We start from the raw sequence: 137,326 nt of genomic DNA, 5'->3' as shown, positions 1-137,326 counted from the left end.
ATAGGGGTGCATATATTGTTTCCTATTACATTTTTCTTTGCTCTGGATAAATACACAGAAGCAGAATTGCTGAATCATATAGCGCAAAGATGGGAAAGAATCTGCCTGCAATGTAGGAGGCCTGAGTTTGACCCCTGGGTTGGGAAGATCCCCTGGAGAAGGGACTAAATACCCACTCCAGTATTTTTGTCTGGAAAATTCCATGGACAGAGGAGCCTGGCAGGTCCATGGGGTCGCAAAGAGTCAGACACGACTGAGCGACTAACACTTTCACTTTTCACGGTAGTCCTAGTCTTAATCTTTTGAGGAATCTGCCTTCTGTTTTCCCTAGTGGCTGCCCCAACTTACATTCCTGCCAATAGTGTGCAAGGATTCCTTTTCATCCACATCATCACCATTGATTTTTCATTATATGTAAATATATGTATATATTTAATATATGTATGTGCATGCGTGCATGCTAAGTCGTTTCAGTTGTGTCCAGCTCTGTGACCCTATGGACCATAGCCTGCCAGGCTCTTCTGTCCATGGGATTATCCAGGCAAGGATACTGGAGTGGGTTGCCATGCAGTCCTCTGGGGGGATCTTCCCGACTCAGGGATGGAAACTGCGTTGGCAAGCAGGTTCTTTACCACTAGCGCCACCTGGAAAGCCCTTAATATACGTATGCCTGTATATAAAGTGAGCAAATTGCCTAGATTTTAAATGAAGACAGGATCAACCCTGTTCTTGTACAACCCAGCCTCACTTGACACCCTGATCCTGCCCCTGGTCCCAATAAAACATTATTTACAAAAACAAATGTTTGACCTGAGCTGTAGTTTGCCCGTGAGATTATTTTTTGAACTATTACATTATAACACTATGCCTTTTTAAACACACTATGCATTTTTGATTACTAACTTTTGATGCACTCCTAAATTAGACACCCCCTTAAATTTTTGTGCTTCGCTTGCCTCACCTAGTCTAGCTGAGGTTCAGAGTATGTGCTCAGCTCCAAGGGGCCCTCCCACCACCCAGCCAAAGGCACCTGAGTGGGTGCAGGCAGGAATGTGCCATGTCTGATTGGGGCCAAGGCCAAAGCGATTCCGGGAAACGACGGCCAGATCATAGGCAGCACCCGAGAGGACGAGCTTTTTCTTCAGGCGCAGAGTCCTCTTGGCCTTGGTCTTACATGGGCAGGACAGCATGTGCAGGTGGACGTGGTAGGTCGCCTCCACGCCAGAGTCGGGCCCAAGGCAGCCTTCCGGAAGCTCCAGCTGGGGCAGCTGTGAGTGTGAGAGATGGTTTTTTGGGGACCTGCCCATGCTCTTTGTCCCCATGTCCCCAGGAATCAGCCCGTGAGCACAGACTCATCCACAGGCCCACATGATGACTTGAGCAAAAATTTACAAACTAGTAAACCTCAGGGCTGGCAACACTGTTGGGAAACTGACACATTCACTGATCATTGGTTTTGGGGGAAGAATAATTTGGAAAAAGCCACTGAAAGCCAGGGGGGAAAAAAGTTTCCATCTTTGAACCCAGTTACCTCAAGTCTGGAAATTTTTTCTAAGAAAAAGAATTCAAATTATAGGAAACCTAGGAAGAGAAGGAGCTTCCCTATAACTTTACTGTGACAGGTCACTGGGGATCTGGCTGAATCAATTATGGTGAAATCGGGGGTTGGAACCTATGTTTTTGTCCCTGACTCAGGCAGGAAACTTTTCCTCTGTGCCTTAGTTTCCTTCTCTGTAAAATAGGTACATTTGACTATACTTAATGAGTTCTTTGGGGGCCTTCGAAGAGATTATCTCCCATCCAGACCAACACAGCCAAGTACTTCCTGGCCTCCCAGCGTCCACCCGAGCCCCCCACAATTTATTCTCCTGATGGCCACCAGAGGGAGCCTGTGAACACCTGAGTCCAGCCATATTCCTCCGCTCACACACCTCCCGCGGCTCCCCGTTACCTTCAGATTTCAACCTACAGTCTTTACGGCCTCAATCACCTTCACAGTTCATCTCCCTGAGTTTTACACACTTCCACTGTAGCCTCTTGTTTCCTTCTCTCTCTCCCCAGGCTAACCCACAGCCCAGTGACAACCCTGTTACCTGCTCACTCAAGGTCACCTGCCTCCTCCCATCTGGGCGAAGACGCTCTACTGAGAAGTTCATCGCAGCCTGGGGAGGGGTTTCTGCAATGAGACAGCAAGACGGTGACACTGGGGGTGGTTCCCTCGCTGACAACCTCCCGCAGACCCTGGATGGAGACATGGGACCTTTTCCCTCCCTCCCATGAAACACAGGATTCCGTGGGTTACATAGTTTTCAGAATCTGCAAACACGGAGATCCACTTCATGAGGGTGGATATACTTGATGCAATTGGCTAAAAATAGTTCAAACGGTCAATTTGATATAATGTCCTTTTTTTTAATACTATAGATTTTTTTTTTTTAATCTGGAAGCAGCTACTGGAGTTGTTTCCCAGCAGATACACTCTTGCGCGGGCAAGAGGAAGCTCCAGTTCAAAGGGTGGGGGCCAAATATTGACAGTTACCCCATCTCCCCCTTCCACCCCCCACCTTGGGCTACATCTCCCCTCTGGAACTGCCCAGGCTCCAGCGCCCTGTGTTTGAGAAAATCCATCTTCACAACACAGCCACTTGCACCCATCAACTCCTTGTTCAGCTTTCAGAGGACAAAACCCACCAAACTAATTGGAAGGAGAGAAGGATCGAGAAATGTCTTCTTTTTAGATTGTGGGTTGGCTGCATTCTACAAAGTGGAACTCGCTCACTGCCCTGTCACCTGGCACCAGTTTCCCCTAATTTCTCCCGCCACCTTATTTCTTTTTTTTTTTTTTTAATGTAATCCCGTGGACTTCAGCCCGCCAGACTCCTCTGTCCATGGATTTTTCCAGGCAAGAATACTGGAGTGGGTTGCCATTTCCTTCTTCACCGCCACCTTATTTCTAACACCCATCACCTTATTTCTAATCCCACTACCATCTTTTGGATGCCTGTCTCCCTTCCTGGGGCCCAGGGTTTTCTCACCAGGGGGGATGCACACAGGGCTGCTCCAACTGCTCCAGGGACCTCCGGGGACCCCTGGTCCCATACGCCGCCGCAGCTGGAATTCCTGGGCCATGTCCATCTCCAAGGGGCAGAGGCATGACTCTGAGGAGAAGCAGAACAAACTTCAGGCCAAGGGGCTGTCCCACAGCTAGGAGTACCCGGAGCTTGGGATGGTCACTTAGCCATGATGTACATATTAAGCGCCAACTGTATGTGCACTTATTGAGCATCAACTGTGTCCATGCAATTATTGAGAATTAACTGCGTGCCAGACCCTGGGGACAAGGACAGTCAGAATAGGCCAGGTCCTGTGTTCTGGGGCCTCAAGGGTCACCCACTTCCTACACTGTCTGGGGTTCAAGTCTTAGCAATATCATTCCTTGGGATGTGACCTTGGCCAATGGCTTCTCAAGCCCAAGCCTGTGTTTCCTCCCCTGTGAAATGGGAATCACCCAATATTGAACTACAAAGAGGCACACACAAGTCTGCAAAGAATTCAGCACTGGGCCTAAGACACAGTCGGGGCTTCTCCAGTGGCTCTGCAGTAAAGAATCTGCCTACAATGCAGGAATTGCAGGAGACGCACGCAGTTTTGATCCCTGCATTGGGAAGATCCCATGGAGGAGGGCTTGGCAGTCCACCCAGTGTTCTTGCCTGGAGAATCCCATGGACAGAGGAGCCTGGTGGGCTACAGTCCATAGGGTCGCAGAGTCAGACACAACTGAAGTGACTTAGCACAGCACACAGTGGGTGCCTAATTAATGCTAACTTGCTGCTGCTGTCATTGTTCATTATTATTCTCACCAAAGCCAGCATCATCCTGACGTCCACAGTCACCCTAAAATGAGATCATATTTATACATGATTTTACATTTGGTGTTGAAAATATTAGTTAACTCTTTTGAAATCTTCAACAATTATTTTGCTAAATGCCACGTAGAACCCTGGATTGAATCTGGGAACAGCAAGAGGACATCCTCAGAAAAGCAAATGAAGGACTTCCACGGTGATCCAGTGCTTAGGAACCCGCCTTCTAACTCAGGGGATGCAGGTTCAATCCCTGGTTTGTGTGAGCATGGGCAGTCATAATCAGATCTTCAAATCAGAGACAGACCCCGAAGGCTAAATATGGGGCAAGAGTGGAGGCCAGGTGGAAGGAGTGATAGATGCAGAGACTGCAAAGCTGACGGGGGAAATGTGAAGGTGCCCTGTGCCCTGTGCAAACTGCTGATCTCGGAATAAACTCACCAGCTTCCACGGGCTGCCAGGTGCTCGGTGCCGGAACTGCACCTCGGCACCGTCCTGGCGGGCTGGGGTCTCCCACTCCATAAGCAGCTTCCCTGCTGACTTGGACACCTTGATGTTTCCTGGGGGAGGGTCGTATTTAACTGGAAGCAGAGGTGGGGGGTGGGGAAAGGAAGCAGGGGCATGTGTGAGTTGTTGGTCCTGAAAATCCCAGAAAACCTGCACATGATCCTCCTGGTCCAGAGAAGCCCCCAAGGCCCACCCTAGCAAGTTCCATCTACGCCGGGATTGCATGAGTCAAAGAGTCAAGATTTATACACAGGATCCTGTTAGTAAAAATATCTTTAAAATATTAATACTCATTGCTGGCAAAGCTATGGTGAGACATACTTCTGTAAATTGCTGATGAGAGGGTAATTAACTGGTTCTATGTTTCTGGAGGACTATTGGGGAACTCATGCTAACTTTTAGAATTCATTTCAGGGAGTGAAATGAGCCTGACTTAAGGAGAGACATCTGTCACCCTTCCTGTCTTTTGGTCATATGGTGTTTGATTCTACCGGAGGGCCTTGGCACTTGCTGCCTGGACCACACTTCTCTATGTTTATTCCTGCTGGACCTTTTTCATCCTTCAAAGGCTCAGCTTGAGCCAAGGGCCTTCCTGATCTGCCAGCAGTATCTCATCCTGCGTAATGGTCATGACTTGTTCATCACCCTACTTGAATCTGGGCTCCATGAAGCAGGGATAGGGCTGGGATTAGGGTGAGGAGAGTGAGGCAGGGTTGTACAAATACAGGGTCAGATCCTCTTTTTATTTAAATTCTTGATATTTTGTTCATCATGGCTTTTTTTTTTTTTTTGCATCAATATTGATTTTTTTAAACATTGCATCATGATACTGTTTATCTTGACTACTGAGGTTTTTGCCACCGCCCCCCCCTTAAATTTTGTGGCCAAGGAGGGTGCCTCATTCACCCCTTCCTCGTCCCAGCCCTGGGCTCTGACCTCCTTTGGCCTTGTCTGTGTCCTTTATGAGTGAGCAAGGCACACAGTGGCAGCTCAATACATCTAAACCAAGGATGTGTTGTTGATTAACAAAAACAGATTTTAAAGACCCAGCAGGATCTTGGGAGCATTACAGTATCAAGGAGAAACCAGAAGCTACCTAAATGTCCAGCGGTAGGGGATCAGTCAGGGGGCCATGAAGACTCTTCCAAGTCACAGGGCAGTGTTGGATGGGAAAACAGCTGGCACCGTCCAACCCCTTGCCTGGGGCCCAGAATCCCCCCCAGGTCTTGGCCTGGGCACCAGAAGCTTCTCTGGGTGAGGAGAGTGTAGTGGTGAGGAGAACAGGGTGCTGACCTGATCTGTAGAGGTTCAGGGTAATGTTGGGGGACTTCTCTGTCCGGTTGGCAGCCCGGGATTCCACCCAGAGGGTGACATTGTGGAGCACGGATATGCCATCCTGGTCGGAGAACTGCAGCGTGGTGGCCGAGCCTGTGGCAAAGTAGCAACAGCGGCCTGACTTGAGGCTGCGGGAAGGAAGGCATGGTGCTGAGTCAGCGGCCGCAGTGGATGCCGTACATCACACCCCATTGTCCTTTCCTGCCCCTTTCAGCCCTCCTCCCCAGCCTGCGGGCTTCTCGGGGATCAGCCTGGGACTAAGGGTTTTGGAGGACCCCAGAATCTCCTAACAAGGCCTGTCACGAAGGAAGGAAGAAATGAATGGGTGGATGAGTGAATAGTAGTATGAATAAGTGAGAGGGCGAGGATGAAGGACAGAGGGGTCCTAACTGCCGCCCAAACTGGGTACCCACCCGTGCTGAGTGCCCACAACAGGGAGCCCCAGCCGAGGCCCAGGAAGGGGCACAGACCCTGCGAGCAGAGGCGGGGATCACGCAGCAGAGGGTAGCATCCTCACCAGCATCTGAGGAAGTGACTGACTCCAGCTGCAGGGCCCTCGTACTCCCAGGAACATTCATAACCAGCGCTGCTGAATACCCTGTAGCAGCTCAGGTCCCGGGGGCCTGAAGCTGAGCCTGGAGGTTTGAGAACAGGCTACAGTGTCAGGGAGGGGGTGTCCCCACACTGACACAACTCAGCGAGGCATCTTTGTGACGCTTATGTAACCCAGCCTGACCTCAGCTTAAACGCGCTGTGGCTTCCAGCGCCTTCCACTGCCCTTCCCACCTGTCTCCTGCCATCTCCCCTGCACTTCCTGCTCCAGCCACTTCAGCCTCCTCCCTGGTGTGCAAACATATCAGACTCACTCCTACCTCGGGGCCTTTGCAAGCGCTGTGCCCTCTGCCTGAAACGCTCTTGCCCCTGATCGTCACATTCCAATTTCTCCTTCAGAGTCACCGCCTCAAACACTAGGTTATTTGAAGCGGCCCCTTCTCTCTCCACCTCCCGTTCTGCTCTGTTTATTTCATAGCACATCATTATACACAGGATATGCATTAGTGTGACCGTTGTCCACCGCGGCACTAGGCTGGGACCCCAGGAGGACAGCGGGGTTCGCAGCCGACTCCCTCACATCCAGGACCGTGTCTGCACATAGTAACTGTTCAGTAAATATCTCTTGAACAAAAGAACAGACGAAATGTCTGCCCAGGGGCAGATTAGTTAATTTGTTATAAGCATCAGCGTTCCAGCAATGCTTGCTTCAGGGGAGGCAAAATGTGTAACAGCTGCGTGACCCCACATGCTGACCAGTCAGGACAGACACATACAGTCCTGTGACTCTGTTAAGGAGCAAAGCTTACAGAGGTGGATGGCTGCACTGAGTTTGATGAGGACAGGCTGTCAGGATGTCAGGTCAGGGCTCCCAAGGCCCCAGTCTTTGGCTGAGCAGGAAGGAGTTAAGGGAGGGGCTGCTAGGGATGGCTCAGTCAGAATCCAGCACCAGCCTTCCCTCCCACGATGGGGAACTGCCCAGACCTGAGTCTGCATCTGGGTATGGTGGGTTCTGAAAACAGCATCCGATGGTACTGCAGGCTTCAGCTGCAAAGGCAATGAAGAGATAATGACAGTCTCAGCATTTCACTGCAGAGGGAGAGGCGCTCACCCAGGGATCATTCACACACCTGTCTGCTTTCCCATCTATGCACCCCCCATCCATCCATACACCTTTCTATCCATCCATCCATCCTCCCATCCACTTAGTTATCTATCCAGCCATCTATCTGTCTTTCCATTTACCCGCACATCCATTCACCCATCCATCCATCCACTCATCTATCCATTTACTCATCCATCCACTCATCTGCCCATCCAGTCATCCATCCCTTCACCCATCTGCTTCCCAGACTGCTCCTCTAAAGCAACTCAGGGTCCTCTGCCCCCTCCCTTTTGCTGGTCTCTAGGCCTGCCTGACCTCCAAAAGTCCCGAAACCTTGCTGATCTCCAGTTTACAGAGAGGGAAACTGAGGCACAAGAAACTTATCCAACTTTAAGTTTATGCAACAGCAGAGTTGGGATGACAGTCCAAACTTGGCTCTTAGAAAGGGCTGAGTCCTTTCCCATTGGATTCCACAAGATGGAGAGAGAGTATGTATGTTACACACACTAGATACATATCTATTATACACGTACTTGCTCTTTATCCCTTCCTTAGCTACGCCTCACTAAACTCTGGGAAGTGGGAAAGATTCAGAGATTTAGCCCACTCCACCCTGGTGGCTCAGCTGGTAAAGAATCTGCCTGCAATTCAGGAGACCCTGGTTCGATTTCTGGATCAGGAAGATACCCTGGAGGAGGGCACGGCAACCCCCTCCAATATTCTTGCCTAGAGAATCCCCAGCGGCAGAAGAGCCTGGTGGGCCACAGTCCCTGGGGTCACAAAGGGTTGGACACAACGGAGTGACTAAGCGCAAAGTACAGAAGACAAAATCAAGACCGGGGAGGAAATGCCCAAGTCTGACATCAGAAGCCATAATCACTGACGTCCCATTTGACAGAGGGGAAGACCGAGGCAGACATAGGACCAACCCTGGACCCCAGTCCACAGTTCCCCACATACACACAGCCCCACCACCCCCAGTCAGAAGAGGTGGATTGTCAGGGTAGGGACTCACCGCCCTGTCTGTGGAGCAAGAAGAGAAGGAGGGCAGCCAGCCTGAGCACCCACTGCCCCATCCGGTCCTGGAAGACCTCAGCAGTCGCAGAGGAACTTCTGTGCTGCCGGTGCGGCCCCAGCCACCAGGTCCTTCCTCACCTAGGAGCACGCTGAAGCTAACAAAGAAAGACTAAGGAGATTAAAAGAAAAAAAAGGTTATGAGACCTGGCCCCTCCCAGGGCAAGTCAAAGTGAAAGAGAAACCCAGGAAGTCAGCTTGGGGGTGGTGGCCTCATCTAGGCCACAAACCCCCCTGAGCCCTAGACCCTGAGCTAGACCCCCTGAGGGTCTGGGGTCTTCTCTGCTGGCTCCAGGTGAGAGCCCCGTGGGTGGCCTGGGGCTCTGTGTACTTGGCTAGGTCTCCAGCCCTCTCTTGCAGAAGGCAATGGCGCCCCACGCCAGTGATCTTGCCTGGAGAATCCCAGGGATGGGGGACCCTGGTGGGCTGCCGTCTCTGGGGTCGCACAGAGTCGGACACGACTGAAGCGACTTGGCAGCAGCAGTCAGCCCTCTCTGGCCCACTTCTGAGATCCAGGAGCTAAATGAGAGGCCAGGGGCCTTTGGACATCCGAGTTCACTCTCCTGACAAATTGTTATGAAGTGCTTTCTGTAGGCTGGACACCCCCAAAGGGTCCACCTCATCGCTTCCCAAACTCAAACCTCAGGGCACCCTGAGTCCCGTGTCCGAAGAATTTCCTTTAGATTCAACTTAGTCTGTTCTCTGTGTCTGTCTCTCGGCCAGAGATGGGGAGGTTGGGGACGGGGGTGAGGGGGGATGGAGTTGTCTCAGTTTCTGATCTTCTCTCTCCACTGTCAACAAAGGTCCAAAATGTCCACGGAAAAGAGCAGATCCATGCTACAAAAAGTGGATAGCACCCCCAAAGCAACATCCTGAATGGAAAAAGTCAGACCCAGCAGCCCACACGTTGTACAATTCTGTGTATATAAAACGTCCAGAACAGGTAAATACACAGAGACAGAAGGTAGAATAGTTATTGCCAGGGGCTGGGGGAGGGGATGAGGAGTGGCTGTCCATGGGGATGGGGTTGCCTTCGGGGATGCTGGAAATGTTTTGGAACTAAATAGAGGTGATCATTGTACAATACAGTGAATATTCTAAGTGCCACTGAATTGTATATATTAACACAGTTCATTATATATTGTGTGATTTTCACCTAAAAAAAAAGCTGTTCTCAGAACCCAGGTGGACAAAAAACAGGATAAGGGTCTCTCCTGGGGAAAAGCACCTGGGGAAACTGAGGCCTGGAGTGGGTGGGAGGAAGCACTTTTTCTGAGAGCAGTTCCGAAAGGCAGCTGGGCCGGCCAGGGTCAGGCGCCCAGCAGGCCATGAAGTCAGAGCCACTGGAACAAAGAGGCAGTGTTCCAGGCCTGGCACAGTGGGGACGGGGACCCTGTGATCCTACACAGAACAGCCTTCACTGGCAGCAGGGCCCAGGCCAGGCCACGGGCAGAGCAGCTCTGAGGTCTGGGGAGGGGCGGAGACAGAGAGAGAAATGAGAGACACAAAGAAAGAGAAATGTAAAGATGGAAGAGACCATTGGAGATGGGGTAAATCAATGGGCCCCCTCTCATTGATCCTGAGACTCTTACCCCAGGTGCACCATTTCACAGATGGAAAAACTGAGTCTAGAGACACTCAGCCTACTCAGGGCCCTGGCTAGAGGTAAAGACATAGATGCAAACCCTGAGGCAGAGCCCCCTACACAGTGGGGCTGAGCTTCCTTAAGCAAGGCTCATGCCCTAGGGCTACCTCCTAGCCCCAAGAAAGTCAGGCCTCCCAAGCTTCAGCTTCCTCATCTGCAAATGGGCTAGAGTGAGGATAAACGGGGCTTCCCCCGGGGCTCAGCGGTAAAAAATCCACCTGCAATACAGGAGACACAAGAGATGCGGGTTCCTTCCCTGGGTCAGGAAGATGCCCTGGAAAAGGAAGTATATTCTTGCTTGGAAAATCCCACGGACAAAGGACCTTGATGGGCTGCAGTCACAAGAGTCAGACAGGACTGTGTGACTGAGCCCAAGGATAAACAAGGGTTGTTGCCCACCAGACAGCCAGTACGATTTGTCATTCTTCGGGGGCTCTCAGTGACCTCTGCTCTTATCACACCTCTTTCCCATCCCCCCAAAGTTAGAGCAGCCACTGAAAAAACATCAAGTGGGTGAAGCAGAGCTGGACACAGATGCTCCCAGCTCCTTGGGGGTTAGGGCTGGCTGCAGGGAGGCGTAGAGGTTGGGGGACTCTGAGCGGGACCAGAGAAGGCTGCCCAGAGAAGGGAAGTCTTAAACTGGCTTTGCAAGAGTTAAAGGGCATTCCCAACAGAGGTCAAAGGAGAGGCAAAAGTCTGGGGGACATGCTTTGGGGAACACCAAGATGAACTGGCAGGTCTGGGACTCCATGTGAGAGATGAAGATGGTAGAGTGGACCATAGCCTTGACTGCTGGGCTGAAGGGCTGGACTTTTCCCCAAGGAACTATGGCAGCAGTATGAGCAGGATTCCAGCCATGTGTGAGGTGTCATTTCTACCCTTATTGAGGTCACAGCTGGAGGCTCACCCTGAGGTACACCGCAGCCCACCTTCCCCGTGTCAAATCTTTGTACACCCACCTCTCTTGGCCTGCCTGCCACCTACTTCAGGAAGCCCTCCCGGCTGCCCCAGAAGCAAAACTGAGATAGGTCCCCAGGGCCGTCCCACTTTCAGATGCCCCACAAACTGAGGAGGGGCAGGAAGGACAGGGTCATAGGCCCCCCGCCCCCCGCCCAGGAAATGGTAACAGAGGAACCACAGAACTTCCCCACCCCCTCAGCTTCCGTCTTCTGTGGAGAGGGTGGGTAGTGACCTTTAGCCTGAGAAGAGCTGAGCTTCCCTCCCTGCGGTCAAGAGATCTGATGCCCTTGAGGGGTATCTGAGGAGGATCTTGAGGGATGAGTAGGAGTTGGCAAGGAAATGATCCATTAGCTCATTTAACAAACACATTTATTAATAAGAACATTTTTTCACCAATAAGAGCATTTTTCATTCACTCAGCCAGGACTTTCTGATGCCTCCAGAGGATCATTTGAAGATGTTTTAAAGGATACAAAGTGGTGACCATTTTGTAAGGTATAGAATATTGAACTAATATATATTATACTATATATATATGTTATATACTGATACAATACTGTAGGTCAACACTTATTCAATTTTTAAAAAACATTTGTTTAATTTATCTGGCTGTCCGGGGTCTTAGTGGGCTTCTCCCTGGCAGACTACAGTCTATGGTGTCACAAAGAGCTATTTAGCAGACACAGGTGGCACTAGTGGTGAAGAACCTGCCTGCCAATGCAGGAGACCCAAGGGATGCGGGTTTCATCCCTGGGTCGGGAAGATCCCCTGGGGGAGGAAATGGCAACCCACTCCAGGATTCTTGCCTGGAGAATCCCATGGACAGGAGCCTGGCGGGCTGCAGTCCCTGGGGTTGCAGAGTCAGACACGACTGAGTGGCTAAGCGCAGCACGTGGTCGGTCTTAGCAGTGGCATGTGTGTGCGTGCTATGTCACGTCAGTCGTGTCTGGCTCTTTATGACTCTATGGACTGTAGACCACCAGGCTCCTCTGTCCATGGGATTCTCCAGGCAAGAACCCTGGAGTGGGTCGCCATTTCCTCCTCCAGGGAATCTGCCCAGCCCAGGGACGGAACCCGAATCCCTTGAGTCTCCTGCATTGGCAGGCAGGTTCTTCACCACTAGTGCCACCTGGCGAAGTGGCGGCATGTGGGGTCTTTTCTCAGTTGTAGCATGTGAACTCTAAGCTGCACGTGAGATCTAGCTCCCTGACCAAGGATCAAATCTGGCCGCCCTGCACTGGGAGCATAGAGTCTTAGCCTGGAACCACCAGGGAAGTCCCTTATTCAATTAAAAAAATACATACAAACATACAAAGTGTGTGTGTTGGTTGCTCAGTCATGTCTGACTCTTTGCGACCCCATGGGCTGTAGACCCCAGGCTCCTCTGTCCATGGGATTCTCCAGGCAAGAATACTGGAGTGGGTAGCCATTCCCTTCTCCAGGGGATCTTCCTGACCCAGGGATCAAATCTGGGTCTCCTGCATTGCAGGCAGATTCTTCACCTTCTGAACCACCAGGGATGCCCATTTACATACATATTATTCACTCCCTGATGTCCCTCATGGAGACATTTGAGGAGGGTTTTGATGAATGTGTATAAGATTGCAAGAAAAAAAAAATGTCCACTCAATAAATGATCTCTGATGTTTCTCAAAAAGAATTTGAAGTGGATTTTGAAGAATAGGTGTTCACTGTGGAAAAATTGCATTCAGTCAGTTCATCAGTCTGTCAGTCAACAAATGCTCCCTGTTGCCCATTGAAGTGGTCTTTGGGGAAGGAGTTTTGTGAAGGACTTCTTCAGAGGGATCAAGGACATTAAGACCTCTCTGGTGGCCTCCCCTCTACTAGCTCCTCATCTGTCCACCCAACAACCTCTGGTACGTGAAAGTAACAGGTAGGAAAGCCAGAGGTCCCCAAGTGGCAGGAGGAAATAAACTGCAAGTGGCAGACATTTTTTTCCTTCTCTACACAAAATTAAAAGACACTTCTTTTAATTATGTATTGATAACACCTGGTTCTGCCTTGACCTAACCAAAGCGTTTTTCTTACAGAGATGTTTTTCTTAAGCTATGTTAATGAAACTATGTATTTGTTTTGGAATCTGCCTTTCTTTATCCGCCTAAGACTAGCTCTTTTAACTCTTCTCAAATCTTGGGCTGATAATGGCTCAACAAGCCAGTATTCCTGTCAATTGTTTTATGGCGGGGGCGGGGTGGGGGGGGGGATGACATGTCTCCTGCCATCCTATCTTGAAAATGCATATTGTGGGAGGGGTCCTGGTGAAACTCCCTCAGCCTTGAGGTGCCTCTCTTATCTGATCAATACTTTTCTATCAGACATAAAACACCTTGCTAAAAGCTATCAAGGGCACACTCTTTCTGTCCACTTCTGATGTCTATGTCAGAAGTTTTCCCTATCTCCATTATACTTTAATAAAATTTGGTTACACAAAAAGCTTCAAGTAGTCAAGCCTCATCTCTGACCCCGGATGGAAATCCTCTCCTCCGGAGGTCACGAAACCTGGTGTAACACACAGCTCGAAGCAACCTTTCATACACGGAACCTCTCCTCCTCCGGATTCCGGCCAAATCCCAGGGAAGATACTGATTGGCTGAGTTTGAGTCATATCTCCATCTTGAACCAATCACAGTGGCAGGATGCAAGATTCTAGGTCATATGTCCACCCCAGCCTGGACTACAGTAGAACTTTTAGGCAGAACTAGCCAGAGAGAGAAAGTTGACTATTTTAGAGCATGAGTTTATGATTACCTGGGTGTATGCAAGCTGCAACTGAAGCCCATTTAGTGTAGGGTTGTCAGATAAAATACGTGACCCCCAGTTAAACTAGAACCTTAGATAAATGAAAGTAAGAAGTGAAAGTCACGTCCAACTCTTTGGGACCCCATGGACTATACAGTCCATGGAATTCTCTAAGCCAGAATACTGGAGTGGGTAGCCTTTCTCTTCTCTAGGGTATCTTCCCAACCCAGGGATGGAACCCAGGTCTCCCACATTGCAGGTGGATTCTTTACCAGCTGAGCCACAAGGGAAGCCCAAGCATACTAGAGTGGGTGACCTGTCACTTCTCCAGCAGATCTTCCTGACCCAGGAATCAAACTGGGGTCTCCCACATTGCAGGCAGACTCTTTATCAACTGAGTTATCAGGGAATCGGATAATTAATAGAGAGATTTTTGCATACTTACATCCCAATTATTGTGGAGAGTTGTTTATCTGAATAAATATTTTTTTTAAATTTTTTTATTTTTCAGTGGGTTTTGTCATACATTGATATGAATGTTTACCTGAATAAATATTTATTGCTTATATGAAATGAAATGTAATCAGGTGTCTGTTTGAGTTTGGTAGAACTGCCATAACAAAGTATCACAGTCTGAGTGATTTCAACAACAGAAATTTTCTTCCTTACAGTTCTAGAGGCTAGAAGTCTAAGATCAGGTGTTTGATTTCTTCCAGGGTCTCTTTCCATATCTTGAAAATGGCATCTTTTCCTCCTGTCTTCACACTGTCTTCCCTCATACATTTGTATACTAATCTCTTCTGTCTGAGCCCCCAGGGAAGCCCCTAACCTCCTCTTCTTATAAAAATATCAGCCATATTGGATTAGGATCCACCCATACGACCTCATTTTACTTTAATTACTTCTTCAAAGGCCTTGATTCCAAATACATTCAGAGGTACTGGGGGATGAGGATTTCAACTTACGAATTTGGGGAGAACACAAATCAACCCCTAACAGTGACTGCTTCGGAAAACAGTTTGGTAGTTTTTTTAAATATTTAAAAGCAGGGTTACCAAGCATGCATGCTGAGTCCCTTTAGTTGTTCCTGACTCTTTGCGACTCTATGGACCGTAGCCCACCAGGCTCCTCTGTCCATAGGATTCTCCAGGCAAGAATACTGGAGTGGATTGCCATGCCCTCCTCCAGGGGATCTTCCTGACCTGGGGATCAAATCTGCATCTCTTATATCTCCTGCATTGGCAGGCAGGTTCTTTATCACTAGCACCACCTTGGAAGCACAAGTGACTATAGGACCCAGGAATTCCACTTCTAGGTATATACCCAAGAGAACTGAAAGCATATCCATGTCCACACAAAAACTTGTAACACAGGTAATACATGAATGTTCACAGTAGCACTCTTCACAAGAAGCAAAAAGTAGAATAACTCAAATATCCATTAATGGATAAATGAATAAACAAAGCACTATCCATGCAATGGAATATTATTCATCCCTAAAAAGGAAAGAAGTGGCATTTGCTGCAATGTGAATGAATCTTGACAACAACGTGCTGAGTGAAAGAAGTCAGACATAAGAGACAACACATTGTATGACTCTATTTAGGTGAAATGTCCGGAAAGGCAAATTCACAGAGAAAGAAAACTGATTGGTGTTTACCAGGGGCTGAGGGGAGGGAGAGTGGGAGGTGACAGTTCACTAGTATAGGGGTTCTTTTGGGGTTGATGAAAGTGTTGTGGAGTTAGATAGTGGTGCTGATTGCACAACTCTGTGAATATGTCTAAAAACCACAGAATTGTACACTTTAAAAAGATAAATTTTAGGGTAGGTAAATTACATGCCAATTTCAACACATGTATGAGAAAAACAAATTTTGTCTTGGAGTCCTGTATTTTTTTTCTTTAACAGGCTTCCCCGGTGGCTCAGTGGTAAAGAATCCACCTGGCAATGCAGGAGACTTGGGTTTGATCCCTGGGTCAAGAAGATCCGCTGGAGAAGGAAACGGGAACCCACTCCAGTGTTCTGGTCCGGGAAATTCCATGGACAGAGGAGCCTGGCGGACTATAGTCCATAGGGTTGCAAATTGTCGGACACAACTTAGCTACTAAACAACAACGTATATTTTTATGTGCTCAGTCTGGCTACCATAACTTGGTGGGATCTTACAGTACCTCACAGGCGATTAGCCAGGTCGCCTCCAACCTGAGAATGTACCGTCATGTCAGGCAGAACATTAAGGTAAAAGAAGTTACCTGCAGCTGCAGAGACAGTGGGAGTTCCAGGGAAAGAGAGAATGTAGATGCCACCTTGGGACTTTAGGCTTTTTCCAGCCTCCCTTTCCCTTCTGCAAAGTCAGGTTGAGCAGTTACCATCACATACCTATGAGGGGAGGTCCTCATGAAGCATTTAGCTGGGTGTTCAGTTGACACTCAGCAAAGGCAGTCATCATCAAAAAAGGAACTGATAACTACAGTGGCTGCTTATTCTTCTAAATAAAGTTTTATTGGGACAAGGGCCAGAATTGGAGTGAGGCAAGCAGTCAGGGTCATGGAAGAGCAGAGTCTGATCCTGTATTTAAAATATTGATGTCTAGTTCATCATGCATTTTTGCATTAGCTTTGATTCTTTACACTATTGTTTTTAAAATGTTGTGTATCTTAAGGATTTTCTTGTGTGTGTGAGCCCTTTTTAAATTTTGCAAAGCGGTGAATACCGCACCCGCCTCACCCTTGTGTGCCCCAGGCACATGGATCCTGAGCCTCAGTTTCCTCATTTGCAAAATGGGGATAATTCTCTCTTCTAGGAAGATGTGTTGAAAGGTGTTTACTTCTAGGCTCTAGGGGCGGGGCGGGGCCTGGAAGGGCGGGGCAGGCTCTCACGAAAGGGGCGGGCTTTTCATAACCGGCTCCTCGAGAGGGGCGGGGTCAGGCCTCGTCAGCTGACCTGTTTGGCCAATGGCGCGGGGTGGCGGGGCCTGGCTGGCCAAGGCGGGGCCGGGCGCCGGCCGGCAGTGCGGACTAGCCCGCGATGGACGAGCCGAGCCTCCTGCGGCGCCGTGGGCTCCAGGTGAGGCCCCGTGAGAGCGGGCAGAGGTCGCTGATGGAGTGAACCTGCCTGGGTGCGGGATCGGGGCTTGGACGGACCGGGGGGAAGCCGAGGCAGAGGGAGGGGCGCGCTCCGGGGGCTCCCGCTTCTGCACTCACATCTCCAAGTGCTTTTCGCTAGGTGAGAGGAGGGTATGCCCATTTGCCATATGGAGAAACTGAGGCTCCTTGGGGGAAAGGCGCTGAGGGTTTCGCCTTCTCCACCAGGAGCTCTAATAATACGAGCAACGACAGCCTTTGAGCGCTCATCTATGTTCATGTCGTTGGTGGTGTTAATCCTTTTACTAGTGATGTGTTGTATTGATCTTTTTACTAGGGATGGAGTAATATTAATTAATGGTATTAATTAATGTGTATTAATACGTGCTTCGTGCCTTCGCAGCGCCATCGCACCCCTGTCTCAGCTCACCCATAAGGCAAGATGGGGAGGCTGGGACTGTCAGGCAGCCCTTTCATCAGACAAGGAAACTGAGGCTCCAGTCTAAGAAAGTCACAATCCCGAGGTCGCCCAGCGGCATGTAATTTGCCCACCCTTAATCAGGTCTCTGGTGCACCAGCCACTGCCAGCTGGCTGTGTGGCCTGGGGAGTGGGGGCAGGGGCGGTGGGAGGCACTCTTGGCGTTTCTGGACTTCAGTTTTCCCATTCACTATAAGGGCCCTCCTCTTCTGACCCCTGGGTTCGGATTTGTGCTGATGAGGCAGCGCCACGAGGAGATAAGAAAAAAGGTATCATAGCTAGCAGAGGATGACCTCGGACGGCAACTCCTTTGATCTGTCTGGACCTCAGTGTACCCCGTCTGTTCAATGGGAATTTAGACAATCTAGCCCTTTCCCTCGAGCTTAGACCACACATGTAGAAGCCAAGTGGGGAAACTGGGATTCATCATTTACCCAACAAACCTTTATTGAGTGCCTCCTGTAGTCTTCTGGTTCCAAGAGGCAGTGGTGGTGGTGAGGGGTGTTCACCCCTGGAACTGCCCTCCTGGATCTCCCAGCTTGTAGGGGGAGATGAATACCTGAGCAGCAGGGATCCCGCCGAGGGGTCAGGTGCCATGGGGCACCCTCAGGCACCCCTGGAGAAGGTACCTGAACTGATGGTTGCCAGTGGCTTTGGGACAGAGAAGGCAGCCCCTGGTGGCAGGGCAGGGGGTTGGTGTTTGGGGAATGAATGAGGCTGAGAGAAGCCAGGAAGGACAGGGGTGGGGAAATGGGCACTGAAGCCGAGGAGAATGGGGAAAGGCAGGCCTTGAACCTGGCTGCCAGACCGTGAACTTGTCTGAAGGTGAAGGGGGTGCGGTCACCTGGATTTGGGTTGGGGATCAGGGAGGGTGTGGGTTGAGCTGCAAGGCAGAGATCCTGATGGCATGGGGAAGGAGGGGCAGAGAAGGGCAGGGGTCATTGCTGAGGCAAGAGCGGGGTGGGGTGGGGGGCCTGAGCATAGACAAAGGGGTGCAGCTGGACTAGTGAGCAGCACTGGGGAACCAGGCCCCTCCCGGAGCCCCAGATAGATTTCAGCCCCGCCCGCAGCCTCCTAAAATAGAGTAACTGCCTTCGGGTAGGCGAATGGGGGTGCAACTGACGTCAGAAAGAGGGGGCCTGTTCCATGGGGAGGAGGTACCCATTCTCTGAGGATGAATCCCACGTTACAAATGGGGAAACTAAGGCTCACAGAATCATAGGCTCTGTCCAGGTGTCCCAGTGGGTAACAGAGTCAGGATCTGAACCCACACAGACCTGGCTGGCCATCCAGACCAACCCCACATTGGCAGGACTCCATCCAAGGAGGTGGAGGGACGAGTAGGGATTGCCCAGATGAGTGAGGGCAACCTGAGTGGAGGGAACAGCATGTGGAAATGCTCAGAGGTGTGCAGACATGTGTGTTTATGGGGCAGCCAGAGGCCGTTTCTTAGCACTGAACCTGGGCGTGTGAGATGGACTCATCTACTTCCAGGGCTTCTGGCGCTGATGTTGAAGAGGTTAGACTTTCTCCCCAGGGTGATTAGGAGCTGGGGAAGGTGCTGGAGCAGGGCAGGTCATGTCAGATCTGAGAGCTTTGAAGGATTCCTCTGGAGCAGGTGGGGGTCTAAAAAAGAGCTAGAAACAAGGAAAGCATCTACAGTAAAGGACAAAGTAGGAGATATAATGAAAATATTTAAAAAAAAATAACAATAGAAGTGTAAATAACTGCTCACATTATGGGGCACCTACAAATGCTAAATGCTAAGAAGGCAATGGCACCCCACTCCAGTACTCTTTCCTGGCAAATCCCATGGATGGAGGAGCCTGGTAGGCTGCAGTCCATGGGGTCGCTAAGAGTCGGACACGACTGAGCGACTTCACTCTCACTTTGCACTTTCATGCATTGGAGAGGGAAATGGCAAGCCACTCCAGTGTTCTTGCCTGGAGAATCCCAGGGACGTCAGAGCCTGGTGTGTGTTGCACAGGGTCGGACATGACTGAAGCGACTTAGCAGCAGCAGCAGCAAGCATGCATTTAAGTCTCCAACAGCCCAGGGGATTATTAGCTTTATTTATCAGAGGGGGAAACTGAGGCTCAGAGAGGGAAAGTAATAGCCAGAAAGCCAGAACTGAAATTCTAACTGGTCTGGCACATGAGAGTGCAAAGATGTTGAGGGCTTTGATTTGGGGCATCAGTCACACACTCCTTTAACTGGAGCCCTGAGCGCCTTGCGCCGCCCTCCCCCCCCCCCCTCCTGCAATCAGGGGGCAGCCTGCTGATCAGAGTCAATCATTTATCCTAAGGCTAATCTTTGCCACAGGTCAAAGAGTCAATTCATAAAAGTCTGGAAAAGTCAAGAGCTGATTGGCCAGTCCACACAATACACAGAGGTGTCCTGGCTAATCTGACTGTGGCAATGCAGGGTATGCTGTTGGCTGAGTGGTTTTGTTGTTGTTTAGTTGATAAGTGTGTCCAGCTCTTTGCAAGTCCATAGACTGTAGCCCAACAGCCTCCTCTGTCCGTGAGATTTCCCAGACAAGAATACTGGAGTGGGTTGCTCTTTCCTTCTTCAGGGGATCTTCCCCACCCAGGGATCAAGCCTTTGTCTCCTGCATTGGTGGGCAGATTCTTCACCGCTAAGTCAGCAGGGAAGCCTGACTGAATACTAGGAGGTCATAAATAGGACCTGGGCTTGGCGCGCGGGCCACCAGTTTGCCTTGGCTGTGGTAAAGGGAAGAGGAGACTGGCCCTTTCTGGTTTGGGTTAAGCTCAGCCTTCTGTGTAGCGATTGTCGGCACCAGTTAACATAAGCTGTTATTACTAGGATTACTACCACTATTATTCTATCATTATTTTCATTTCCCATTTGGCCCTTTGCTTCACAAATGACAGAATTTTATAACACCAGATCCCCAAGCAGAGCATGCGGGGATAGAGAAATTGGCCAGTCTGTGTCTGGACTTTGTCTCTGCTGCTGCTGGGGAAGCTCCCTGGAAGGACCATCTGGCATTCTCATGGCCCAGTTCCAACTATTCTCCTCCTCCAGGAAGTCCTCTGGCTGATGCCATGTGGTCCCTACTGATCTCTCTCTCTCTCTCTACTCCAGCTGCTGTCTTCCCATGGGACTTGGTGCCCACTGGGCTGAGTCCCACCTCCACCCTACTGTTTCCCACCAGCCTGCTGGTCCAACTTGAAGACCCCTCCAGGCAGTCTTTTGGCTCCCCACTCCTTCCAGCCCCTTCTCTTCCTCTGGGTCCTTGCTAGTGCCTCCAGTGTGGGGGTGTCCATGTCTTCCCCTGTCTCCTTCAGACTGGGGATTCCTCCAGGTGGAGCTGAGACTTCTGGTGAAGAGGCAGCATCACCCAGCCCAGAACAGGATACCATAAATATTATCTTTAAAGGGCGGTTCCAGGGGGTTGGACCCCCCCCCCACCTCCACCCCCTTTCTAGGCAAGAACCACTCCCTGAGGAACAGCTGGCAAAGAGGAGGCTGAAGGCAGAAGCAGATGGTGCAGGGAGCAGAGGGTCCGGGGGTGGTTCCGGGAGAGTTCCATGTGGGCCCAGCATTCCACTGAGCCTTTGCAGGGGGCTACTGACCTTCCCTCATCTCTCTTTGCCACTTTACATCTTTTTGTATTTTGGAAGTAAATTAAAATTTGTGGATTAATTGTGAGTTATCAACCTCACAAAATAATTGTCTTGGCTTCCTTTTATCAAAGCCTCCCCCAGCATCAGGCCCTGAGCCTGCTGCTTGACTCCTTCAGGGCCCCATGTAACTGGACCATTTCCAAACAAGGAAACTGAGGCTCAGAGGGATGAAGTTGTTTGGTGGCGATCATACAGTCCAGATTGGGGAGCCAGACTGGGAACCAAGGACTGTCAGGATTTTAGAAGGAAATGGCTGGGATGGGGTGTGTGTGTGTGTGTGTGTGTGTGTGTGTACCCGTGTGGGCACAGCAAAAATCCCTGAGCTCAGATCCCAGCTCCTCTCTGTTTTGTGGGTTAGTAGGGGAAGGAGGAAGCTGGCATAAGAACTCATAACTGGAGGGGGCCAGCGGAGCCCCTAATGGTGGTGGGTCTGGGGCCGGCTGCCCTGCATTCAAGCAAACAAGGAGACCTCAGGTTGGCAGGTGAGCCTCCTCCCATCTTGAAGGGCTCTGACTTGATTTTCTGAGCTCACAGTAGTTGGGGTCCAGCCTCGGGGCTTCGCCCCACCCCCACAGATCCATCTCTTCCTCTGCCTGGAGACCCTGGCGATCCCTCCCAGCCCTGTCATCTCCGCGCCCAGCAGCTTCCGGCCCCCTCCAATTGGCTGCGGGGGCTGATGACGTCATTGTTGCCATGACGAACGCCCAACTCTAGATGTGGGCAGCCCTGAACCCACCAAGATAAAAATAGTTGTGCATCCTCGACGCTACCGCCCCAGCGTGTGTGTTTGTGTGTGGTGTCCAGAGACCTGGATTCCCGACCCTACCTCAGTCAAGAAATGTGGGCAGCTGCTGCCCTCCGCGCCTCAGTTACCCTGCCTGTGAAAAGGCCGCTGCTCCTGGTGCGTAGTAGCGACTTGGTGAATGTGAGTAAATTTTAGCTAGTATTGCGATAGTCTGCGACGGCCCTTGCTAAGTTCAAAAATAACACAACAATAACACGCGACGGTAATAATTTCTGATCCCCAGACCTCGCTTTACGTCATCTCCACATTACACATGGGGAAACCAAAGCCCAGGGGGTACCAACCACTTGGCTCAGGGGCCCACGGACAGCAAAGAAGAGGGAACAGATCTGGACCCAGGTCTGAGTGTCCTCGGATTCTAGCTCGTGCTACACAGCCTTTTGAGAAAAAGTCCTCTTGGGCAAACCACGTTTGAGGGTAGACTCTGGGATCACAGTGGACCCCAAGCATAGGGATTTCTTGTATACGGTAAGGACACCCAGGATTGGTGCAGATCAGCTTGCTGAGTCATGCACCTTCAGTAGGGTTTGTGCCCCCAGCCCCCATTGATGACCAGGACCCAAACCTGCCTGGATTTTGCAGAGGGTAAGCAGAAATGGCTTTCAGATCTGAGAGGGCACAGGGTAAGGATGATGCAGGAATCTCCCTTTCTTCAATTGTTTTCATTTGCTAAGTTGTGTCTGACTCTTTGCAACCCCGTGGGCTGCAGCACACCAGGCTTCCCTGTCCTTTGCTATCCCCTGGAGTTTGCTTAAATTTATGTCCATTGAGACAGTGATGCTATCTAATCATCTCATCATCCTCTGCCACTCTCTTCTCCTCTTGCCCTCAGTCTTTCCCAGCATCATGGTCTTTTCCAGTGAGTCAGCTCTTCGCATCAGGTGGCCAGAGTATTGGAGCTTCAGCTTCCTCATCAGTCCTACCAATGAATATTCACAGGTTGATTTCCTTTAGGACTGACTGATTTGATCTCCTTAAAGTCCAAGAGACTCTCAAGAGTCTTTTCCAGCACAACTTGAAAGCATCAGTTCTTCGGCTCTCAGTCTGCTTTCCTCAATAGAATATTAGTATTAATATTTAGCCACTACTGATATAGTTCTTGGTAAAATCAACTAATTTATTTTAAATAATGAAGTTATTTTTAATGTAAGGAGTCTGAGAGGGCTTCCTGGAGGAAAGGGTGTTTGAACTGAGACCTGAGGGATGAACTTCAATTAACTAGCACCAGAAGGGAGGGAAAGTGGTCCTAACAGAGGATACAGCTGGTGCAAAGGCCCTGAGGCAGGGCTGAGTTCAGTGTATGGGGTGAGCAGAAAAGAGGCATTGGTTGGAACAGGGTGAACAAGGGGCCAGCTGGGTGAGTGGAAGGCTAGGGAAGTGAGGGGTTTGTCTCCCTAGGAATGACTCCTGTTTTCTTTTCAGAAGGAGCTGAGCCTACCACGCCGGGGACGTGGGTGAGTTCACCTGGGGCCAGTTGGCTGGGTGGAGCCCTATGGTCCTGGGCACAGATATTTCAGCGGCAGCATCTGAATTGTGAATTTAGTTAATAATTACTACAAAGCTCTCACCTTGATCCTGCCCTGCCCCCTTTCCCCCCTGGTTTTTGCAAAGTACTTCACAGGCACCTCACCACAGGCTGGGAGGTGAGGTGCAAATCATGTCAGTTTGCAAACAGGAACCTGAAGTGCATAAGTGTTGCATCACTGGCTCAAAAGCACCCAACTTGAAAGGGTGGTATCCGGGGTCCAGACTATAGAATTCCAATCTGGTGTCCTGGAATTGCCTCCCATGACAAAGCTCACTGTATTTCAGGGAACATCAGTGGAAAATCATACAATTTGGGGTCACATTAATGTTCCTGGTGGCTGGCATTGTGAGATCCCTCAAACTCCAAGAAGATTTGTTAAGTGCCTTCACTGGTTTGTTGATGTTTAGTCGCCAAGTCATGTTCCACTCTCTGTGACCACCTGGACAGTAGCCCACTAGGCTCCTCTGTCCATAGGGTTTCTCAGACAAGAATACTGGAGCGGGTGGCCATGCCCTTCTCCAGGGGATCTTCCTGACCCAGGGACTGAATCTGCATCTCTTGGGTCTCTTGCATTGGCAGGCAGATTCTTTATCACTGGGCCACCTGGGGAGCCCCCAGGTTTACACAGGTTTATGGGGGCTTCTCTGGTAGCTCAGTTGGTAAAGAATTCGCATGCAATGCAGGAGACTGCCTGCAATAGAGGAGACACAGGATTGATCCCTGGGTCAGGAAGATCCCCTGGAGAAGGGAATGGCTACCCACTCCATTATTCTTGCCTGGGAAATCCCATGGTCAGAGAGCCTGGTGGGCTACAGTCCATGGGGTCACAAAGAGTTGGACACAAGTGAAGCCGCTTAGGACACTTAGCAGCACCAGGGGGAAAAGCAAAGCCCAGGAAGGGGAGGCGTTTGCCTTGAGCTGGTGGTCTGGGGAAGTGTGATGGCAAACACTCCCTCTTCGGAGGCTTGGAAGCTGTGTTTGCCAGAGCTGAGGGTGGGAATTCCCTTGCGCCTCGGTGAAATCGGTCCCTCAGCAAACTTCTTTTGAGTATCTACTGTGTACTAGGTTCTGTTCCAGGCAAAGGAGACAGGGTGAGAAGTCAATGCTGAACCCTGTCATGCAGCTTGCACTCTCTTGGGCAAAATGAAGTGATGTTCTATAGCGTGTGTGTGTATGTGTGTGTGTGTGTGTGTATGTGTGTGTGTGCGCGCGCGCGCTTAGTCATGTCTGATTCTTTGTGACCCCGTGGACTATAGCCTCCCAGCTTCCTCTGTCCATGGGATTTTTCAGGCAAGAATACTGGAGCGTGTTTCCATTTCCTCCTCCAGGGGATCTTCCTGACCCAGCGATTGAACCCCTTGTCTCTTGGTCTCTTGCATTGGCAGGCAGATACTTTACCACTGTGCCAACTGGGAAGGGATGTTACACAGGGGAGAGATCAGAGGCACACAGGAGGGGGCTGGAGGGTGGCTTTAGAGGAAGTGACATTTGAGACTAGACCTGGAAGAGAAAAGGGTAGGGGGAAGAGCATTCCAGGTAGAGAGAACTGCCTGGTCGGAGGTCCTGAGAAACAGCATGGAGATAGGAGTGGAGAGAGGAAAAGGGGTAGATCCTGGGGGCTGGATGTGAGTTTGAAGTCTGGTGGTGGGGCTGGTGTCAGAGTGGCCTCCAAGTCCAGACCCTCTCTGGTTGGACGGAGGGCAGTGCAGCGGGTGGGGAGGGACCTGCGGGCCCCGGTAGGGGCGGGGCTTGGACGCCGCCGGGAAGGCCGGCACTGTCCCCAGCCTTTGCCCAGGCTGGGGGCAGGGTGGTGGGCGGTGAATCAGTCCAAACTGCAGAGGGCAAAGTCCGGGACCTCGGCGCAGGACCAGGACAAACGCTCCCTGAAGGTTGTCTACTCGTAGCCACCTGCGGTGTGCCTGACTCGTTCTAACCAGGATTTCTAGCGGGCTGCGACCGGACACAGACAACCCCAGACTTTCGGGAGTCTGGGCTGGGCAGGAGGGAGGGTGGGGCTCGGAGCGCCGGGGGCCCACTTGTATTAGGGAGGCTGGTGGGGCTGAATTCGGATATGAATGAGGGCGATGACGGTCCTGGCAGAGGGAACCCAGGGAAGCAAAGGCCCGGAGGCGTGGTCGGGGCCTCCGGTGTGCCGGGAGATGCTGACACCGGCTGCGGGTGGCTAGGGACGTGGGGCTGAGCCCCCGCGCCGGTGGCCAGTGGGGGGATAGGGGCGAGACACGCTCAATCCCGGGTGGAGAGACATCCCCCGCCCCGCCCACACCTCCCCCCCCCCCCCCCAGCCCTCCTACCCCCGAGCGCAGGGCTGGGCGAGCGCCGGGTCTCAGCCGGGAAGGGGTGGAGCCAGTTGATGGAGCAATGAACCCGCTTGAGAAGGCAGTGACCGCCCTTCCTTTACGATGTGCAGCTCAGTGACTCGAAGCCCGGCACCCTCGCCAGCCCTTCCTGGGAGAAGGTGGCACCGGTGCCTCCTGCCTCCGGCAATCCGATCTTTCCTGCCAGGCTGGGCCTGCGCGTAGGTGCAGGGCTCGGAGCCCCGCCCCTGGGCGGAGAGAGCCCGCCCTCCCCGCCCCCCGCAGCCCAGCCCCCACTCCGCGTCCGCCTCGCCTGCTAGGCGTGCTGTCTTGGCGTCCTGTCTGTCCGTCCGATTGCGACACGATCAGGGCGGCCACGAAGGGGGCATCAGTACTCGGTCGCGGTCGCCTAGACGCGGCCTCGGCATGAAGTCCCGCAGGGACAAGCTGCACATCCCGGCGTTGACCCTCGAGTGAGTGCTTGACCCTGGAAGGGGACAGGGAGGGGAAGAGGGGCAGGCTGACAATCATCCTTCCTCCGCGTCTCTGTTCAAGTCGCCCCGAATCGCACCACCGCCTCCGGGGAGCCCTCCCGGGTCATCGGTCTGGCCCCGCCCTCGTGGCCTACGGTAGACCCGGTACCCCCAGCCTCAGGTCCCTTCTCCCTAAGGGAACCACACCCTGGTCCCGTCTCCAGCCACAGCAGGGGCCGTTACCAGGTTCACCGTCCCCGGCCTCTTTCTTTGCAGTCTGTCTCCAAGCAGCCAGAGCCCGTCCTTGCTGAGTCCCAGCAGCCCCTGCAGCCCCTGCAGCCCCTCGCTGGGCCTGCACCCCTGGAGGTAAGTGACAGCGCCCGCGGGCGGGGCGCAGACATTGCTCTGGCACCCCAGAGACTTGGAGGCCGCCCAGATCCAGCTCCCTCCCCCAAGGTACTGTGGGCTGGTGACATGGACTCTCTGGGCCTCAGTTTACCCCTCCATAAAATGACACTGTGAGCCACACTAGGACCATGATGGGAAAATTCCATATTCAGTCAGAGCCAGCAGGTCCCCCTTCTGGCAGATGGCCAGGGCGAGGCCAGAACTTGAGCTGTTGCCCAAGGACTTCCTCAGGACAGGTGCTGGGTTCCCAGCCTATTCAGGGCCTTGATGAATTGGCCTGGCCTCCTGGGCTGTGACCCAGCAGAAGCTGGCCTGAAAACTCCTCCCTCTGAATGGACACACACACTCACTCACTCACTCACTCACCCACCCCTAAGACTGAGAGTCCGCCTCTGGAGCCCTGGCACTGAACGTAACCAGGCAGAGTGGCATAGGGAGAAAAGAACCGGCTTGACTGAGCACCGGCTCCCCAACAAACGCCTGCTTTCCCTCCACAACCTCGGGAGAGAAGCGCCCTTTCTGATCCAGAGGAGACTGAGGTTCAGAGAGCAGACATCAGTTCTCCTGGTTCATTATGTCCAGGGGCTAAATGTCAGGATCAGCTTTGCCATCAGAGTCTGTTAAGACTCTGAACTCCCCTCTGTAACTGGAGAAGTGGGTATCTCAGGGTCTTGCCCCTGTACAGGAAAGAACATCAAGGTTACAGTGGGCTCCTCGCACGGCTTGGGCAAAATTTAGGGAGGTGACAGAGGTACAGGTCAGTGATGTCTAGAATTTGATGGCCTATCAACCATTTACACCTTAGTAGGAATGAGCTGCTCGGACTCTTTCCCTGGGCCTTCAATGGAGAGAAGAGAGAACACTTTGGAGCCCACACAAGGTGGTGGGCAACAGGCAGACACCTTCATTAAGTAGGCATCGACTGTGTGCCAGGTGCTAAGGGCATAGCTGTGAACAAGAGGAGCACAGTTTCTTCCTCATGGGACTCTCAGGCACTTCTCAGGCAGTAGGCAATGAACAAGGGGGTGGGCAAACAAGACACATTCAGAGGGAGACCTCTTAATGTGGTCTTTGAACCAAGGCCTGAGCAGGGCTGGGGGAAGGAAGGCACCAAACAGAGAGAACTGCACATGCAGAGGTCCTGAGGCAGTACCAAGATTTTTTATTTTATTATTTATTTATTTATGGCCACGCTCCCCGCACTATGTGGGATCTTAGTTCCCCAACCAGGGATCTAACCCACACTCCCTGCAGTAGAAGCACATAGTCTTAACAACTGGACCACTAGGGAAGTCTCAGGACCAAGATTTTTATAGCCGCTGTGGCCACCTTGGGGGAAGAAACGTTGGCTGGGGGACAGGAGATAGGAATGGAGGTGACGTAGGCAAGGAAGTGGCTAGGGCAACATCCAGGTAGGAGACGGTGTGGTCTGGACCATGCTGGGGTGCCTCAATGGAAGGCATAGATGGTGTCGCCCCCTGTTTAGCAGAGGAGGAGATTACAGCTTAGGACCTCTGAGTGTGTTGTGCAGGGGCACCTTGGGAGAGAGTATCAGGCCAGATCTGACTCTTGAGTCTTTGGCCTCAACCCCAGCTGAGGACCGGATGAGGGGAGGGACCTGTTGAAAGCAGATAAGCCAGTTTTACCAGGAGGAGACGGAGGCAGAGAGTTTGGGGCCCAAGCTGAATCCGCTGGTCCCCTTTCTCGCCACCAGGGGGCAGCAGAGCCACATTGCCTTGGGCCAGGCAAAGAACTGGGTCCCGGTCTCCTCTGCTCTGAGCACTTTAGGAATAAGCCCACACTTGTCCCCTCAGCCTCCAAAGCCCTATGGGTCCAGCCCACAGTGTGCCAGTAACTGTGTAAATAGGAAGGTGTTAGGTGGACACAGTGATGCACCCCTCCACCCCCGCCCATCCCTCTCTCTCCGGAGCTCACCTCATGTGGCTTCTTGAACTGTCAGAGTATACGCTGGTCCAGCCTCAGGGCCTTTGCATTTGCTGCCCGCCCCCCCCTCCCCCACCCCAGAGCTCCATTTTCTCTATTTACTCCTTTATTCATCTCAGATAGGAAGTCTTTCCTGACCAACCCTCCCCGTCCCTGCCCCACCATAAGGTCCCGAAGCCCCACTTACATTCATGTTGTGCATCCTGATCCCACCGTGTCATGCGATGTGGTGGGCCTTAGTTACAACAATCAGGCTCCTGGTTGATGCAAATCGTTCATTGCAGTGCACAGGTTTCTCTCTAGCTGTGGCACTTGGGCTCAGGATGTGAGCTCAGTAGTTGGGGCGGGGTCAGTTGCCCCGCAACATGTGGGATCCCAGTTCCCCAACCAGGGATCGAAGCCGTGTCCCCTACATTAGATGGCAGATTCTCAACCATTGGACCACCAGGCAAGTCCCTCTGCGTTTTCTTGTGTGATTATTGAGTTGTTTTTTTTCACCCAAAGGTTTGGGAGCCCCTTGAGGGCCTGACTTCATCTGTCCTGGTCATCCTATAGCCTCAGGCACAGCCTGGTAGACAGCAGGTGCTCAGTTAATGCTTGGGGCACAAATAGGAAGCGGCTGGGAGGGCCCCACCTGTTTTGGGGTGCAGGGAACAGATCGAAGGGAAGGTCTTGAGTTGGGTCCTTATGGCCAAGGGGACAACAAAAAGGCTGTTGCAAGCAGGAACTGCATTGTCAGAGGAGGGTTCCCTCTGGCCTTGGATACTAAGGACAGGAAGATTTTGGATTTTCTATTGAGGGTACTAGGAACCCCGCAAGGTACGGGGCTTGGAGGGGTATGGACAGCTCATGGGCAGGTGGAAGGGGCTGCGATGGTCTGACCAATGTGGGGTCAGGAATGGGGGTCTGTATGTCCACCGAGGGCTTTCCTGTTTACACAGTTACTGGCACAGGCAGAGAGAGGCAAAGCCCTAGGCACAAAGTTAGGATCCGAGCTCTAGGAAAGGGATTAACCCGGGAGTGCGGATTTGCTGTAAAATGAGGAGGGTGTGTGAGCAGGGGAGGACCTTGCGCCGGTGGGCAGTGGGCTGGTGCTGGAGATTGCTGGCTCAGCTAGCCTTTCACGGGAGATCTTTGCCATGGCCATGGGTCCCCATGGGCTACAGACCAGCTGTAGCCTGGTCTGCAGAGGAGGAAACTGAGGCCAGATGGGCGTGGGAGAAGCAGCTGCTGGGGATGCCAGCATCGTGGGTGTAATGGGAGGCAGACAGGCGGTGCAGGCTGGGAATGATGGGTAGCTCCTTTCCTAACTGTGTGCAGAAGTGTCCCTGGCACATGTGGTGGGGGGAGGGGGAGGAGCTTGTGGATACAGCATGCTAGTGTATGGTGCATGAGACCATGACTTCATCCCCACTTGAGTTCCTAGACCTATGGGACCCGAATTCTTCCCAGGCAGGAGGCTCTGTTCCCTGTACGTGGCTCTGGCTAAATACCTGAGGATCCTGGGTGACCTCTCTTATCCTCATCTCTTCATCTGACCCCTTAACAGCACCTCTTCTTCAGCCTCAGAATACATCCAGAATTTACCCACTTCACTCTATGGCCCCACCCTGGTCCAACCCTCAGTATCCCCCTCCCAGGCCCTGTTACAGCTCCTCACTAGCCTGCTGCCACTTTCCACTCCTGCCCCAACAGCTCCTGTTCCCCATGGCAGACATGAGGGAGGATGTTTTACATCACACCCTTCCTCTGCTCACACATCCTCCATGGCTCCCTATTGCCCTGCAGTAAAACTGCCATCCTCCCTGCAGTCCATAAGGCCTGTATGGAGAGTCTTGCTGGTATCTTCCTCTCAGCCCTGCCCCAGGGCCTTTGCATGAGCTGTGCTATCTGCCTGAGATGCTTTTTCTCCATGACTGGCCCCACTGCCTTCTCTGTGTGTGACTGGCTGCAGTATCACCTCAGAGAGGCTAAAGTTGTCCTTTACCAGAGCTACCCCTGTTTTTCGCCTTTCTTGACTTCAGAAATTAACTTTTCATGTAATTGTTTCCTGTATACTCTTTCTGCCTCCCCTACCAGACTGGGGACCCTGGCTGCAGGGATTATTTGTGTCCTGCATCCCCAGTGTTCAGTACAAAGGGTAGGTGCTCATTGTTTCTTTGAGTGAACGAGTGGCTAGGTATGGGTTGTTTGAGCCTCAGTCTAGAGGGCCTGGGGAGACACTCAGCAATATCTGGGTCACCTGAAGGTGACCCTGGGCTTGGAGGGAGCATGGTGGGGAGTCTGAGAGAGACTTGAGAAGCAAAATCAGTGGCATGGTGGATGCGCAGGGTTAGGGCTAGGTACCAGGCAGCAATGCCCTCTGTATGCCTCGGTTTTCTCAGATGTGGAGTCAGGCTCCAGGTCAGTCCTGCCTGGGCTAGTTCCCAAAGTGTTGTATGGCCTGTGGAGGGTTCACCTTCAGGGTGACACTGTCCCTGATTTCCTTGGGGGGGAGCTGTCATGAAAGAAGGAAGCATTAACTCACAGTCTACTGTGTGACACATTACATAATGAAGATGATCTGTACCCCAGCTCTGTACCAGGCACTTTCTTTGCCTCTGATTTCATTGTTATTCAGTCGCTAAGTCCTGTCCGACTCTTTGGGACCTCATGGACTGTAGTCCACCAGGCTCCTCTGTCCTCCACTGTCTCCCAGAGTTTGCTCAAATTCATGTCCAATTGAGTTGGTGATGGTATCTAACCATCTCATACTCTGCCGGCCCCTTCTCCTTTGGCCTTCAGTCTTTCCCAGCATCAGGGTCTTTTCCAGTGAGTCAGCTCTTTTATTGCATTTTCACAAACGGACATGTGTAGATGGGGAAACAGAGGCCTGGAAGTTTACCTAATGCTAACATTTATCAAATGTTTACCAAGCACTCTTGGAGACACAGAGTAATCTTCGTGTCAGCCCCACATTCCTCCCATTTTACAGTTGAGAACACTGAGGCTTGAGAAGTTAAATCAGGTGTCTGATTCCCGATAGTAGCCAGACTGATGGCCTTTCCTGTCATACAGACAGGAAGAGTATGTCAGGGGCGCTGACTCAGTTTGCTAAACACGCCCACTACTGGAAGATGCTGGGACAACGAAGCCCCAGCCAGGGGAAGACAGAGCCGGACAGACACAAGAGAAGTCTTCCTGGAGGAGGGGGACCCTGGATTTTGCCAGACAGGAAAGGCATTCCAGAGGAAAGCCAGCGTGGGCGCAGTAGCATGAGCTGAACCAGGCCACTGGATGGGTCTGAGTGCCACACTCTCAAAGGGCTTAACGCCTAAAGAGTGGGTAGAGGGAGAAGCGGTCGTATTTACATTTTAATGGAAGAGAGCCAAGTTCCAAATCCTTGCATCCAGGTACCGCCAACGCCCCGCCCCCGCCGCCTGCAACCTTGGCAACGACCCGCCCCTCCGCCCGCGGCCCTGGCAACGTCCCGCCCCTCCGCCCGCGGCCATGGCAACACCGCGCCCACTCGCCAGCACGCGAGTCCGCCGGCCTTGCTTCCGCGTCGCTCACCCCTCCCAGCCAGGCCAGGCCCCGCCCCCGCGCGGTCCTGGGCGGGGTTCCCGGCCTCGCTCCCCGGCGCGCGCTTCCTCCTCTCCCCATACCCCCAGCCCCGCGGCGTGCCCCCCGCCCCTCACAGTGGGGCTCCGGGAGCAGTTTCCACGGTGAAGGTTCGCGCCCCGCCGCCGCTGGTTGCGCTCCCGGGCCTCTCGGGCCTCTAGCGGCGGCGGCGGCACAAAGGGAAGAAGCATGTCCGACCCCAGCTACTGGACGGCGGTGGCGGCGCCCGGCCACCGGAGCCGCCTGGCCAAGGGCGCATTGCTGCAGCGCTCCAAGAGGTAGGGGCTTCGCGCGGACTTACCGAGTGGCGCGGCGGCCGACCGAGCAGACACGAGTTGCCGAAAGTGCGTCTCGGCAGCGTGGCGAAGGCCCCAGTGTGCGGCGGTAGGGGGAAGTGGGAGGATGCTTTGGGATCTAGGTATCCCCTGGGGTCCCAGGTACCCTCCTCTCACCGCTCCTTACCCAGACTGGAGTGTCTGTCCGCCAGGATCAGCTCAGGTGGCGACAGAGGCTTTAGGGATTTGGTACTTAATCAGGATTCGAACCTGGGTCAGTCCTCTGGCCAGACCTGGGGAGGACCTTCTTGGAAAAACTGAGGCTCTTTGGTCCTTGGGGCCCAGTCAGCGGAAACGTTGGTTCAGAAGTAAATATTTGCTGCAAGAGGCTGGTGTGCATGTCGGTTATCAGGGAGGAAAAAATCACTCTGTTCTATACAAAGCAAAGTGGAGTCTCCGTTTCTCCTGAGAAGCAGAGAAGCTAAGTGAGGGCTGTGAGCCCTGCTGGACCTGCGTGGAAATTCCAGCTCAGCCAATGTCAGGGTATGTGGCCTCAGGCAGTTCCTTAACCTCTCTGCTTAAGTGTCTCACCAGTGCTTGGTCTAGGCATTCCCAGGGGGAACACAGGCAAAGGCTGAGTAATGGGACCAGCTGCTGAAGGATCTTGAATGCCCAGTTCAGGGTTCAGGCTCTTCTTCCAGAACCTGGGGATGCAGAAGGCTCATGGGCATCTCAGGGACCAGGTGCCAGAAACTGACCTCAGGCGCCTCTTTTCTGATCTACTTCTCACTCTGCTGAACCACAAGGGTGATTATTGGAAAACTAGGCAGCTTCTTGGGGTCCTGCGCCTTCTCCAGGAAGGACTGAGCAAACAGTTGGTGTTCAACAGATGCTCAGGAATTGAACAGAGGATGCCCAGTTCCCTTTTGAGAGCTCAGATGTAGCTGTTTTTGAAAAGGCCCTGCCTGAGAGCAAGAGGGAGGAGGCCAAGTATTTTTCCCAAATGCTGTTGGAAGTGAAAAATGATGCGTCGGGATGAAGAGTCCGGTGAGGCGTTGGAAGAGGATGTGGGCTGTGGAGTGTGTGTGTGTGTTGGGGTGGGGGGTTGACAGGAAGTTTTGCAGGAACCTGTGGGTTTCACTTTTGCTTCTGCACCTCAGACTAGAGGACAATCTCTGTGGCTGGTGACATCCGTGGCCTCAATTTTCCAGGCTGGGAAATGGGTGTAGCTGGTCTCTCCTTCCTCTGGGCTTATTGGTATTGGTGAATGTTGGTGATTTCTCTGGCGAGTCATTGCCTTCTCTCCCACTATGCACCAAGCCCTGTGAGCAATGTCGGGAGAAAGATGACAGTGTACGTACCCGCCACAGTTTACCCTGTGCCCCGCCCAGAGCTGAGTACTGTGTATGCACCTTGCAAGGTATACAGACGGGGACGCTGAGGCTCCGAGGGGCAGTGGCGTGTACAGCAGTGGGTATGCTGAACCCCTCCTGCCTGTGCATTCAGTCTCCTGAGTGGGTTGTTGACCTCCCCTTCCGTGGCCTGTGTTGTGCCTTCTGCCTGGGACACCGTTCCTGGCCCTGTGAGGCCCCAGCGTTTCATCTCTCCCTCTCTACGCAGTTCCGCGAGGCCGGGCTGCGTTGGCAGCTCTGGCTGCGTGGGCTGATGCACTTGTCGGCGAGCAGAGCCGTTGCCAGGCGACTGCCAGGGTTGTGGGGGGGAACCATGTTGCTCCCAACTTCCCTTTGCCAGGGCGGAGGCTGGGGCCAGGGCCCAGGTGGGAGAAACTGGGCAAGGGCAGGAGGGAGGGGCCTGAGCCAGGGATCTGGTGGCCAGGAAGGAGCTGGGATGAAGGGAGGAAAACATGTGAGCCAAAGCTTGGCAGAACCAGATGCAACTGTGCATGATGCCAGCTTTAGGGTTTCCAAGGGTCAAATTGGCATTTTAGGGGGACCTCGGGGGAGGGGATTGGCCAGGAGATTGAAGCAGTGGTCCTGGGAAGAGATGCTGAATGTGGAGTAGGGGGTCTGCCTCCACCCTCTGTGGGTTCCAGGATCCTGTCCACCCTCTGTCTTGTTTGCCAGTGTTCCTGGCAAAGCGCTGGGAGTGGGATTGTGAACACAGAAGCTGGAGAAGCAGGGCCAGGGGCTCCCAGGCTGAACTCAGGGCCATGGGGGAGTCCACCTGGGGAGCAGAGAGGGCATAGTCATGCCCCCGAAGCTGCCGCCCAGGGGCTCCTGGTTGGGCATGTGGTTCTCTGAGCCAGGAGGCCCGGGTCTGACCTTATCCCCACCTCCCCCAATAGCTGCCGCAGCGGGAACCGCAAGAGCCTGGTGGTAGGAACACCCTCACCCACTCTTTCCCGGCCCCTGTCGCCACTGTCCATCCCAACAGGTGTGTGCGGGGGGCAAGCGGGGTGGGGTTGGAGGTGTCCTGTCTCCACTCCCACTGACTCAGTTTCCCCACCTCCTCCTCAGCAGGCAGCAGCCCCTTAGATAGTCCTCGGAATTTCTCAGCTGCCTCTGCCATCAACTTCCCTTTCGCGCGGAGGTGAGTGGTTGCCTCTCTTAGGGGATGGTGGCTGATACCATGGGCAAGGGGCCGGGCAGGGGCCTGCACTTGGTGGCTGGACCTGCCTCCTCATCAGCCTTTTCCCCCTCCCCTGGCCTCTGCCCTGCGGTGGTCCCCCCTCTGGCTCCCGCCCCTGGCAAACTCATGCATGCATGACCTCCTACAGCCACATCGCACGCACAGACAGGTAATTTCTAGGAGCCCTTGGGGTGGGGGCGGGGGTGGCATGGCCCGGTCCAGGAATCTCTCACTCACTGAAAGTTACTAATTCACCTAACAAGAGCTGGCGGAGGAGCTGTTGTGTGCCAGGCATTTAAATGTCACTTATTCATTCAACAACGTTTATTGCATTCCTGCTGGGTGCCATGCCCTCCGCTGGGGGACTGAGGAATGGGAGGCTGGACTTTGGCCCTCAGGGCATCCTCAGGCTGGTGGGAGTGACCAGCATGTACCCTACCCGCTGCAACTCCGAGAGCAGCTTTGATGGCAGCTGGCATCAGGGAGGACTTCCTGGAGGAGGTGTCTGGAGAACAAGGAGAAAAGCACAGTGGACTTGCTCACCCTGTATTCCTGTTCTTGGCCTTTGCAGAAGGTTCTTGCCCCGGCGGGGCCTGGGCCTGCCAGCCATAGTGCCTACCCTTGGTCCCCACAAACCGCAGGGGCCATGCCTCCCTTCCAACGTCTCATTCTCCTCCCCAGGGCCGACGGCAGAAGATGGTCCCTCGCGTCGCTCCCATCTTCTGGCTATGGAACCAACACGCCCAGCTCAACTCTCTCGGTACCCAAAGTCCTACCTTGGCAGGCAGACCAGGGAGTGCCAGGTTGGGGGTGGGGGAGACGCATCTTTGTTTTGTTTTGGTTATTTTAAGGTGTTGAATAGTTGTCTAGTCAGCAAAACATCCTGGCTGCCCCCCTCTGTGCTCCATTTTGAGCAATGTGGGGGTCCCTGAAAGGACCCAGCCTTGGCCCAAAGGGCTGCTGGTCGGGTATACACAGATATCTGTATCCTTGTGTGGTCAGGGAAGGTCTGGTCAGGGGGGTCTTGGAGTTGCAAGGGAGCAGCGAGGGCTTCCTGGAGGAAGGGACATCAAAGCTGGAGTTTTGAAGGTTGCACAGGAGAGAGGCAGGAAAGTTACCATGATGACCAATAGACTGGGCCTTGAGAGTTAGGATAATGCTGGGGTCCTGGCTGTGGTGCTGACCGTGAACCCATGGCCCTGATACCCCCTCCTGCCAGTCGAGCTCATCCTCTCGGGAGCGCCTCCACCAGCTTCCTTTCCAGCCGACACCGGACGAACTCTGCTTCCTGTCCAAGCATTTCCGCAGCTCAGACAGTGTGGCTGATGAGGAGGGCGGCCACCGCTCACCTCGCCTCCGCCCCCGCTCCCGCAGCCTCAGGTGGGCCTCCACCTCTAACCCCAACCCCAGCCCTTCCCCGGGCTGGCCCCTCCTCCACCTCTGGTCCTGACCCCGTCTGAGCCTGGCCTCTGCCCCTGGGCCCTCAGTCCTGGCTCAGCCACCCTTCCTTGGGCTGTTTTGGGTCCCATGTCTTAAGCCAGTTGTCACCTCCTTCAGCCCTGGACGCACCACAGGGACCTTCGACAATGAGATCGTAATGATGAATCATGTGTACCGGGAGAGATTCCCCAAGGTGGGCAGCACCTGGTGGCCGGACCAGCCCCAGCTCCGCTCTTTGTTGCTGTCCCTCCATGGCACGCGCTGTCTTCGTGGTTGTGTCCTGCCCCCATCTGTGCGTTTCTGTTTCTCCCTGCACCCCCCCACCCCCTCTCGCATCTGTACACATCGCTTCTTCCCCTCCAATCCTTGGACCCCATCGTCACATCTTCTCTCTCGCCCACCCCCATCTGCACACGTTGCTCCCAGGCCCCGTCCAATGACCAAGTCACCCCGTCTCCCCCCCCGTCCCCCACTTCTGCCCAGGCCACAGCACAGATGGAGGGCCGTCTGCAGGAGTTCCTGGCCGCCTTCTCGCCCGGCGCCCGGCTGGCACTGGCTGATGGCGTCCTGGGTTTCATCCACCACCAAATCATCGAGCTGGCCCGCGACTGCCTGGCCAAGTCTGGAGAGGCGCTTGTCACCTCCCGCTACTTCCTGGAGATGCAGGAGAAGCTGGAGCGGCTACTGCAGGATGTGCGTGGTGAGGGGGTGGGAGTGGGCATGGGGTGTCGGGGTCCCCAGGCAGGACAGGGCGGGACCAGGGGCTGGTGTGTGATGCTACCACCCATCTGCTCCCAGGCCCACGAGCGCTCAGACAGTGAGGAAGTTGGCTTCATTGTCCAGCTCGTCCGGAAGCTGCTGATCATCATTTCGCGGCCAGCAAGGCTTCTCGAGTGCCTGGTGAGTGTCTTGGCACATGGCCGGGTGCAAGGCTCAGACCAGGCCCTCAGCAGTGCTGCTGAGATGAAAAAGAGATAGTCCCCATCATGTAGGGCTTTGAGAGGAACACTGGGGGCTGCCAGACTCGGGGGGGCTTCCCAGAAGAGGGACCAGGAGCTAGGATCCCGGGGGTGAGTTGGAGCCACTGGTGAGAAGGCTTCAGACAGAGGGAGGGGGTTGTGCAAAGGCCTGAAGGTGAGACCAGGCTTGACTGACCAATCCCCCTGCATCCCCAGGAGTTTGACCCCGAGGAGTTTTACCACCTGCTGGAGGCTGCCGAGGGCCAGGCCCGAGAGGGCCAGGGCATCAAGACTGACCTGCCACAATACATCATTGGGCAGCTGGGCCTGGCTAAGGATCCGCTCCAGGGTGAGCTGGAGTGGGGGTGGGGCCGAAAGAGGAAACTGGGGTGACAATGGGGAGGAGCCAGGGTTCCAGCCTATGTCCATGTGACTCCAGAGTGCCACACTGTCCTTCCCCTCTGTTTTGCCCTGTCCTCAGCCCCTGCAGGGCACATTTTGGGTAAAGTGCTCAGGATTCCAGGGTAAGGTGGCCTCAAGTTGGACCCCCTGACCTGCCAGCTGCCTTGAAGCCTTAGCGTCCTCAAATGCTAAATCGAGTTGGGCCAGGGAGCCAGGGAACCACCCTGAGCAGTGGCATTCTCTTGTCATGTGAATTCCAAAGCACTTTCCCAGTTTCTTCTGACTGTGGCCTGGGAAGTGGGACACAGAGTCAGACAAGGCAATCCATGGGCACAGCTGAAATGGTCAGGAACCTCCCCCAAACAGTCAGGACAGGGGAAAAGACATGGTGCTGGGGGAAGCATTGAACTTGAACCTGGCCTGGTCTCGGGGTGATCAGGGGAGCTCTGGGAAAAGGTTATATTCACACTGGGGCCTGGAGGATGAAGTGACCAGATGCAGATTTGGGGTAGAGAGGAAGTGCACCAGGCAGTGGGAATGGTGCAGGCAAAGGTCGTGAGATGGGTGTGTGTCCGGCCTTTTGGAAGAGCCGCGAGGAAGGGGTGTGGCTGAGGAAGGAGGGGTGACAGGGTCAGCAGGACCCGGCCACAGTGGCCGGCATCCACAGGGACCAGGCTGCCATTGTCCCATTTAAAGTTCGAGAGACTGAGGCTCTATGCCGTTGAGCTAGATTCAGGTCCAGGTGTGCCCAAGACCAAATCATGCTCAGACTAGCCGTCTGGCTAGTCTCCTGCTCCGCAGGCGGTGCTGTGGCGGGGGCAGGGCCTCCGGTGTCAGAGGAAACGGGAAGTGGCCAGGCAGGCAGGTGGCAGCTGAGGCTGAGTGCAGATCACCTGCCCAGCGCTGCAGGGGGCCCTCTGAGAGCGGGAGGGGCTGCATCCAAACCCGGGCCTTGCTCACCCGAGGCTGTGCTGCCCTGTCTCAGCCTTGCTCTGTGACCACAAGACACTGTCTTCATGGTCACCGTCACCACTGATGTTCACCAGCCGCTCACTCTCACTCAAGACTGCCCCTGCTAAACCCCAGCTGAGGCTGGAAACTAAGGGGGCTCCCCCGGGCCCTGCCCTGAGCTGAGGAGCGTGTCAGCCGCCACCTAGAGGGCCTGTGTCACAGCGGGTGTTCATGGCCCCGAGACTTGGAGCCAGGATTCAAGATAGCTGGAGCAATCAGAGCCTGGGCTTCCCACTAGCCCTTCTAGAAGGTTCCTCAGTCATTGCTCAGTCCAGCCTCCTGGATTTGACCAAAACCTGGACGCAGTAGGGACTCAACAACAGGGTCATGGGAGCTGGTCAGGGGAGGCACTCTCTCCCCAGCCCAAGATGAGCCCTGGAGACTCAGAAAGTCTCTGACTGGTGAAGGGGCCGGGCTCAGAAACCCCGTCTGAGGCTCCTCCCACATTTTACAGAGATGGTGCCTCTGAGTCACCTTGATGACAGTGGAGGACAGCCACCAGCGCCCGAGGACGCCCCCGAGGTAGGACAGCATGGAGCCTGGCGCCCCCACCTGTCTTGTTCTTTTGATGGTAGACCCGGTGGCCCTGAGAGGGGCTAGGTTTGCCATTTGCCGAGGTTTTGTATATAGTAGGTGCTTAATGAATGCCTGTGACTTTGGGGGAAGGTGGGGGCAGGTGAGATAGCCCTGCTGGGGAGGTTGGGCAGGGCAGGGTTGGAGGGGGCCCTGGAAAGTGGGGTTTTGCAGGCTGTGTAGGAGTTTTCTGGTAGGAGGGCATGCATGGCTTCAGCTAAAATCTCAAACTTGGAGGGTGAGTTTGAGAAGTATGTACAGGAAAAGTAGCATTAGGTGCCAGTTAGGACTTGGGGGCAGGAAGAACACAGCCTGCTCTGAGCTGGGGCAGGACCCTGACCCCTGTTGCCCTCCCCCCACCCCAGAGTCGTGCCCTGGTTGGCCCTTCACGGAGGAAGCCATGTGAGAGCGACTTCGAGACTATCAAACTCATTAGCAATGGGGCCTATGGGTGAGTCCTCGGGCCCCCCGTAGACCCATTTCTCAGATGCCCTTGGGGATGACTGAAGCCCACACAGCCCTGAGTATGTAGACAGAGAAATAGCCAGAGGGAAGTAAAGGCACAGCCCAGCAGGGACATGGCTTGGCAGGGTTCATCCACGATCTTGGTCCTTACTCGCCCCAGAGTAGGGTTCGGGAACTTGGGGGCTGAGCAAGTGATGGCAGTCGTGTGCAGTGAGCATTATTTAAATGCTACTTTGAAAGATTTGCTTTGGTGGAGGTGGTAGGGAGGAATCCCTCATAGCATAAGACTGTCATGTGGGGGAGGGCGGAGGGGGGAATTACAGAGGGGGCTTATGTGTCCATGCTTAAGTGTCAGTACCGCAGTGGGGAGTCTCTGAGTCAGAGAGCTCCATCAGGTGGAAACAGCTTGGGGTTTTCATAGCCCCAGCGTTTACCTTATCTGAGGGTATGCAAAACCGACAGACTCTAAATGGCTAAAAATCTGCTTATTTGAGTTATAATGAACACAATTTGAGTTTGTGCCAGCGAGGCTTCTGAGCTAACGGGTCTCAGTTAGCTGTGAAGAAATAAACAACCTAGGAGCCATCTTTGACTCTTGATATGACACCAGGGAGTGTGGCTTAAACCCTCGGAGTGGCTGCCTGGGGGGAGCGCGCAGGCCGAGGCATGGCATGTGGGGTTCTGGACGCAGGTCATGTCCCGGTGCCTGCCGGAGCTCCGGCAACCCCCACCCCCGCTCCAACCCCACCCCAGGGCCGTCTACCTGGTGCGGCACCGGGAAACAAGGCAGCGTTTTGCCATCAAGAAGATCAACAAGCAGAACCTGATGCTGCGCAACCAGATCCAGCAGGTCTTCGTGGAGCGCGACATCCTCACCTTTGCCGAGAACCCGTTTGTGGTCAGCATGTTCTGCTCGTTCGAGACCCGGCGCCACCTGTGCATGGTCATGGAGTATGTGGAAGGTGTGGTCACGAGGGCTTGCATGCCTCCAGCAATGGGGAGCTCACCCCTTATCCAGGAGACAGTCTAGAGTCTGCTCTGCCCTCCATGGGGTCCCAGTCTGCCTTGGTGAGAGGAAGGGCTCAGTCTGCAGTAGGGGACCCAGCAGTGGGGTTGGAGATGGGGAAGCCCAAAGACGAGTGTGAAGGCAGAACCCTAGGGTATAGGGTAGGGGTAGGATGGACAGCCTAGGCAGAGGGGACTGGTGGGCGGAAGCTTGGAGGCTAGAATAAAAGCAAGCGAGGGCAGGAGGCGTGGGTTGGAAGGACTAGGATGGTTGGAGGCCAGGCTGAGGAGCTGTAGGATCAGGAAAGAATAGTGTCTTCAGGTAATGGCAGGAACAAGCATTTACCAAGGTAGGTGCCAGGCAAGGAGAAGGAGCGTGCATTTAGGCGGCACCAGCTCTGTCCGAGGGAAGGGACCGTGCACTTGGCAAAGCTGCTGCCCTGCCCAGGGCAGATCAGAAAGTCGGTTCTGCACACCCGCCCGCCCCACCAGCTCCCCACCCCAACTCAGGACCGACTAGGGACACTGCAGGAGGTGGGGAGGGCAGGGAGGCACAAGTCTAGGCACAGCTGCAGAGCCAGGCATCTCTGCGAGCATGTCCGCGCTTCTGCAGGTGGTGACTGCGCCACGCTCCTGAAGAACATGGGCCCGCTGCCTGTGGACATGGCCCGCATGTACTTCGCCGAGACGGTGCTGGCCCTGGAATACCTGCACAACTATGGCATCGTCCACCGTGACCTCAAGCCTGACAAGTGAGTGACGGGGCCTCTGGGGGCGGGGCCTCAGAGTGGGTCTGGGGCTGCTCTGAAGCACCTTTATCTGGATCCCGCTGGCATCATGGGGCCCCAGCGGCGAGCAGATAATTAATAGACGCCTGCTGTGTGCACTTATGGAGGTGCTCTGGCAAAGAGGGTGCCCAGACCAGACAGAGGAAAAGACCATGTGCTCAGGGCACTGCTACAATGTAACGGAAGTGAACTTGATTGTCTGAGGCACCAGCTGTTTAGAAAGAGCAGGGCCATGCACTTTGTAAAACCTCATGTGTGAAGAAAGGGACTGTGCACGTCTTGAACATCTGCAGTGTGTTAGTGTAGGGAAGAGACTCTCAGGCTGTTTATTTTATTCTAGCACCTAGTAAGCATCTGTTGAGTGCCAGGTCCTCTGTGAGTGACTAGAAAACAGGAGTGTGAGTGTGAATAACCCCTCAGGCTTTGTAACCCCTCAATAATTTTCAAAGCACTCGCTTCCTGCTTTAATTGAGCACCTTATGTGTGCAGAGGAGAGGGCTGCTCTTATATCAAGTAGCCTCTGGACATCAGGCAGGACATGTGAGCGCTCAGGTACTTGTGTGTGGAGACGTGAACATAAGCATCAAGAGTCTGCATGTTTCAGGACTTACTTTCCTGGTGGCCCAGTGGTGAAGACACGGCACTTCCAGTGCAGGTTACACAGGTTCAGTCGCTGGGTGGGGAGCTAAGATCCCACGTGGCGTGCTGCACAGTGTGGCCCATAATTAATGAATTAAGAGAGTCTGCATGTTTTCAGGCCATCTTTCATTTTGCGAGTGGCCTAGAAAACAAAGCACGTGTTTGGCACTTGCTGTCTACCTTGGGCCTGAGCTGTGACTTTAAGGAGCCCAGATGCCAGTGTAACTGGCTCCTCACACACTGATGACTTTTGAGTTTATAAAGCACATTTTTTGCTGGTGTATATTCACTGGGCACCAGCTGTGTAGAGGTGATCAGAGCACCTCTGCTTAATGACTGTGTTATGAAGCAAGGACTGTGTGTCAGGCCCTGAACACTGCAACTGTCCTTTTATATGAAGTTTTTCTGTTGAGGTCGGCATGGAGTGAACACCTGCTGTATACCAGGACAGGGGTCCTTTTCTCCAACGAAGGTACTTGCCGCGTGGAGTTGTGAACTGGAGCCTCAAGAGCCCTGCATGCTTTCAGGGCATCTTGTAGTTTGCCAGAGGCTTAGAACAGCGGTCCCCAGCATTTTTGGCACCAGGGAACCGTTTCATGGAAAATAATTTTCCCACGGACCAGGGTGGCACAGAATGGTTCTGGGATGATTGCAGTGCGTTACATGTATTATACACTTTATTTCTATTACTATATCAGTTCCACCTCAGGTCATCAGGCATTAGATCCCGGAGGTTGGGGACCCCTGACTTAGGAAACAAGCAGACGTGTAGTTGGCACCTGTTGTATGCCTGGGCCTCCGTGCTGCATGTGCTATCACTGCTTGCTGTGCACCCGTCAGGCCTCTTTGCGCTCATCCTGGACTGGGCTCTTCCAAGCGTTCCCGAGGCAGAATCGGCCCCTCCCGTGCTCACTACCCTTATCTGCAAAACGGGATGGGAAGGGGTCCAGCCCCAGAGGGTTCAGGGAGGGATAGGCCCCCACAATTGGTGCCGGAGAAAAATAATTTTTTCTTTGCAGTCCAGAAAATTTCAAGTACACCCCAAGTTAAGAGAAGGTGCACTCATTTGCTAAGGCTGCCCTAACTAAGGGGTTAAACAACAAGAAATTTATTCTCGGGACTTGCCTGGCTGTCCACTGGTTAAGACTGCGCTTCCACTACAGTGGGCGTGGGTTCAATCCCTTATTAGTGAACTAAGGTCCCACATGCTGCACAGCGTGGCCAAAAATAAATTAATTATTTTAAATTAAAAAAAAAAAATAAATTTATTCTCTCAGTTCTGGAGGCTAGAAGTTCAAGATCAAAGGGTCAGCTCCCTTCGAAGGTACCAGGGAAGGATGTATTCCAGGGGTCTCTCCTGGCTTCTGGTAGTGCCTAGGCTGTGGCGGCATAATTCTAACCTTCGCATGGTGTCCCCCACTGTGTGCAAGTCGGCGTCCAAATCCCCGCTTTTTATAAGGACTCCAGTTCTGTTGGATTAGTGGCCACCTGGTGGCTCCGCAGGTAAAGAGTCTGCCTGCAGTGCAACAGCTGTGGGAGACGCAGGTTCAATCCCTGGGTGAGGAAGATCCCCTGGAGGAGGGCATGGCAACCCACTCCAGTCTTCTTGCCTGGAGGATCCCCTTGGACAGAGGAGCCTGGCGGGCTACAGCCCCTGGGGTCGCAAAGAGCTGGGCACAACTGAGCGACTAAGCGTAGCACCCACAGCGTGCTCCAGAGTGACCTCATCTTAACCAGTGACGCTCGCAGTGACCCCATCCCCAGACAAGGTCACACCACAGTTCCTGGGGGCTAGGAGCTCCGTGTGTGAAGGTGGGGGATACACAGTTCCGTCCATCACGGAAGGAGATGCAGCGCCCCTCCCCCACAGCTCCCACCGGTCATCCAGTCCCACTTCCTCCCAGGCCCCTCGGTCCTCCCCACTCCCTCGGTCCTCCCGGCTGGGCGAGTTGGAGCAAACTCCAGGCATTGTCTCATTTTCTCTGTGACGAGGAAACAGATTCTTAAATACACATGCAGTCAACATTCAAGAAATGAACTTTTTAAAAAAGATTTATTTGTTTATTATTTATTTATTTGGCTGCACTGGTCTTAGTTGCAGTTTGTGGGATCTAGTTCCTTTAGCAGGAATTGAACCTGGGCACCTTGCATTGGGAGCGTGGAGTCTCACCCATCAGACCACCAGGGAAGTCCCGGGAAATGAACGTTTTTGAGGCAGGGACATGCCCATAGGAGCTCAGGAAACATCGCCCCTTAGCAGAGGGCGACCAAAGGTCTGCTACGAGGCCTTGGTTTTTGGAGGGAGTTGGCTTAGCTGGTAGTTACACCAAAGTGTTTCTTCCACAGCTGGTATACACAGTAGTTGCTTAAGAAGCATCATTTAAAAAACCAAAAACCGGCAGAGGCACGGAATGGGCACACAGAATTGTTTCTTTCTAGAGTTGAGGTACCCAACTTTCTCCTGAGACAACTTGGATACAGACAGTGAATTCTCCAGAAATTTATTTATTTATTTTAAAATATTTTTTAAAATAATTTTATTTATTTATTTATTTTGGCTGTGCTGGATCTTGGTTGCTGCGTGGGCTTTGCTCCAGTTGTGGCAAGCGGAGGCTGCTCTCTAGCTGCGGTGCTCAAGCTTGTCCTTGTGGTGGCTCCCTGTTGCGGAGCACAGATTCTAGGGCTCACGGCCTGCAGCAGCTGCGGCTCCTGGGCTTAGCTGCTCCACGTCATGTGAGATCTTCCTGGACCAGGGATCAAACCTGTGTCTCCTGCACTGGCAGGCAGATTCTTTACCACTGAGCCACCAGGGAAGCCCCTGTTTATTTATTTGTCATTTTATTTATTTATTTTTGGCTGTACCATGTGGTATGCGCAATCTCAGCGCCCAGGCCAGGGATTGAACCCATGCCCTTTGCCCTGTGAGCACAGAGTTTTAACCACTGGGCCACTGGGGAAGTCCTGCAGATATTTATTTTTAAATGTGCAGGTGTACCCAGGAGGTGCATGAAAACATGACTTTATAAAGCTGATGCGTGTGATTTTTATCCCTTAAAATATTTATGTATTTAAACTTGCAAGAGAATGTGAACAGCAGCGTACATGATAGGTATGTGATTTTTAAACAACTGGTGCACCCATGAGGGGCTCAAATATTTCTGTATATAGGAGCTGCTAAAGACATGTTCACTTCACAGTAAGTGTTTCCACAATATCTAGTTTGTTAAAAATAATGGCTGTAGGTACAAAAATATGCTGTAGCTCTCCTGCTAGGAGGTATTCAGGAGACATTTCATTGCCCAGTGGGGAAATGCCATGATTCTTAGGAACTTAATTTTTGCACAGCAAAGTATACAGTAGGTGCTCAACAGTAATACCCGATGCACCCGGAAGGCGCACAGAAATGTTTGCCAAATTCGTAATGTTCCCCAAGAACCTCTTGTTTCTTTCTGTAATGTAATCAGGCATAGGACGTGCGTTCTGATCCATGGTGGGGTTGGGCCACCTTGGATGGGATGAAGTTCGTGATGGGGGGGTGGCAGGAGCAGCCAAGTACCCCCCAGCCCTGAGCCCCCACCCACCTGCCCACAGCCTGCTCATCACCTCGCTTGGCCACATCAAGCTCACTGACTTCGGCCTGTCTAAGATTGGGCTCATGAGTATGGCCACCAACCTCTACGAAGGCCACATCGAGAAAGACACCCGGGAGTTCGTGGACAAGCAGGTGGGCAGCGCTGCCTTCCCCTGCCCAAAGCCCAACCGCGGGCCGTGGGGAGACTCTGCAGCATGAGGGAGCATATCAACCATGCCCGTAATTCTGCCCACCCCTCCTTCCCCGGCTGGGAGCCATCCTCCGTTTCCCTGTCCCACCCGGCCCAGGTTTGCGGAACGCCTGAGTACATCGCCCCCGAGGTGATCTTCCGCCAGGGCTACGGGAAGCCAGTGGACTGGTGGGCCATGGGCGTCGTCCTCTATGAATTCCTGGTGGGCTGCGTGCCCTTCTTCGGCGATACCCCCGAGGAACTCTTTGGCCAGGTGGTCAGTGGTGCGTTCCCCACCCCGTAGCCCAGGTTTAATCCCCACTCTGGCTCTGCCTGTGTCGGGGAGGGGAGCAGCCCCATGTGTGGATGGATTGGGCACCTTTGGCATGCCAGGCCCTGGCTGAGCATTGGAGATACAGCCAAGGGCAAGATGGACAGTAAGGGAGATAAATAAGCCAACTAAGGAGGGACTCGCCTTGTGGTCCAGTGGTTAAGACTCCACCTTCCTGTGCGGGGGTGGGGGGGAGGGTTCGATGCCTCTCGGGGAACCAAGATCCTGAATGCCCCCTGGTGTGGCCCCCCCAAAAAAACTGTAGAACAATCAGAGGCAAAAATGCAGAGGAGGAAAAGAAGCAGGAAGGGAGGGCGCGGGGTGGCAGGTGTGGGAGGTTAGTCACTCAGTCATGTCTGACTCTTTTGCGACCCTATGGATTGAAGGGCTCCTCTGTCCATGGGATTTTCCCAGGCAAGAATACTGGAGTAGGTTGCCGTTTCCTCCTCCAGGGCTCTTCCCAAGCCAGGGATTGAACCTCGGTCTCCTGGGTCTCCTGCATTGCAGTTGGGGGAAGCCCCAGGTGTGGGGTAGAGGAGCTGTATTAAAAGAGTCACAGAGAACATTGGGGTGACACGTGAGCAAAGTTTTAAAGGAACAAGAGGGAGCCACAGAGATGGAGGAAAGGAAGGTGCTCAAGGCAGAGAGCATGGCCAGAGCAAAGGCTGTGAGGGACCAAAGCTGGAATGCTGAAGGAGGAGAGCAGGCTGACGGCTTGGAGCGCAGAAAGCAGAAGTGCTAGTAGATGCTAGGAAGCACTAGCCCCGCTTCCTCACTCCCTCCTCTCACTTCAGACGAGATCATGTGGCCAGAGGGAGAGGAGGCCCTCCCAGCCGATGCCCAGGACCTTATCACCAGGCTGCTCCGACAGAGCCCACTCGACCGCCTGGGCACTGGTATGTCGGTGTGGGTGGGCTGGAGGCTGGAGTAAGCACGAGCTCTATTTGAGAGGCTGCATAGAGGAGGGGGACTTGAAGCTGGGGTTTTGAAGGATGCGTATAAGCTCAATAGGAACTTGCATAAGACTTTGAAAGCAGCTGGGTCGAGTGCAGACCGGGGCACTGAGGCTGTGTGTGGGAGCCCACCAGGTCACCATGGGCTGTGTCCTAAGTTCCCCAAGGACCAGCGCAGTGGATCCCACTCTCCAGGTTTCCCCAGCCACCAAAATGGGGATAAAAGGATTATTTAATACTGATGCAGCCACCCAGTATGTGGCCACTACGGATCACTTTCGGGATGAAACTTGGCCACTGGAGAGGACCACGAGGGCTGAGTTCGGGGAACAGGATACATTTGTGCAGTCAGCTCTGCTCCTTGGGGTAGAAACATGTGGAAAGGGGCCCCAGAAGGAATCTCTCCTGAGGTGCTGGTGTTTCTCTGGGTGTCAGGACCTCAGGATCCAGCTGAGGGAAGATCAGGGCCTAGGTTCTAGCCTTAGCTTGATTCCCCTCCGGGCTCTTAAATGATGGCTATTTTCCCCTCCCATCTTTGTGGCTCTGCCCTGGCCAAGTTTGGGTTCATAACCGTCCCGGGGGGCCGTGGGGGTTGCGGACCAGCAGGGCTCAGCCGGCCGTGTCTGCAGGAGGCACCCATGAGGTCAAGCAACACCCGTTCTTCTGGACGCTGGACTGGGCCGGGCTTCTGCGTCACAAGGCCGAGTTCGTGCCGCAGCTTGAAGCAGAGGACGACACCAGCTACTTCGACAGTAAGCGGGGACCCAGGAGACAGGCTCTGCTGTCCCACCCTCTCCGAGGGCGGTAAGGGGTCTCTGCCGGGGTCCCCATCCCAGCTCAATGCCTCGCCCTGGGCCTGGAGCTGCTGACTTCCTGAGCTTTCCAGTACTCTGCGCATGTGTGTGAGAATGCCCCCCCCCCCCCCAGACACCCCTGCTAGGGTTTCCTTTGCACCTGAGCTCAGGTACTGCAGCACCCCCTCGGGTTGCGGGAGGGAACACCAAACTACTTAGGGTGGCAGACCGTTTCCTGGGATCCCCCAGCCGGTTTGGCCTCCTGAGTCTCAGCTGTGACCAGGCATGGAACCTTGCCTGTCACACAGGAGGGTGGGCTGCCTTGCTCAGCTTGGGTGGAGGGGGTCCCCTCAAGCACTTCAGATGGGCTCAGACAAATCTCCCTCTCCCTACATGGGGCTCTGGCCAATCCGAGTAAATGCCCTTGGCTTCCAGCGCCTCCTCCAGAACTGGATGTGTGACCTGGAGCATGTCAGAGGTCCTCTCTGAACATCTGTTTCCTTTTCTGTAAAATGAGGAACATCTTTTATGTTTGAGCTGCGCAGCATTACCCAGCTCTAGGGGACCCATCTCAAGAGTGAGGAAACTGAGACAGGAATTCCCATCCACGGCCCCACAACTTTTAGGGACACACCTGGGATTTATTCCCAGACACTAAATCTGCCAGGGCTTCCCTGATGGCTCACAGGTAGAAAATCCGCCTGCCAATTCAGGAGGTGTCGGTTTGATCCCTGGGTGGGGAAGATCCCCTGGAGGAGGGCACAACAACCCACTCCTGTACTCTTGCCTGGGAAATCCCATGGACAGAGGAGCCTGGCAGGCTACAGTCCATGGGGTCGTAAAGAGTCGGACACGAATGAGCAACTAAATCTGCCGCCCAAGCCTCCTCTGTCTTTAAACGTACCGGGCAGCGTCCCATCTTGGTGCCTGTGCCCTGACAGTGTCTGCCCGCCCGGGAGCCCCCCCACATCACCCCCACAGCCCTGCGTCCACGCCAGGCCTCAGGTGGGCGATGCCTTTCCCCGCTGCAGCCCGCTCGGAACGGTACCGCCACCTGGGCTCTGAAGATGACGAGACTAATGATGAGGAGTCATCTGCAGAGATCCCCCAGTTCTCGTCCTGTTCCCACCGCTTCAGCAAGGTGAGCCTGGGATCCTGGGTGTAGCTGGCACTCAGGAAACAGGGCAAGATGTTTGTTTGGAGTTGTTTTGATTCTTTTGGCTGCGTCAGGTCTGAGTTGCGGCATGTGGAATATTCATTGCAACCTGTGGGCTTTATCTCTAGTTGAGGCGCACAGGCTCAGCAGCTCCAGGGCTTTGCTGCCCTGAGGCATATGGAGGCTTAGTTCCCCGACTTGGGAATCAAATCTATGCCCCCTGCATTGCAAGTCAGATTCTTAACCACTGGACCATCAGGGAAGTCCCTGCTTGGGCTTTTTTTTTTTTAATTTTTGTTTTCATTGCAGTGAAATACATATAACATAAACTATTTTAACTGTTTTAAACTGTACAATCCGGTGACATTTAGTACATTCGCAGTGTTGTGCAACCATCACAACATTTATCTGGTTCCAGAACATTTCCATCATGCCCAAAGGGCAACGTTGTACCTGTCTGCAGTCACTCCTTATTTCCCCCTCCCTCACCCCCACAACCAGTACTCTGCTTTCTGTTTCTGCAGGTAACATTTGCATTTGTAACATCTGCATTTACCTGCTCTGCACATATCACATACATGATATGTGCATGTGACACACATCACGTGTCGCCCAGTCCAGCGTCCAGAAGAACGGGTGCTACTTGACTTAATGGGTGCCTCCTGCAGACGCTGGCTGAGCCCTGCTGGTCCCCACCTGCCACGACTCCGTGGGCCAGTTATGAACCCAAACTTGGCCAGCGCAGAACCACAAAATGGGAGGAGAAAACCAGCCATTGTTTAAGAGCCCCGAGGGGAACCAAGCTAGGGCTAGAACCTAGGCCCTGATCTTCCCTCAGCTGGATCCTAAGATCCCGACACCCGGAGAAACCCCGGCACCTCAGGAGGGATTCCTTCCGGGGCCCATTTCCACATGTTTCTACTCCATACATTCTGTGGGCTTTTGTGTCTGGCTGCTGCTTTTATTTTTAATATTTATTTATTTGGCTATGTGGGCTCTTAGTTGCAATGTGTGGGATCTAGTTCCCTGACCAGGGACCAAATCTGCGCCCCCTGCATTAGGAGCTCAGAGTCTTAGCCACTGGACCTCCAGCCAAGTCCCTGGCTTTTTTTGTTTTGTTTTTTTTTGTGCTTCCCTGCATGGCTGGTAGGATCTTAGATCTCCGACCAGGGATTGAACCCAGCAGCAATGAGAACTCGGAGCCCTAACCACTGAATCACTAGGGAATTGCCTGTTTCTGGCTTCTTAAGACTGATCTACGCGATAGCATGTCAGTACTTCACTCCTTGTTATGGCTGAGTAATATTCCACTTTGTGACTGGACCACAGTTTTGTTTATCCACTCATCAGTTGACGAACCATCTTGTTTTTTTCCACTTTGAGGCAATTGTGAATAGACCTGCCATGCTGGGTGTTATTTTATAGCATCATCAGTTTCACTTAAGTTCCTTCCTTTGTTTATAATTGGATCAAAAAACCTCCACAGTGACTTCCCTGGCAGTGCAGTGGTTAAGACTCCAAGCTTCCACTGCAGGGGGCATGGGTTCAGTCCCTGGTGGGGGAACTAAGAGCCTGCATGCCATGCATCATGACCAAAAAAACCCCCCAAAACCTGCACTGCTTATGGGCCTGGGCCCCACGGGCGGGAAACTTCAGCTGTGGCCCGTTGGTAACCAGGCCTGTCAAGCCTCAGTCTCTCCATCTGTACAGTAGGCTAAAGACACTGTTTCTTTAAAGAAGTGGTGAGAAAGGATTTGAGGAAATGACTCAGAAGCATCGGGCATGTAGGAAGCACTCAACCAAGCCATCCCCCAGGGATGCGGTTGTTGTGACTGTTATTTTTAATTGCTTCCCAGGTCTATAGCAGCTCTGAGTTCCTGGCCGCCCAGCCCACCCCAACCTTTGCTGAACGGAGCTTCAGCGAGGACCGGGAGGAAGGGTGGGAACGCAGCAACGAGGGGGACTACGGGCGGCGGCTGAGCACCACCGAGGTCCGGTAGGTGGGCTGGGGAGTGGAGCCACCAAGCCTAACATTGGAAAGAGCTGCCCAGTGGCCCAGCAGCAAAGGGTCAAGCACATTGGCCAGCCTGTCAGACCCCTGCCAGCCTGGCCTCTATCATCACTCCCTGTGGATTTGCGTTCCTAACCACACTGAAGGTCAAGGCAGCCACGCACCGTCACGCTGGTCGGCTTTTGCTTGCTTCCTCTGCCCAGAATGCCCTTTGCTCCTGCTCACGAAGCCTCGTTCATCTGTCAGGGTCCAGACTCAACACGAATGATCAATGTCTGCTTGAGGAGGGGCATTGGAAGCTGGGTTTTAAAAGATGAATAGGAGTTTTCTGTGCAGTCACAGAGGATGGAGCACTCACTTTGTCTTTACAGATTACCTCTGACTCTAGGCTGAGGGTTAAGATGCAGCCACTAGGGGAGACTGGGTGCTCTGGGGTGAGGGCATCTGGCAAGTGTGACGCAGGCTATTCCCCACTACAGGCTGAAATCCTGCACATCTTCTGGTTCATCTTGCCACTCATCCTCCTCCCAGCCTGAGCGGGGCCCTAGCCCATCTCTCCTGAACACCATCAGCCTGGACACGATGCCCAAGTTTGCCTTCTCATCAGAGGATGAGGGAGCTGGCCCCGGTCCTGTGGGCCCCAAAAGGCCCGTCTTCATTCTGGGGGAGCCCGATGCTCCCCCAGAAGCCACCCCAGTGATACCCAAGCCCTCCAGCCTTTCTGGTAAGTAGAATCCAGGATGGGAGGGATAGTCTTATGGCAAATTTCCCACAGGAGGGACTATTTAAGATGGGTTTTGAAGGATGAGTAGGAGTTCTCCAGAGAGAACAGTCATTGGCTAACAAAGGCCTCAGCCTAGGGATGATACCCTCAGCTTCAGTGGATCATGAGAGAGGAATTGAACTGGGGGGCTCTGAGAGTGGGAGTAGGGATCTAACTGGAGTGAGGGGAAGGCTTTGTGAAGGAGGGGACCTGAAGAATGGAGCTTCCCAGGGAGAGCAGTGCAGGAAGGGTGTGCAAGAAAAGGGAACGGCCTGTGTAACAGCCAGGAGACTGGATTGTGTGCACGACGACCAGGAAGGAAGGGGCTTTGCCTTCTGAGGGCAGAAGGGCCACATGGTAAGCTGGAGGGTGGGGCAGACTAACCCCCGACCCTGTTGTCCCTCGCAGCTGACACTGCCGCCCTCAGCCATGCGCGCCTGCGAAGCAACAGCACCGGTGCACGACACTCCACGCCACGGGCCCTGGATGCTGGCCGGGGCCGCCGCCTTGGGAGCCCGAGGGACTCTGCCCCAGAGAAATCCAGGACCTCCCCCAGCGGAGGCCGCGTGCCCAAGTCAGCCTCAGTGTCCGCCCTGTCACTCATCATCACAGCAGGTAACACCCATGGCCCAGCCTTGTCTTGGCGTGCCTGCCTACGTCCATTTTTAACCACAGGGTGGAGGTAGTTTTGGCCAGAGGTGGCTGGCAGGGGTCCTTCCAGGTGACGTGGGGGCTGCGGTTGAGGGCTGAACCCAGGAGAGGGGAAGCAGCAGGGGAGGGGACTGGCATTCTTGGCAGTGGGCACTGCATGTGCCAAGACTCGAAGGTGTCTGGGGGCATTGCAGCAGCAGCAAAGCTGCCAGAGTGATCAGGGTGGGAATTTCCCTGATGGTCCAGTGATTAAGACTCTGTGCTCCCACTAGAGGGGGCATGGTTCCATCCTTGGTCAGGTCAGGGAACTAAGATCCTATAGGCTGCGTGGTGTGATCAAAAACCAAAAACATTAAACAGCGATCAATGTGGAGGGGGAGGGGAAGGTGGCTTGTGAGAGGCCCCCCAAGGCAGTGACCCCTTCCCTGAACCTTGTCCCTGCAGATGATGGCAGCGGTGGCCCCCTCATGAGCCCCCTGTCCCCACGCTCACTGTCCTCTAACCCATCGTCCCGCGACTCCTCTCCAAGCCGAGACCCTTCCCCTGTGTGTGGCAGCCTGCGGCCCCCCATCGTCATCCACAGCTCAGGCAAGAAGTACGGCTTCAACCTGCGGGCGATCCGCGTCTACATGGGCGACAGTGACGTCTACACTGTGCACCACGTGGTGTGGGTGAGTTGGCCTTGGGATGGGCAGGAACGACCGGACCTGGTTGGAGTCCGGCGCTGCCCTGGTGCGGGGGCTTCCCTTGCGGAGCTGTGTTTGTTAGTCTGGGAAAGCGGAGAAACCAGGCAGTGTGGAAGCATCAGCTTGCTGGGGGCCCAAGGCTGACTCAGCTGGGCTGGGGTCTCTGTCTGTGGGGCCCGGACTACTGACCCCCCCGCTACCCCCACCCCAGAGTGTGGAGGAAGGAAGCCCCGCCCAGGAGGCGGGCCTGCGAGCTGGGGACCTGATCACCCACATCAACGGGGAGTCCGTCCTGGGATTGGTGCACATGGATGTCGTGGAGCTGTTGCTGAAGGTGCAGCCCTTTTCCCCCCACCACTCCCACCCCCCGCCCCCCGCCCCGGCCTCCCCATGGGGCTCCGAGCCCCTACCCCTGGTCCATCCTCAGAGCACCCTGATCTCCGCACCCTGCTCCTATAACCCCCATCCCCTCCTTTGTCTCAGCTGCAGATTCTGTGTGGTTCTCCCCCTCCAACCACAGCATTCCACTTGGGCCCTGCATTCCTCCTCCCCTCTGCTTCCTTCTTCTCTTTTTCTTTCTTCTTTTTTTTTTTTTTTTGACCAAGTGGCATGCGGGATCTTAGTTCCCTGAACAAGGATCACACCCGCACCCCCTGCAGTGGAATTGCAAGTCCTAATCACTGGACAGCCAGGAGAGTCCCGGCTTCCTTCTTTAGCCCCCTTATATCACCCCTCATAGCCACTCTTCCAGGAAGCCCCCTGGGGGCCCCACTCCTGACCCTCCCTCTGGCCCACTTGACCCTGGAAGGTGGTATCTGTGCCATATTTGCCTCTGGTCTCCTCGAGGGCTGAGGCCCAGAGTGAGGCACAAGTGAGGAGGCAGGCCGCTGGTTGGATAGCTCCTGGGACCAGTGGGTGAGTCGGTGGCTCATTGGATGGATGGACAGATGGCACACATCCATCTTTGGCCCAGTGAGTGGGGAGGCCATTAGTTGAAAAATGGGTGGTTAGGATCCAGGGCTTTTGATGGACGAGTAGGTGGGTGGAGGGCTCACTGGCTAGGAAGCACACTGGCGACCCTTCACCATCCTTCCTGCAGAGCGGCAACAAGATCGCCCTTCGGACCACAGCGCTGGAGAACACGTCCATCAAGGTGGGCCCCGCCCGGAAGAACGTGACCAAGGGCCGCATGGCGCGCAGGAGCAAGCGGAGCCGCCGGCGGGAGACGCAGGACCGGTGAGCGGTGGGGGGCTAATGCGGGACGCAGGACCGGTGAGCAGGGGGCCGGCTCCCACGGGGGCTGATGCAGGAAGCAGGACCGGTGAACCCGGTGAGTGGTGGGCCGGCCCCCGTGGGGGCTGATGCTGGACGCAGGACCGGTGAGCAGGGGGCCGGCCCCCGCTGGGGCTGACATGGGATGCACTGCATGCTTGGGCAGTCCTGGCCACAGGGGTGGGACTTGTGAAGAATCTGGGTTTCTAACCCCTAGGCGGAAATCGCTCTTCAAGAAGATCTCAAAACAGTCGTCCGTGCTGCACACCAGCCGCAGCTTCTCCTCCGGCCTCCACCAGTCCCTGTCGTCCAGCGAAAGCCTCCCAGGCTCCCCCACACACAGCCTGTCCCCCAGCCCCACCACACCCTGCCGCAGCCCGGCTCCCGATGCCCCAGCAGGTGGGTGCACCCCCCAGGACCACCCTGGGAAGAAGGGCCACACAGGGCTGCAGTGGTTGGCCCAGGGAGGGGAGCGAACAGAGTTGGAAGGATGGAGTGACATGATGAATGACAGCCTCAAAGGCAGCCTGGGGTGGGCAGGGCAGGTGTAAGGGCAGGGAAGGGTGTGTCCAGCAGAAGGGAACATCATAAGCAAAGGATATCTAGACAAGAGGGATGTGAAAGCTAGAGGAGGCTAGGGAGAGGGGATTGGGGGATGGATCAAGCCAAAGAGCTGAACTTAAATTGGGGGGGAGGGGAGAATAGGGAGCCACAGAGAGTGAGCGAGAGAGGATATGGAAGGATAGTTCTAGAGCAGGAAAGGATGGTGACTTCATCCAACCCTGAGGTTCCCCAGTCTGTGAGAGACAGCCGGAGATGGACACCCCTATTTCCACTGGGTTAACATCAGTCTGGAGGGAGAGAGAGACAGGCTGGGGCAATCCCCAGAGAAGGAAGGTATCCTAGAGGAGAGCCACAGAGCTGCTCTCCCAGGAAGCCCGCCCTGCCTTCTGAGGAACCCACTGCTACCTCTTCCTCTAGCCTACCCTGACCTCAAGGGGCTGGGGGTATCTGGGCCATCTTTGCCCTCCTTAGACTGGACATCCTCTGAGGCTGAGGCCTAGGGGTGGAGAGTGGGTACAGGCAGAGGCAGGGCCCTATTGGATAACTTCTGAACCAGTGGGTAGATGGCTCATGGGATGGACGGATGGACAATGGACAGGTACCTTTAGCCAAGTGATTTGGTGGAACATTTAGATAAGAAGTGGGTGAAAAGGTGCTAGGGCTTTGATGAATGAATAGGAGTTTACCAGATCTAAGCCAAAGGCAGAACCTGTGCAAACAAAGGGAAGACCAGGCCTGATAGGTGACCACATGCCTGGAAGTGATATGGGCTTTGCAGTCAGTCCCAGGGCCCCACCTCAAGGCTGGGACATTGAGACTGGTGGCCTGACCCTCCCCTGTCACCCACAGACACAGCGTCTCCACCCAGCATATCCCCAAGCTCCAGCAGCCCTGCATCTCCAGCTGCCGCTGGCCACACCCGCCCCAGCTCCCTGCACGGCCTGGCCGCCAAGCTCGGGCCACCTCGCCCCAAAGCCGGCCGCCGCAAGTCCACCAGCAGCATCCCGCCCTCCCCACTGGCCTGCCCACCTGTGTCCGCACCCCCACCCCGCTCACCCTCACCCCTGCCAGGGCACCCACCCGTGCCTGCCCGATCCCCAAGGCTGCGCCGAGGCCAGTCAGCTGACAAGCTGGGTACAGGTGAGCGACTGGACGGGGATCTGGGGCGCCGCAGCCGCGGGCCGGACTCTGAGCTGGTGATCATGCGACGGCTGCATCTGTCTGAGCGCCGAGACTCCTTCAAGAAGCAGGAGGCCGTGCAGGAGGTGAGCTTTGATGAGCCACTGGAAGAAGCCACTGGGCCACCCACCTTGGTGCCGCAAATTGCCGTGGAGGGCGCTGAGGCTGTGTCAGGAGCCCTTGGACCCTCTGGGAAAGACTAATCTACCTGGCTTCCCCCTGGCCTGGCAGTCAGTGCATTTTCCGTGGAATGTGTTTTCCATAAACTGACACCCGGATGGAGAGTGAGCCACCAACCTTTGACACCTGAAAGAAGAGAAGCCATCGCGGTTCTTGCCAGAAGGCGTAGACAGTGCCTCCTTCGTGTTTTGGAGCTGGTCAATCAGGGCCCCTAGGGGGAGGAATGGGAGACTAGGGTGGCATTGTAAATAGCGGCAAATCCCTGCAACTAATTTATTACTTTTTATAAGCGATAGTCAGACTGAGTCGCCACCCTTAAGGCGGCTGCCCGGGTCTTGCCCCAGGCACCTGGGACCCATTTGTAAACCCTGCCCACATGGGCTGAGAAGGAAGCACTTTGGACAAGTCAACACGTGTTCGTGTTTTATGGTTTTTCTGTTCTTTTAAAGTTTTTTGTGTGTGTGTTACTCGATCCCATCCCTGACTCAAGACCCATGCATTTGAAGGGATGCAGCCTAGTTTATCAGTCCAGGCCCAGTTTGGATGACTTGGAGAGTCTGTAAACAATTCCCCTCCACCACAAAACAAAGTAGTTCTGATGATGGACTGGATTCTGCAGGCTCCTTCCCACCATCATGGCCTCCATCTCTCGGCCAGCCTTGCTAGAGTCTGCCTCCAGTCCTATAGGCTTAGGGGTTGTGGGAACTGGGGCTTTGATGTATGAGTAGAAGTTCACCAAATATAGACAGAGGAGTCATCCACCTCACAGGCAGACACTGTGCCCCAGGAGGCAGAGGCCTCAAAGGGCACTGCCAGTAGGGGAAGAATGTCCACCCTGGACACAAGGTTTTTTGGTATTTGATGCCTGCCAGGGTGAGAACTTGACCATGATGTGTCTGAAACACCCCTGGGAAGTGCCCTCAGTATGTCAGAGCCTTGCTGGGATGAAATCTGAATAAGAAAATCCAACTGGGGGGCAGTGAGGCCCCAGTTGAAATCTTGGCTTCACTGGCTCCGGGAAAATGGCTTCCCCACTCTGTGCCTCAGTTTCCTTGTGTTTACAAAACTAATACTATATTTATTAAGCACCTACTGTATGCCAAGCGCTTTTACTTGTGGCTTCTCCCTCAGTCAGCCTTGAGAAGGCTGGAGGTAGTGTTGTCCTCCCCATAACTAAGGCCTGGCAAGGGGTGGAGACATGCCCCACGCTTTCCTGGTAAGAGTCATGCAGCCAGCCCCTGTCCTGGGCATTGTCAAGGGAGCTGTGGAGAATCTGTTGTCAGATATAGCAGACTCCAACTCCAACCCTCTCCCCTGAAATGCTGTGTGGCCCACCGGGCATCTCAGAGCCTCCATTTTCATTGGGAAATGGCTGACATGATGGCTGTGTCCCACATGATGAGGGCACTTTGCAGGCTCTGTAGCCCACTCTGCGTTCCTTCCGGAGACACCCACACAGCACTGCCTGGTGTTGGAGCTAGATCAAGGCTGTGCATGACTTTTGCTCCCGCCTTCCATCCTGGAGCTGACAGTGAATAAAAGCTCACATTTACAAAGAGGAGGTCCGATGTCTGGATTTCTGAGGGGCTGAGAAAAGGGTAAGGGAAGAGTGGGGTGGGGGTGGGATGAAAATAGACCCTTGGCTCAAAGTCGCCTGAAGTGGGTTTTGAAGGCTGCTGGGAGTTCACCATTGAGATCCTTCTTGATGCCTTCTCTGATCCAGAGCTCCTGCTACCCTCTCCCGATTGAGTACCTATCATGGGCTCTGCCCCTAAAAGCTTCATACAGACACCGTCTGGGCCTTGAAGCTGTGATAATAAACAAACAAACCATCTTTGTGACCTTTTTATACTGGTCTTCGCTTGGACTGTGCCTTAAAATTCCCTGCACCGCGTCGGAACCCAGCCTGAGCGCGTTCAGGTTACTTCTAAAGTATTCGGAAAGGTGGGAAGCTTTGGCCACGCCCCTTGTTTCCGAGTGTCTTCGGCTATTTCCGGAAGCAGCCGAACGCCTGTGGGCCGGCATTCCGGTAGTTCTCCCCGTCCGCGAGTTAGTTCAGTGGTTTCTAGACGCTCTGGGCTACCATGGAAACCCCGGCTTTGAAGCCTGATCCCTTCTCGGCCCTCAGCTTGTTTCCTGAAAAGCTCAGCTTTCTGTGGCGACTCCCTTCCCCCTAAATGCCACCTTCAGTTCCTTGAGCTCAGGGCCACCTCACTTGCTCTCGGGAGCCGTCCCTGCGTCGGCAGTTTTCGGAAGTTGGGTAGTCGCCTCTGGATCTAAGTTCTCAGGGCCTCATTTGGGGCCAAGCACACTTGGTTCTTTCCAGTAAGTTTCCGAAGTTTCGGGGCCCAGCCTGGTGCGGGTTCGGCTGGAGAGCGTTCGGCCTTTTCCGGAATCTCGGGCATCTCAGTACAGCCGAGCTTAGCCGAGTCCAGCCTCCGAATGACTCATCTGACCCGAATATGCTCGGCTGTTTCCGGAAATGATCGGCTGTCTCGGGGCACGTTCCCCCAACGTTAACCTCCAGTCCCGCGGGAGTACGTTCGGCTCTTCCCGGAAGCACTCGGGCGTCCTCTGGCCCAGCCTCGGCTCCAGTTCACCCGCCCGACCCGAATGCACTCGGCCGTTTCCGCCGGGGGGCGGGCCCGACCATTCGGAACCGCGGCGGCAGCGGCGGAGGCGGGGATCCCGCGGCTGCGGCGACGGCGGCCGCGGTGAAGCCACGGGTCTGGCTCGGTTCGGCGTGACGGTGGCCGCGGCGGCAGCGGTGGCGGCCACGACCAGGTAAGTGCGAACTGTCCGCGTGGCAGGCCAGGTTGGGGGTGCGCTCAGATGCGGGGCGCCCAGGCAGAGTGTGGGGCCGCGGTGGAAGCCGGAACGCGAGCAGGGCTGCATCGGGCCCTGCGGGAACTGGGGGCCGCAGGGAGCGGGAGGCCTCGGGCTCGACCTGGCTCTGGTGCAGCCTGCCCTGGAAGATGAGGGTGGAACAACGAACTGTAGGCAGAAATAAGGGGTTGGAGCCGCGGCCCTGAATTGAGGGAGGCCCTGCCGGGAGTGGGGCGTCGAGCAGTAAAGAGGGGGCGCCCAGGCATTGTGTGGGGCATAGTGGGGTGGTGGGGTGCAAGACGGTGGAGGGTAGACTGCGCTTCCGGCCCCCGAGCTGGGCTTCGGGGTCCACACAGGCCCGAGTCCGCGTCTGCACACGCGTGAGCGCGCAGGCCCTGCGTCCCCCACCAAGCCCCCAGCCAGGCCTGGCCCCTCCACCCCGCCTCTTGGATTCGGGGAGCGCTGGTTCCCAGGCGCGCACACCGGGGCGTGTGCAAACGTGTGCACGGCGGGGCGCGGAGGCGGGCAGGCAAGCGGATTCAGGTGGTTTTCTGGACGTCCCTGTCGCTGGGCCTCAGTTTCCCCACCTGTAGAATGGGGGCCCAGGGGCCAGGGAGCGGACAAGTTGGGTCGTTCTGTAATGTGGCGCTTGTGCCCAGTACGTGAACACGTCTTGTGGTTCCCCGTGGTCGACGGATAAAGCCTGACCCCCTACCTGGCACCCAAGGCCCTGCATGGCCTGTGGCTTTCTTAAGACCACCCTGAACTCTTGACAAGCATTTCTTGCTGTCAAGCCTTTGCCTGTATTAGTCCTGACCAGTACTCCTCCTGTCCTCTGTGAGGACCCACCTTTTGGAAAAGCTCCATCCCCCCCGCCCCTCCCCCCCCCCCCCCCCCCCAGTCTCCCAGGAAGATCCAACCTGCAGGGCCATGATTGAGAATGTGTCTGTGCTGGGCTGTGTCTCGCGAGATTGGTGATCCTTGGGGGTGATCATTGCCCCTGCATAGAGCAGCCACCCCCTTGGCAGCTGCAGTGCCCTCCTTCTTTCTACCCTTTCCCAGCTCCATGTCTGTTCTGGGGCTAAGGTCCTCTTGGCCTCCCACCAACCCTCTTCTGTTTTAAGTACCTACTGTGGGCCTGAAGCTGAGACATGTCAGGGACGCCCCTGCCCCGTTCTCTCCTCCCCCTGCAGAGATCAGAGATCCACTTGCTTGGACTCACAGATTATGACATCTGCTTGGACTTCATTCCCTATCCCTTTTGGCCTCTACTGCCTCTTACTGTGCTCAGCCATCCCAGCCCCTGCTCAGGGCTCCACAGCACACTGAGCATCATCACCCATTACACCCTTCACATTACGCCCTGAGCATTCAGGGTTTAACTGGCCATTTAGGATGGATGCATCCTGGGCCTTGTGAAACTGGGCAGCTCTGAGCTTTTCAGTCCTGGCTTCCTGGCCCATTGAATGGTCCAACAAAGACCTGCCTACTCTGAGCCTTAGTTTCCCCATCTCTAACAGGGGCGAAGAAGAGCTTGTTTACTGAACTTGCAGTATGCCCAGGGCAGATTCTTGGGAGCTCTGCCCGCAACAACCCCAAGGGAGGGCTATTCACCCATTTTACAGCTGGGGAAACGGAGGCCCAGAGAGGGGCAGGGACTGACCCAAGGATACCCAGTTAGTCAGGGGATTCCAACCTGGGATTTGGGTTCAGCTCTGAGTTGAGGGTGGCAGGAGTTCAAACCGACTCATGCTGCCCCGCCCCTCTTCCCCCTAGGTCGGTGTCCCGAGCCGAGCATGGTGACAGACTTTGCCCTCGGCCCCCTCGCCTGGCGCAGCTGGAAGAGCCGCCAGCCTCGGGAGCCGATGGCCCCCCACGTGAGGGAGTGAGCGACCTGGCCCCGCCCTACGGATTGAGGGGGGACGCAGCAGCTGAGTGACCTGAGATCAGGCTGCCGACCCCCTCCCACCAGTTGACGAATGGTGGAACAAGCAACGAGGGACCCTTGTTAGGGTCGTAAAATAATGGTGGGAAGCAAAGCGTGAGCATCCGCAGTGGTCACCAGTAACTTCTTGGCGGAAATCGAAGCCTGAGTCCCCAAGCCCACCCCTCGGACCCTCCCGGCCCCCCACCCCGGGCTGATGGGGCCACTGGGGCCCCAAGCAGCCACCTGACCATCCAGACCCCACCCTGCCAGCCATGGCTGGCCCTGAGGGCTTCCAGTACCGTGCGTTGTACCCGTTCCGCCGGGAGCGGCCGGAGGACCTGGAGCTGCTTCCGGGTGATGTGCTGGTGGTGAGCAGGGCCGCCCTGCAGGCGCTGGGCGTGGCCGAGGGCAACGAGCGCTGCCCGCAGAGCGTCGGCTGGATGCCTGGCCTCAACGAGCGTACCCGGCAACGCGGCGATTTCCCTGGCACCTATGTGGAGTTCCTGGGGCCTGTGGCCCTGGCCCGGCCTGGCCCTCGCCCACGAGGCCCCCGCCCACTGCCCGCCCGGCCCCGAGACGGGCCCCCTGAGCCAGGTGAGCAGCAGATTGGGCCCCAGTCAGGGACGAGGGAAAGCGGGAGTGCCCTCAGACCCTCAGTTTCCTCTTCCTTCCCATGAGGTGCATCTCCCCGGAGAGGAGGGATAAGGCTATCTGATTGGTTGGCAGGTATCAATCACACTGCGAGGGAGGGCTGGGTGCAGTTCGTGGCTGGGCACCCAGAGGCGGACACACTGGCCCCGCCCTGCTCTAGGGCGGGGCTTCTCGTTCAAGAGGTGTGAAGAAGGTGATTAAGTGATGACAGATGCCAAGAGAAAGAAGCCTCTCGGAGAGTAGGGGGAGAAGGCAGCAGGCATAGCAAAGACAAAGGCCCTGAGGGAATGTCACAGCAGGTTCAGAGAACCAGCCCTGACAGGTGGAGCAGAGTGAGGAAGGGGCCCGGTTGGATTTCATGGGATTGATATTGAGACAATAGGGAGTGTCCAGTAAGATTCAGAGGCTCAATGTAACTTCATTTTGTGGTTTGCAGATGGAATCCCTTGAGAAACCCGCCCCCCACCCTTTGTTGTAACCCTGGTTTTCTGATTTCCAGAACGATGGGAGCCAAAAAGCCCAAAGGTGGGCTACTCAGTCGAGGCACAGTGGCATGTGAGGATGCGCCATCCCTTTCAGAGACCCTCGGCCACCCCTCACTCCAAAGAGCATGCTGGGAGTGGAGAACCAGGGCACTGAACACACGTTGTGACTGCACGCCAGGCTGTGTGCTGGGCAGGGAAACTGAGGCACCAGTTGTAGGAAGGAGGCTGACGAGTGCTAAGCACCCAGCATGGTCTGCTTTGACACCCGGTGGCCCAGCGTGGCCCCGTGTACACATAACGAGAGCAAGGTGCCAGAGAGTCAAACCACTCGCTCGGGGAGTCGCCCAGTGAAGGCCAAAGCCTTGAGGGGCACCGCGGCCCCACCCGATGGCCCGCCCGGGTCTGTGCCCAAGGGACTCTGAGGCCCAAAGAGGGTCAGCCCAGAGCCCCCACAGCGTGGAGTGGGATGGCGGGGTGCCAAGGTGGCATGCTGCAGGCTTGGACTTTGCAGCATCTGGTGTCTCCAGGGCCTGTGCCTGCGTCCCGCCTCAGCCTGGAGGAGCAGGAGGCGGCCCCATCCGGGCTCCCCGCCAGAGTCTGCCTCTCCCCCTGGTAACAGCCGCCTCCCTCCTCTGCTTGGCCTGGGTCCAGCCACCACACACATCCCCACTCCCAGGCGGCCACCCAGCTCCGCCCTCCCAATCTCCCAGGGCCACGTGACATGGGCTAGGGCCAGCCCTCTCCAGGCCTCGGTCTCCTCATCTGGAAGTGGGGGGTATTGGTCCTTTTGTTCAAGCCCAGACCCTCCGAGGACCACTAGGCACCACGCTGCAGCTGCCCGCCTTCCCTCCACGCAGCTCCGCGCGGGGAGCCGTGTGCCGAGCCTTGGTGTCACCAGGGCCCCCTCCGGCCTGTGCATCTAGGGGAGGTTGCTCTTTTCCTGAACCTCGGCTTCTCATCTGTAAAATGGGGGTGACACCTATTCTAATGGGACCTCCCTCCCTGCATTGCAGACAGGCAAATTTCAGAGTGGCGTTTTGGAACTGTGGCCCCCTTACCAGCTGGACGTCACCCACCTCCCCTTGTTTGCTCTTTTTTTTTTTTTTTTTTTGCATTTTTGACACAGCTGGGCCTTTCTGCAGCTCAGGCACCACCTGGCCCATCACTCAGGGAGGCCCCACAGGCCCTGGCTTGCCCCTGCTGTGTGCCAGGGCGTCCCCGCCAAGGGCCAAAGCTGCATCAAATGGTGGCTGTGCCGGCAGAGAGCGCCTGAACACAAAAGGTTGGGTGGGGCGAGACGTGGGGCCAGGAGGGGGCTGGGACAGGGAAGGGGGTGAGCATTTTTAAAAGGGGGGACTTTTTTTTAAAAAAACAAAATGACTTAGAAAAAGGAGAAATTTGCTTGGGATGAGATGTCCTGACCCCACTGAGATATTTTCCTTTTATTCTTTTCACCTGCTTTGTTGTTCCTGCTAAGAAAGGAGGGATGATGCCATTGACCAGTTGCTCAGTTGCAGGATCTGAGGCACAGAGAGGGTAGGTCCTGTGCCGGAGGTTGCCCAGCAGGCAGTGGCAGAGTCCTAACCCTGCCGCATGAGTTCCTGTGGCTGCTGGGATGAACTACCACACACCAGTGGTAGTTCAAACAATGGGAGCATGTTCTCTCACAGTTCTAGAGACCAGAAGCCTAAGACCAAGGTGTGGGCAGGACTGCACCCTCTCCAGAGACCTTAAGGGAGCAGCTTTCCTTGCTTCTTCCAGCTTTTAGGGGTTCCAGGCATACCTTGGTTTATTGCTACATCATCCCAATCTCTGCCTCTCTCTTCAGATGGCCTTCTCTTATAAAGACACCAGTCCTTGGGTTTAGGACCCTTAATCCAAGATGGTCTCATCATGAAACCCTTATCTTAATTATACCTGAGAGATTAGGAAGTGGACATCCCATGTGGTTGACACTGGTCAGCCCACTCCACCTCATGTCTGAAGTTGTGTGAACTGATATTTTAACCCAGAACATTGTTTCCCACCAACTCAGCCCTCCCAGCTCCACCAGCTGGGCCTTCTGTCTCCCCCAGGGTGGTGGTCCAGATGCCAGGCCCTTGGGCTGAGATGCAGCAGGCAAAGATGGGGCTGGGGTCCTTCTAGGGACCCTGCCAACACTGTGTCCCCTCCTGCCAGGCCTTACACTCCCTGACCTGCCCGAGCAGTTCTCCCCCCCTGATGTGGCTCCCCCTATCCTGGTGAAGCTGGTGGAGGCCATTGAACGGACAGGTGAGCCTTGACCTGGCTGCAGCCCCTGGATTCTGCTTGCTTACCTCTGGGGATGGGCAACTCCTCCTCTTCCCTGGGCTCAGGTTGCATGGAGAGGCTGAGTCTGGATGCTCTGGGTCTCCATGTTGAGCTGGGGGAGGAGTAACTCCCTAGGGAACGTGGACCCCTTCATAGCATGTGCCATGCCCCTGCTACCATTTCCCTCCCTCACCTCTGGGAGGTTGAGCAGCCACCCCAGACCCCACATGGGGTGGAGGCAGCATTTAAGAGCTGGCCTTGGCACCTAGGGTGGCCCTGACCTACCCCATCCCTTCCCCCCAGGGCTGGACAGCTACAGGCCTGAGCCACCCGCCGTGCGCACAGGTGAGAGCAAGCTTCAGTGGGTGAGAGTGGGAAAGGAGCCTGCCCTGGACGGATGTGTCCCCTCTCTGCGCCCGCCTTGGACCGAGGTATTCCCCTTGCACCTGCAGACTGGTCCCTGAGTGATGTGGAGCAGTGGGATGCAGCAGCCCTGTCAGATGCTGTGAAAGGCTTCCTGCTGGCGCTGCCGGCGCCCCTCGTTACACCCGAGGCCGCAGCCGAGGCACACCGAGCCCTGCGGGGTAAATCTGGCGGGAAGCCCGGGCTGGGGAAGGCATTGGGGCAGGCGGGCGCAGGCCCTGACTCACCCTCCCCCTGGCCATCTGTCCGCAGAGGCTGCGGGGCCCGTGGGGCCGGCGCTGGAGCCCCCGACGCTGCCACTGCACCACGCGCTCACGCTGCGCTTCCTGCTCCAGCACCTGGGTCGGGTGGCCGGGCGCGCCCCAGCCTCGGGCCCTGCGGTCCGTGCCCTGGGCGCCACCTTCGGGCCGCTGCTGCTGCGCGCGCCGCCGCCGCCCTCTCCGCCACCAGGGGGCGCGCCCGATGGGTGAGAGGCCGATGCCAGGGGGCGGGGCTGAGTCGGGGCAGAAAGGGGTGGGGCTCTAGAGGAAGGTGTGGCTGGAGACGTAGCCAGGGTGGGGTCTAGAAAGGAGAGGGGAGTGTGGATGAGGGCCCCATGGGGAAGAGGCCAGAGCTGTCGTGATGGGCGGGCTAGGGAAGATAACTGGGGGTGAGACTTGAGCTCCAAGAAGACTCCATCAGGGCTTGGGACAAGGCGAAGGGGCTTGGACCAGAGAGCCGGCAAGTGGATTGTGTCTGTACCTCTTCTCTGCATCCCCACCCCACGTGCTGGACTCCTGGTGTTTGTTGTATGAGCACCTACCCATCGCTTGCTGCATATACAGAAACAGTGGTGGGTCTCCCACGCCTGCCCGCAGCATCTGCTCTTCTCCCACTCGCGTGTGCACACGTACACCCTGCCATGTGTGCAAGCACACACCAGGCCCTGTGCACACCAGCACTCACCACACTCCCCTTCCCCCAGGACCGAGCCCACCCCCGACTTTCCTGCGCTGCTGGTGGAGAAGCTGCTTCAGGAACATCTGGAGGAGCAGGAGGTGGCCCCTCCAGGTGACCCCCACCCCCTTGGATTAGTTCTTATTGTTGGGGATGAGAATGCCGACTCGGGGCCCTGCCAGTATCAGTAGGCTCGGTTGCCAGGGGAGCTCGCCCTGGTGTACAGTTGGTGCTCAATGCGTATTTGTTTTCCTGTCCCCCAGCACTGCCACCAAAACCCCCCAAGACAAAGCCAGCCCCCACAGGCCTGGCCAATGGGGGCAGCCCGCCCTCCCTGCAGGATGCCGAGTGGTACTGGGGTGACATCTCCAGGTAGGACTGCGGGGCAGGGCCGCAGAACCCGAGGGGCCGGGTCTCCCAGTGGGCCGCCCCCATCCCGGCTGTTTCCACAGGGAGGAGGTAAATGAGAAACTGCGGGACACACCTGATGGCACCTTCCTGGTTCGAGATGCCTCCAGCAAGATCCAGGGAGAGTACACGCTGACCCTCAGGTGGGGGCCTGTCCCTTCAGGGAGACCAGGGGTGAGGGGTGGGAGGGAAGACACTCAGGTCAGAGGACTGGGGGTCGCACAGGCAGTGGGACACGTATTGGATCTGCTGCTGGGCGCTGACCCCTCTCTCACCCACCCCTAGGAAAGGCGGAAACAATAAGCTGATCAAGGTCTTCCACCGAGACGGGCACTATGGCTTCTCAGAGCCGCTCACCTTCTGCTCCGTCGTGGACCTCATCACCCACTACCGCCATGAGTCCCTGGCCCAGTACAACGCCAAGCTGGACACACGGCTTCTCTACCCAGTGTCCAAGTACCAACAGGTCGGGGGCTGGGGTGGGTGCTGGGGGTGGGGGTTGGTGGTGCCCGGCTGGCACTGGGCCTCAGTTTCCCAGGTAGCTTGCCTGATGGCCCCGGGTATTCCCAGGACCAGATCGTCAAGGAGGACAGCGTGGAGGCGGTGGGTGCCCAGCTCAAGGTCTACCACCAGCAGTACCAGGACAAGAGCCGCGAGTACGACCAACTCTACGAGGAGTATACGCGCACCTCCCAGGTACCACGGGCAAACACACCCCGAGGAGGCCTAGGCACGGAGGGCAGTGCTAAGGTCACAGTGCTAGACGTCCACTTCTAGGTCACAGAGCAGGCTCTTAGCACCAGGCACTGCCCTGGAAACATAGAAATCCACACGGTGGTGGTTTAGTTGCTAAGTCGTGTCCAACTTTTGTGATCCCATGGACTGTATAGCCTGCCAGGCTCCTCTGTCCATGGGATTCTCCAGGAACGAATACTGGAGTGGGTTGCCATTTCCTTCTCCAGAAGATCTTCCTGACCCAGGAATTGAATCTGTGACTCCTGCATTGCAGACAGATTCTTTACCAACTGAGCTATGAGGGAAGCCCAGAAATCAATATATGTGATTCTAAAAAAACGAACAAAAACACAGATGAGGAGGTAGCACGCAGCCTCGCGAGTGGCTCAGCCAGGGGAGAAGTCTTGGTTGAGTCTCTGGGTCAGTCTCCCACCTGGAAACTGGAGCCATGTGTTTCAGTTCCTTTCCTTCTCCATCCCCTTCAACCTGGATGTTATCAAAATGATGGTTAACCACCTCACCAAGAGTTGCCTAAGACAAAGAGTCAGGAGGTCGTGGAAAAGAGCACTGTCTTTTAAAGACCGGCAAGTGGGGAAAGGTTTTATCACTCCAGGACTATGTCAAACTTCGTAAGTTGAGATGCGACTTACTCAGATTGAAGTCCCATCTCCATCAGGGAGTGTCTCTGTCTCCCCTGTAGGCTCTGAGCAGTCTCTCTTGTCTCCTTTCTAGAGATGGGTCACCTGAGGTTCTGAGTGGACAGGACAGCTGTCTGGGATCAGTTAGGAGCGTCATCACCTTGGAAATGGCTTAGGCCTCCTGAGCCTCAGTTTCCCCATTAACAATTCTGACTTTACATATGAAAGGGGCTTGGTGCAGCCTCTACCCTGAGAAGGAGCCACACAAATTGTAGCAACCAGATTTATCATTAATTCTCAGCAGTGCTCACACACCCTGTTGTTTTGTAAGATGCCCAAAGGAGAGTCTAAAAGAAGAGTGGGTTGGGGTATGTGGGCTTTGAAGGCTGAATAGGAGTTCGTTTGGTGCAGCTGGAGCTGGAGGAACAGTGCACCTGGTGGAGGGACCAGCTTGAGCAATGTCTCCATATCAGAGTTGGGATCTGCCTTTACCTCTCATGAGGGACTTGCCGGGAGTCCCAGGAGGTGCTCAAACTTACCCCCTCTTCCAGGAACTGCAGATGAAGCGCACAGCCATCGAAGCCTTCAATGAGACCATCAAGATCTTTGAAGAGCAGGGCCAGACGCAGGAGAAGTGCAGCAAGGAATATCTGGAGCGCTTCCGACGTGAGGGCAATGAGAAAGAAATGCAGAGGTGAGTCCAGTTCCTCTTCTCTGCCCTACCGCACCCTGATCCAACACAGCACAAGTGGGGAGAGAAAGGAAACAGAGTGGGCTGCCTGGGTTCCAGGGGGCAGAGAGGGCCAGTTGAAATGGACTTTGAAGGATGAATAGGAGTTTGCCAGAAAGAGAACTAAGGGAAGCAGCCTGTCCAGAGGCCTAGAGACTGGGAGCCAGTCTGAGGCCTCTGAGCCACTCCTCCCACAGGATCCTGCTAAACTCAGAGCGGCTCAAGTCCCGCATTGCCGAGATCCATGAGAGCCGCACAAAGCTGGAGCAGGAGCTGCGGGCACAGGCCTCTGACAACCGGGAGATCGACAAGCGCATGAACAGCCTCAAGCCAGACCTCATGCAGCTGCGCAAGATCCGAGACCAGTACCTGGTGTGAGTGCCCGGCTCTGCGCTTGCCTGTGGGCGCCCCCCGCCCCGCCCCGCTAATGCGGGGGCCTCTGGCGCGGTGACCTTTGCATGTATCTCACTCACTTTCTCCTCCAGGTAGTCCCAGCTATCTCCCTACCCCCTCGTCTGTCCACCAGTCCCCTTCCCTCTCGATCAGGCCCCTCCTGGCCCGCTCAGAAGGGCTCTTGGACTACCCTGGTGATCCAGTGGTTAAGACTCTGTGCTTCCATGGCAGGGAGCACGGGTTTGATCCCTGGTCGAGGAACTAAGCCTGGTGCTGCCAAAACAAGGGCTCCCGAACAGCAGCTTCATTCAGCCTCAGCTGTGGGACGGGAGCATTGCTGTCACACGGCTGAGTCACTGGGAGCCCCCGCCGCGATCCACTCCATGAATGCCAACTCCGTGACCCGGCATGCAGTGCCCAGCCTGAGCCCAGGGTCCCGCTTCTGCCTGCTGACCTACGGAGGCTTCCCCCTCCCACCTGGGCCTCTGATGCTTCCGTGCACCTCGTGTGTGCTGGGCACCGGGCATGCATGAGCTCACTTGGTCCTCTGAGATACCGTCCGTTCCCTTTTGCAGGTGGGGGAAACTGAGGTTCAGAACAGACAGCTGCCGTGTGCAAAGGCACACTAGTGTGCAGCCCCCTGGACTGAGCCTGCGATGCTGATAACACCTTGTACCCTGGCAGTCTGGGGTCTCAAAAAGTGTGAACAGAAACATAAATGGGCGCGGTGGTTCCCTGGCAGAGCCTGGGGAATCCACCAGTGTTGAAGCTGTCCTTGCCCTGGCCAAGGCTGACCCCTTGTGGCAGCCGGGGGTACTGCACCCAGAACCTACTCTGGTCAGCCCTTGCCTCCAGCCTGGCTGCCCAGGACCACAGAGGGCTTGCCTTTCCTACGCTGCAGCGTCTGTTCCCCTCCCAGCCAAGCAGCAGGAGCCCACCTTTCCTCTTCCCTCCAGGTGGCTCACTCAGAAAGGTGCCCGGCAGAAGAAAATCAACGAATGGTTGGGGATCAAGAACGAGACTGAGGAGTGAGTGACCGCTTCGGGCGGGGGGTGGAGGGGTGTTCTTAGAGGAGGGGCCGTTTTGTGTGGGTTTTGCAGGGTGAGCAGGAGTTCACCAGGGAAGGAGCGCTCTCCAGGTGACGGGGGCCTTGGAGGCTGGTGAGTAAGTAAGTGACCAGGGCTCCTCCCTGCCTCCCCCACAGCCAGTACTCACTGATGGAGGACGAGGATGACCTCCCCCACCACGAGGAACGCACATGGTATGTAGGCAAGATCAACCGCACCCAAGCTGAGGAAATGCTGAGTGGCAAGCGGGACGGTACCTTCCTCATCCGTGAGAGCAGCCAGCGGGGTTGCTACGCCTGTTCTGTGGTGTGAGTGCCTGGCCAGGGAACCGAGAACGGCTGAGTGTTGGGAGGGGGATCTGCCCATTCCTTCTGAGGGCTCTCATTGAGCACCACCTGTATGTTCGGCCTTGGGAGACAGCGAGGGAGAAGCCCTGGGTTCTCGGGGACAGGGGAGGAAGCTGGGGCCGGATCAAAGCAGGAGACGGCAAGGCTGGGGCCGGGTTGGCAGCCAGCACCCAGGAGATGGGGAAGTAGGGGCCCCAGGTGGGGTCCCCTGAGAGGAGCCTGGGGCGAAGTTGGGAAAACCTGCGAGGGCGGGAGTCCTTCTGACCCAGCCTGTGGCCCGGCCCCGCAGGGTGGACGGCGATACGAAGCACTGCGTCATCTACCGCACGGCCACGGGCTTCGGCTTTGCGGAGCCCTACAACCTGTACGGGTCCCTGAAGGAGCTGGTGCTGCACTACCAGCACGCCTCCCTGGTGCAGCACAACGACGCGCTCACTGTCACGCTCGCTCATCCCGTGCGCGCCCCCGGCCCTGGGCCGCCGCCCGCGGCGCGCTGAGGCGCGCTGAGTGCGGAGCAGGAGCGCCGGCCGGCCAGAGCGGAGCCGCGCCCTACGCCCCTGGCCGGAGGCTGGGCTGGCACCGCGTCCGAGTCTGTCTTTCTGATCCGTCTCTCTCCTTTGTGAATCTCTCCAGGTGTATCTGTTTTTCTCTCTCTGCAGCGCTGTCTCTGTCTTCCTCTGGGTCAGTCTCTCTCTCCATCTTTCTGTCCTCCCGTCACTCTGTCTCTTTCTAGCTCCATCTGTCCGTCCTCGCTCTCTCCCCCTCCCTGTCTCTGTGTATCCGTGCTGGGGGTCCCGTCTCCCCACCTCCACACCCCCTGCCCCCACAATCACTGCCCTCCAACGGCTCTGGCACCCACAGCCTTGTGCCCTGTCCCCCACCGGCCTCCGGGGGTCCCCAGAGCCCCAGCTGGCTGCACCTGCCGTGTTTACAGAGGCCCCTGGGCTGCGTGGCCCCCGCCAGGTGCCCCGATTTTTAAGCCATAGACCTGGGGTCAGGGCAGGAAGGAACTTCGCTTGGCCACTTCCAAGAACCTCAGCCGTGACGTCTGGGGCCAGGCGGGACCTGCCCCATAGACCCCAACTTCCCCTTCAGACCCTGAAGTGAAACCCGGCCCTGGGTTGTCCCCACCATGGGGCTGCTGTCAAGAAGTACCCCTGAAAAAGAAGATAATTAAAAATAAACTCACAGGCTGACCCCAGGCCTCCCAGGAACTGAGGCCACCAGCACCTCTGGGGCAGCCAGCACATAACGCTGCCCACAGCACCCTAGTCAACACAGACTCAAGGCTTCTTCTCCATCATGTTGGGCTCTGATTTTATTTTTCCTTAAGTATACCTAAAGCCCTCTTTTCTCTCCTCTTTTGGGACAAGAGCCCTGATTTTCTATGCCACCCACGGACCCCACCCCCCTTTTCCTGCCTGTCTGGCTAGGCTGGCAGGCGGGTTTTGTATGGTACGTTGATACTGATACGGATATAAAACATTGAACTCGATGGATGCTTCTGTTTTCAGTGACAGGCTTCTTTAGCTCTGGGCTGCCAAATAAAGGCTGCCAACCCCTGCCTCCTCCCCCACCTCCCTCCCCATCACAGTTTGGATTGCTCACGTCCAGAGAAATTTAGAGACCTGCCTGAGGTCACCCAGCAGAGAGGCTCAGACCCCAACCTCTGCTGCAGGGACCCTAGACCATGGCTCCCAGGTTTGATTTTGACTTCCGACACTCAGCCACCATCCCTGGCCCCAGAAAATCGCCACCCCTCTAATGTGCAGCTTCCTCACAGCCAGGCAGAAAAGACTGTCATACCCTCTCCCGTGTCCTGGATCCCCTGTGTCAGCCCCTCTGCTGTTCTTCCACTGACCCCCTCTCCACGCCTGCCCAGTGAAGCCTGCCGTGGCTCTAGAGACACGGAACTGGGTCCTCATGGTGTCACTGACCAGGACTCATTCACCATTCCCTGCCGTCCTCCCCAGGGTCCCTGTCTCTCAACCCTCCCCTCACACACCCCCAGGGCTGGAACCTCCTCTCCTCCCCAGCCTACCACACCTGTCAGGACCCAAGGGACTAGGACAGCCCCCAGGGGATGAAGGAGCCGCTGTCTGGTCCATCTCTCCCCTGGGCGCTTAGAGGGACAGGAATTCCCTTCCTTGGCCCCAAAGCTGTAGCCCTCCCCAAGCACTGACCCCACCTAAGTGACCAGTCAGGCGGCACCCTCTAAATAACTCCAGCCCAGACTCTGCCCCCACTGAGGTCTTCACCCACGGCGCGAGTGGAAGCAGGGTAAAGCTCACCTTCTCAGTCCCGTGAGCCCCACCGGGTGGAGCCTGAGCACAGAAGAGAACGTCCCACATAGCCTCTAGCTGGTCTCCACACTCAGCTGTGTCTCCTTGGGAACATCATCTCCCGTCTCCAATCCCATTTTCTCTTACCAAGTAGGGCCAACAGTCTCTACTGCTGCCGCCACTGGGCATCTCTGAGGATTTCATGGTCAAATGAGTGAGGTTACCTTTAGGAATTCCTCCAAATACGGCTGGTGCTTAATACCCACCGGAAAAATTGTAGCAATTATATTTATTGCTATTTTTTCAGCCCAGTACAGGACGGAGTACAGATTAAGTTCCCCAAAGCCGTGTGGCTTAGCCTTGCAGAGGTTTCACAAAGGAAAGGGGTTCTGTGAAGGGTTCAAAAGAATGAGGTGGGATCGTCCAGCTATGGGGACTCAGGGGAATCCCAGCTCCGGAACCTGCTGCTATTTGAACGTGGCCATGTGGACTGGGGTTTCCCCAGAACTGGAGGGGGACATGGGCTGTAGAGCTGGGGGCCGGACTGATTTCCAGGCAAGAGTGGGGAGCGTTTCCTTCCGTGGGGCCCAAATCTTTGCCTTGCAAAGTCTGAATGTGTCGGTTACTTCCCCAACACTCCCACCCTCCAAGCCTTTATCTAGGTTATTCTCTGCCTACTTTAGCTGTCCTGCAAACACCTTCCACCCTGCCCCCAGCCTGGGGCAATGCTCCCTCTGTTCTGAGCCTTCATGATAACTAGTCCGTAAACCTCACTTCTCCTACTGTATAGAAGAAGAAGTTGGGGCTTCATCACCTGAGGTGTCCAGCACAGGCCTGGAGCAAACCTGGGTCTGCCTGATTCCCCTGGATTTGGGGTCTACAGGGCTAGTCCCGCATCCCGTGTATCAATATATTGTACAGGCTTCAGGTAATGACTGCTCCAACCCAGGCTTCTCTTCTACCAAAGGAGCTGGCAGAGGGCAGGGATGCACCCCTCCTCAAGCCCGGGAGAGAAGCAAGAAGGGACACCAGCTTTCTCTTCTCACCCCCCAGCCAGGGATGGGGGTGCCCCTCCCTGCACCGGCTTCTGCTTTCTGGCCCTGCTGTGGTCAAGCCTGAGTCAGCTCCACGGGACGCCGTCAGGGTTGGGGAGCCTGAGAGGGGGAGGGGTGAAGCTTGGGAATGAGAGGGGCCTGGCTGCCCACGGCGGGGCAAGAGGTCACCTCCCATGGGAACACAGGGTAGGGAGGTCGGAGAGTCGGACCCAGGGGGTGGGGGCGGGGCGGGACTGCTCTAACGGCCCCCAGAAGGCTCCGTGGGCGCATAGAGACCTCCTCTCTCTCTCGATCTCTCTGTTTCTCTGTCTCTAAGCCCCGACTTCACCTCTGCTCAAAGTGCTCAGCCTCAGCTTCACAGGACTGGGCCGGGCTGATTGCGGGGAAGGGCTGGGGGAGACGGAAGGGCAGCGCGTTGTTCAGGTGACTGGGGGCCCAGCACCTGGCGGGGGGTGGGGGTGGGGGGATGGGGCTGGGGTGGGGCTGGGATGGGAAGAAAGGCCCGGAGAGAAAAGTAGAGATACCCAGAGGCACCAGCCCGGGCCCCCGAGGGGCGTGGGCACCGGGAGGCGGGTCCCGCCTGGGGGCCGGGCCACCGCCGAGTTAAAGGCGGCTTCTTCCCGGGGCCACTGCTCCCCGCCGTCGCGCCTTCGCCGCCGCTGTGATGGCCTCGTCGCCGCTCCTGCTCCTGCCGCTCCTGCTGCTGCTGCTGCCGCCGGAGGTCCCCGCCGCAACGCGGTGGTCCTCGCTGGAAGCACTCCCCGAGGGGGCGGCCCCCTGCCAGGTAGCTTCGGCGGCGCAGCGGGCGGGCCAGCGGGGACCCGCGCCCCGGGCGGGGACCGGCCGCTCCTCTCCTCCCACCGCCCTCCACTTCTACGGGGACCACCGGGGTCCGGAGAGGATGCTACCCGGGGGGAGGGGGTGGCGACCCCCTCCCCAACCCCACCCTTCAGTCCGGCACTTTGGCCATACTTTCTTTTCCCTTTCGCTTTCCTATCTGGAGTCCAAGTCCCTCAGCTGTCCCCCACCCCATCCTCCCGCAACCCCCTCCTCCCCTCACGGTGCATTGAGCACCAACTGTGTACATATGGAGCGAGAATCAGACTCTCCTGTCTTAGGCCAGGGGAAGGAAGCCCAGACCAGCTGAGCTGCCGGCCCCTGGCCACGGGCACTCATCGAGGGTGCGTTTCGTTCCGGGAAGAGCGCGCGTTTTTCTGGTCCGGAGTAAGCAGATGCCCCGGAGGCTAAACCACTTGCTCACAGACACGAGCGCCCGCCACCCCTCAGCTGGAGACGGAAGTCAGCACCTATTAGGCGCCGCCTCCGCAGTAGCCTTGGGAGGAGTTCAGTGGACTGGTGGATAGGAAGAGTAAATAAGGAGTCAGTGCGGTGTGCGGCCTTGCTCAGCCCGGGGCCGCGGCTCGAGGGGATGAAGGGGCCACAGGGGAGCACGCGGGGGTGATGCGCACCGCCGGAAGGCAGGGCTGGCTGCGGAGACCTAGACGGGTGAAGGCCGGGAATTCTTCCACCCTGTCGCCCCCTGGGTGAGAAGTTTCACTTCTCCTGGAGGAAAGCAAACTTTGTGCCTCCATTAACTGCCTACGGTTTGCAAATCTGTGTCACATCAATCTTGCAATCTGATCTTTAGGAAGATTTAGGCTTTGGGTGAAGCCTCAGCATCAGACTCCCACCTGGCAAGGAGGGGAAGGAGTGTGAGATGGAGCACCTGCTGTCTGCAGCTTCCTTCCTGCAAGAGAGTTTAACTTGACTCACACCGCTTCCCCCCGTGCAGGTCGGTGAGCTGTGCCTGCAGGCATCGCCCCAGAAGCCTCAAGTTCCCCTGGTCAACGTGAGCCTCTACTACGAGGCGCTGTGCCCTGGCTGCCGGATGTTCCTGATCCGAGAGCTCTTCCCGACGTGGCTGATGGTGTGGGAAATCCTCAACGTCACCTTGGTGCCCTATGGGAACGCTCAGGTGCCTGGGGACCAGGGAAACGGAGTCACGTGGCCACGGGAAGGTGGTCTGGGGGAGGGGGCAGCCAACTCTCACCTCGTTGCTTTTCAGGAAAGAAACGTCAGTGGCAAGTGGGAGTTCTCGTGCCAGCATGGTGAGCGGGAGTGCAAGCTTAACAAAGTGGAGGTGAGCAGCTCCCCTCTCCCCCAGTTCCCAAGGGAGGGGCACAGAGGCTGGGGCCACTTCCCTGATAAGGGAGGTGCAATCGTGACTCAGAAGGGATTGCAAACAGCTCTGCCCCTTGCCTGTGAGCCTCCTTTTAATCATGTCTTTGTTCTCCACTTGATTGGTGGACACCTCGTGGTTATTCCTGGGGTGGTCCTTGGGGTGGAGGGTCCTCTGAGCCACTCACATCCTTGCCTGCCTGCCCCCACCCCCAGGCCTGCCTGCTGGACCAGCTGGAGCCGAAAACGGCCTTCCTGACCATTGTCTGCCTAGAGGAAATGACTGACATGGAGCAAAATCTGAAGCCAGTGAGTAACACCCCTCATTCGGCCTGGGTTGGGGGGCCTTGGCCTCCCTGCATCCAGACAGACCCAGGCTCAAGTCCTGGCCCCACTACCACTCTCTGTGCAGTCCCAGGAATACAATGTCCTTTCTCAAAGATTCAGTCTCTGAATGGAGAGAACCAAGATCTTCTGCGGGCCTGCCTGGTAAATCAGGGAGGGCTTCCTGGACGAGGTGCCTCTGAGCTGGGCTTAGTTGAACAGGAACATACAGGGACACAGACAGTGATCCTTCTCTAGGGTATGGAGATGACACACCTGGCCCACCTCCCTCCCTGGAGGATTACGAAAAAGAACTCCCAAAAGGGTGACTCATCTACCCTGATTGTTTATTTATTCATCAAGCATCTGGGCCACCCAAGAGACCTGAAGCCTCCCTGAGACACCTCCAAGCCCTGCAGAGTCATAGTGTGGCTGGGGGTGTGCAAAGGAGGAGGGAACACTCAGGAGACTCAGAGGAAGGAGGAGGAAAAGTGTTCCCGGCAGAGGGAACAGCAAGTACGGATGCTCTGGGGAAAATAAGACCCTGCAGAGCTGGAGCTGCAGGTCTGGTCTTATGGGAGACAGCCTGAGCAGAAGCAGCCTGAGTCCCTGCCCTGGGGGCCTCCATGCAGACATGTATTAAGCACTTGCTGCATCCCTGGAAACCAGACTGTCTCCTGTTATCAGTGAGGAAGCAGAAACTGGACTTGGGGGAGTAGGGTTGCTAGAAGGATGACTGTTGGGGAGATAACAGGGAGGAAGCTGAGGCAATGCCCCTGCTGACCAGCTCCCATCTGCCGTCAGTGCCTGCAGATCTATGCGCCAAAGGTGTCCCCGGATTCCATCATGGAGTGTGCTCTGGGGGACCGTGGCACGCAGCTCTTGCACATCAATGCTCAGCTCACGGATGCTCTGCGGCCACCCCACACATACGTGCCCTGGGTCGTCGTCAATGGGGTAAGAACTCTTGGGGCCCCCAGGCAGGAGCCAGGCTGATGGGCATGTACATTGATCTGGGAGGCAGGAGGCAAGGGCCAGACTGGGGGCCTGTGGAGCTTTTAACCCCCTGTCTTGCTTGTTCAGGAACACATGAAGGAAGAGGAACATCTCCTACACCTTGTCTGCCGGTTGTACCAGGTAAGCCAGGCAGGGAATGGAGGGATCTGGCTGGTGGGGGTGGGATAGGGTCTCCTTTCAGCACCCTAACTCACGGCCACCTTCTCCAGGGCCAGAAGCCAGATGTCTGCCAACCCACAGCTGACCTGTCCAAGCAAGTCCACTTCAAGTGACTGACAGCCAGTGTCCTGGGAGGGAGCTGGTGCAGGAAGAACGAAATCACACCTGTCCTTGTTTTTTGATCCCTGACTCATTAAAGCCACTACTTCTACCTATTCTATGAAGCCCAGACTCAAAATTCTGCCCCAGGATCAAGAATCTTGCCTCAAAAAAAAAAAAAAAAAAAAAGAATCTTGCCTCACTGTGAATGGTGCTACATCAAAACTCACTTAATAAACACTTCTGGATTTTGTGATTCAGCAAATCTCCTTTTTTCAGATCTGCACAATGCTGGGACCCCTGAGAATCTCCCTGTCCTGGGGATGAAGAGCCAGACAGATATCCCTAGTCCCATGGGGGCAGGGATGGGCCAGAGAGGGAGGCACCAGTACTAGAGGAGCCCAGAGGAGAAGTGAAGGTTCTTCATAGGAAGGAGGGACATTAGGGCTTGGGTTTTGAAGGGTGACTAGGAGTTCATTAGGCAGAAGCTATATCTGTTACATCAACACACATCCCTAGCTACTCTTTTTCACTGCCCCACACTAGGTGTTATGGGTTAAGCCAAAAGGTGGTAATTGGAGTCATGCAAGGCCACAGGTGGGGCAGTGACCTGGAGAGTTTGAAAGAATATGTTCACTGGGGAGAAGTCATGGAGTTCCAGGGAAGGGGGACAAGTGTGAAAAGACCCAGACAGCAACACGATCTGGAGTGCCAGGCTGAGGCATCTAAGAACAACAGGGCATGTTATAGGAAAAGTTTCAAAGAAGGGGAAAAAGTCATGGTTCTCATGGTGGTGTAAAATGAATACATGTTAAAGACTAATGATTTCTTGGTTTATGAGGGGCAACTGGTCAGATATTCAAAGAACAACAGGCTTATAGATCAGGAATATTGAAATGATTGGGCAAACCTGACTCACAGGGGCAGAGCAATGATCAGCTTTACCTTTTTTGGTGCCCAGTTTTATGATGTTTTTATAATTTTAATGCAGTTGACCCTTGAACAACACAGGATTGAACTGTGTGGGTCCACTTCTACACAGATTTTGTAAAATAATTTTATTTACTTTTGGCTGAGCTGGATCTTCGTTGCTGCATGCAGGCTTTCTCCAGTTGCGGCGAGCTGGGGTCTACTCTTCACTGCAGTACATGGGCCTCTCATTGCAGTGGCTTCTCCTGTTGCCACGCACAGGCTTGAAGGCGTTTGGGCTTCATTACGGCTCACAGACTCTAGAGCACAGGCTTGTCGCTGTGGCGCACGGGCTTAGCTGCTGCTCAGCATGTGGGATCTTATAGACCAGAGATGGAATCGGTGTCCATACATTGCAAGGTGGACTCTTAACCACTGAACCACTAGGGAAACACCCTACACAGATTTTTTCCCCCCAATAAATATAGTCCTACATGATCTGCTTCCTCTTCCAACAACACAAGAGAAGACTCTACACGTAGACATCACCAGATGGTCAACACCGAAATCAGATTGATTATATTCTTTGCAGCCAAAGATGGAGAAGCTCTATACAGTCAGGAAAAACAAGACCGGGAGCTGACTGTGGCTCAGATCATGAACTCCTTATTGCCAAATTCAGACAAATTGAAGGGAGTAAGGAAAACCACTAGACCATTCAAGTATGACCTAAATCAAATCCCTTATGATTATACAGTGGAAGTGAGAAATAGATTTAAGGGACTAGATCTGATAGAGAGAGTGCCTGAAGAACTATGGATGGAGGTTTGTGACATTTTACAGGAGACAGGGATCAAGACCATCCCATAGAAAAGAAATGCAAAAAAGCAAAATAGTTGTCTGAGGAGGCCTTACAAATAGCTGTGAAAAGAAGAGAAGCAAAAAGCAAAGGAGAAAAGGAAAGATATTCCCATTTGAATGCAGAGTTCCAAAGAATAACAAGGAGAGATAATAAAGCCTTCCTCAGGGATCAATGCCAAGAAATAGAGGGAAACAACAGATTGGGAAAGACTAGAGATCTCTTCAAGAAAATTAGAGATACCAAGGGAACATATAATGCAAAGATGGGTTCTATAAAGGACAGAAATGGTATGAATCTAACAGAAGCAGAAGATATTAAGAAGAGGTGGCAAGAATATACAGAAGAACTGTACAAAAAAGATCTTCAAGACCCAGATAATCACAATGGTGTGATCACTCACCTAGAGCCAGGCATCCTGGAATGTGAAGTCAGGTGTGCTTTAGGAAGCACCGCTATGAACAAAGCTAGTGGAGGTGATGGAATTCCAGTTGAGCTATTTCAAATCTTGAAAGATTATGCTCTGAAAGTGCTGTACTCAGTATGCCAGCAAATTTGGAAAACTCAGCAGTGGACACAGGACTGGAAAAGGTCAGTTTTCATTCCAATCCCAAAGAAAGGCAATGCCAAAGAATGCTCAAACTACCACACAATTGCACTCATCTCACACACTAGTAAAGTAATGCTCAAAATTCTCCAAGCCAGGCTTCAGCAATATGTGAACCGTGAACTTCTAGATGTTCAAGCTGGTTTTAGAAAAGGCAGAGGAACCAGAGATCAAATTGTCAACATCCATTGGACCATAGAAAAAGCAAGAGAGTTCCAGAAAAACATCTATTTCTGCTTCATTGACTATGCCAAAGCCTTTGACTGTGTGGATCACAATAAACTGTGGAAAATTCTTAAAGAGATGGGAATTACAGACCATCTGACCTGTTGAGAAACCTGTATGCAGGTCAGGAAGCAACAGTTACAACTGGACATGGAACAACAGACTGGTTCCAAATAGGAAAAGGAGTACGTCAAGACTGTATATTGTCACCCTGCTTATTTAACTTATATGCAGAGTACATCATGAGAAATGCTGGGCTGGAGGAAGCACAAGCTGGAATAAAGATTGCCGGGAGAAATATCGATAACCTCAGATATGCAGATGACACCACCCTTATGGCAGAAAGTGAAGAGCAACTAAAGAGCCTCTTGATGAAAGTGAAAGAGGAGAGTGAAAAAGTTTGCTTAAAGTTCAACATTCAGAAAACTAAGATCATGGCATCTGGTCCCATCACTTCATGGGAAATAGATGGGGGAACAGTGGAAACAGTGGCTGACTTTATTTTTTTGGGCTCCAAAATCACTGCAGATGGTGATAGCAGCCATGACATTAAAAGACGCTTGCTCCTTGAAAGGAAAGTTATGACCAATCTAGACAGCATATTAAAAAGCAGAGATATTACTTTGCCAACAAAAGTCCGTCTAGTCAAGGCTATGGTTTTTCCAGTAGTCATGTATGGATGTGAGAGTTGGATGGTGAAGAAAGCTGAGCGCTGAAGAATTGATGCTTTTGAACTGTGGTGTTGGAGAAGACTCTTGAGAGTCCCTTGAACTGCAAGGAGATCAACCAGTCCATCCCAAAGGAGATGAGTCCTGGGTGTTCATTGGAAGGGGTGATGCTGAAGCTGAAACTCCAATACTTTGGCCACCTCATGCAAAGAGTTGACTCAGTGGAGAAGACCCTAATGCTGGGAAGCATTGGGGCAGGAGGAGAAAAGGTCCACAGAGGATGAGATGGCTGGGTGGCATCACCGACTCGATGGACATGGGTTTGAGTAAACTCCGGGAATTGGTCATGGACAGGGAGGCCTGGCGTGCTGTGATTCATGGAGTCTCAAAGAGTCGGACACAACTGAGCGACTGAACTGAACTGACTGAACTGCCATGATCTGCAGTTGGTGTGTGTGGTCAGAATGGTTAAAATTTACTTGCTTAGCAACTTTTACATGCAACAGTACAGCACTCTTAACTATAGTCACCATGCTGTACCTTAGATCCTCAGGACTTTTGGTAAAAGTTTGTACCATTTGACCAACATCGCCCCATTCCTCACCCCATCCCGTATCTCCTGAAAACTGACATTCTTCTGTTTCTGTGAGTTTGGCTATTTTAACTTTCACACATAAGTGAAATCATGCAGATTTTAATCGTTCTCTGTCTGGCTAATTTCTCTTAGCGTAACACCTACCAGCTTCATCCACGGTGCCACACGTAGCAGGATTTCCTTCTGTTTTTTTATGACTAAATAATATGTGAGCTGTCCCTTTTGTTAAGAATACTCTCAAAGAAAGACCTTCCTTGCCAGGTCTCATTGAATTTGCCCTGATTATTTTACAGAGGTACAACAAGGGTTCAGCTTGCTTTACTGGAAGTTTCCATGAGGAATCTCAAAGTGGACTTTCAAAAGCCTCTATCCTTTGCTAACTGAAGATAAGAACCCGGGCTTCACCAGTTTTATCTATGCCTTTCGGTGAATTGGCTCTTCTTTGACGTCCCCGAAACATGCCAAGAATCTTGGTTGGCCTGGCTGGATCTGTAAGGCTTACCCTGCAAGCTAGGGACTTTCCTGAGAGGGTTTTGTAGCGCTCGCTCCCAAAAGTCTGACTTAATCTCTTGACACTGGTTGGTGAAATCCTATCTGGGGGTGGTCTCTCTTCCAGAAAGTGGAGCTTAATTCCACCCTGAGAGTGGGCTGGATCTGGGGACTCAATTCCAAGGAAGGGAAGGTGAGAAATGGTGACTCAACAGTGGAGCGGAAGCAGCTGGCAGGCAGCCCCTGAGCCGCTGGTCCAGGTGAGGGCCACGTGCTTCAGGCGAGCATCTCCAGGAGTAAGCCGTGCAGTATCACGCGCTTTCACAAGGACACCACCTTTGTGAACCCCGATCTAACCACGAGAAAACACCACCTGAACCCAGTTGGAGGGACATTCTACCAAATGCCCCACCGATCCTCTTCAAAGGTGTCATGGTCATAAAAAACAAGAAAAAAACCCTGAAAGACAAGGAAAAAAACCGGAAAGATCACAGACCCGAGGAGCCTAAGGAGAGGGATAACTAAACTCAATGTGGTGAGATCATGGCCAAGTTTACATTTGAACAAATAACTGGAGTTTGGACTGAAGTCTGTGCTGTGGTTGCCTAATATCAGTAAATGCCCCTTCAGGAATCTGCCACATAGAAATGTTTCACAGAGCTAAAAACTACAACCTGCTAGTGAATATAACAAAAAAGAGGTAGACTCCCAGATATAGAGAACAAAATAATGACTACAATTGGAGAGGGGTGGAGGGGCAATATAGAGGTAAGGAATTAAGAGGTACAGACTCTCAGGTATAAAATATGCTACAAAGGGGCTTCCCTGGTGGCTCAGTGGGTAGAGAATCTGCCTGCAGTGCAGGAGATGGAAGCAGATGAAAGTTCAACCCCTGGGTAGAGAAGATCCCCTGGAGGCTGGCCTGGCAACCCACTCCAGTATTCTTGCCTGGAGAATCCCATGGACAGAGGAGGCTGGCGGGCAACAGTCCATGGAATCTGAAAGAGTCAGATAAGGACTGAGTGACTAAACCATCACCAGGCATGCAGACAGAGTTTATAGCTTCATAAAGTTCAGCTGTGAGTCAAGAGGACACAGCATAGAAGAAGTAAAATTTAGAATTTGATTTTGGGAAACTTGTCCAAAACATCAAAGATTTGAACACTTGGTTAAATAAGTTCATAGATTACTATGCAACCATTCTTAGTTACCTGTTTAACCAAAGTGACAGTAAAAGATCTTAAATACAGTAAGTTACATAATAAAAGAAAAACTTCCAGGTCTTATAACTTTGAGATGACTCGGTTTTCCTAATTAGAGATTCAATAAAGACAACATTTTGATAAAAATAGAATCTTCATTTTCAATATGGATTATTTAACAGATAAAGAAAAGTCTTTTACAGTAATCCAAGAAAATGTCCTTTTAGCAGAGAAAGAAAATCAAATTTGTGTTTTTCATAGTCACACTGTTGATATTAAAGCTCATTGTAGATAACTAACAAGGCCTTACTGTATAGCACAAGGAACTATACTCAATATCTTGTAATAACCCACAGTGGAGAAGAATCTAAAAAAGAATAGAGGATATATATGTATAACTGAATCACTTTGCTATATATCTGAAGCTAATGCAACATTGTAAATCAACTACATTTTAATAAAAATTAAAAAAAATAAAGCTCGTTGTTAAAAGTCTTGTAGTAATCCATTTATTTTTTCACCAGTTTGACCACACTAGATAAGATTTCTTCTTTCTTCCTCTTCCACTTTCTAAATCCATTTAGGTTTTCCTCTTTTTTATTTTCCTCTTTTGTATTTTGAAACAATCATTAAATACTTTTAAACAAGGATAGAATCACTGTTCTTTTTCCTTCTTAGGAATGGGCCTTCACACTTCCCTGATCCTTCAGACTTCAGAATCAGCCTGCCAGTGCAGAGGACGAGGGTTCAATCCCCGGCCAGGGAAGATTCCACATGCCACAGAGCAACTAAACCCCTGAACCACAATTACTGAACCTGCACTCCAGAGCCTGGGAGCGGCAACTGCTGAAGCCCCCGTGCCCTAGAGCCTGTGCGCACAGCAACGGAGACCCAGAGCAGACAAAAATCAAATTGATTTTTAAAATATTTTTTAAAAAAGAATGATCCTTCATACCTCATAACAAAAACACATCTTATGTATATTTCACATACAAGGTTATTTCTGTGCCTTTATTATTGCTAGTAGTTCCATTTACTTTTGTGTTATTTAGTCACTAAGTTGTGTCTGACTCTTTGCGACCCCTGGACTTCGGCATACCAAACTTCCTCGCCCTTAGATATCAACCAGAATTTGCTTAAACTCATGTCTTCTTCTTCTTCTTTTTTTTTTTTTTTACTTACCTTCATTATGGGCTTCTGTGGTGGCTCAGCTGGTAGAGAATCCACCTGCAATGCAGGAGACCTGGGTTCAATCCCCAGGTTGGGAAGATCCCCTGGAGAAGGGATAGGCTAACCACTCCAGTGTTCTGGCCTGGAGCTTTCCATGGACTGTATAGTAATTAGTAACTCTAATTTCCAATGAAAACTAGGAAGCAAGCAATTGTAAACTGTCTGTGGCCATACCAACATTTATACTAATGTCTATCCCAGTATTCTGCAGTAGACTCACAAAATTATGAATATATCACTTAATAATTTGTAGAGGCATACGCTTCCTTATAATACAATTTTTTGAAGTGGCAAAGGACACGTTAGTAATCTAAACATCATTAGTGCCTCTGTAAAAATTCAGAAGCCAAGGAGATAAGCTTCTGTTTAGTAATTAATATTATATATAGTATTTTCCCTTATTTGAAAATGATCTAGATATTCAAAGAATATCCATCATTTCTTAACTTAGTGTAACTCCAAGGTTTCAAGTTTCCATAATGATTCTGGAAGCTATTTTTTTATATGCAAATGATTATGTATTTTTTACTTTAAAAGCAGTTCAGGATTTTACCGTGCAGGGAAATAATAGCCATTATTTTGTAATAACTTTAAATGGAGAATATAACCTATAACAATATTGAATCACTATTTTGTACACCTGAAACTAATATGTTGGGTAGACTGCAAAGTTCATTTGGGTTTTTCCACAAACTGCTGCTGCTAAGTCACTTCAGTCGTGTCCGACTCTGTGCGACCCCATAGACGGCACCCACCAGGCTCCGCTGTCCCTGGGATTCTCCAGGCAAGAACTCTGGAGTGGGTTGCCATTTCCTTCTCCAGTGCCTGAAAGTGAAAAGTGAAAGTGAAGTTGCTCAGTCGTGTCCGACTCTTAGAGACCCCATGGACTGCAGCCTACCAGGCTCCTCCGTCCGTGGGATTTTCCAGGCAAGAGTACTGGAGTGGGGTGCCATTGCCTTCTCCGTCTGGAAGATATTTTAAAGTACACATTTTGTAACACGTAATTATTGCTGAAAAGCTCACTTATAAACATGTATCTCACTTATATGTATTACTTGTTTTCTAACAATTATACTTGTGAAATTTTCATGAGTTGTTAAATAGCTAGCCATGACCTTACGCTGTTTTTCTTGTTGATAAATCAGGCAAGTGTCAAAAATCACAGAAGCAAAGAATGTAAAAAGTTAAATAAATGACTTCCTTTATATTATTTTTTAATTGACGGATTCCTTTTGGATCTGCAGGATCCCCGTTGCTGGGCGCGGGCTTTCTCTAGGTGCGGTGAGTGGGGGCTACTCTTCGCTGCAGGGCCGGGTTTCTGACTGCGGCGGCTTCTCTTGCTGCAGATCACAGGCGCTAGGGGACTGGCTCCGTAGCTGTGGCACGCAGGCTGGGTTGCTCCCCAGCAAGAGGATCTTCCCGGACCAGGGATCGAACCCCTGTCCCCTGCACTGGCAGGCGGATTCTTCTTCACTGCGCCACCAGGGAAGTCCAGGCTTCTGTTATTTTAAAATTTACTGCTGATATATGTCAAGCCACTCACTTTTATCATCTGTTTTACCCTTAAGTTGAGTTTATGGTTTTAAAATCTTAAACATTTAGCCAAGACAACAAAATTTGTTTGACTAATCAATTTAGGTAAGTACCTTTTTTTTAAGTCAACTAAATAGAGCTCTTTTACAATTTGTAGCAATACTTCCTAGAGGTAGAAAGATATTACATACATGTAACATAGATATACAGACAAACAATCCTAGAGACAGAAGCAAACAGAGTTTGTAGCTTTTATTTTTAAAGTTTAGCCGTGAAGCAGGTATAAGAATTTTAAACTCATTATTTAAGAAAAAACAGTTGGATGCAAATTGTGTTTCTGGCAGATGGAACAAGTTTACTAATATTTGTGAAGAAGGCTTTATTGAAATAATTTTATTGATTTCCTTGTGGCCATGCTGAATCTTCGTTGCTGCAAGGGCTTTTCTCTAGTTGCAGAGAGTGGTGGCTGCTCTTGAGCTGATTCTCTAGTAGACTCGCAGGCTTCTCTTTGTGGAGAAGTGGTGGACATGGGCTTAGTTGCTCCAAGGCAGGTGGGATCTTCCTCAACCAAGGATTCAACTCATGTCTCCTGCATTGTCAGAGGGATTCTTTACCATTGAGCCATGAGGGAAGCCCTTGAAGAAAGGTTTTTAAAACTTTTTTGCCTGCCAGTGTGTTTCCAAATAGCCCTCTGATATATAATACCATTTTAGCTTAGGAGAGAAGGTCTTGATTATCCTTCCAATCAGACTCTGAATATATCTCCAATTAAGCCAATTTCTCCAAATAAGCCATAGACTTGCTTAAAAAAAAAAAATCCTTTCAATATCTGGTTTCAGCTCAGACAAACAGTAAATTTTCCCAAGAGTACTGAACTCATTTTTTTCTACTTTTTTTAAACCAAAAGCATACTTATTTCAAGTGATTCAAAATCAGTCAGTCTACTGTGACTAAACCATGGGTGCATGAAGTAAAGTGAAAGTGTTAACCACTCAGTCCTGTCTGACTCTTTGTGACCCCATGGGCTGTAACACCACCAGGCTTCTCAACCCATGGAATTCTCCAGGCCAGAATACTATAATGGGTAGCTATTCCTTTCTCCAGGGAATCTTCTCAACCCAGGATCAAACTCAGGCCTCCCACATTTCAAGCAGATTCTTTCCCATCTGAGCCACCAGAGAAGCCTTCTCAAGAATGCATGAGATTTTCTCAAAGAGTGCAAAAAATGGTGCCCTCTCAAATCCAGCAAGTACACTAAATCACTTCAGTCTTGTCCAGTTCTTTGGGACCCACGGACTGTAGCCCACCAGGGTCCTCTGTCCAGGGGATTCTCCAGGCAAGAATACTGGAGTGGGTTGCCATGCCCTCCTCCAGGCGATCTTCCCGGCCCAGGGATCGAACCCACATCTCTGATGTTTCCTGCATTGGCAGGCGGGTTCTTTACTACTAGTGTCACCTGGGAAGCCCTTTCAAGATCCAGACCCTATCTCAAAGAGAGAAAGACTTAGACAACTTCCCTCAGAGGCTGGCAACAGGGCCCAGTGGTCGGTAGGACCCTAGCCACAAATGGGGTGCAATATACATTTGTGTGTGGCCATCAGCATATTCTCAAGGTTCTCACCTGAGGGTCTGACACTCTGCACCAAACATGCCGGCGTGTCCTGGCAGACAGAAAGCCAAGCCAAGCTCTCAGCACCCAACAGGAGACGAAGAGGAAATAGCTGTCCCTGGGAGGGAAGGAGTCAACAAGGCAGTACCCCACACAAAATTTACAAGAGTTCTGGGAATTTTCTCGTGATCCAGTGGTTAGGAGGACTCAGAGCTTCCACTGCCAGGGGCACAGTTTCCATCCATGGTCAAAGAACTAAGATCCTGCTTTCCTGCTTTCCTTACAGAACGGCCAAAAAAAGAAAAACAGTTCACAAGAGTTAACTACCCAAAGAACTAATCCTTACAAATGCTTTTCTCTGGCCAATCCACCCGGAAAGAAAAGGATAAGGAAAAATCGTTTAGCATCCTCTCTCTGAGAGGTACCACAGACAGCAATTAGGGAGACAGACATGGTAAGGATTCTAGCTTCTGCTCCAGTCTGGTCCTCGGATCTCTAAGTTGCAGACCCAGAAGTCAGTTGCGTCCCTGCCAACGCTAGCCCGTTCTTATCTCTAGAACCATCAGGGATGCAGAATTTTCCTCCATCTTCTATGTCTCCAGCTGAAACTGACATACAAGACAGCTTAACAGGGGGAAAAGCCACAAAATGTATTTATGTGTATGTGGGAATCTTTGCCAAAAAAGAAAATGAAGACCAAAAGGCTTGTTATATACTAGGCGGAACAGAGGAACAAGTACAGAAAAGCTATTGAAATACCTGGGGAGACAAGGAAGGTAAGTTATTTCAAAAGACCTGTTGGTATGGATTTTTCTCACGGAAAAAAATCTTCTGAGAAAAATCTGACTCTGTCTCTGAGGATGAAAGGTTTCTTCCAGTTCAGGGAAGAAAACTTTCCCGTGGGAAGTTTATTTCTTGATTTCAGGAAGGGAAAGGAAATTCCCAGAGCCCTTTTTGCATCTTGCTGTTATATTAATGCCTTGAACTCAAAATAATCAATCTGCTAGAGTAGCATATTGGTGGGGAGGGGGGTGGCATGTTCTGAATTCTTTCAACAGAAACACCCAAAATCACTGGTCTAGACATCAAAAGCTGTTCCTCCTGATGGGTGCTAAATTCTTTTGACATTTTAACCTTTAAAAAAAAACTTTGTCCACACCATATGTGTTCTTAGTTCCCTGACCAGGGATCATACCCGACCCCTCTGGAGTGGAAGTACAGAATCTTAACCACTGAATGGTCAAAGAAGTCCCTGACTAGTCCCTGGCCACTAAATCCTTAATGGATGTTCCATTTCTTTTCAACCAGAAATCAGTAATCCATTGACAGGGCATGCCAACTGCTCAGATAAAGCCAAATTCCCAATCCCTGATGACATCGTGTGTGTGCATGCTGTCGTTTCAGTCGTGTCCGACTCTTTGAGACCCTATGGACTGTAGGCCGCTAAGCTCCTCTGTTTATGGGGTTCTCCAGGCAAGAACGCTGGAGTGGGTTGCCACGCCCTCCTCCAGGGGATCTTCCCCACCCAGGGATTGAACCCATGTCTCTGGTGTCTCCTGCACTGGCAGATGGGCTCTTTACCACTGGCGTCACCTGGGAAGCCCTGCCGACAATGTCATCCATCAGCTCAGACTGCAGTATTCTTTGGTGGTTCAGATGGTAAGGAATCCGCCTGCAATGTGGGAGACCAGGGTTTGATCTCCGGGTTGGGATGATCTCCTGGAAAAGGGAACGGCTTACCCACTCCAGTATTCTGGCCTGGAGAATTCCATGAACAGAGGACCCTGGCAGGCTATATAGTCCATGGGGTCACAAAGAGCGACTTTCACTTTCACTTCACTTTCAGCTCAGACTGGGACTTGAACCCATGGGGCTGGGACTGGAACACAGCCAAAACCCAGTCTTCCAACTGAGATCACAACACCCGGTTTCAGGACCTAATGAAGTTCAGGTTCTTGATGTCTCATCGCAGAAAGAATTCAGTGAGAGACAAAATGATAGGTAAGAAGTGGATTTATTTAGAAAGAAACACATTCCACAGACAAGCGTGTGGGCTGTTGCAGAGGCAGAGTGTGGCCTCAAAACGTGGTGTGGTAAGCTTTTATGGGCTGGGTAATTACATAAGCTAATGAGCAGGATTATTCCACCTATTTGGGAAGGGGCAGAGATTTCCAGGACTTGGGCTGCTACGTCTTGATATTTGATGGTCAGCCTTGGAACTGTCATGGCGTGTGCGAGTGCATCTCTTAGCTTGTTGATGTGTTAGAGTGAGCGTATACTGAGGCTCGAGGTCTCGTGGAAGTTGACTTCTCCACCATCTTGAACCCATTTGGTTCTTATCGGTTTATGTTGTATCCTTGGGCTTTCTCATTCTTTCAAAGAGTGTGCCCTGTCTCCTCCCATCCTGTTTCGTTTTTCCCTCAGAGATTTTACTCCCATATTCTTACGAGAAGCAGAAGGACAATGGTCGTATCTTCTGTAACTGCTTCAAGGCTGAACAGGGGTGTGGACCCTCCTGTCAGCAAGTAAAAATCTCCAGATACCTGACCTAGGGGCCCCGGTTCAGGACAGCTCCTTGTTTTAATCCGTATGGACTGGAACCCCCACATAGCCAGCGTCTTCATGTGCAACTGATGCCACTATGTCGCAATAAAACCCGGGCTCTGTTCACCGATGCTGAATACGAATATGGAGACAAGAGTTTTCAAGAAGTAGAAAGGAGTAGGTTTATTACTTTGCAAGGCAAAGGGGGACCACAGCAAGCTAATGCTTTCAAGAGCATGCCCCACCTCCTGGGATGTTAGAAGAGGCCTTAGAGTTTTAGGATGGAAAATAAGGCTGAAGGGAAGTATCAGAGTTGCTGTGGTCTTATATTCTCCTCCTCCTGGGGCCACTGAGATCTCGAGGACTGGCATCATGTGATTCCAAGACAGGTTCTGGTGGCCCTAGAGGTCATCCCCCTGTAACATTCTTTCTGGAACGAAGAATGCTCCCAGAGGAAAGGAGGGTTACAGAGTGTTGTCTTGGGAGGATAAACAACAAGTGTAGCTAGATGGCAATCATTTTCAGAGTGCAGTTAAGCAAGAAAGAGAGGGAGAACAGACATCTGTAGGTTAAATGGGTGGAGAGAACAAGGACTGGATAAGCGCTAACGTAACAGGGTCCTTCAATTAGTATTTGCTGCAGCTAATACTTCCTTAGCCTTCTTAAGAATCTTCTGGGTGATGAAGCACTTTCTGTAACAGCACCAGAGTACAAAAATATCTATAAATGACAAAAGATTTAAAAGCCATGGTTAAATATATGGTTACAAGTGTAATTGTAAAGAATCCGCCTGCAATGTGAGAGACCTGGGTTCGATCCCTGGATTGGGAAGATCCCCTGGAGAAGGGCATGGCAACCCACTCCAGTATTCTTGCCTGGAGAATCCCTATGGACAGAGGAACCTGGCGGGCTACAGTCCATGTGGTCGCAGAGAGTTGGACATGACTGAGCGACTTAAGCACACAGCATACAGTGTAACTGATAAAAAAAATCTTGGTTACAATAACAATTTACATTGCATTACATTACAATAATATTTAACATAACATACAAAGTATGTGTGTGTTAAATATATCTCTTTGAGATATCTCAGGGACCCTCTAAAGCTGGAAATCAGAACTTTAATTAAAATTAATTAAAATTTGGTATTCCAGGCATTTGTCAAAAGTGTTTTGTTTTTTTTTTTGTCAAAAAGTTTTAAAACTTGTCAAATCAGACTATAGGTCACTGTGAGACAACACTTATTCCTTAACCAAAGTTACAAAAGATCTCACAAGCAAATACAAATCAATTAAAGGCTGAGAAACTCACACAATCTGTTGTGAAAAGCAGCATTTCAAGACTATTTCGGAGGGAGAATCCAAATCCAGTTTTGTCCTAGCCCATTCCCAACAAAATCCATTTACCCAACTAAATTTAATCCAGTCTTAGAAAAGCCTGATCATGCATAATTCTTGTCAGTATCTTTTCATTCTTCACACCTTTTTTTTTTTTTTAACTAAAAACACATATCTTATTTTCCTTAAAAGTTTCCATGTTGAGTTACTTTTCTTGCTGACAAATGTTCAATAGATATAATTAGATCTAGTAAACCTAGATACAACAGAAGCATTATACTTAACATTGATGACTCTAAAGACATGTCTGTATTAATCATCCAACAAGTTTAAGCCACCTTCAATATCAGATATCAATTTTACCCTGAATATTTTCCAGATAACATGAACTTGAAATCTATTCTGGCCAGATTATTTTGTATTTCTGAATATTTATATGTGTTTAACTTCCTCTAAGTCAATCAGGTAGAGCCGTTTTATGAATTAACTTTTGGCAGTACTGTATTATATGTCTATAACACACTCAGACACACATGAACACACAAGTAAACACAGAGGCATCACAGTTCCTATTCCAAAATTTTAGCCATGATCTTGGGGACTTGAACCATTTTCCAAAAATAGTTCTTAAATCTGGAGAGGGTCATTTACAGCCTCTATTTTTTGTGCAATGCCACTCAGTAATTGAGATACATTAGCAGAGTTATCTGGAATAAAAGCACAATATTCTGTCTTTGCAGTAAATTCCAAAGAGCTTCACATCCATCATGGATGATTTCAGGTAAAGCCTTGATTACTTTCCATCACTGAGTTTGTGGGATCATAATCTTTTCATCTAACATATACCATATCTGTTGACTTATTAATCCCCTATTTTTAGCCCAATCTTCTTCCTTCATGTAACAGAGTTGTGGCATTTCCTCTATCAAGTCTGGGATGTGTAAAACTTCTTTTATTTTATCTGTTGGTATACACGCTGCTTTCTTTGCTTCTTGGTCAACGTGAGCAAGAACCCCTTAGGAGAAATGGAGTAGCCATCATAGTCAACAAAAGAGTCTGAAATGCAGTACTTGGATGCAATCTCAAAAACGACAGAATGATCTCTGTTTGTTTCCAAGGCAAATCATCAATATCAGCGTAATCCAAACCTACGCTCCAACCAGTTGCACTGAAGAAGGTGAAGTTGAACGGTTCTAAGAAGACCTACAAGACCTTCTAGAACTAATATGAAAAAAAAAAAAAAGATGTCCTTTTCATCATAGGGGGCTGGAATGCAAAAGTAGGAACTCAAGAGATACCTGGAGTAACAGGCAAATTTGGCCTTGGAGTACAAAATGAAGCAGAGCTAAGACTAACAGAGTTTTGCCAAGAGAACACACTGGTCATAGCAAACACCCTCTTCCAACAACACAAGGGAAGACTCTACAGAGGGACATCACCAGATGGTCAATACTGAAATCAGATTGATTATATTCTTTGCAGCCAAAGATGGAGAAGCTCTATACCATCAGCAAAAACAAGACCGGGAGCTGACTGTGGCTCAGATCATGAACTCCTTATCGAAAAATTCAGACTTAAATTGAAGAGAGTAGGGAAAACCACCAGATCATTCAGGTATGACCTAAATCAAATCCCTTAGGATTCTACAGGGGAAGTGACAAATAGATTTAAGGGATTAGATCTGATAGAGAGAACTCCTGAAGAACTATGGACAGAGGTTTGTGACATTGTTCAGGAGGTGGTTTGACCAAAATCATCCAAGAAAAAGAAATGCAACAAGACAAATAGTTGTCTGAGGAGGCCTTACAAATAGCTGAGAAAAGAAGAGAAGCAAAAGGCAAAGGAGAAAAGGAAAGATATACCCATCTGAATGCAGAGTTCCAAAGAAAAGCAAGGAGAGATTAGAAAGCCTTCTTCAGTGATCAATGCAAAGAAACAGGGAAACAATAGAATGGGAAAGACTAGAGATCTCTTCAAGAAAATTAGAGATACCAAGGGAACATATCATGCAAAGATTGGTTCGATAAAGGACAGAAATGGTATGGACCTAACAGAAGCAGAAGCTATTAAGAAGAGGTGGTAAGAATACACAGAAGAACGATACAACAAAGATCTTCATGACCCAGATAATCACGATGGTGTGATCACTCACCTAGAGTCAGACATCCTGGAATGTGAAGTCAAGTGGCCCTTAGGAAGCATCACTACGAACAAAGCTAGTGGAGGTGATGGAATTCCAGTTGAGCTATTTCAAGTCCTCAAAGATGATGCTGTGAAGAGTGCTGCACTCAATATGCCAGCAAATTTGGAAAACTCAGCATTGGCCACAGGACTGGAAAAGGTCAGTTTTCATTCTAATCCCAAAGGCAATGCCAGAGAATGTTCAGACTACCTCACAACTGCACTCATCTCACAAGCTAGCAAAGTAATGCTCAAAATCCTCCAAGCCAGGTTTCAACAGTATGTGAACCATGAACTTCCAGGTGTTCAAGCTGGTTTTAGAAAAGGCAGAGGAACCAGAGATCAAATTGCCAACATCCACTAGATCATCGAAAAAGCAAGAGAGTTCCAGAAAAACATCTATTTTTGCTTTATTGACTTTGCCAAATCCTTTGACTGTGTTGATCACAACAAGCTGTGGTAAACTCTGAAAGAGATGGGAATTCCAGACCACCTAACCTGCCTCCTGAGAAACCTGTATGCAGGTCAAGAAGCAACAGTTAGAACTGGACATGGGAAAAGAGACTGGTTTCAAATTGGGAAAGGATGTATATTGTCACCCTGCTTATTTAACTTATATGCAGAGTACCTCATGAGAAACGCCAGACTGGAAGAAGCACAAGCTGGAATAAAGATTGCCAGGAGAAATATCAATAACCTCAAATAAGCAGATGACACCACCCTTATGGCAGAAAGTGAAGAGGAACTGAAGAGCTTCTTGATGAAAGTGAAAGAGAAGAGTGAAAAAGCTGGCTTAAAATTCAACAATCAAAAAACGAAGACCATGACAACTGGTTCATTCATTTCATGGCAAATAAATAAGGAAACAATGGAATTAGTGAGAGATTTTAATTTTCTGGGCTCCAAAATTACTGCATATGGTGACTGCAGTCATGAAATTAAAAAACACTTGCTCCTTGGAAGAAAAACTATAATCAACCTAAACAGCATATTAAAAAGCAGAGATGTTACTTTGCCAACAAAGGTCCATCTAGTCAGAGCTATGGTTTTTCTACTAGTCATGTGTGGATGTGAAAGCTGGACTATAAAGAAAGCTGAGCACTGAAGAATTGATGCTTTTGAACTGCGGTGTTGGAGAAGACTCCTGAGAGTCCCTTGGACTGCAAGGTGACCAAATCAGTCACTCCTAAAGGAAATCAGTTCTGAACATTCATTGGAAGGACTGATGTTGAAGCTGAAACTCCAATACTTTGGTCACCTGATGTGAAGAACTGACTCATTGGAAAAGACCCTGATGCAGGGAAAGATTGAAGGCAGGTGGAGAAGGAGACGACAGAGGATGAGATGGTTGGATGGCATCACTGACTTGATGGACATGAGTTTGAGCAAATTCCGGGAGTTGGTGATGAACAGGGAAGCCTGGCATGCTGCAGTTCATGGGGTCCAAAGAGTCAGACACGACTAAGCAACTGAACTGAACTGAACTGAACCACCTTAATGGCAGAAAGCAAAGAGGAACTAAAGAGCCTCTTGATGAAGGTGAAAAAAGAGAGTGTAAAAGCTGGCTTAAAACTCAGCTTTCAGAAAACGAAGATCATGGCATCTGGTCCCATCACTTCTTGGCAAATAGATGGGGAAATATTAATTTCTTGGACTCCAAAGTCACTGCAGATGATGACTGTAGCCATGAAATTAAAAGATCCTTGCTACTTGGAAGAAAAGCTATACAAACCTAGATAGCATATTAAAAACGCAGATGTCACTTTGCCTACAGAAGCCTGTCTAGTCAAAGCTATGGTTTTTCCAGTAGTCATGTATGGATATGAGAGTTGGACCATAAATAAGCCTGAGTGCCAAAGAATTGATGATTTCAAACTGTGGTGCTAGACAATACTCTTGAGAGTCCCTTGGACAGCAAGATCAAACCAGTCAATCCTAAAGGAAATCAACCCTGAATATACATTGGAAGGACTGATGTTAAAGCTGAAGCTCCAATACTTTGGCCACATGATGCTAAGAGCCGACTCACTGGAAAAGACCCTGATGCTGGGTAAGATTGAGTGCAGGAGGAAAAGGGGGCAACAGAGGATGAGATGGTGGTATGGCATCACTGACTTAATGGACATGAGTCTGAGAAAACTCAGGGAGATAGCAAAGGATAGGGAAGCCTGGTGTGCTGCAGTCCATGGGGTCACAAAGAGTCAGACACGACTTAGCAACTGAACAACAGCAAATTTTATTTGGTGGGAATGTTAAGGATTCCAAGGGCAAGAGACAGTATCTCAATAACCCTGGAAAACTGCTCCAAGCAAGCAGAAGAGAGAATCAAGCTATTACAAGTTTGCAACAAAGGAGGCAGGCAGTCTGAACATCAAAGATTATTGTTAAGTAAGGAAAACCAGATATCAAGTTAAGGAATTTAGTGTTCTATGTAAGAGAAGATAAAAGAGTTTGGAGTTACTGAAGTCTTTAAATGTATCTCAGTTATCTGGGGCCAGCATCCAGCATTTTTACAGCAGTATTCTTCTCTGTTTGAAATCCCTTAGGTCACACCAGAGGGCTGTAATCATTGATGACTGTGACATCCTTAAGTTTCTCATGTAGGGAGTGGTGCCTCTTGTTCACATGACTCAGAAATTTACCGTTGCTATCTGCCGGAGTGGCTCAGAAATTCACATTTTTAGGGGGGAGGGGACACGGACTCTCAGATAGCTGTAACATTTCTTTCCCATCGACATGGCAGGAAATATTTCATTTCACATGCATCTGATACTTGGGGGAGACTGGGCTATGAAATCACTTCATGGGAAATAGATGGGGAAACAGTGCAAGCAGTGTCAACTTTATTTTTTGGGGGTCCAAAATCACTGCAGATGGTGATTGCAGCCATGAAATTAAAAGACGCTTACCCCTTGGAAGGAAAGTTATGACCAACCTAGACAGCATATTAAAAAACAGAGACATTACTTTGCCAACAAAGATCCTATGATTTTTCTAGTGGTCATGTATGGATGTGAGAGTTGGACGGTGAAGAAAGCTGAGTGCCGAAGAATTGATGCTTTTGATCTGTGGTGTTGGCGAAGACTCTTGAGAGTCCCTTGGACTGCAAGGAGATCCAACCAGTCCATCCTAAAGGAGATCAGGCCTGGGTGTTCATTGGAAGGACTGATGTTGAAGCTGAAACTCCAATACTTTGGCCACCTCATGCAAAGAGTTGACTCATTGGAAAAGACCCTGATGCAGGGAGGGATTGGGGGCAGGAGGAGAAGGGGACGACAGAGGATGAGATGGTTGGATGGCATCACCAACTCGATGGAAATGAGTTTGAGTAATCTCCTAGAGTTGGTGATGGACAGGGAGGCCTGGCATGCTGTGATTCATGGGGTCGCAAAGAGTCAGACACGACTGAGCAACTGAACTGAACTGAAAGGTATTATCCCTCAGAGGAGGAAGGATCCATGTTTGCATACTTCCTCAAAGCCTCCACTAATCTCCTTTGGAAGACTGCAGGATTTTTATGCTCTCCCTGTGGGACCTCTTTCACCTTTTCATAATTGACAGGCTTTACTGTTTCTTCATACCCTCTATTAAACAGTTAATCACATGATCCCATCTATCAAAAGAATTCATCTGGTAATTTCACTGTGGCTCTTAGGGCTTCCTTTGTGGCTCAGCTGGTAAAGAATCCACCTGCAATGCGGGAGACTTGGGTTTGATCCCTGAGTCAGGAAGATCCCCTGGAGGTGGAAAAGGCTACCCACTTCAGCACTCTGGCCTGGAGAATCCCATGGACTGTGCAGTCCATGGGGTTGCAAAGAGTCGGACATGAAAACTGAGTGCCCTTCCCTTTCACTGCCTGAAGGACAGCTCCATTCCCACTGGTGTTCTGCACTTCCCTGTTGGGTTGGGCTGCCAGCTGGTCCTCGTGGGCTCCAGCCACCGGTACTCCTGGCTTCACCGTTGTGGTGGTGGGACAGTAAGATCTGTAAGTCTTCCCAGGTGAGATCAAAAGCTCTCAATAGTCGGGTAAACCCCTGTGTTAAAAAGTCCAGGGTCCTCAGAAAAACTTGCCAGTTTGTCTTCCTCCATCTTTAGATCCGACATTGAGAAAGGTACATGGGCTCTTATTCTTCTTTGATTTCCATCAGGAACTCTGAGAGGCAAAACCGTAGTGGCAGCTGGTGGGTAACGCAAACTGCTGCAAGTGCTCGCTGGGCTGAGGATGGCCCCGTGGGTAACCCAGGGTACAAAGAAGAGGTTCCTGAATGTGGGTGGGGCCTCTTTTCATCCCCAGCTGTGTCTTCCCTTCGGCCAAAAGCCTTGGCTGGAGGAGGGTCTCCTGTCTGAGGGGCGGCCTCTGTCGGAGCCACAGCGGCTGCTGGTATGGTGGCTTCTTCTGGGGCAACAGCCACTCCCAGAAGGCAGGGAGTAGCTCCTCTTTGCTTGCATGGCCCCATTGGGTAAATTAAAATGTCTTTCATGTCCTTACTAGAATTCTCCCCGTGAGCTACACACGTCTTAAATTCCTTTGGGGTCTCATCATCTAAACACAAGGCTATGAAAATTTGAATGTACAGAAGCTCACTCCATTTAGGTTTCTTTTTACAACATAAATCTAACAGCAATATAGTATTGTAACTCAGGGATCCATTTAATTTAATTCAGATACCATTATATCTACTACTGTGGGCAAGAATCCCTTAGAAGAAATAGAGTAGCCCTCACAGTCAACAAGAGTCCAAAATACAGTGCTTGGATGCAGTCTCAAAAATGCCAGAATGAACTTGGTTCGTTTCCAAGGCAAACCATTCAATATCACAGTAATCCAAGTCTATGCCCCAACCAGTAATGGTGAAGAAACTGAACGGTTCTATGAGGACCTACAAGATCTTCTAGAACTAATATGAAAAAAAAAAAAAGATGTCTTTTTCATCATAGGGGGCTGGAATGCAAAAGTAGGAACTCAAGAGATACCTGGAGTAACAGGCAAATTTGGCCTTGGAGTACAAAATGAAGCAGGGCTAAGACTAACAGAGTTTTGCCAAGAGAATGCACTGGTCATAGCAAACACCCTCTTCCAACAACACAAGGGAAGACTCTACACATGGGCATCACCAGATGGTCAATACTGAAATCAGATTGATTATATTCTTTGCAGCCAAAGATGGAGAAGTTCTATACCATCAGCAAAAACAAGACCGAGAGCTGACTCTTTGTCAGATCATGAACTCCTTATCGAAAAATTCAGACTTAAATTGAAGAGAGTAGGGAAAACCACCAGATCATTCAGGTTTGACCTAAATCAAATCCCTTAGGATTCTACAGGGGAAGTGACAAATAAATTCAAGGGATTAGATCTGATAGAACTCCTGAAGAACTGTGAATGGAGGTTTGTGACATTGTTCAGGAGGCGGTTTGACCAAAATCATCCAAGAAAAAGAAATGCAACAAGACAAATAGTTGTCTGAGGAGGCCTTACAAATAGCTGAGAAAAGCAGAGAAGTGAGAGGCAAAGGAGAAAAGGAAAGATATACCCATCTGAATGCAGAGTTCCAAAGAAAAGCAAGGAGAGATTAGAAAGCCTTCCTCAGTGATCAATGTAAAGAAATAGAGGAAAACAATAGAATGGGAAAGACTAGAGATCTCTTCAAGAAAATTAGAGATACCAAGGGAATACTTCATGCAAAGATGAGCAGAATGAAGGACAGAAATGATATGGACCTGATTTTGGACTTGTGCACAGTAAACAGCAGTTTGAGGCAAGCAGAAGCAAGGTGTACCTGGAAGCAAGGTTTTAGTTTCGCAGATCTGGAGTCTTAACCACTGGACCACAAGGGCGAGCAGCTAGGACTAGCATCCCTAGTCCTTTCCTCCCTAGTCAAGAATGAATTCGGGCAAGGAGGAAGAAGGTAAAGCGTAAAGTAAAAAGTTTATCGAAAAGAAAATTATATGCGGTAAGTCACACAGACAAGCTCAGAGAGTTGTGGCTTTGGGAAGTTAAAATGGTATATAAGGGGGCAGTCCTCCAGATCTTTGTCTTCACTCAGGCCAATTGTCTTGCTCTGTCCCCACTCTGGTTAATTTGTCTCAAGACCCTCCCCTGGGGTGCACAGGCACACCCTAGCCAAGATGGATCTCCAAGTGAGAGTTTCTGGGAGGAGCAAGACGCAATATGGTTTGGAATTATCCTCTGACTTTTGACTCCAAGGAGCCTTTCTGCACAGGTGTAGTGCCTCCCTTATCCTTTACTGTGAGGGGTTTTCTCATCCCTCTCTTTGTCCTTGCCATGATTATTCCCATGAGATGTTTACAAGAGACAAAGACTGGCTATTGACCCTGTTTCTGTGGTTAGTTCCATTTCAGAGAGCAAACAGGAGGCTGGCTGTAAACTCCTCAACTTGAGTCCACCTGTCTGTTGCTTCAGGAAATGCATGGAGGAGGCTGGCTGACGGTAATGTCCGAACGGGAGCTCATCTATTTCCAACCTCAGACCTAACAGAAGTAGAGGAGGTGGCAAGAATACACAGCAAAACTGTACACAGCAAAAAGGTCTCAATAACCTGGATAACCATGCTAGTGTGATCACTCACCTAGAGCCAAACATCCTGGAATGCAAGTCAAGTGGGCCTTAGGAAGCATCACTACGAACAAAGCTAGTGGAGGTGATGGGATTCCAGTTGAGCTATTTCAAATCCTAAAAGATGATGCTGTGAAAGTGCTGCAACACGTTTGGAAAACTCAGCAGTGGCCACAGGACTGGAAAAGGTCAGTTTTCATTCCAATCCCAAAGGAGAGCAATGCCAAAGAATGTTCAAACTACTGCACAATTGGACTCATTTCACAGGTTGGCAAAGTAGTGCTCAAAATCCTTCAAGTTAGGCTTCAACAGTATGTGAACCAAGAACTTCCATATGTTCAAGTTGGATTTAGAAAAGGCTGAGAAACCAGAGATCAAATTGCCAACATCCACTGGATCGTAGAAAAAGCAAGGGAATTCCAGAAAAACATCTACTTCTGCTTCATTGACTATGCGAAAGACTTTGACTGTGTGGATAACAACAAACTGTGGAAATTAGAGAGATGGGAATTCCAGACCACCTGACCTGCCTCTTGAGAAACCTGTAGGCAGGTCAAGAAGCAACGGTTAGAACTGGACATGAAACAATGGACTGGTTCCAAACTGGGAAAGGAGTATGTCAAGGCTGTATACTGTCACCTTGCTTATTTAACTTATACGCAGAGTACATAATGTGAAATGCTGGCAGGATGAATCTCAAGCTGGAATCAAAATTGCTTGGAGAAATATCAGTAACCTCAGATATGCAGATGACACCACCCTTAGGGCAGAAAGTGAAGAGAAACTGAAAAGCCTCCTGATGAAGGTGAAAGAAGAGAGTGAAAAAGCTGCCACAAAACTCAACTTTCAGAAAACAAAGATCATGGCATCCAGTCCCAACACTTCATGGCAAATAGACAGGGAAAAAATGAAAACAGTGACAGACTTTATTTTCTTGGGCTTCAAAATCACTGCAGACAGTGATTACAGTCACTAAACTAAAAGATGCTTTTTCCTTGGAAGAAAAATTATGACAAACCTAGACAGCATATTAAAAAGCAGAGACCACACAAAGTCAAAGTTACGATTTCTCCAGCAGTGTATGGATGTGAGAGTTGAAACCATAGAGAAAGCTGAGCCCCGAAGAATTGGTGCTTTCGAACAGTGATGCTGGAGAAGACTCTTGAGAATTCCTTGGACAGCAAGGAGATCAAACCAGTAAATCCTAAAGGAAATCAACCCTGAATACTCATTGGAAGGACTATGCTGAAGTTGAAGCTCCAATACTTTGGCCACCTCATGCAAAGAGCTGACTCATTGGAAAAGACTGATGCTGGGAAAAATTGAGGGCAGGAGGAAAAGGGGGCAACAGCGGATGAGGTGGTTGGATGACATCATCAACAAAATGGACATGAGTCTGAGCATGAAGGAAGAGACAGAACAGGCTCTGTCTTGAAAGCAGGCCTCCACCTTGGGCCAGACTGTGGACTTTGAGCCCTATGCCCAGTATTTATGGAAATGACATACCAATTGGAGAACCATGCCCCTGGAAGGAAGAGCCCCATCGCCTAGAAGAATACCCTAATCATCTGTGTAACCGAATAGAATCATACATTCTATTATGCTTATTGGGGTATGACCACAGGTCTATTGATAACTGTCCACTGTTAACTACCTAAGCTTAAGGCATATGAATCACAGGTTAACTTTGACTGTATCTTTTTTTTTCCCTTTGTTCAGTCTAGTTTCAGGGAATTTGGGGAGGTGGGTTTGGACAGGTACACATAAGGTATATACAGTTTTCACAAAAACTGGGCGGGGTCCTTGGCTAAGAGGAGACTCTGCCTTGGGCCCGCTGGTGTAATAAACTGCACTCCACTATCTGCATTGTCCTTCTGAGTGAATTTGTTTCCCGGAACATGTGGCTACAGCAAGCAGACTCCGGGAGATGGTGAAGGACAAGGAAGCCTAGCGTACTGCAATCCATGGGTTGGCAAAGAGTCGGGCACGACGGAGCAGCTGAACGACAACAACAAAGAGTTGGCACTTGTAAGAGTCAGAGGGAGAGGAGCAAAAGCAAGAACAGTCCACCTTGGCGGTCACACAGGTGTTCTGGGGTTAACAGAAGGAAGAAAGTAGGGGGCAGGAGTGAACAAGAAAGCAAGACCGTAGGAGAACAACCTAAGAGTCAAGGAGAAGAGTGTAGATATTAACAATTCTGTCCTAGACCTGCTGTTGGATGTGTAGACTAAGAAAAACAGTCACAGCCTGAAAGTAGAGAGTTATTTTATTTTGTGGGAATGTTAAGAACTCCAAGACCAAGAGATAGTATCTCAGTAGCCCTGTAAAATTGCTCCAAGCAGGCAGGAGAGGGAGTCAGGCTATTTACAAGTTTGCAACAATGGGGGCAAGCAGCCTGATCATCAAAGATTATTGTTAAATAAGGAAAACCAGATATCAAGTTAAGGAATTTAGAGTTCTATGCAAGGAAAGATGCAAGAGTCTGGGATTATTGACGTCAATCCTTTCATATGTATCTCAGCTATCTGGGGCCAGCATCCTGCATTTTTAAAGCAGTATTCTTCTCTTCTTGAATTCCCTTAGGTCACACTGAAGGGCTGTAGTCTTGATGACTGTGACGTCCTCAAGTTCTTTATATAAGGAGCTTGCCCTTGTCCACATGGCTCAGAAATTCAGAATATTGGATAGCTGTGGCATTTCTTGCCCAACGGCAGGAAATATTTTACAGATGTGCAAAAGCATATGGATTTTACCCACCAGGTTAAAAGTGAGCAGATGTTATCTGCCCCAAGAGTTCTTTTCCCATGTACTCATGTGCATGTGTGGATGTGCCCGTGCGTGTGCACGCACACACACGTTTCCACCCTCTCTGAAACTATGAGTTTAAATCTAGATCATCACTGAAACCCTCATTGTAGTGAAGGTTACCTTGGCAACGTGTCCATTGCTTTTTTTGATGTTTATTATACGTGTGTGCATATTTAGTCGCTCAGTTGCATCTGACTCTTTGCAATCTCATGGACTGTAGCCCACCAGGCTCTTCTATTCAAGGCATTCTCCAGGCAAGAATGCTGGAGTTGGGAAGCCATTCCCTTCTCCAGGGGAAATTCCTGACCCAGGGATTGAATCCACGTCACCTACATTGCAGGTAGATTCTTTACTGTTTGAGCCGCCAGGAAAGCCCTGGTGGCTTTATTGTACTATAAATTCTCTGTTTTGAGTTTTGTAACTTTGTAGTATTTGAGATTCCTTTGTGGCTCAGCTGATAAAGAATCTGCCTGCAATGCAGGAGACCTGGGTTTGATCCCTGGGTTGGGAAGATCCCCTGGAGAAGGGAAAGGCTACCCACTCCAGTATTCTGCCCTGGAGTCCCAAAGAGTCGATACGACTGAGCGACTTTCACTAGTCATTAGTATTTGAGATAATGTTGTATTAGTATTTTGTTGTGTAGAGTAAAGTAATTGTATTGAATAAACCTAGAATTAGAGTTGGGGGCGGGGTGGGGAAATGAGCAGACAACCGTAAAAGGTCCTCTCCCATATACTTGGCTCATGGTTTCCCAAGGGCCTCTACAGGACCAAGGCCTAACTCTAAACCTCTTCTTACCTTTTCACCGTCCCTTTGTGGTTGCCAGCTAAAACCATTCACTTCAGACTGAGACTTGAACCCATGTGCCAGGACTTGAACTCAGCCAAAATCCTGCTTGGGACTTAAACCCAAGGGGCTGGGACGCAGACCCAGCCAAAACCCACAGTGCCTGGTTTCAGGACCTAATGAAGCTCAGGTTCTTGATGTCTTACTGCAGAAAGAAGTCAGTGAGAGACAAAGTGATAGGTAAGAAGTGGCTCTACCCAGAGAGAAACACTCCACAGACAGACTGTAGGCCGTCTCAGAAGGCAAGAGTGAGAAACACTCCGCCGACAAGAGTGTGGGATGCAGAAGGTGAGTGCAGCCTCAAGTGTACTGTGGTTAGCTTTTATGGGTTGGGTGATTTCATAAACTAATAAACAGGAGGGTTATTTCAACTATTTTGGGGAAGTGGGCAGAAATTTCTAGGAATTGGGCCACTGCCCACGTTCTGATCTTTGGTTTGCCTTAGAACTGTCATGGTGCCTGTGGCTGCGTCGCTTAGCTTGCTCACTATGAGCATATACTGAGGCTCAAGGTCTAGTAGGAGTTGTCTTGTCCACCATCTTGAACCCATTTGGTTCTAATCAGTTTATGTTGTATCCTTGGGCTATGTCATTCTTTCAAAGGTTGTGCTATGCCTCCTTTCCTCCTGTTTCAAAGGCATCAAAATCATATTTAGAGGAAGGAAAACAGAAATGAGAAAAATAGAGAAACAGCAAAATTCTCTTACTTATTTGGAGTTGCCAGGGCTTCAGCTACCATGAAATGTACTTTCCCGTGGATAAAGTTTTCTGACTCTGTTTTGTGAATCATAACTTGACTTTTTCCCCCCTCTTTAAACCATTCTGAAGGTTTTCCACCAAAATTCAGTAAAATCTGGAGCCTGGAATACCAGAATGAGGTACTTGACAGTAATAGGAAATGTTTGAAGGATCATCTTTCCCAAAAAGTTAAAATCACACCTCTCATACAGATATAAAAATGAGCATGTGCTAGAAACTACTGTCAACTCGTTATTAATAAAGGGAACTTTTCAGGCATTAAAACCATTTCTGAGAAGTTCCAAAAAGGAGACAGAAAAGGAAGTGTAAAATGAACGCTCAAATAAAAGAAAAAAAAAAAAATGGGGTGAGAGTCTTTTTACTTGGCAGAATTCATTTGCATGTCTATAAGTAAGAATTACTTTTTGGTGTTCTCAGTTATAACCACAGGGTTTATAAATTATCTCTCAGAATCAAAATAAAAAACTGAAGCGTGTCCTCTAACAAAGAGCAAACAAAACAAAACAAAAACATTTCTTTTGTAAAGAGTAAAGCAGTTTAGTTTTTGTAGACCATACAATCTTTGTTGCACTACTACAATGGTAGCTGAGCGTAGACAATTAAAAAAACAAATGGGCATGACTGTGTTCCAATATATCTTTATTTAGGGATTCGAAAATCGGAATTTCATACAATTCTCACACGTCCCAGAACAGTACCTGGATTTTTTTCATCGACCAATCAAAAAAATTAAGAACATTCTTAGCTCTTGAACCTCACCAAAACAGGTGGTGACAGAATTCGGCCCACAGGCTCCAGACACCCTGCTCCTGTAAGTAATGCAGATTTCCACTGAAACTCAGATTTTCCCCTACAGGAACATAGGAGGTAATATGGTGATATAATTATCACTGCAGCAACTCAAAGTTGCTGTCAAATTTCTTAAAGCACGTCATGTGCCCAGAACAGTGCGTAGCGTTTTAAGTAGTATTATTGTGGAACTTAGGTCAGACGCCCAGCAGTAGTCAGGACCAAGGTCAACGTCCAGACAACGATCCGCGCAGCCTGCGCGCGCAGCAGAACTGATCCCGGCAGCCTGCGCGCGCAGCAGAACTGGAGCCCCGCCTCCACGTCCCCGAATCTCTGCGGGATTGGATTTCCGCCCCGGTAGCCATCACTTTTCAGGAATTGCCGGAGAATCTGGAAATCTGGAAGACAATTTACACGGGAGAACTCGGTAACTGCCGTAGATTGGCCATCTCAATGCGGGAGGCAGGACAACAGCTTGCGATTTTTCCAGCCTGAAGTCAGTGATTGGTCAGTGAAGTTGGCGGTCAAATAAGAGTGTGACGACGGCTACACACAGGCCAGAGCAGAAAGGGGCGGGGAAACAAAGGTGGAACGACAGTAATTGGCGTGCGCGGTGTGACGCGAAGCCTTGTGTGATTGGTTCGTAAGGCGCAGAAGGATGTGTGAGGCTTCGAAGCAGCCGGCGATTGACTGGAGCGATTTGGGGCGGGCATACAAATCACGAAGGCAGTGTTCGATTGGGTACTATCGCGCGGGGCGGGTAACCGGGACTCGGCGGCGACTTGGGATTGGCCGGCATGGGCGGGGCGGCCCGCTGTGCCGGTTCCTGTGTCCGGCGGACGATGCCGTCCGGCGGCTGGCGCTGGCTGCGCGGCCTTTGGGCTGCCGGTCAGCCCCTGTTCCAAGGCCGTGCGTTGCTCGTCACCAACACCCTGGGATGCGGCGTTCTCATGGCGGCCGGGGATGGGGCGCGCCAGTCCTGGGAGATTCGCGCCCGGCCCGGCCAGAAGTTCGACCCACGGCGCTCAGGTAAGGGGACCGGTGCTGCTGGCTTTTCACCCCTGGAGCTCTTTGCCCCCAACTTCAGATCCGGAGACCTGTGAACCGGACCTGAGCTCCCGTGACCTCAGTTCCTGGCAAGACCCTTGACCTCAGCGTGCACCCTAGACACCCCCTCCCCGTTCTCCGCGTCCCTTCCCCCTCGAGTCTTCATCTCATCCCCAATACGTAGGGTTCTGTCCGCTGCCGTCCTTACGGTCAGGTCCTCGCCCACCCCCTGATCTGCTACCCTCTCTCTTGCAGTGACAAGACTTAGCATTGAGCACGATATGCTGCACCCGGGGTAGTCAAAGGCACAGCGTCTGGCTGCCAGCCAGCCTTGGGTCGCACCCTGGTCCCACACTTCCCTATCAGCTGTGCCTCTGTTTCCTCCTTCGGAAAGCGGGGCGATGATAGTACCCTTTGATAGGGTAGTGAGGGAATGAGGGAAGAAGATGCAAAAGCACCTCTTGGAATGGTGCCTGGCGGTGGAGCTGGTAATGAAAGAATATTTGGTTCGGCCCTGGGGGGGTGTCCGGCTTACCCAGGTCTTAGCCAGGGAGGGAGTGGATTGGGGGGGGAAGGTTGCTGGCCTAACGTGCCCCCCTTAACTCTTGGACTGTCCACAGTGAGCATGTTTGCTGTCGGCTGCAGCATGGGCCCCTTCCTGCACTATTGGTATCTCTGGCTGGACCGCCTGCTCCCTGCATCCGGCTTCCCTGGCCTCCCAAACGTCCTCAAGAAGGTCCTCATTGACCAACTGGTGGCCTCTCCTATGCTTGGCGTCTGGTACTTCTTGGGTAAGGAGTTCTGTGAACTTGGGCTTGTTCCCTCCTGGATCAGGGGGTTGGGGGTGGGGGTAGAGCCAGTTTTGTGTTCAGAATGTGGAGACGTGTTATCGATGTACCTCCTGTGTGGGTGGTCCGGGACGGGAGGCTGGGGTACAGTGGTGACAGGACAGACCCCATGGAGTCAGGTGTGAATGGCAGAATCACAAACAGTGGTGCTATGTGTAGGAAGGATGAAGACAGTGTCTGATGGGGCTGCCCTGGATGATGGTTGGGAGAACTTCTCCAAGGAGAAGATGCTGAGATGAGACATAAAGAAGGAGCCAGCGGGCCGGAGGGGGTGAGGGGCAGAGGGGGAGGACAGCTGGTGCGGGGCAGAGGGGGAGGACAGCTGGTGCAAAGGCCCTGAGGCTGGAGGAAGGTGAGGCGAGACTGAGGTTGACCAGGCACAATCATCCTAACCCTTGGCTCTGGAGAGCTGTTCATTCCTTGCCACCCAGGGTCAGTTTCATTTCATTATCTGTAAAGGTAAAGGAAGGTACCGGACTGGTAATAAAACCGCCTCAGCAAGGGTGTGTCACCACCCGGCAGGGTACCAGTGTATACAGGACAGACCTCTCACTTCTTGTTTACCCGTTTCAGCCTCCCTGCTGTGCCCCACTTCCCACTGCAAGGCCTTTAAATGTCCCGGTTCCTCTGCTTGGGACACTGTTCCGCTGCCTGGGGTGGTGGTTAGTCGCTCAGCTGTGTCCGACTCTTTGTGACCCTGTGGACTGTAGCCTGCCAGGCTCCTCCCCATGGTATTTTTCAAGCAATACTGGAGTAGGTTTCCATTTCCTCCTCCAGGGGATCTTCCTGACCCAGGGATCAAACCCGAGTCTCCTGTGTCTCCTACACTGCAGGTGGCTTCGTCACCCGCTGAGCCATCGGGGAAGCTGTGTTCCTCAGGGGTCCTACCCTACCCGCTCTACCACTGTACTCCATACTCCCCAGCCCCTGACACTCTCATTTCTTGGTTTCCTTCCTAGGCCTTGGCTGCCTGGAGGGCCAGACCCTGGACGACAGCTGTCAGGAGCTGCGGGACAAGTTCTGGGAATTCTACAAGGTGGGCATGCCTGCCCAGGCCCCGCCTATCCCTTCACCTCCACCCCCTTTCATCTTGCTTCCGACACTCCTTTCAGGCCCCACCCAAGTCCCTTCTGGCTCCGCCCCTCACTACATTCCGCCCCTCCCCATAGGCTGACTGGTGCGTGTGGCCTGCTGCGCAGCTGGTGAATTTCCTATTCGTGCCCCCCCAGTTCCGAGTCACCTACATCAACGGCCTGACGCTAGGGTGGGACACCTACCTCTCCTACTTGAAATACCGGGTGAGTGCAGTGGGCACCCAGGGGGCTTCTGGGGGGGGGGGGGGGGGCGCGTGTGAGAGCCCCAAATGTCAGTACAGCTACCCTTCAGGGTGAGGGCTGCCTGTGCCGGTGACAGTCTGCCTGCACCCCATGGTGGGCGGGCAGGTTGCTGATCACCAACGAGGTGAGGACCAAGCCCGCCTCTGTCCAGCGAGGAGGGTTCAGTGGGGTGCCTAGGCGGATGAACAGCACATGTAACCAGATTCTCTTGTGCGGTCAGATCCCAGGCCCCCTGACACCCCCAGGCTGTGTGGCCCTGGGCACCGTGCAGACTGAGCCCCCAGATGCCAGACAGCAAGGCAAGACTGACTGAGCCTCCGCCGACCAGCCACCTGGGCAGGAAGGGGAACCGACTCCTAGGCCAAGTCCTAGCCGCACCCTGACTCCTGGGCATCTGCTTGGGCTGCCCCTGCCAAGCCCACTGCCAGGCCTCAGTTCCTCCCTCTGGAACACAACCATGAAGATGGACAGTTGTACCTCAGCCTTTCTGGGACAGCTTCAAGTGACTCATGATGGGCCATCCTCAGCTCTGGGTCTCAGTCAGCCAGCTAGCACCAAGCCCTCAACACTACTGTAGGCTGGGCGCTGGGACCAAAGTGGGGGATATCACCCATCCGTTGGGAGCCGGGCCCCAGAATTTGGAGCCTCCAGTCTCATCCTCTAGTCACAGACTGTGGAAGTACCATTAAATTCTCTTGGTAATTGAAAATATTGTGGATGAACAGAGCCAGCATTATCAGGCTGGCGCTCATAGGGACATTGTGTCATCCATTCACTTTATTGGGTGTGTGTAGTGTTGTCATGACATCTCCTGGGGGGCTGGGGGGGGGCATGTTTGACACTCATGACGTCAGAACAGGTCTGGTGGGGAGTGGTATCCCAGGGTGGTGCATATCTGCAGCAGCCCCCCCACCCTGCTCCCATAAAGGGTACAACCTTGGGGGCCAAGAGCCAGGTGGGCCATTTCCTGGCTCTGACCCACCCAGTGGTCCACGTTGAGATGCCTGCAGCCACCTGGACCCACCATGCCACAGCCAGGAGGCTGGCTGCCTCCCATCACCCGACCAGCCTGCCCTGGGGTGTCATCTGGCCCCCTCTTCAAAACTGATAACTGTTGATGGGGGTGTATTTATAAAAAGGTGGGATCTGGAGGGAAGAGTGAGCGGTGAGTTCACGGGGCCACGACACGCCACTGCAGAGCGAGAACAGGGCTGTATGTACAGGGTGGGACGCGGAGGAGGGGGGTGCCCAAGCCCCTGGGGGACATCTCCAATAAATAAATAAATAGCTACGATAATAAATAGGGTGATGGGCTAAATCGGGGCAGGGGACTCACGCCCACAGCCAGTAGGGGCCCTGGCTCAGGCCCAGGGGGCGGGCAGGGGCGGGGCCAGGATGGGGCGGGACAGGGCAGCGCTCAGCAGGCGCAGTCCTGATGCGGAGGCGCCTGCTGATCCGTGAGCTGTGGGCCCTGCTTGGCGCCCGTGACTGCAGGATCGGCCGTGTCCAATGACTCAGACATCTTCTCGCAGATGACATCCACAAGGCGCTCAAAGGTCTGTTTGACATTAATGTTGTCCTTGGCGCTTGCCTCAAAGAACTCGAACCCTGTGGTCGGGGAAGGGAGGGGTAAGGACGCTGGACCCCCCACGCCCAGACACACTTTCCTGAGGATAGGTAACACCTGGAGTTTCCCAGTGCCAGATGCATGTTAAAGGCATGGACAAGTCCCATGGCGAAGCAACAGTGGGCTGAGTCAGCCTTTATTTCCTAGACTCCTTTCTTCACCCTAAAACCCTCTTCTCATTGTCCCCAGAGCCCCTGCACAGAACAAGGGGATGCCCAAGCCCCTGGGGGACATCTCCAGTAAATAAACAGCTATGATAATAAATAGGGTGATGGGCTAATTCCCTGCTCCCACCATCCAGCCCAGCCCCGGTCCTGGCAGCATCTGACACAGATCCAGGCCTTTCCTGCTCACACACACTCCGTGGCTTCCTGCTGCCCTCTGAAGAGTCTGACACCCCAGTGTGTAGTTCAGGTCCTGCATGATCAACCATATTTCCTCCAAGTGATCCCTGTTTTCCAGTCATGTAAAACTATTTGCCAAAAAGATCTTTCCCACATCTGGTCACGCTGTTTCTTCTGTCTGAAAGATCACCGTTTTTCTTCAAATACCAGTTCCAGTGCCCCACTTCCAGGAAGCCTTACCTATGCCAGGCAGAGCCTGGCTCCTTGCTTGTTCCACCAGCCCAGATCCCTCCCTCTCTCACAAATCTGGAGGCCTCTCAGGGGCCCAGCAACACCCAGCACTAGTCTGCACAGTGACAGTATCAGAATGAATCACTAACTTCTTGCAGAGTGAACTCCTAAACATCCCTCAAGACCCACCTGAAATGGCCCCTGATCAAAGGCCAGCTCGCACAGAGTATGAGTTATTGGGATTCAAGTCCAGGTTGCATCGTGGCTTAGCTGTGAGACCTTGGGTGTGTGTCTTCCCCTTTCAGGGCCTCAGTGTCCCTTTCCTGGCCTGTGATGTCCAGCGTCACTTGGTACTCACCTAGGTGGTCCGCCAGTTGTCGACCACGTTCCGATGACACAACCCGCTCGTCCTCCATGTCACACTTGTTCCCTACCAGCAGCACCTGGGCATTGTCCCATGAGTAGGTCTTGATCTGGGTTGACCTGGAGGAGGTGGTGACAGAGGAAGGTTAGGGCTTGGAGAATCTGAGCACCACCACCCTCCCCCATCTCCTTGTCACTCATCCTACTCAAGCCCCCCACCACCCATTAATTCTCTACTTTTAATATTTATTTCTTTGGCTGTGCTAGGTCTTAGCTGCGGCACCCAGGATCTTTGATCTTCCTTGCAGGATGTGGAATCTAGTTCCCTGACTAGGGATGGAACCTGGGCCTCCTGCCCTGGGAGTGCAAAGTCTTGGCCACTGGAAAGTGAAAGTGTTAGTCGCTTAGTCATGTCTGACTCTTAGTGACCCCATGGACTGCAGCCTACCAGGCTACTCTGTCCATGGACTTCTCCAGGCAAAAATACTGGAGTAGGTAGCCATTCCCTTCTCCAGGGGATCTTCCCAGTCCAGGGATGGAACTTGGGTCTCCTGCATTGCAGGTAGATTCTTTATCGTCTGAACCACCAGGGAAGCCCACTGAACCACCAGGGAAATCCTGTCCCATTAATTCTTGAGGAAGGCAGGCTCAGTCTCTCCTCCTGCCTTTGTCCTACCAGGAACACTTCTCTCTGCAGGGGCCTGCTCCCACAGTTTGTGAACTTGAGAGTCCCTCTTTCAAGAAGTCTTTCCCACTCTTCCCAGATCCCCCGACCCCCAGAGGAGAATTCTCCCTCTTGAACAAATTCAAACAGTTTCTCAAAAGTTATCATTACTCTCAGCAGAAAATGTAAATGTTTATACCTTCAAAACTTGCAAGCTGTCTTTATATTTTCTGTCCCTCCCAGACTTTTTTTTTCCTTTTATGTTTATAGTTTCATTTTTCTACCTAAAATCTTTCTTTCACATTATTTTGAGCTGATGCCACATTGTTTTAATGATTATAGCTTGATAGCATAGCTGGGACCCCAATATTGTTATTTACATTTCTGCCAAGGGGCTGAGACTCTCTCATCTCGGCCTGTACCCCAGGCTTTACACAAAGCCTGGCTCAGAAGAGGGCAGGTGGGGGTGCACGTACCAGTCCTGCACCGCATTGAAGGACTCCTCATTGGTGATGTCGTACATGAGGATGAAGCCCATGGCGCCCCGGTAGTAGGCTGTCGTGATGGTCCGGTACCGCTCTTGCCCCGCTGTGTCCTGGGAAGAAGAGGTGGGGTGTCAGAGAGGAGATACATGTAAGTTCCTCAGCATGGGAATGAACTCTGAGATGGTGGAGTCCAGCCCCCTTGAGGCTCAGAGGAGCAGGGGCTTGCCCAGAGGCACAGTGGTGGTCAGGAAGGGTGATTCAGCTGCCTGTCCCAGGGAATGCAGTATCGGTGATCCCAAGGTATCTACAGCATCATTCCTTCATCCATTTGACACACATGGACCTGTGCGTGCTGGGAACTGAGGACACAGTTGTTAACAAAATGGGCCAAAATCACTGCCCTTTTGGAACTGACGGCTCTGTGCAGGAAACAGAGAATCAACCCATGACAAGAAAGAAAATGTATCCTCAGATCACGGAAATGTATTGTCAGAAAGTAATGAGACAGGAGAAGGGAAAAAAACCACGCAAGGATGGGCACTGTGGGTTGGGGGACAATTTAAAAACTTGAAGGATGAGGGAGGGAGTCATATGAGGGTCAGGGGAAGGAAAGTCTAGGCAAATGCCCTGGAGTGGGACTGGGTCTGGCCCATTTGAGGAACAACGAAGAGGCTGAGGTGGAGATGGAGGGAGACAGATGAGCTATCAACAGGGGCTGACCAGGAGGCAGGGTCTCCTCAGCCAGGGGAAGGTTGCAGGGGTTACCAAGAGTGAGGTGGGAGCCAGGGAAGGACTGTGGGCAGGGAACAACCAGCTCTGGCTTGGGATTTATCAGACTCCTTTAGGACTCAGAGGTGCTGAGGGAGGTGGCCAGAAGACCCTGGTGGAGGAGCCTGCTCTTGGCCCAGAGAATGAGGTTGGACCTCTGAAACCTCATCCAGACACTCGTGGAGGAACTTGAATATGGGGAAACTGAGGCACTCAGCAGGTGATGCATCTGATGATGTCAGGGGTAGGACAGGAGCCAGCGTTTACCCCTTCCCCACCCCTGGAGAGCACTGGTGGAAGAGAAAGGGGACACTCTCTTCTGTGCCTCTAGTCCTTGGTACACAGTAAGCGCCTCATAAATGCCCAGTGTGTAATGAGTGAATCTAGACAGGAAATAGGCAGAACTGGGGCTGCTGTCCCTGGGAGGGAGAATGATGGAGCCAGAAGGCCCCCCAGCTGGACCCACCCAGATCTGCAGCTTGATCCTCTTATCGTTTCGGTAGATGGTCTTGACCTTGAAGTCGATGCCTACAGTGCTGACAAAGGCAGGCGTGAAGGAGTCGTCTGCGTAGCGGAAGAGGAAAGATGTCTTGCCCACGCTGCTGTTTCCGATGATGAGGATTTTGAACATGTAGTCGAAGTTCTGGTCCGAAGATTCCTTCTGCCCATAGCGAGCGTCTGTGGCGGATGCCATCTGGGGGTGCGGGGCGTAGACGAAGGTGAGGGATCCCCCTCCGTCCCCAAACGCCCAGGCTCAGGCTAGAGAGCTTCCAGCGAGAGACGGAGATTACTCTTATCCCATCAGGAGCCCCAGTACTAACGGTGCGCCCCACCGCAGAGGGCGGGCCGTGACCTTGAAAGGCCCGATTTTCCGGGGAAGGACCTCAGAGCGAAGGGGATGGAGACACCTTGCAGCCCCCTCCAGCAGGCCTGCGCCCCGGGCCCGCTTGTAACCTAAGCCCTACAGCTGCGCCAGGAGAGGTGACTAACTGCGGCCGGCCCCGCCCCCCATCAATCATTCATGTTCCTCAGAACTGAGCGGGCGCACGTGCACACGCGTGTACGGTACCGCGGGGACGCGTCTCTGCCGTTCTTTTGCCAGACTCCCAGGCTGGGAGAGCTCGAGCTGTGACAGCTATATCACGTGATAGGCACGGGGCGTGCACACGCTCACGTGCACACAGCAGGGCACACACTGGGACACGGCTCGGTGCAGGGGAAAGAGCCAGACACCTATCTGCACGCCAACATGTATATACAAATGTGCAAACCCACCCGTGCGCAATGCGTCCTCCACCCATGCAGCCCAGTACACGTCACCCACACGGGCACACATCTCGTGCACATAGGCACACTGTTGTGCACGCACACGCGCAGTCCACGCGTCTGCCTCCACATGCCTGTAACACTCACAATCTTGGGTCGGGGTCCCCAGGGTATGCACGAGCATACCCTGGTAAACAAGCAAGGGTACACACAGACCCTCTTGCACAGGCGGGCGCGCACACGCGTGTGCACTCCACGCGCACGCGCACGCACTGAGCCTCCCGCGCGCACAGCTTCCCGCAAGGCACTCGCCTCCCCTCCCCCTCCACCGCAGAGCCGGGGGTGGAGGGATGGGGGTGGGGGTGAGGACAGGGCAGGTAGAGGGAGCCGAGGCCCTCCCCCTCCCCAGGCTCGCGACCGCCTCATCCTTCTGTCTCATTTAAGGCCGGCCAACTTCGTCCCCTATCCCAACCAGACCATCAGTCAAATGAAGGTTATGTAGGTGCTCGGCGCGGAAGCTCACCTGGAGGCCTGGGAGCTCACCTTGTTCTGCACTGATGCTGTGGCGACCCTAGCGGCGGCGACTTTCTTGGCAGTGGCGGTGACGGGGCCCACGGTGTGCTGATGTGGGGCTGCGCTGCAGCGGAGGCGGCGGCAGCGGCTGAGGCCCCTGCAGTCCTCGGTGACGTCCTGCAAAGGGCGGGGAGGGGCCTCACATGCAGCTACGGCCGTGATGCCATTCTAGGGCGGAGCCACGGGTGGAGATACGGTCTACTGTCGCAGGCAGAGCCGGGAGGGGCGGGGCTCGTGCGCAGATTGACGCGAGAACGGGGCGGGGCCCAGAGAGCGCATCCAGTAGCTAGCAGAAGCGGTGCAGGAGGGGAGGAATCGTTTGCTGGCTCCGCCTCTCTTCAGTATAAGGGAGGCGGGGCTTCGCAGCGCCTTCTCATTGGCTTAAGTGCTCGAGCGACGGGGTAAGTAACCAAACAAAGATTGCCACCCCCCCTCCTCCTGTCCAATGGTGGTTTCCGGGCGATCGAAGGGCCCAGAGGTTGAGGCCTCAACAGAGCCTCAGTCTTCTGGGGGCGTTCCCCTTCCCTGCCCCCACGCACCCCAGGTCTTAGACTCAGGGGGTCCCCGTTCAGTCCAAGGTGCTGTGACCGCTCATTAAACTCCCCCTATTCCCAATTTCAGGAAAGAGGAAGTGAGGTTCGAGAAAATACTCCATATCTCCTATTTACGGGGTTCAAAGTAAGGATAAAAGAAGAAATAGCAGAAATAGGGATCAAGATAGACCCCGTCTCATTTCTGATATGTACCCTGGTGGCTCAGACGGTAAAAAATCTGACTGCAATGCGGGAGACCTGGGTTCGATCCCTGGGTTCGATCCCTGGGTTGGGAAGATCCTCTGGAGAAGAGAATGGCTATCCATTCCAGTATTCTTGCCTGGATAATTCCATGGACAGAGGAACCTGGTGGGGTCCATGGGGTTGCAAAGAACTGGACACGATTGAGCGACTAACACACTCAAGACCCCTGAAGGGGGTCGGGCTAGTAGATGCTCCACCCTGTTTCTGAGATGAAGAAGAGAGAAGTCGGGATCAAGAGAGCCACCCTCCGTCACCGATTTCCGGAAAAGAGGGGGCTGAGGGACGCTCCGGGAACCCCACTCCTTCCTGCGCCCCATTTTCCAGAGAAAAATTCAAAGAAAAATTCAAATTGCGGAAGTAGGGCAGGAAAACAGCCTGTCCCCTAATCTCGCAAAGTCTGCGGTTAAAAAAAAAAGAAAAAAAAAACCGTAGGAAACAGCGAGGTTCAAAGACCCTGCAATAAAGAAGTGGGGTGGGGTGGGAGATGCTGTATTCCTGCCGGACTCCTGAGCTAAACGACGGAGATGGAGAGTCCTCCCTCCACCATCCTGGCAAAACGAGACTCAGAGATGGAGACTCTGGGGTCCAGGATGACCCGTCATCCCCCAACGATTCTGATGTGAAAAAGTCAGAGTAGGGGGTGGCGCGGAAGAATGAGACCTCGGCCTCCATTCCAGGGTGCTACCGTCCGCCCCAGCTCCGGTCTCCACACCCGGCAGGGGGCGTGTGGCCCCAGGAAAATTCTGATCTCCCTTATTCCTCCTCTGGAGACGAGGGGCGGGGCTGGTCCTGTTTATAAAAAGCTCACCAGCTGCAGAGGCGCCTAGAGACCAGAATAATTTAGCGCCTGGAGGCCGCCCCCCGCCCCCAGCGCCCCGGAAGTGCGGAGAAGTCCCTCCTGCTCTCCCTGCAGTTGGGAAATCTATTTTTTCCAAAGGATTCTTTGTCCCTCCTCCTCACTCGGACTATAAAAGTATCACAAACCAAGTGCGGCGAATTGGGAAAATTTTTTAAATATAAATATAAATCCACCTCCAACTCTACCCACTGGAAGACCAGCAGTTGAGTTCCCGCTTTGGGGTGGGGAGTGGGGGGCTCCAGGCGTTGCCCTGGTGGAGGTGAAGGCATGCGAGTTCGCTAGGCTCCCTGACCTCCCAGATGCACGTTCAGGCGGCAGTCGGCAATACCCACTTATTTTTCCCCCAAAGGGTAAAAGCTCACAATAACGTGTACCAGCTTCTGCCCAAAGGTATTTGGTATTTAAAAGTAAAACTAATGAAAAAAAAAAAAGTAAAACTAATGGAAGGACTTTATTGTTAAGAATCAGCAAAAGGATCTGGAGTTAGGGATGGTTGAATTGGAGGTGGGAGCTACAGACTTAAGGGGAGATGTCCTATGAGCCAGGGAGACATAGCGGGGCCGGGGGTGGGAGTAGAAGGGCTCCAAACCCTCTCAGATCCCACCCCACTACCTCCCCACTAACTCATCTTTCTCCTCTGGTGAGTCACTACATCTTTTAGGTTCCAGATGCAATCCTGCCTCAGGGCCTTTGCACCTGCTATTTCCTCTGCCTAAGCTGTTTCCCTGGCTCTCCCATCATCTACAGGTCTCCAATAAACACCCACCTCCCTCTGGAAGCTCTGATTCAGCCCGTCACTTCCTATTATGTCATGTATTTCTCCTTCCTGACACATCCCCATCAGAAATGTCATGCTAACTCATTTATTCAATAGCCAGCTGTGAGCTCTGAGAGTCAGGGATCGGTGTCTTAGCACCTACACCTGTAGACACAGTAGGCACCCTGTGATGGTATGATATGAATGAATCAATGACTCAATGAATGATTGAAGGGAGGGTGACTTTGGCCACTGAGGTTAGGGAAGGCCTCTCCGAGGAAATGACATTTGAGCAGGAATCTGAAGGAGGCAAAGGAGCTGGCCACTGGGAGAAGTGGGGGAACAACGCTCTGAACAGAGGGAACAGCAAATGCAAAGGCCTTGAGGCTGGAACTCACTAAATAAGCTCAAGGGACAGCCCCTCTTCAGCTCTGTAAGGGGGGCCAGGCAATATTTTCTTCCTAAACAGAGGGCAAACAGGTCCTAGAGTCAAGGCCTGAAAGTTCCCAGGGGCCCTAAAGAACTTCTCCTTTCCCTTTGGGTCTAGGGTGGGCCACAAAGGCAAAGAGTGTATCCCTCAGGAAAGGCCCTAAACAGGAGAAAATGGGGGCCCTGGAGCATGCGAATGACTTCCTCCCTCTCTCTGTGAGCTTCAGTTCCTACTTCTGTGAAATGGAAAGAATAAAAAGGGCACTAGTGGTAAAGAACCCTCCTGCTACTGCAAGAGACATAACAGATGCAGTTCAATCCCTGGGTTGAGGAGACCCCCCTGGAGGATGGCATGGCAACCTTCTCCCGTATTCTTGCCTGGAGAATCCCATGGACAGAGGAGCCTGGCGGGCTACAGTCCACAGGGTCACAAAGAGTTGGATATGACTGAAGCGACTTAGCACACACACATGCACAAAGCAAGCCCTTTCTACCTGTGAAATGACAAAGGCTCAGGAAGGTTAAGAGATTTGCTGAAGTTGTCAAAGTCAGTCTCTGGGGGTGTCTGAAGATCTCAGTCTGGAGAGAGTTGTAGAAACAAAGCAAAGAGTCCCAGAGAGCTTCTACTATTGCCAGCCTGGAGTGGGAGGGGGAGAGTCAGGAAGGACTTCCTGGAGGAGGCGATGCTGAGCTGAGACCCAAAGGGTGAGGATGAGGCACAGAAGTATTCCAGGTGGCGGGTACAGCATGTGCAATGGGCCTGAGGTGGCACTGTGCTTGGGGTATGAAAAGCCAGCGTGCATAGTGTTCACGGTGAGGAGGAGACGGAGGAATAGCTGTGGCCCAAATTGAAGGAGAACATATGAATGTTCTCATGAATGAGGGAGAGAAAAAAACAGAAATAAGGTGAAATGCTGAAGGCAGATGATCTAGGGGTGAGGTTACAGCAGAATTTTATTTTCATCCTTACATGTTTCCATTATTTGCAAATTCTCTACAGTGACCATGTATTACTTGCAAATAAAGGGGGAAGGATAAAAAAAAATTATAAATAAAAATCCTATAAATCTCTGCCTTTTAAAAGCCTGGAAGGAAATGTACCAAGTTCATGATCCAGATGCCCTTTAATTCTCCCTCGGTGAAGTTAGATGATTAATTGTGGTGACAATGAATTATCAATGGAATGGGATTATTAATGAAATTATTTAGGAATGAAGCCAGCTGTTTTTGAACCCAGAGGCTGCTCTGTAATGACTTCTGTCATGTATAAATCTTCAGACCCGCAGGGAGGGAGGGTAGCGGGGTGGGGGGATGGGGATACTGAGGACTCCGGAAGTGAAAATTGAATCTGAAACTTGAGCACAGAGCCACCTCACCTGCTCCGCGCCAGGCCCGCAACCGTCAGGATGAACTCCACCTAGCCGGGCGCGGAGGGACTTCCCGCAAGGCGAGGACCCCCGAATTCTCCCGGCCTCCCCTCTGCGCCTCCTGCCACCAGGGGGCGCCGCTGGTTAACGTCTGGAGTCCAGCAAGCAGCATGGCCTTGAGCCCTGAGACCACAGGACAGACTCTCCGCTCCTGTTTCCCCATTCGTGAAACCGACACGGTACTAATTCGGTGCGATAAAGTTTATTTTAATCCAAGCAAATGCCCCATATTTCTAAGATATTTCAGGGAGGTCACACACATCACCCTCCAACCACAATTTACCCAAGTACCAGGATCAGGCCATCGAGGGGGAACTGAGGCCCAGAAAGGGTGAAGACTCACAAGAAAGTGTCAGAGGCCTCCTTTTCCCTATGGGGAGTCTAGACAGCCTCAGAATCAGAAGATGGAGAGGACCTTCCTTGGGGAAGAATTCTGTGCTTTTGTTACTGTGCTAGGAAAGGTAGAGTATGAGGGAGCCAGCCAGAGGCCCTGGGGCCAGGGAGAACCAGCATCCTTAGACCTGAAGACAGAAACCACAGCAACTTAAAGCAACGGCCAGTGCACAAGCAGTGAAGGCTAAATCAACGTTCAGAGACAGTTCCTGACACAGATCCCTCTCTTGCTTGGCCCCTACCATCACCCCCCCATCACCACCAGAACTCCAGAGCCAGGATTGGGTCCAGATGAAGTTTGGTGCTGAGAACTCCCCTATCCAAATTCTCGTTCTCTTTCAGTGAGCTGCCTGGTAGACTTAGGGGAGGTGTCTCAGGGAGGGGTCATCTCCTCGAGACTGATTCCCCATCTCCTTGTGCAGAGGTACCCCAGAGGCACAGAACAGGCACAGGCCTGGCACACAATACGTGCCCAGTAAATATCTGATAAAGCATGAAAGAATAAAATGATGGAGTGGCTCAAGAGTGACCACTGGGCAAGATGGACAAAGGTGCCTGGCAGACACTTTCTACACCAGGGGTGGAAGTCCAGGAGGGAGAACTCAAGGGCCCTGGAATAAGCTGCCCCTCCTCCAGCCCAGCTCCTTGGAGAGCTCTCTCAGCCGATCCCAGGGTCAGAGTAGACCCCAGCCGGGTGCCTCCAATTCAACCCTGAGACCTGCCTGTAGCAAAAAGCCCAGCTGTCTCCCTGGGAGGCAAAGTGGGGCCACCTGGGACCTCTTCCTGGAATATCCACCCGCCCACCATGGGCCATTAGGTGCCCAAAGGCTCAGCCATTACATTGCCCTCATGGTCCATGCAGGGCTTGCCCACAGTCCTCTGGTAATCCAGGTATGGGGCCCCAGGGTCTGGGCTAGCTCCAGGGTCTGGGCTGGCCTCAGAGGGTAGGAGCTCAGTGTCAGGTGACTTTGAGGCCTCCCCATCCAATGCTTCCTCCTCTTCTTCCTCCTCTTCTTCTGCCTCCTCCAGAGTGAGCTGAAACTGAAATCTGTCAGGGCTATCCTGCTTGGGGCTGGTGAGGTCCTCAGGGCTGTGTGGGATCTTGCTCTGGTACCACTCGCGGTTGTCCTCCAGAGTGTCCAGCAGGTCCTGTGCATCTGGGTGTACCAGGTCAGCCCATGTCTCCCACAGTGGATGGGCAATATAGTCAATGAAACCCACCTGTGAGCAAAGTTGAGGGGGTAGAGGTTGCTGAATGGTGCGTCACTGTGGAACCTAAGCCCAGTCCAGGCAGGCCTTTGCCCAGGTTGTTCCCCTCTGCCTGGAATGCCATTTCCCAACTCCTATTCACCCTTCAAAACCCTCTTCAAAAAACCCCTCCTCTAAGACGCCTCCCCTGCCCCTTCTAGGCTTCTCCAACACCTAAGTCTTTCCATCCACCTTAGCCCTGACTCCTGACTCCTCAGAGCTGATGAATGTGCCCTCAGACTGAGACCCCTTCTAAAATACTCCATGTCACCCAGGATAAGCATTTCCAAACTCCACGAGTAAGTGCAGATCTCTCTTAAAGCATCCCAGAGGGAATATATCCCGGGACACATCAGACCCAGCCCAGTGCAGACCCTTAGGCCACACTGCCTCATTTGCCAGCCTGGGGTCAAGCCAAGAATCATAGGGTCAGTTCGGTCACTCCTTTCTCTCCCCTCTCCCCAGTACCCACCAGCTCGAATCAGTCACTCTCAGACCTGGGACTTCTCCACTGAAGCTGTGTGCTTATCACACATAGGGCTGATGTCCAGGCCTGATTCCCGTTCAGAGTCGCCCTGCTGGAAGAACTCGGCCATGATACGGTCTGTCCACTGGCGGTAGAGTGGTAGCGGCTTGGTGGGGTTGCTGAGGTCAGCACAGTGCACCAGGCTTTGCAAGACCTAGTGAGATCGAGGCTCGGGAAGGCTCAGGCCAGGCCACCCACAGGCCTGGTACCTGCCCTAAAGAGGCTGGTGCCATGGACACACCCATCTTACAGGTGGGGAAGCTGAGGCCAGGGAGGGGAAGAGGTGGCCAAGACAAAGGCACATGACCATAGGTGCCTCTGTTTCTTCAAGTTGGGCATTCAGTCGGCACTTCATACATGGAGCTAAAGGAGAGCTGTGGAAATCAGCCCAGGGCTGCCCAGCCACACACCTGGATGCGGTCAGAGTAGTTGTCTAGCAGCAAGACTCCAAGACTTGTCACCTTCTTGGTCTCCACCATGGTCTTGAGGTCAGCCAGGAGGTTCATGTGTTTGGACATGTCCGTGGCCAGCACCTGGGGGCAGGCGAGGGAAGATGACAGGTATGAAGATAATGCCTGCCCCATCCCCACTCCCCACCTCGCAGATGCTGGACCCACTTGGTTCTTCAACCCTCTGAGCCTCAGTGTCCTCACCTGAGAAATGGGGGCATGTAACAAGATTTGTTGCAAAACCAGCTCACAAAGAAGCTGAGTCAACAGTCCCTTCTGCAAGGTTGCTGGACTTGTGGGGTGCATCCCACATGTGAGACAGGGCATGAAGGAAGGAGATTAAACCTGGGGGCTGAGATGAGTGTGCCTGAGGGCAGTAGAGAGACCCCACTGATGACACGGCCAGTGCAAAGGCCCTGAGGCTACACAGAGGAGACAGCTGTGCCTGGAACAAATGAGTGCCAGAGCAACAGAGGAGCAAGTGAGGGTGATAAGAGTGGGGAGGGCCTCAGGGGGGTGTGGGGGATTTATCCAGAGGACTGTGGGAGTCACAGGTGTCCTTGGTACTCCCCAAACTTCTCTGTGGCTGCTGCATGGCTGGGAGGGCTGTTTTCAGCCATTAGAAAGAAAGTTCAGCCTTGAACATGATTGTTTAAAAATTACTTAGCTGAACCCCTACAGGCCCAGCCCAGGAATGACCCATGGGTTTCCCTGAGGATCAGACAGACGTCTCAAATCTTCTCCCCAAACCTCCCATCTGGCCCAAATGATGCTTCTGCTGGGGGTGCCTACTGCCCAAAGCTCCCACTCTCCCTTACCAAACTCTTAGTTCTTCTTCACTTGGAGCCTTGATTTCCTCTGAGCCCTCCCCACATGCTATTCCCTCTGCTGGAAACACTCCTCCCCATCTCATGATCCCCTGCACTCTGCAGGCCCTGGCTTCATTGTTCCCTCTTGGGGAAGTCCTCCCACCCTGAACACCTCTCTGTCACAGGGTCTGTCTACAGGTCCCCCATCATGGCTATGCCTATGTGTCCATCTCCCCCACAGAGTGTAAGTCTCATGAAGGTAAGAATTCTAATGGTCACTGGCAAAGGGCCAGCACACAGTAGATGCTCAATAAATGCTAGTTAAATGACTTGAGACATAAGATCACAGTACGTACTGGTGTCTCCCAACTTGAAAAATATCAAATGCAGATAAAGTTGCACCTGAAATCCCAGAAAGAAAAGTTTCTGGGAAAGAAAGAGTTTCCCGGAAAGAAAGAGTTTCCCAGAAAGAAAGAGTTTGCACGTGAATTGCATCCAAGACTTGATTATTCTAACCGAGGGCCATCAGTCCCACCCAAGGCTTGGACAGTCATTGTCTCATTTTACAAAACCAGGAAGCTCAGGCTCAGAATGGGGAGATGCCCTTATCCAACCCAACCCCCAGCCATGCCAAAATCACCCTCCCATCCATCACTGTGATCTCACTATGTCAATGACCATCCTGCGCAGACTCAGCCGCTGCTTGGTGCTGAGGTTCTGAAAGATGTCACAGTTCTCTGCTTGCAGCAGCTTGAAGCCCACAGCCAGGTGGTGGTTCTCCAGCACGGAGGCATCATTGTACATAAGTGCAAGCTCTGAGTCTGTGGGGGAGGTGGAGAGTCTCAAGACCCACACACCCAACCCACTCCACCCAAAGGCTGGTTCTGTAAAGTCTTGGCAAACTCCTACTCATGCATTGAAGCCCCAACTTTAACGCCCCCTTCCTCTAGGAAGCCTTCTAGGACCCTGTCTCTCCCCATGGCCCTGACCTGGTTCTTCAGGGCTGGGGGCATCTGTGTTCAGCTCTGCCTCCTTAAGACTGATGACTCCTTGGAGACCCAGCATGGCAGGAGAGAGTGCTGAGTGCTGGTTGAATGAACTACTGAGTCAGGGCCCCACTCTTTATTTCCACCTCTCCAGGGATGTATCAATGTATATGAGGTACCTAACCATTGCTTACACCTCCTAAAGGATCCTAAACTTTAAATCTCAGTGGGCTCACATCAGCTCTGCCACATTTATTATCCTCTCATTTATCGGGTATCTGCTGTATATCTAGGCCTGCTCTGAGCACCTAAGGGAGGGAAGATTGTGGCAGCTGTTTCACAAACAGGGAGACTCAGAGCAGGGATGGGACCACCTAACATCACTTGATTGACAGGTGGTGGCAGGGCCCAGCTCCCTAACTCACTGGTGTTAATGAGAAACTGATTGGAGACCCCCGGATGGTCCACGTCATGGATGGCACTTGCAAAGATGGCAGCCAGGACTTCCAGGTCTGTGAACACGGCCTGAGTGGGCATGGAGCATGAGAGGTGAGGGACAGGGTCTCTGTGCCCTGCACCCACCAGAGGCGCCTGCAGCCCCAGGGCCCTACCTCGAGCGCAGGTGTGGCCAGCAGCACGTGTGTGGACTGGGCCACATCAGCAGCATGTAGGCTGTTGTGGTAGGCCACATCGTTGTGGTAGTGACCCTCCAGCATCAGTAGATAGGTGGCAAATGTGTCTGCTGGGATCTGAAATGTCTTGAGCAGGTCCCGTTCCTGGTCCATCACAGGCCCCTAGTCAGGGCCTCGGCTTCTGGGTGGCAGCACACACTATTCCTATGCCTTCTCTTCTTCTGAATCCCTAGCCATCTCTCAAGTGCCCCCTCTTCCAGGATGCCTTCCCTGCTTTCCCTCTGAATTCCCTTGGTCTCTGTCCTTCCCCTCTTTCTCATCTCTGACCACACAGTTATTCCCTCCAGGCTGCATCTCTTCAGGCCTGGCCTAAGGCTGAGTTTTGTTGATAGTCAACAATGAAATGTTAGACCTAATGAACTCCTATCCATCCTTCAATGTCCCTACTCAAATGACCCCATTCAGACATGTTAGGGAGGATTTGAGGATTATGTGTCCCCTGAGGTCCTGAGGTAGGAAGAAGTGAAGGAGACGCAGGGTACCAGAAGCCGCGGGCAGGGGAGGTACCTGAAAGATGCTGAACATGATCGCTGTGAGAGGCCGGTTCCCGCTAAGCTCTGCCACCTTGAACACATCAAGCCCCCACTTGTTGGTGTCTTCCAGTTCCTAAAATGTGGAGGACTGGAGCTTAACTCCAGCCCAACTTCCACAGACTCTGGAGCCTCGACCCCCCTCCCAGGCCTCAGGTCCTCCCATGAGCCCCACCTGGTCAGTATACAGGTGGGCAAACTGAGGCCCAAAATAGGGTATCCACACAGAGCAAGCACTCAAACCTGGGTTTCAGCATCCCCACTGGAAACCCACCTTGGCCAGTTGCCCCTCCTGATCCGTCTGGACCCCAAAGCGTGGGACAGTGGCTGTGGAAAGACTGGAACTGTGGGTAAGTCCACGCAGGCTGCTGATCTGGGACATGGGCTTCGGGGGCTCTGCGGGGGTCGCCCTGGGTAACTCCACCTCAGTCTGCTGCTCTGTTAGGTGGGGCAGGGTAGGACTCAGAAAGGTCAGTTCACCTGCTAGCATTAGTCTGCTTGGCCTCAGGTACTGGACCTTGCCAAGTCTTGAGATCAACTTATTGCCTTTTTACCTGAATCAAAGTAATCTCAGAGTAAAGTCCTGTCTGACCTGTAGCTACCCTTCCCCTCTTTTTTTTAAGGTTTAAGGTTGATCTCAGTAACCCCTTCTGCTGGACATGGCCTCTGGGCATCTGGAGCTTAGTATTTTTTCTGGAAAGACAAATGTTCTTTCCATCTCCCAAACTGGAGACCCAGCTGCATAGTTTCTGCTAGCACCTCCTTGGCAAACTTCTACTCACGCTTCAAAACCCTAACTTTAATGTCCCCCTCCTCCTGGAAGATCCTCCTGTTCCTCCCTCTGGTCCAGCCTTACCCCACAGGGCTGGAGGTGTCCGTGTCTGGTTCTATCTTCCTCAGTTGAGCCCTGTAGTAGAAGCCTTTCTTTCTCTTCCCTCTTCCTATCTCTGCAATCTGGCCTCGGCAGTGACCCACCATAGCTCACCCAGGAAGGTTTGGGATATGTACTCGGACACTTGGTTCCCTGAGCGGCTGGTTTCAGACAGGTGACTCAGCTCCCGGTTCAGCATCCGCTTGAACTGCAGGGGAAGATGAGAACAGTGATGATGGGGCCCTGTGGACAGAGGCAAGGGGTCGCAGTTATCTGGTCTCCCTCACCTTGTTGGAGGCCATCTCCCCCACTGAGTGCCGCGTCTGCAATGTCTCCAGCTGATCCAGACACCAGTCCAGCTCGTCCAGTGTCTCCAAAGCCAGCTTCTGCCCAGTGTCTTCTGGGGGCCAAGTTGATCAGGGGTCTGCCCCACCCCCTACTCGGGAACCCCGAGCCCCTCCTGCCCCCGTCTCCGCTATGGACCCTGCAGCTCTTCCCAATGAGGCCACTCAGGACCCCGGGCTCTCTCCATCCCCAAGGGTGTTTGGGGGAAGAGGGCTTAGAATTAGCACAGCTTAAAGATTCATGGACTGGAGAGGTCACCATAGAGAGGAAGTTCGCAGCTGTCCCACAGAGGAAGGAGGGGATAGGAGTAGGCACATTACCTGTTGGTGGAGGGGGTTGGCTGCCAGATGGGGTGTTACAGACGCACGCCTGCCTGCAGTACAGTAGGCTCAGGAGTGGCCCGTCCCACCCATAGGGCCCGCCCCCAAGACCTCCAGGCCCCGCCCCCTCATACTCCCCCTGCCCGCCCCGGCGAGTTGCCAGCTGCGCCCCTTCCGCCCAACTCTGCTTGGCCCACCTTGTCTTTTGAACCCGCCCCTCTTTGCCAGGCCCCGCCCCCGCCCCGCCCCCTGCGTACTTGGCTGCCCCGCGATCTTGGAAGTGGGCAAGGGCCGCAACGTTGCTCCGAACTGTCCGCAGACTGGCTAGGACCTGCCGGGAGAGGGGTGGTCAGCGTTGGAAAGGAGGGGTCGGCTCTGCCTGCTTGGCACACGACGGAAGGAAGAGGTGGGCACTCACCTGGGCAAAGGGCGTCACAATCAGGTCCTCTCCGTGTCTGCGGGGAGATGGGACATGGAAGGGCGGTCAGGAGGAGCCCTCCCAAATTTCCGCATCTTCCAGCTTTTACCCACACCGTGCCCTCAGCTGAGCGCGTCCTTGGAATGTCTTCCTGGAAGTCCCTGGTCTCCCCTCAGCCGACGCTTCTCTGAAGGCCACCATAGCCCCTCTGACCAATCACTCACTTTATCCCCATCTCACAAATGGAGAATCTGAGTACCAGGGACAACAGGGGTCTTAGTAGACGCAGGAAATGATGGCTACTAGTGGTCATGTATGGATGTGAGAGTTGGACTGTGAAGAAAACTGAGAGCCGAAAAATTGATGCTTTTGAACTATGGTGTTGGAGAAGACTCTTGAGAGTCCCTTGGACTTCAAGGAGATCCAATCAGTCCATCCTAAAGGAGATCAGTCCTGGGTGTTCATTGGAAGGACTGATGTTGAAGCTGAAATTCCAATACTTTGGCCACCTCATGCGACGAGTTGACTCATTGGAAAAGACCCTGATGCTGGGAGGAATTGGGGGCAGGAGGAGAAGGGGACGACAGAGGATGAGATGGCTGGATGGCATCACCGACTCGATGGGTGTGAGTTTGAGTAAACTCCCTGTCCAGGATGGACAGGGAGGCCTGGCGTGCTGCGATTCATGGGGTCGCAAAGAGTCGGACATGACTGAGCAACTGAACTGAACTGAACTGAACTGAAGAAGCTCAAATCAAGGAGTTTGTTGGGTTGCTGTTAATTGACTTTAATGTTTCTGGATTACCACCCAACCCCAACCTGGAGTCAAGCACAAAGGATCGCGGGATAGCATTGTCCTGCTCAGTTGAGTAAGTGAGTTAGTTGTCTGGCAAACTGCTATCTATACTTCAAAGCCCAGCGCAAATGGTCACCTGAAGGAGGTGTGTGAAACGGAGGAATAAAGGAAAGAAGAAAATAGGAGGGGGTGTTATCCCACCAGCCTCAAACTCACAGGTCGCTGGCCATGGAGGAGTTCCGAGACACGGTTTTGGATGAGAGTTCGTGGTCACTGTCCGAGCGGTAGAGGAATGACTCTCGCCTCTGACTGTGCTGTGCAGGCGCCTGGGCGATCCGGCCAAAGCCAGATCCGGCCTGAGGGTCCAGGATGCTTCTCCCACACGGGAGCCCATTTTCCAGGTCCAAGCTGAAGGCAAGGGAGACATAGTCAGAGCCGAGGGTCCTGGCACATAGATGCCACATCCTAGTCTAAATCCATTTTCTCATGTCCTCCCCGGGGCAGGGCAGGAGTAGCCTGCAGCTTGTCCGCCTGTCTTACAGTCATACCCGCACTAAGGGACACAGTGCCCCTCACGCCTCCATCTCTGCCTCTGAACCCGAGTCTTTTCCACTGGGACTAATCTGGGCTCCAGCACGTGAGTTTTGGATTTGTCTCCAGGTGGCTGTGTGAACATGGGTCACAGCTTTTCTGTGGACATCAACCATTCTGTTTATAATATGGGCATCGTAGACTACATCCAGGCTTCCCAAGTGGTGCTAGTGGTAAAGAACCCACCTGCCAGTGCAGGAGATGGGTTTGGTCCCTGGGTTGGGAAGATCCCTTTGAGTAGGACACGACAACCCACTCCAGTATGGAGAATCCCGTGGACAGAGGACAGAGGAGCCTGGGCTACAGTCCATAGGGTCGCCAAGAGTAGAACACAACTCAAGCAACTTGGCACACATGCAGACTTCATCCCCAGGGCACTTTTAGGGAGTTACAACCGAACAGCTGAGGAGGGCGACAGGGCGCCGGTAACTTACCCAGATTACTAAGGGTAAGTTCCTGGGGACCGGAAATGACTTCCTGGGCTTTCCTCTCAGGAGGGCACCTGGGTTTTGCCTAGATGGGGCACACTGGAAGGCGCCCCCCCCACCTCAGCTCTCCTTGGCTATGTCCTGGACCACCCATCCCTTACCCAGCTCCAGGCCCTCACCCTAAACCATAGTATAGCACCGCCCCCATCTCATCAACCCCGCCTTCAGCTCACTCAGCCCCATCCTTAGCTCCCCAGTTCCTCAGCTTTATTTTTGGCCTGAATGCTTTGTCTGTTCTCTTTTTCCTCACAGGCTATGCCCTTTACTCAGGGCATGGTCCTCCCCTGTTTAAGGCAATCCCCAACCCCACCCCCCTATCTCTCAGCCCCATCTCTCCCTCCAGCCACACTCTGACGAAGTGAGGGGGATCAGAGAAAGAATGGCAGGGGGCGTGGGGCTAGAACAGAAGTGTGAGACAAGGAGAGAGGGGCTGCAAGTGGGTCACAGAGAAGGGAGCAGGCAGGAGAGGCAGAGACAGAAGACCCTGGGGGACGCCCCTGGACACAGGACTCCTAGCCAAGGGCCAGTGTCCACCTGGTCCCCTGCCAGGCCGTCCCGTCCAAGTCCACGGGCCGGGATCGGCGCCTGCCAGAAGGCAGACTCTGGGCAGGGAATTCGGTTCAGGCCGAGTTGGGGGTCAGGAATTCAGCAGGGTCCTGCCTGACTCAGTCATGAACGGCCGAGTTTGACTGAGTTGGGTCTGGTCATGCAGAACTGGGCCTCTTCCCTCTGACTTCGATCAGTGTGCTTTGCTGCGTTTAGTCGCTCAGTCGTGTCCGACTCTTTGCGAGTCCGTGAGGTGTAGCCCGCCAGCCTCCTCTGCTCATGGGATTCTCCAGGCAAGAATACTAGAATGGGATGCCATGCCCTTCTCTAGTGCGTCTTCCCAACCCAGGGACCGAACCCGGGTCTCTCGCATTGCGGGCGGATTCTTTACCGTCTGAGTCACCGGGAAGCCCAAGGATCTGGGCTCTCTGAGGGTCTGATCTGACAAGATTGGGCCTCTTCCGGCTGAGTTCGGTCGGGTGAGTTCGGCCGAATTTAGCTACCTCCGACTGCACTCGGGTATGTTCGGAAGTTTTCGGGCATGTTCGGCTGTGTCCGGTCGCACTAGGTTTTCGAGCAAGTCGGGGTGGCGCTCAAGCCACGTCGGGCACATTCGGCTTAGTCCGGCCTCATTCGGGTGATCGGCTGTGTCCGATCGCTCTCGGTCGATTAGAGTTGGGCTCTCGCTGAAGTTCCTACTTCCAGAGCCTCTGAATTCCCGCCTCGTGACGTCACCCGGAGGGGCGGGGCTTCCTTGCGCTTCCCCGGCCTTGGAGCTGGCTGAGTGAGTGGCGGAGACTCTTGGGGGCGGGCTGCTGTCGGTGGATACCCTAAACCTGCGATCCGAGGGGGAGGCCCGGGAATGGCTACCACCTACCTCTCCCTCTCCTCTCCCCAAAGGTTCTGGAAAAGGCGCAACTGTGGATAAATAGGGAAACTGAGGCCAGGAGAGGTCACAGAGTGCTGGGTTCGAATCCAAAAGCGAGTGCGGAGAGTTAGGGCTGAGCCGGGGTTTTCTCGCTGCGGACGACGCTGTTTATCTTTGTGCTCTAAACTTAGCCAAGAGCGACGGGGTCAGGCCGTGGTTCCATGACGCGGGCGGCGGGGAGAAAGTCGCACGGACTGTGGGAACGGCGCGTCCATCCATCGGTTAGACAGGTAAACTGAGGCACAGGGGCTTCGGAGAGACTCGCCCTCCTCCAGCCTCACCGTTGACGTTCTCGACGCCTTTGTGCTCACTCCCAAGCCCTCGACTGGGACCCCTCTTCGCAGGTGGCTGGTGCACCTGGCGGGATGGGGGGGGGGGGGCGGATTCTCCCGAACCCGGAACCCCAGTCTGGCCTGAAATGGTGCCATCAAGGACCACCGTCATGACTGCTCCCCACCACCACCAGCTGTCACTGGCCGTGTGACCTTGGAGACGGGACCGTTGGTCTCTGAGCCTCCAGGTGCCAAGTTGCCAAGTTGAGTGCTAAAGCCGCGCGAACCAAGCGCCTGGTACCAGACCCAGTCTGCGCCCACCAGCCCCACCTCCAACCCCAACTTCTGCCCCGCAACCCACGATGTTACAGTGGCTTCTTGAAGGGCCGGAATTTAAACCCAAAGCGGTCGGACGAGTCTTTGAAGGGGGCAACCAAGAAGGGCTGCGCAGAAGTGGCGCTCCGCGCCTGTCAGCTTTCAGCCTGGGACATGCAACAAGCCCGCTTACATCGCGAGCTCCCTGCCTCAAAGGCCTCCATCAAATCACGTCTTCCCCCGAGGACACCGAGGGCTTAGTGTGAGGCCGCCAGGCCACCCCGGTGTTGGCACTGGGGCGGATGGCCGGCGCAGACCAAGGCGGGGAGTGACCCTCATCCCTTCACTGCCTGGACGTTCAGCCCGCCCGCCCCGGGTTGGCAAGGGTCAGAAGGAGACGTGAGCCTCGGCCCGTTCTGCTCCAGGCCACGCAGCTGGAAAGGGACAGACGGCTGGTCCCCTGGGCATGTATCCAGGCGGTGGGTGGAGGGAAACAGATGGAGAGAGACAGGCAGTCATCAACTAAAAGAGACAGAGATAGAGCAGGGGCAGAGACATAACCCCGAGAAAAGGGCAAAGGAGCAGAGCTTTTATGCCCTGACCCTCCAACCTGGCTCCCACTGTCCTTGACTCTGCCCTTCCCACCTCCAGCCCGGCGGTTCCGATGACCCCTGCGAGGCCCTGTCTCGCCTCACCACAGCGGATGGGCCACGGTGAAGCGCCGCTGCAGGCGGATGCTCTGGTTCACCAGCAGCTTCCTGAAGAGCCCGGGGGAGCCGCGCGGGGAGCCCCGAGGGGAGCTGGGCCCAGGGGCCGGGGCGGGAGCAGGGATACCCTGCATCGCCAAGATCGCGTGGAGGCTGGACGCAGCACTGGCTGCGCGGGACCTTTTCTGGACAGCCGCGGGGGCGGGGCCCGGCGGGGAGCGAACCCAAGGCGCACCCGGCCCCGCCTTCGCGGCGGGACCCGCTCAGAGACGCCCCCACCGGGACACATGGGGAAACTGAGGCACTGAACTAGACGGGGCTCTCTGCTTCCCTTCTTTGGGGGAGCCCAGAACCGCATCTTAGACCACTTCCCTCTGTCAGCATGTACCCCAGAGGTGCAGCTTGCTGGGCTGACAAAAGAGATACGGAAGTCGGAAAAGGAAGTGCCCTCCATTATCAGGAAGTCTCCGAGTATGCCAAGGGGCTGCCCAGATCCCACACAGTACTTTCAGTCCCCCTCTACCCATTTTCGAGATGGAGAAACTGAGGCCAGAGCCACCAAGAGCCTGCTCAGAAACTACAATCCTTGAGTCTTTTGTCGGGTGGGGAAACTGAGGCTTGGAGAAAGGTGGAAACAGACTCAAGTTTTCACTGCAAGTCTCCTCCCCGTCTTTCTGTCCCCCTCCACAAGCCCCCATGTGACCTCCACCTGCTCTGACGTTCTCCAGGCCCTGTCTCTGGATCCTTTCCCCTCTCCTGCTGTCTCCACTGGACAAACATCCGCACTCTACTCCTGCCAAGCCTTCCGCCCTGTGAAGCTTCAACTGTCACAGCCCACCCCAGGAAGGAACCCCAAAAAGGGAAGCTTCACCCCTAGTGTTGGGGGTCGGGGGCATTCAAGAGTCTGTACCAACTGGCCTACCCTCAGATTGCTGGGGTCAGGTGGCCCTGCTTCATTCTTCAGAAAACGAAACCAAGTCTCAGAGAGTGTCTTAGAGGTGCTTGGAGGTGAGAATGCTTGGAGGTGAGACCCAGAACACCCACCTGCTGGTGACAGCAGTCCCCAAGTGCATGGAGGCTGGACCTCCTAGCCGAGGCCCCACAGGAGCTCTGGACTTGACTGTGTCCTGCTGTGTGATAACAACCCTCTGCCTGAGCCTTGCTCCAGGGCACTTCACCAGTTTGGGGGTCCCCAGACAAATGCCACACAAGTTTCTGGCAGTCCTGGGGGGATGTGAGATATTATTTCAGGAGATCGGGCTTCAGTGGGGAGACCCTGACCCTCCCCTGACATCTCAATCATACTGTGGTCTCTCTTGTTTAGATGAGAAACTGGAGGCTCACAGAGGTGTCCTGCTGGGGCCCAGGAGGACAGGGAGTCTTAAGGGTCTGGCCAGGAACCCCCTTCTGTCCCCAGGGCCCTGCAACCAGACACCTGGTGGGAATCAGACTCTCTGTCCCCAAGACAAAAATACCATCTGTAGCTGCTGTGACTGGACCTAATTATAGCTGGTCCCCAGGGGATAAAGGCCGCCGGGCTCAGCCTAGTGGAGAGACTGGGGTTGGGGCCAAGGCGGCTTGACACCACCCGCAGCCCTGTGGGAGGGGCTCAGGATGCTCTCATGGCCCCAAGGAGACACTGAGGCACAGAGAAATTCAGTCCCTTTCTTGAAGTCACAGAATAGAAGGTGAAGACTAAACACATGGGTATAACTGAGCATTTCTTGCTCTTCTGGTGCTGAGCCAAGGGCTGTGCTTGTAAAAGTCATTTGATTTTCAGATCAGCTCTATAAAGCGGGGCTAGTATTCCCATTTTGTAGATGGGGAAATTGAGGCACAGAGAAGGGTGCTTACTGCCTGAAGTCACTCAAGCCTGGGTTGGCAGGCTCCCCAGCCTCTCCCAACTTAATGCTTAACTAGCTCCGTCCCCTGAGTTTGAGTAAGCTCCGGGACTTGGTGATGGACAGGGAACCCTCACGTGCTGCAGTCCATGGGGTCGCAAAGAGCTGGACACGACTGAGCAGCTGAACTGAACTGAGCACCATCCCCTGTGTAGTCCCAGATGCTACTCTGACATTAAATGCTTTATCGATAATTTTAGTGTTAATGTTTCATTAATAGATTCAGCTTTAAATATTTTATGACCAATTTTAACAGCAATGCTTTTACTGTTATCAGTTGCTTTTTGGGTGGAGAAATAGCTGCAGAGCCAAGACTCAGCATTCAAAGCCTGGCCTGCCTGACCCTGGGGGACTCCAAGCTTCACCCGGGAGGGCAGAGGCCAAAGGAAGTGCTGACATGACTTTGTCTCAGCCTAACTCTGTCACTGTACGCTATGTGACCTAGGGAAGTGACCTGCAGTCTCTAGCGCCCTTAACACATCAATGTCTCCATTTCCCCTGTTTGAGTGAGCCTCTTCCTTGGGCAAGCACTTATCTCCTCTGCCACTAGGTGGCCCTAGTGAGACAGGAGGTGGGTGCTGTTACCCCGTTTTCCGAACAAATACACCTGGGTCTGGGGAGGAGAGATGACTGGCCCAAGTCTCCCTGAAGAATCTAGAGCGAGAGGAGAGTGGAGGCTGAGTCCCACGTGCAGGTGCTCACAGGGGTGAGAGCTCACTCTCCTCTGCTCCAGATCCTCCCGTGGCTTCCCATTGTCCGCACTTCTGAATCCACACCTCCCTGGAGGCTTTGTGTAGCCTAACCCCTCCTGTCTTCTCCCCAGCCTTTTCCTCTTGGCTCACTCTGCTCCAGGCTCATTATCTCCCGCTCCTTGCTGTTTTCTTGGAAGCATCCAGGCTCATTCCTATCCCATGCCCTCTCCAGAAGCCTCTTCCCCTGCTAACTTTTTTGTTTTTTAGGTCACAGTTGAAGCACTGCCCTCTGCAAGAAGCCCTCCCTGACCAGCTAAATAAATGAATATCTTCAGAGCACCCTCCTCTTATTGGTACACTTTCTTATGTAATGTCCTGATTATTTGATCTGTGTCTGCCTCACTCACCAAAGCTTCCCAGGTAGCTCAGCTGGTAAAGAATCCACTTGCAATGCTGGAGTCCTTGGTTCAATCCCTGGGTCGGGAAGATCCCCCTAAGAAGGGATAGGCCACCCACTCCAGTTTTCTTGCCTGGAGAATCCCACGGACAGAGGAGCCTGTGGGCTACAGTCCATGGAGTCGCAAAGAGCCGGACACGACTGAGCGACTTTCACTTTCACCCAGCAGTCCCTTGAGGGAAGGACCAGGTCTCCCTCGTTCCCCATTTTGCCCTCCGTGGCCAGCACTTAGTAGGTACTCAGTAAATGCTTGAGAAATGATTAGAGAACCTCCCCTCCCACCCTCCAGCCACATTGACCTGTGTCCGGCTCCTCACACATCTGATCTTCTTGAGTCTGAGGCTTTGCACTTTCTGTTCCTTCTCCTTGGCATACCCTTCCCTACACTCCTCAATGGACTTCACTTTATCCTTCAGGCTAAGCTTAGATGTCACTTCTTCCAAGCAGTCCTTCCTCACCTCCTGGCCCCAGCTGCTGGGTCAGAAGCCTCCTCTGGGCCCTACGGCACCCTGATCTCATTCCATCACAGTAGAGATCACCCTGTATGGTCTCCAGCTGGTATGTCTGCCTCTACCATTTGCCTGTGAGCACTTACTTGCCCTTGGGCTGTGTCCCCAGTCCAGGGTGTGGCACACAATAGCTGCTAAATAAATGTTTGCTGAACAAGATACTCAGACCCTCCCAGACTTATGTGACCCACCTGGGGTGGTGGGGAGGCAGCCACAGCTGAGGACTATGCTCTGGCACAGAATGTGCTTGACGAAATTCAAAACCTGTGAGTTTTTGTGTTTACGTTTCAGTGATGACAGCGAGACTCAGGGAAGCACCACCGCTCGCTTGGAAGCGTGCAGAGCTCCGGCCGTGAACCTAGCTTCCCCAGGGCTGAGCCTCTCCCACCACGGTGGACATATACGCACAGGCAGGACACACACACACACAGGAACACAGCCCACCACTCCTGCCTTCCAGGGCCGCGGGGTTCTCCCCCTAGAGGGGCCCAAACCTAGTTTCTGTTTGTTCTCTCTGGAAGATGGAAAATCGTGAGTCACCGGGAGGGAAGGGAGGAGGAACTGAGGGGTTGGAGGGTGGGGGCAAGGGCCCTGCTGGGTCACCTGGGAAAGTGCCAACCCTGCCGGCTGTGGGCCCAGCTGCCCCAAACACCAACCAGGCTGCTGGAGGGCCAGCCTGTGGTGTTAGGCCAGGCTTGTTGACCAAGAAGTCAGTAACCCTGGGAGGTCCGTGGACCGAAGTATTAATAGGAGAAAAGCCCAGAGAGGAAGGGCTTCCCCAGTAGCTCAGCAGGTAAGGAATCCACCTGCAATGCAGGAGACACAGGAGACATGGGTTTGATCACTGGTTTGGGAAGATCCCCTGGAGGAGGAAATGGTAACCCACTCCAGTACTCTTGCCTGAAAAATTCCATGGACAGAGGAGCCTGGCAGGCTACAGTCCATAGGGACACAAAGAATCAGATATGACTGAACGAGTAAGCACGCATGCTAGAGAAGAAAATGACTCATTCAAGGTCACCTAGCCTGCCCTCAAACCCAGAGCTCTAGGTCTGGCCTGATTTAGCTCCCCCTCCCATCCAAGGGCTTCCCAAATGGCACAGTAGTAAAGAATCAGCCTGCCAATGTAGGAGATACAGAAGACGCAAGTTCAATCCCTGGGTGGGGAAGATCCCCTGGAGAAGGAAAGGGCAACTCGCTCCAGTATTCTTGCCTATGAAATCCCACGGACAGAGGAGCCTGGTGGCCACATGTAGTCCAGGGGGCTGCAAAGAGTCTGACAGGTGTAAGCACACACACTCACACACATACACACACACCTATCCAAGGAGGGCCTGGGACTCCCGGATCCTGCTCCTTGGTGGTGCTGAGACCTCTCTGGCCCCCCAAGGCCCCTGTTTCTCTGTGCTTCTCTTCTGCCTTTGTCTAATTCTGCCACCTCTCTCAATTTATATGAATCAGGAGCAGCCCCCCACACATCTCTACTCCCCTCTTCTCCTCCTCATTCTCACATTGGAAGAAATATCTTGTGCTCAGGCTCCCCAAGAGGCTTCCCTCTGACAGCAGGGGATGTGTGTGTGTGTGTGTGTGTGTGTGTGCGCGCGCGTGCGCACGGGGGAGTGTGTGTGTGTATGTGTGTGGCAGGATATGCAACAGAGGAGGCTCCTCCCCCCCAGCACAGCAGACAGCTGACCCTGGTCCTCTAGTATATCTAGCCCAAGCTCCCCTCAAATGTTTTCTGTGACCACGAATGCCACAAACACCCGAGGACAATCCAGGGTCTGGAGGACCCTAGACACCCAACTGGATCACAGCGAGGACACACCCAGCCGCTAACACACACGAACACAAGGGGAAACACTCAAGCAGGCACATAACTGGTATACAAGCGCATAATTAGCTGGTATACACACACCCGAACACACCCCGCCACCCAGAGACCCAGCCAGCTGTGGACAACAGCTCGGAGCACACATTGATTCGTAACTGCTCAGACCCACACATCCTCGGCTGCAGCAGCACGGGGTCACACACACCATAAGCAGTCATGACACCACCGCCCCCCAGCTCCACCCCCGCGCAAAACAGCCTTTTCCTCTAAAGCCACCGGCTGCTTTTCCGGCCGCAGCCCCCAGGCTGGAAAAGCAAAGACCCTCCCCTGCTCCCGCCAGGCCCTGCGCGCCCTCCCCCGCTCCGCGGGAGGGCCCTGCCCCCGCCCACCTACCGCCTGCGGAAGGAGGTGGGCCAGGAGCGCCGCGACTTCTCGAGGGCCGGCCGCAGGCTCAAGTCCCGCTCCCTGCGGCCCACAGACTTGTCCGGGTCTGAGTGGAAGCGCTGCTGGATGCGGATGGGGCGCCGGGGCTGCCGCCACAGGTGCTTCGGGGCCCTGGCTATGCCTTGGCGGCTGCGAGCGCGGTTCAACTCGCGGGATGCCTCTAGCCCTTCTT

The 137,326-nt window shown here is 52.9% G+C and overlaps 7 protein-coding genes across 20 annotated transcripts in view; 4 read left to right on the top strand and 3 right to left on the bottom strand.

Moving 5' to 3' along the window:
- Window positions 1–8,438, bottom strand: part of IL12RB1 (interleukin 12 receptor subunit beta 1) — a 17,142-nt gene extending 8,704 nt beyond the window's left edge. Inside the window, exons 1-9 of the mRNA XM_065931561.1 lie at window positions 8,378–8,438; window positions 7,242–7,304; window positions 6,223–6,340; window positions 5,664–5,833; window positions 4,305–4,444; window positions 3,861–3,894; window positions 3,036–3,158; window positions 2,094–2,176; window positions 1,031–1,268 (exon numbers count right to left, since the gene is read on the bottom strand). Coding sequence (XP_065787633.1) covers window positions 1,031–1,268; window positions 2,094–2,176; window positions 3,036–3,158; window positions 3,861–3,894; window positions 4,305–4,444; window positions 5,664–5,833; window positions 6,223–6,340; window positions 7,242–7,304; window positions 8,378–8,438 — 1,030 coding nt within the window. The remainder of the gene's footprint in view (window positions 1–1,030; window positions 1,269–2,093; window positions 2,177–3,035; window positions 3,159–3,860; window positions 3,895–4,304; window positions 4,445–5,663; window positions 5,834–6,222; window positions 6,341–7,241; window positions 7,305–8,377) is intronic.
- An 8,359-nt stretch (window positions 8,439–16,797) lies between these two features.
- On the top strand, window positions 16,798–58,072 carry MAST3 (microtubule associated serine/threonine kinase 3). 9 transcript variants are annotated; one of them, XM_065917422.1, is made up of 29 exons: window positions 26,118–26,134; window positions 26,411–26,500; window positions 31,544–32,364; window positions 34,667–34,755; window positions 34,842–34,911; window positions 35,099–35,119; window positions 35,632–35,710; window positions 36,170–36,330; window positions 36,508–36,583; window positions 36,874–37,083; window positions 37,189–37,290; window positions 37,566–37,698; window positions 39,217–39,284; window positions 39,701–39,786; window positions 40,554–40,762; window positions 41,419–41,557; window positions 45,824–45,956; window positions 46,112–46,277; window positions 47,119–47,220; window positions 47,907–48,029; window positions 49,103–49,212; window positions 51,084–51,223; window positions 51,718–51,962; window positions 52,410–52,616; window positions 53,097–53,323; window positions 53,550–53,672; window positions 54,438–54,574; window positions 54,828–55,009; window positions 56,024–58,072. In XM_065917422.1, exons 3-29 carry the CDS (start codon window positions 32,276–32,278, stop codon window positions 56,554–56,556), a joined length of 3,960 nt encoding a protein of 1,319 aa, XP_065773494.1. In that variant the 5' UTR covers window positions 26,118–26,134; window positions 26,411–26,500; window positions 31,544–32,275; the 3' UTR covers window positions 56,557–58,072. The 9 variants fall into 9 exon arrangements, with proteins under 9 accessions (XP_065773495.1, XP_065773490.1, XP_065773489.1 ...); XM_065917421.1 differs by having other exon boundaries at window positions 34,839–34,911; XM_065917423.1 differs by lacking the exons at window positions 26,118–26,134; window positions 26,411–26,500; window positions 31,544–32,364 and adding exons at window positions 16,798–16,868; window positions 23,241–23,272 and having other exon boundaries at window positions 34,839–34,911.
- A 1,097-nt stretch (window positions 58,073–59,169) lies between these two features.
- PIK3R2 (phosphoinositide-3-kinase regulatory subunit 2) lies at window positions 59,170–71,883 on the top strand. Its single transcript, XM_065917426.1, has 16 exons — window positions 59,170–59,317; window positions 61,136–61,880; window positions 64,601–64,693; window positions 65,015–65,056; window positions 65,164–65,295; window positions 65,387–65,600; window positions 66,099–66,184; window positions 66,334–66,442; window positions 66,523–66,621; window positions 66,764–66,944; window positions 67,049–67,174; window positions 68,403–68,545; window positions 68,779–68,955; window positions 69,931–70,002; window positions 70,179–70,349; window positions 70,678–71,883. The coding sequence occupies exons 2-16, from the start codon at window positions 61,559–61,561 to the stop codon at window positions 70,883–70,885; spliced, it is 2,175 nt and encodes a 724-aa protein (XP_065773498.1). The 5' UTR covers window positions 59,170–59,317; window positions 61,136–61,558; the 3' UTR covers window positions 70,886–71,883.
- A 2,367-nt stretch (window positions 71,884–74,250) lies between these two features.
- IFI30 (IFI30 lysosomal thiol reductase) lies at window positions 74,251–77,758 on the top strand. The gene is made up of 7 exons (XM_065917437.1): window positions 74,251–74,509; window positions 75,518–75,700; window positions 75,791–75,865; window positions 76,120–76,212; window positions 77,032–77,184; window positions 77,311–77,364; window positions 77,454–77,758. Exons 1-7 carry the CDS (start codon window positions 74,390–74,392, stop codon window positions 77,514–77,516), a joined length of 741 nt encoding a protein of 246 aa, XP_065773509.1. The 5' UTR covers window positions 74,251–74,389; the 3' UTR covers window positions 77,517–77,758.
- A 27,888-nt stretch (window positions 77,759–105,646) lies between these two features.
- MPV17L2 (MPV17 mitochondrial inner membrane protein like 2) lies at window positions 105,647–109,267 on the top strand. The gene is made up of 5 exons (XM_065917438.1): window positions 105,647–106,297; window positions 106,936–107,106; window positions 108,123–108,199; window positions 108,333–108,461; window positions 108,721–109,267. Exons 1-5 carry the CDS (start codon window positions 106,066–106,068, stop codon window positions 108,811–108,813), a joined length of 702 nt encoding a protein of 233 aa, XP_065773510.1. The 5' UTR covers window positions 105,647–106,065; the 3' UTR covers window positions 108,814–109,267.
- On the bottom strand, window positions 109,191–114,946 carry RAB3A (RAB3A, member RAS oncogene family). 2 transcript variants are annotated; one of them, XM_065917441.1, is made up of 5 exons: window positions 114,772–114,946; window positions 113,449–113,676; window positions 112,206–112,324; window positions 111,061–111,185; window positions 109,191–110,108 (listed from the first exon to the last, which is right to left on the bottom strand). In XM_065917441.1, exons 2-5 carry the CDS (start codon window positions 113,674–113,676, stop codon window positions 109,918–109,920), a joined length of 663 nt encoding a protein of 220 aa, XP_065773513.1. In that variant the 5' UTR covers window positions 114,772–114,946; the 3' UTR covers window positions 109,191–109,917. The 2 variants fall into 2 exon arrangements, with proteins under 2 accessions (XP_065773513.1, XP_065773512.1); XM_065917440.1 differs by having other exon boundaries at window positions 114,792–114,946.
- Window positions 114,947–119,273: 4,327 nt separating this feature from the next.
- Window positions 119,274–131,492, bottom strand: PDE4C (phosphodiesterase 4C). Of its 5 annotated transcripts, none has more exons than XM_065917427.1 (15): window positions 131,309–131,491; window positions 127,690–127,881; window positions 126,678–126,714; window positions 126,517–126,590; window positions 126,260–126,312; window positions 125,882–125,994; window positions 125,709–125,802; window positions 124,998–125,161; window positions 124,701–124,799; window positions 124,113–124,277; window positions 123,927–124,026; window positions 123,182–123,336; window positions 121,668–121,790; window positions 121,229–121,411; window positions 119,274–120,704 (listed from the first exon to the last, which is right to left on the bottom strand). In XM_065917427.1, the coding sequence occupies exons 1-15, from the start codon at window positions 131,452–131,454 to the stop codon at window positions 120,297–120,299; spliced, it is 2,106 nt and encodes a 701-aa protein (XP_065773499.1). In that variant the 5' UTR covers window positions 131,455–131,491; the 3' UTR covers window positions 119,274–120,296. The 5 variants fall into 5 exon arrangements, with proteins under 5 accessions (XP_065773499.1, XP_065773500.1, XP_065773501.1 ...); XM_065917428.1 differs by having other exon boundaries at window positions 125,882–125,991; XM_065917429.1 differs by lacking the exon at window positions 131,309–131,491 and adding an exon at window positions 129,602–129,969.
- Between the last annotated feature and the right edge of the window lie 5,834 nt (window positions 131,493–137,326).

Source organism: Muntiacus reevesi, chromosome 1 (genome assembly GCF_963930625.1).
Source record: "Muntiacus reevesi chromosome 1, mMunRee1.1, whole genome shotgun sequence".
In the NCBI taxonomy this organism is placed as follows: Eukaryota; Metazoa; Chordata; class Mammalia; order Artiodactyla; family Cervidae; genus Muntiacus; species Muntiacus reevesi.
The sequence above is the reverse complement of the archived record's forward strand: the minus strand, read 5'-3'. Positions and strand labels throughout refer to the sequence as shown.

Bases quoted from the DNA above. Each gene is read 5' to 3' on its own strand.
- RAB3A (XM_065917441.1), bottom strand. From the start codon at position 113,676: ATGGCATCCGCCACAGACGCTCGCTATGGGCAGAAGGAATCTTCGGAC. The intron at 112,325-113,448 runs GTGGGTCCAGCT...TCTTCTTCCCAG, and splicing joins GGATCAAGCTGCAGATCTGG to GACACAGCGGGGCAAGAGCG. The intron at 110,109-111,060 runs GTGAGTACCAAG...CCCCGACCACAG, and splicing joins ACAACTGGCGGACCACCTAG to GGTTCGAGTTCTTTGAGGCA.
- PIK3R2 (XM_065917426.1), top strand. From the start codon at position 61,559: ATGGCTGGCCCTGAGGGCTTCCAGTACCGTGCGTTGTACCCGTTCCGC. The intron at 67,175-68,402 runs GTACCACGGGCA...CCCCTCTTCCAG, and splicing joins AGTATACGCGCACCTCCCAG to GAACTGCAGATGAAGCGCAC. The intron at 68,546-68,778 runs GTGAGTCCAGTT...CTCCTCCCACAG, and splicing joins AATGAGAAAGAAATGCAGAG to GATCCTGCTAAACTCAGAGC.
- MAST3 (XM_065917417.1), top strand. From the start codon at position 26,088: ATGAAGTCCCGCAGGGACAAGCTGCACATCCCGGCGTTGACCCTCGA. The intron at 34,756-34,838 runs GTGTGTGCGGGG...CCTCCTCCTCAG, and splicing joins GCCACTGTCCATCCCAACAG to CAGGCAGCAGCCCCTTAGAT. The intron at 53,673-54,437 runs GTGCAGCCCTTT...TCCTTCCTGCAG, and splicing joins TCGTGGAGCTGTTGCTGAAG to AGCGGCAACAAGATCGCCCT.
- MPV17L2 (XM_065917438.1), top strand. From the start codon at position 106,066: ATGGGCGGGGCGGCCCGCTGTGCCGGTTCCTGTGTCCGGCGGACGATG. The intron at 107,107-108,122 runs GTAAGGAGTTCT...TTTCCTTCCTAG, and splicing joins TGGCGTCTGGTACTTCTTGG to GCCTTGGCTGCCTGGAGGGC. The intron at 108,462-108,720 runs GTGAGTGCAGTG...TTGTGCGGTCAG, and splicing joins TCTCCTACTTGAAATACCGG to ATCCCAGGCCCCCTGACACC.
- IFI30 (XM_065917437.1), top strand. From the start codon at position 74,390: ATGGCCTCGTCGCCGCTCCTGCTCCTGCCGCTCCTGCTGCTGCTGCTG. The intron at 75,701-75,790 runs GTGCCTGGGGAC...GTTGCTTTTCAG, and splicing joins TGCCCTATGGGAACGCTCAG to GAAAGAAACGTCAGTGGCAA. The intron at 77,185-77,310 runs GTAAGAACTCTT...TTGCTTGTTCAG, and splicing joins CCTGGGTCGTCGTCAATGGG to GAACACATGAAGGAAGAGGA.
- PDE4C (XM_065917427.1), bottom strand. From the start codon at position 131,454: ATGCAGGGTATCCCTGCTCCCGCCCCGGCCCCTGGGCCCAGCTCCCCT. The intron at 124,027-124,112 runs GTAGGGCCCTGG...ATGCCCACTCAG, and splicing joins TGGCCACACCTGCGCTCGAG to GCCGTGTTCACAGACCTGGA. The intron at 120,705-121,228 runs GTCTGAGAGTGA...CTTTGCTCACAG, and splicing joins CTTCAGTGGAGAAGTCCCAG to GTGGGTTTCATTGACTATAT.